The sequence below is a fragment of the Delphinapterus leucas genome, chromosome 7 (assembly GCF_059928025.1).
Source record: "Delphinapterus leucas isolate spDelLeu-1000000601 "Yukka" chromosome 7, BTC_Dleu_Yukka2, whole genome shotgun sequence".
In the NCBI taxonomy this organism is placed as follows: Eukaryota; Metazoa; Chordata; class Mammalia; order Artiodactyla; family Monodontidae; genus Delphinapterus; species Delphinapterus leucas.
Window position 1 is genome coordinate 99,996,647 of NC_143135.1, and position 127,033 is coordinate 100,123,679.

Consider the following 127,033-nt stretch of genomic DNA (forward strand, 5'->3'; position numbering starts at 1 on the left):
AGCAGGGAAGCCCGCTTACAGTTTTTTGAATGACTAGAGAAGGTGTGAGGATGCCCCTGAAGTGACTTCACAATAGATATGACCTACTGCTCAAGAAGCTCCAGTTGCCACTGTGACCATTGCCACCACAAAGAATGCCCCTCATACTCACAAAGTTGGTAAACAATAACTGAACCCTGGGATTGAGCATCACCTGGAAACTTCTTAGAGATGCAAACTTAGGGCTCCTGCTCCACACCTACAGAATTACTAGGTGGGCCCAGCAATGTCTGTTGTAACTGGCCTCCTGGGGATTCTGATGTGCAGTAAGGAATGAGAGCCACCTCTCTCCCACCCTTCAAACCTCACACAGGAGCATTTAATTAGTGGGAACTAATTCACATCCATGGCTCTAGCTGCAAGGGAAACTGGGATATGTAATTTTTAGCTTTTTAACCTGACCAGAAGGAGGGTAGAATAGATATTGAGAGAATCATTCTCAACTGTCTACCTATTATTTCCTGACCTTTTTCCAGCAAGAGATAAGATCTCTACCACTACAGATCCCCTCTAATTAGACGAAAATGCAGGAAAATATGTTTGTTTTCCAAAGGTGAGAATCTATAAAGCCAAATAAACTGGTGAGTTTGATTCTATCAAAAATGAGCATTTTTGTTCAGCAGAGGACTCCACGGAAAGAGTAAATAGCAATATAACAAATTGGAAGAAGATATCTAACTAGCATATATTAGAAACTTCAACATCAACAGAAAGAATGGGCAAAGTATACAGAACAATTGACAGAAGAGAAAGCCTGAAGTGCCTCTGAGCAGATGAAGAGATGCTCAACCCAATGACTAATCAGAGAAGTGCAAATAAAACAACAAGGTGTCTCTTGACATCCACCACTGGGTAAGGGATAGGTAAATTGAAGTGGAGACTTTGCAACAGTTCGAAGCAAAAGATTAACTATAGGCCATATAGCCTAGAGCTATAGTGCTATATGAGCAAAGTAAGAAAGATAATGAGACATAAAACTTAATGCTACTTATGTATGTTTAACTTACATGCACACAAACCAGAAAAAAAAACACAGAGAGAAAACATAATTCATAAAATACACATTAAGCAGGTTAGAATGGTTACCCAGAGAGATAAGATGCATGGAAAGAGGGAGTGGGAAAAAGGAAAACAGAAATAAAAATTCCTTTTCCTGGGTCCACCCCCAGCTGCGTAGCAGTCAACTCTCCCAAGAGGCCCTGGATCAGAGCTCCCACTGAACTGCTGGGTAGGGGGACAGGCCAGCCCACCCTTAATATCGTGTGGCCTGAGGAAAGACTTTCTAAATATTTAGAAGTTAAAAATAGCATTCACGGGCTTCCCTGGTGGCGCAGTGGTTGAGAGTCCGCCTGCCGATGCAGGGGACAGGGGTTCGTGCCCCGGTCCGGGAAGATCCCACATGCCGCGGAGCGGCTGGGCCCGTGAGCCATGGCCGCTGAGCCTGCGCGTCCAGAGCCTGTGCTCCACGACAGGAGAGGCAACAACAGTGAGAGGCCCGCGTACTGAGGCCTTTTTTTAAAGGCATCTTCACACTCAATATCTATCAATGCTCACAATCTTGTGAGATCATCTATAGACCATTTACAGATAAAAGAAATGGGGCTAAGTCACTTGTCCAAAGTGTGGGATAAACAACACCAAATGAGAACAAGCAAAGTCTATCTATCCAGAGCTTGCTCTAGCGAGGCATCCAGCCACCATCACTGCCTTTGGCAGACATAAGCAGAAAGGGAGTGGGAAAGCTCACTAGTGAAGAAAGGGGAAGGCTTCACGTGTGCTCTGATTGGAGGTTGTCCGCACGGGGAAGATGGAGGGGAGCTAACTATAAGCAGGGCATCCTTTGTGATTGGTTTGGGAGCATATTTGGCTTTTCCTGATTGGCCCCAAGTTGGAAGCAGGGGTTAAAAAAAAAAAAAATAGGGAAGCTGGCAGGCAGTGAGCAAGTCCTGTTCATTCTGGGCTGATTATTGCAGACACTGTGGTTTGGCTTCCTGGGCTGGTTGCTGCTGGGGTTTTGAGTAGGAGTTCTATTTTTACATATGGTCTAGCCTTCGTGTGTTTGTATATTCAGTTTCTCAAAAGTCACACAGTGAAAAACTGGTACTATCATCACTGGTCTTTTGACTGCAGCTCTGAAGGTTCATGCCCTTTCCACTTCTGTTCCCTGCCCTGCATTCCAGAGCTTTTCAGAAATCCAGTGTAGTTTAAACCACTTGGAAAAAGTCCAGGGTGTGGGTGGGGAAGGATAGCCTTAGGCATCAGTAAATGCAGAGCAGTTTTGGCATGGGAACCACAGCCCTTCCTTGGGAAGAAGAATAAATGAAGGTGTAACAATCCCAGAGAGAGCCTTGGGGCTCCATTCTCATTCCAAACCACGAAATGAGGGCCTCCGTCTGATACAGTTAAGCAATTTCCACACCAATTACTTAGGGTCCCTAGCCCCATAGGACCCCTTTCCCCATCACCATACTGAAAACTTCTCATTTGCAAGACTTTGGCACACAGAAAGGGGGCTCCACCAGCTCAGGGACGGCTCAGTGTAGGCAGCCTGGCACCAGTCCCAGCTAAAGCTGGATCCTCCTCCAGCAAAGACGGGCTCAAAGCCAACAAGGCCAAGCCTCCCTCTAATTACCAGGGGCCTGGTCAGGTATTTAGAGAAGCATCTCCTGCTTCTAGTATAGATAACTGCTCAGAGCCATCTGCCTAAAGTGATTGGGTCCTCACCCTGCCTATCCTGGGGTCTCCCCGTGCTCAGGAGTATCTTGTTGTACACACAGCTGCAGAGCACATGCTCTTGGAAGCCCTGGTGCCTGACACAGAGTCACATTCATAGCTGTGGGTTTCCCCCTGCCGTTAGTGCCCCTCGCCCAGGGTTCCCCTCCACTGTGTCACTTCCACTACAAGGTGCAGCAGAGGGTCTCCATCACCTCATTCTTCTCTGCACGGGATCTAAATAAGGCAGCTCCAAGTGTGAATCGTATGCTGACCAAGTTTCATTATTGGGACTGGCCTGAAAGAAATGAAACAAGCAGATGAAGGATGTGTGTCCTCAGTTTGGACTTTGAGAAGTAGACAAGTCCAAATATGGTAAGGATAATGAGAGGCCTGTGCCACAGGAGCTGGGGTACAGAAACGTCTGTGGGACCCCCAAAGCTGACAATGATTAAACAATATCTCATAAGACGTTTGCTGTAGATGTGTTCCATGCTTATTTCACTTTTGTCATCCCCTGGCCTTTAGGACAGTCATGCTGGAACCCCCTGGCCTTGTCTCCAGATGCATCACAGGGCAGCAAGGTCACAGTCATTTGTTCAGTGTTGAGGGGAAGCAGAAGCCTGTGAGGGCTGCAGGCTGGTGAGTGGACATCAAATTGGGACCCAAGGAAAGGAACAGGGAAGTCTCCAGGACAGAGTCTGGGTCACTGCGCCCAATCACCTCTCCCCACCCTGAGAATCAAGCTCAGTCCCAAATTTGTACATTCTGGGTTTATTTTTGGAAAAATGGCTTTTCTCCCTTTCTTCCTTCTCCTACAGAAGATTCACCAAGTCCACAGCAGTGACCAAGAAACACATGAAAGAGCAAATATTTCTGTTTATCAAGATAATTCTTGGGACTTCCCTGGTGGCGCAGTGGTTAAGAATCCACCTGCCAATGCGGGGGACAAGGGTTCGATCCCTGGCCCGGGAAGATCCCACATGCCGCGGAGCAACTAAGCCCATGCGCCACAACTACTGAAGCCCGCGCGCCTAGAGCCCATGCTCCACAACAAGAGAAGCCACCGCAATGAGAAGCCTGCGCACCACAACGAAGAGTAGCCCCTGCTCACCGCAACTAAAGAAAGCCCGCGCGCAGCAACGAAGACCCAATGCAGCCAAAATAAATGAATAAATGTTCCTTAAAAAAAAAAAGATAATTCTTAAAGTATCCATTCATTAAATTGAAAAATATTTATTGAAACAGTCCTTTCTGGTTATATAATCAGAAGAAGAAAACCTTCTGTCACTAGAGACATAAAAATAGTGGATAAACAATATTAAAACAACCTTTTACTACATGGTATGGTTTGTGGGAAAGTATCAGAAGTTGCTGTGAAGGCAAAAGAAGAATTAAGAAAACGTAAATGAAGCTGGAGCCAGTGTTGACCTGAGGGTGTGTGCCAGTCCTCAGAGGCTGAGAGCCTAGATTTTCACACGTGAGGGGCAGGAGATGAAGCCCGGGCCCAAGCAGAGGGAAAGTGGGGTTTGAGGCATGTCACCTCCCCACCACCCTTATAAATGCATGCTTAAAGAAAGTGAGGCCTGAGTGAATGAATAGAAAAAAAAATGCCCCACCCAGAGAGACGGTGAGAATGCAGGCTGGTCTCAACCTTGGCTCTGGACGGAGCAGGGGCAAAAAGGAAAACCCTCTCCCCTGAGAATCTTTAACCACACCTGCAATCACATGTGTATGGAACTGGATTTATTATAAAGAGGTCCTAGGTGTTATTATAATGAATTAGAAGTGTGATAAGTGCTCCAAGGGGAAGTACGGAGTTGGAGGAAAACACAAAATGGGGGAAATGAACTGAGTTCCCAAGGTCAGGGATAACCTCTCTGAGGAAGTGAAATTCAGAGACCTGAAGCATAGGAGGTGGAGGTGCTGTTTGGCTTCCAGGATCCCCCTTCCCCGTCTGGAAATCCACCCTTGTTTGAGTCTTAGTTGAAATCTCCCTACATGGTGGCTAGTAAGGCTAGACCCTTGTTCCCCAGGCCTCTAAAATGTACAGAGGGATGCTCAGCCTCAGCCAGTCAGATGCCCCCACTCAGGACTTTACTTCTTTACTACAAAGAAGCAAGGAGGATTTTGAGTCCATTATGGACAGACAAAGCCGACTCGCTCTTGCAACCAGCTGTGTTACATCGTGTATCAGGTGGCGCCAGTGGTAACGGCCAGTGGCCAGTGCTCCTTAGAGCAGTACGCTCCTTACCTGTGGCCTTAGCTGTGATTCTAGCCACGTGGCTTCCCCTGAATCCTAATTATTTCCCAAACCTGGTTCCCCAGGCTTCTCTGTGATTCTGCAGATTACCCCATATCTTTCCAACAAATTTATTTCCTGCTGAAGTTAATGAGGAAGGTTGTTCTTCTCAGCCAGGAACCATCACTGGCTATAACAGAAGCCAGCAAGATGGGGCACCGGTGGGGAGGGAGTGGGAGGAAGGCACCGCAGGCTGGGGAGCAGTGTTGTCATTCCCCACATGGGTCATGGGCCCCTGCACCATCTTCCCAGCAAAGTGGGAACAGCCCTTCCCTCTTCCTTCCATACAACACTCATGTATTTAAACTTGTTTTCCCCTTCCAGGATCTTTTTGTTGGTGTTATTAAGGGGTGGAAATGTACAAATGGACCAGATTCCAGATTATTCTTCTTCCAGAGAGTAACATCCTTGGAGAATAGGGAAGGGGAAATCTGTAGGCCATTTGTCTCACAAGAGCTACATTTTAAAAAGATAAACCAAACATTACTGCTCTAAAGTCAGCAAAGCAACTATAAACATGTTTGCTTGCATATATATATATACTATATATATAGTGTATATATATATGTATAGATATAGTATATATATATAGTATATATATATATAGTATATATATATATATATATATATATATATATGTCAGCTCAAATTTTACTGGGAAGCATCTTAAAATAATTTAATACATCCCCAAAATTCTTTCCAAAATCACATAAAGCTAATGACATCATTATTGTTTAAATGTTTAACATGTGGCATAGTTAGCATTTATATTTTAAACACTCACTGTTGTCGTAGAGGCCTGTGTTTCATGTGACACACACATGCACACACAGATACACTCACACACCCCCTTTGTTGTCTGTTGAGGTGCCTTATGTAATCAATACAAGGAGAAGCTCATGGCCCATTTTTATAAAATTTATTTTATGGTTTTGTTTTTAAATGATTATAGCTTATAATATATGGTATGACAGATAATTGGCCATACCTTTATTTTATACTAGTCTTCACTCAGAAACCGTGTCCTAGTCATTAACATCATTGCTATGGAAATACACAATCAGGTTTATGGTGTGCTGAGAACCCATTGCTCTGAGTCCTAAATGATAAGTAGGTGACCAGCAGAGGATGGGGGAGGGATCCAGACAGAGAAAACAAAATGAAAAAAGACATGGAGATACAGAAAACCCTAGTGTATTTAAGGAAAGGTAGGTGACATTGTGGCTACATCACCGAGTCTACTGAAGAGTGAAATAGGAGAGCTTTGGGGAAGAGTGGTGTGATTGCTGATTTTATGTGTCAGCTTGGCCGTATCATTCTGGGTGCCAGTATGGATTCGTTATTGTCTTTACGTGGATATCAGTATGGTTAAAGGAGATGTGTATGGATGCCTGGTTGACAAAGGGTAGACTGTGAAGGTTAATTTTATGTGTCAGCTTGGCTAGGCTAGGAGTCCAGTTGTTTGTTCAACCACTAGCCTAGATGTTGCTGTGAATGGATTTTGTAGGTGGGATTAACATCATGACCAGCTGACTTTAAGTAGAGCAGCTTATTCTCCATAACGTGAGTAGGCCTGATTGAAACAACTGAAGGCCTCAAAAGCAAAGAAATTTCCCAGAAAGGAAGGAATTTTGCCCCAAGACTGTGACATAGAATCCTGCCTGAGTTTTCAGCCTGCCTGCCTGCCTGATGCGTTTGAAATTCAAAACAAGCATCAAGTCTTACCTGAATTTCCAAGATGCCAGCTTGCCTGACAAATTTCGGACATGCCAGGCCCCCCACAACTACATGAGCCAGTTGCTTAAAACAAACCTCTCTACAGATATATATATGGGGTAGGGGGGGAGCAGAGAGGCGTCTCCCTGCCAATCTTAATCTTAGCTTCCCTGTGTCCTGGGACAGGCAAGTACACCTGACCTGACCAGATGAGGGTTTAGTGCACAGGCTCCTTGGAGAAGAGAAAGTCTGTGTGTCTGGTGAGGCAGGGAGAATAAGGAGTCCTAGTCATGGGTGAATGAGGCAGAGGAGCTAGAAGAGTAAAGGCAAGAAGAAATACTTGAACTTAGGAAGGAATCATTCTCCTGCTTCCTGGTGCTCCTTCCATACAAAATAGGGCCACTATCGGATTTAGTTCCCAGGGAGGGGGCTAGTAGGAGGTAAGGTTGGAGTCCAGGTCAAGGAAATTGAGCGCTTGCCCAGAAAATCAAGGCAATATCCCTCAGAGTCCTGTAGAAAACGGCAGCACTCAAACTGGATGGTTTACCTTAGACTACAGTGCGAAGAGATCTCTGAAGTACATGAATGCTGAAGGGCGGGGGGGTGGCAGATGAATAGGAGACAAGAAGGAAGAAGAGAAAGTGACCAGGATTGGGTAGAGTCTGCAGGTACTGAAACTTTGGACAAGTCCTCATCAAAGATGATGCCAAAAAAAAAAAAAAAAAATGATGACTAAGGTGATGAAGTGAATGAAAACATGAGATAATGATGCTGAGACTGGGAAGCACGAAGTTAATGCCCATGACAGGAAATCCACCAGCTGTGACATAGGTGCTAACTCAGGAAAGCTGGAGGAGGGAGCTGCACGGCACACCTCTGAAAGCTGTTGCTCTTGTGATCACAGACATGTTCAGTCCACATCTCCTGGTCAAGTCATGGCTCTAGAAAACACGGCAACATCGGAACCAAGCATGAGCAGGAAGGAATCATTCGAGAACATAGCCTCAATAGTGACCCCGGGCCACTAGTATCAAAGCCCAGTGACCACCAATGACAAAGAAATGGATAAAACACCTAAGCCCTATTATCATTTTGGGTAAACTGAAAGATGAGTAGAAGAGATCTATGAAGGAGAAGCTAAAGGATAAGAAAAAAGAAGAATGTGGGGAGTTGAGTGACTCGACAGAGTGGTGAAGCCCTGGCATCCCTAAGATCAGGAAGAAGTGAATGGCGGCAGCTCTGGTCTGTGTGTGAACTCAGCAGGGATCTGTAATCACGGCTGAGCCACCCTCTTCTGGGTAGTGATCTCTAGGTTTAGAAAAGAAGAACCTTATTAGTGGTAGTACCAGTTCCTTACCTCCAGAATGAGAAATTCTCCATATCAAGAGAACGGCTAATCTTCATGCAAAGGAAGAGGAGCGAGGTAGCAATGGCTGTCTCTTCTTGCCCCCTTCCACACTTAAGTGTGCCCTTCCCCTATAAATTCATCTGCAGGTGTGAAGTGCCTATAGGTCCTCATCCCCCGCCACCCCACCCAGGGCATATCACCAGTCCAGGCTGGGCTGCCCTAGACTGTGCCCCAGAATCCAGTCCACACAGCATCTCAGAGAGATTCAGTAGTTGTCTAGGCTACTCAGAGCTTGGTCTTGAACCAGGTCCAAAGACTGAGACCCAGGATGAGACCTAGAGACATCACAATCTCTCCTCTCACCCAGATCAAACAAGGGGAGGGGACAAAGCCAAACCAAAATCCAAATCCAAAACATTCCAGTGCACAGCCGTAGGTTAAGACAGACTTGAAGGGACAAGGGATGAGGCCACTCTCCCACTGGTGTCATCATAGAGGGTCCTGTAGTCCCTTCTCTCGGGCTCCTGGAAGGGAAAAGACTCAGATGAGGGAGAGGGGGAAAGTCCTGAACCTAGATCCTTCTTTTCTGTGTTATGCTAGGAAAAGAAAAGCCTAGTCCCTTTGTTTCTACATTATCCTGGCAGGAATTCTGAACTAAAGACCATGATTTCTGATTAAGTCTGTGCCCGAGGCTCCTTGCCAAATAAAGGAGGGAAGCATCATATGTCCATGTCACTGTGGCCATAGGAGGTTATTTTTTAGAGTTTTATTTCACATGTAAATGTATCAGAGGTCTAAGTAGTAATCAAGAGGTAGCTTTTTCCCAGAGAAAACAAGAAATTGTGGCCTTCGAGTTCACACATGAAGGACCCTTTAACCACTACCATGCACAACTTCACTTCAACCCTGGCACTGTTTACCCCAGAACAATGGAGGGAGGGGCCTACTCTGTCCCCCTCCCCCATTTGGCCCTGGGGCCCAGGGTTGCTGCTAGTGGGAATCTGTACACTAGATCTCTACAAAGATGACCAAAATTCAGTAACATAATTTGTGAAACGGGAAATTAGGCAGGGCTTTTGTAGTGTCTACATGACAAATTCTAGTGCTTGCTTTATTTTACTTTTGAAAATAAATATGCATATATATTATATATAAATATTTGAATGCTATGTATATGTATGAATGTATATATATTCCATTAAATAAATTATATGTGTATATACGTGTATATAAAATATAAATATGTATATATACATTATATATGTGTATATATACATATATATTAATATATATGCATATATGAGTGTATATATATGTGTGTACATTTCCATTTTGAAAACTAGAAGGCAGTGTTTAAAAGTCAGCAAAGGCCTAAACATCTTCAATGTCAGTTCAGAGGATGACTCCTACTGCCACCTGGTGGCAACATACCTAAAATTAAGAATCCAAAAAGGTGCTCAGGATCATCTTCTAGCTCAGGAAACACTTGGTCATTACACAGCAAGTTCTAAAACACAGAGAATGCCCAGATTTTGATTTATACGTACATCTGTATAGGAGTTGCGGTGGGTATGAGGAGAGAGATGGGCAAGGAATGGTATAACATTTAGAAATGAACACCAGCCCTTCAAGGTAGACAGGAAGGCATGCATCACTATTTTTAAATTTTTTACAATTAAAGCAAAAGAGAGAGAAAGGGTATTGGTAGGAATATTTTTAAGGTAGTAAAGGTATGCTTATGTCTGTACACTGAAGAAAAGAATTAGTAGAGAAAAGAATATTGAAGGTACAAGGAAGAAAATGGAACTTTGAGGATGTGCAATACCTGAGGGGATGGGGGAAGGAGTGGGACCAGGAGCATTTGACCAAATTCAATACTCACTCATTATTATAAATACTAAATGAAATCGAAATTGATAGTTTGTAAGATGAATTGAGAACATTTTTTAAAACTTATTTAATTTATTTATTTTTGGCTGCATTGGGTCTTTGTTGCTGCGTGCGGGCTTTCTCTAGTTGTGGTGAGCGGGGGCTACTCTTCGTTGCAGTGCGCAGGCTTCTCATTGCGGTGGCTTCTCTTGTTGTGGAGCACGGGCTCTAGACGTGCGGGCTTCAGTAGTTGTGGCACGCAGGCTCAGTAGCTATGGCTTGTGGGCTCTAGAGCGCAGGCTCAGTAGTTGTGGCACACGGGCTTAGTTGCTCCGTGGCATGTGGGATCTTCCCGGACCAGGGCTCGAACCCTCATCCCCTGCACTGGCAGGAGGATTCTTAACCACTGCACCACCAGGGAAGTCCCAAGAACATTCTTAATGTAAAAATATTCATTGTTCTTATGAGCTGAATTGTGTCCCCTTCAAAATTTATATATTGAAGGCCTAACCCTCAGTATCTCAGGATGTGACAGTATTTGGCCCTTAAAGAGGTAATTAAGTTACAATGAGGCCACTAGGGTGGCCTAATCCAAGCTGACTGTTGTCATTATAAAAGGAGGACATTTGGACACAATGAGAGACACCAGGGGTGTGTGCACAAGGAGGGAAATCCATATGAGGACACAGGGAGAAGGCGGCCATCTGCAAACCAGGCAGGGGGTCCTCAGGAGAAACCATCATATGGACACCTTGATCTCGGACTTCTAGCCTCCAACACTGTAATAAAATAAATCTCTGTTGTTTAAGCCACCCAGTCTGTAGCATTTTGTTATGGCAGCCCTAGCAAACTAATACAGATGCATTCCTATTAAAACCTGAACCAAGAACAGAATGCCCATCATCTCTTCTATTACTTAATATTGCATAGAAGGGAGAAGAAAATGCCATTAGACAAGAGAAAGGATTTAGAGGCAGAAGAATCAGAAAGGAAATGGTAAAACTACCTCTACGTGCAGACGATATTACTATATATCTGGAAATGCCAAAAGAATCAATGAAAATACACTAAAAATAATACCAGTAGAATTGCGGGAATAAAATTAGAAATCAATATACTTCATACAAACAGTAACCTGTTAGAACGTACAAAAATAGATCTCATTTCAGTAGAAAAGTAAAATAAATTCCTAAGCAAAAATCTAACAAGAATTTTACAAAACCTATATGACTAAAGGTATAAACACACCTAAAAAGCACAAAGAAAAATAGAAAGACATTTCATGTCCTTGGGTTGAAATATTCAACGAAAATATATCAATTCTAAGTTTGTTTATAATACAATTTCAATAAAAATAGCATCAGGTTTTTGTTTCAGGAGGAATGCACACTGATTATAGAGTTTATATGAAAGAATAAACAAGCAAAAGTAGCATGAAAAGTCCTGAACACACACATTGTTTAGAAGCTAACCCTAACAGGTATGCAAACAATATAAAGCTTCTATAACTAAAACAAGTTGGTGTTAGTTAGCACATGAATAGAATGGTATTGATAGAATGTTGAAATAGAACATAAAGTTCACATATAGACCTGAGAATAGAAATGTAATATATGATGATGGTAGCATCTCAAATCATCAGGGAAAAAATGGGTTCCCAATTTTTATAATAGCAATGATACAACTGGATAGCCATATGAAAAGTAATAAAATTAGATTCATTTTTCAACCATAAGCAGTATAAATTTCAAATGTATCCAAACATATATACTTGTATCTCAGACAAAAAGCTAATGTCTTTAATATAAAGAGCTTCTAAAAACTGAGACTCTAAACACCTACAACCCAAGAGAAATTGGGCAAAAGATATGAAGAGAGTTCAGAGAAAATAGAAATATTAATGGTTTTTAAACATATGAAAAGATGCTCAAACAAGAAATGCACATTAAGACTACAGAAAAGATACTTCAAGAAAAACTGGGGTTGAGACTACCTTTTCCAACCATGATGGAGCAACAAGTTCAGACTCTCCTTATGCCTTAAACAGCTAGACAAATAGAATATATGAAACAACTGTTTCCAGACATTGACAAAAGGCAACAGAAGAATTTAATTCAGGGGAAAAAAGAAAAACAAATGTGATCACTTTGATTTTCTTCCTAGAGGCAATTTTCAAACAGGGGTGTCAGGAAAGGGAAGCAAACCAAGCTCGGTAGTCTCACTGAACTGAGGAGACAGATGCTGGAGTTCAGCCAGCCCAAGCAGCTAGAATCCGTAGAGCTGAATACTGAAGCCGAGGGAGCTACGCAAACAAGAACTCCACAAACCTTCTAGATGAGACTTTGGCTCAATACCAAATCTGAGTAAAGTCCATGCGGACAGGTTTTAAAAAAGAAAAAGAGCTTCTTGGACAAAACCAATTACCAGAGAGCAATAAGCAGCTCACACAGCCTGTCACCATTCGAATTACTACCAGCCAGAGAGAAGAGATTTCCGTAAACGCATGGGGCATACCCTAGGCTATTCTAGATGTGCCCTAGAAAAGCTCAAAAACAAACTTCAAAGGGTGGAACTGATTCTAAAGATAAGTAAAACCTGCCAGAAGAAAGCCCAGCACACTTTAAAGGAATACAATAAAATCCAGCATTCAACAGCATAAAATCTATAATGTCCACATCCAGTCAAAACTTACTAGATATGGAAGAGGTAGAAAAATGTGGCCTGTAAACAGCAGGAAAATAAGTCAACAGAAAAAGCCCAGAAATGACAGAGATGATGGAATTGGCAGATAAGAACTTTACAATTAGCTATGATAAATATACTCAATATGCTCAATAATTTAAAGGAATAAATAGGCATGCTAAAAGAAATGGAAGAGCTTTTAAATTTTTATTTTATTTTTTATTGAGGTATAGTTGTTTCACAACATTATATGTTACAGGTGTACAACATAGCAACTCACAATTTATAAACATTATATTCTGTTTATGTTTATTATAAAATATAGGCTATATTCCCAGTGCTGTACAATATATCCTTATAGCTTATTTAATTTATTTTTTTAATGTTTTTTAAATTTAATTTAATTTTTTATACAGCAGGTTCTTATTAGTTATCTCTTTTTTTTAACATCTTTATTGGGGTATAATTGCTTTACAATGGTGTGTTAGTTTCTGCTTTATAACGAAGTGAATCAGTTATACATATACATATGTTCCCATATCTCTTCCCTCTTGCGTCTCCCTCCCTCCCACCCTCCCTATCCCACCCCTCCAGGCGGTCACAAAGCACCGAGCCGATATCCCTGTTAGTTATCTATTTTATACATATTAGTGTATATATGTCAATCCCAATCTTCAATTCATCCCACCATCACCACCACCCGGCCACTTTCCCCCCTTGGTGTCCATACGTTTGTTCTCTACATCTGTGTCTCTATTTCTGCCTTGCAAACTGGTTCGTCTGCACCATTTTTCTAGATTCCACATATATGTGTTAATATACGATGTTTGTTTTTCTCTTTCTGACTTACTTCACTCTGTATGACAGTCTCTAGGTCCATCCAAGTCTCTACAAATGACCCAATTTTGTTCCTTTTTATGGCTGAGCAATATTCCATTGTATATATGTACCACATCTTCTTTATCCATTCATCTGTCAGTGGGCATTTAGGTTGCTTCCATGACCTGGCAATTGTAAATAGTGCTGCAATGAACATTGGGGTGCATGTGTCTTTTTGAATTATGGTTTTCTCCGGGTATATGCTCAATAGTGGCATTGCTGGGTCATATGGTAATTCTATTTTTAGTTTTTTAAGGAACTTCCATACTGTTCTCCATAGTGGCTGTATCAATTTACATTCCCACCAACAGTGCAAGAGGTTCCCTTTTCTCCACACCCTCTCCAGCATTCGTTGTTTGTAGATTTTCTGACGATGGCCATTCTGACTGGTGTGAAGTGATAACCTCATTGTAGTTTTGATTTGCATTTCTCTAATAATTAGTGATGTTGGGCATCTTTTCATGTGCCTCTTGGCCATCTGTATGTCTTCTTTGGAGAAATGTCTATTTAGGTCTTCTGCCCAATAAATGGAAGATATTTTTAAATGGAACATCTAGATGCTTAAAAATATATAATATCTGAAGTGAAAAAAATCACTTGATTGTATTAACATCAGATTCAACACTGCAGGAGAAAATATCAATGCACTTGAAGACATTCAAGGCAGTAGAATCTATCTAAACTGAAACACAGGAAAAAGACTAGTATAAAAATGAATAGAGCCTCAGTAACCTATGGAACAATATCAAGCAGTCTAACGTAGGTGTAATTTGAGTCCTAGCAAGAGAAAGGAGGGAAAGAGAAAAATATTTAAACGTATAATGGCTAAAATTTTCCAAATTAGATGAAAACTATATACCCACACATCCAAGGAGCCCAATGCATCTACAAGCAGAATAAACAAAAATAAAACCACACAAAGCTACATCATAGTCAAATTGATGAATATCAGTCATAAAGAGAACATTTTTAAAGCAACCAGAGGAAAAATAGCACATTATATACAGAGGAACAAAATAAGAATGACTACAGACTTCTCATCAGAAATGCAAAAGATGCAAGCAAAAAGATAATGGAATGGCATCTTGAAAGTACAGAAAGAAAAAAAATTTGTCAGTCTTGAATTCTGTATTCAGTGGAAATATCTTTCAGAATTGAAGGTGAATATGGCGATATATGTATACATATAGCCGATTTACTTTGTTGTACAGCAGAAACTTACACAATATTGTAAAGCAGTTATACTCCAATAAAGATAAAAAAGAAAAAAAGAATTGCAGGTGAAATAAAGTTTTCATATAAACAAAACCTTAGAGAATCTGCTGCCAACTGACTGTACTACAAAAAACATTAAGAGAAGTTCTCTAGGCAGAAGGACAAAAGATACCAGATGGAAAACTGGGGAGCCCCTAAAAGTGTAAAAATTAACCTTGGAGTTACAATGTAGATATAAACTTGGAGAGCACCTAAAATTGTAAAATGTGTGGATAAATATAAAAGACATTTTTCTCAATTTTTAATATGCTCAGAAATAAAGCAAGGAAAGATGGTAGAAAGGGAGGGTCATAATATCATGGATTCTCAATATATTGCTGTCCACTAGAGAATGTAAGCTCCTTGAGGGCAAGGATTTTGTTTGTTTTGCTTAGCACTGTATTGCTAGTACCTAAAATAGCCCGTGGCATAGGGCAGGTGTTCAACAAAAACTTCCAGAATGAATAATTCAAGAAAAAAAGGGGGGAGGGGCATGGGCTGCAAATTTAGGTCGTGGTGAGGTTAGGCCTCATTGTGAAGGTAGTATTTGTACAAATACTTGGAAAAGATGCAGCCAGAGTTGTGCTTGGTAATGTCAGCTATTCCAATGTCTGTTTGGGTAAACATGGCTCAATGAAGCATCCCTCCTAGGCAATACACTTCTATTGTGCACTTCAGTAACCATACCTTAACCCAAAGCAAAGAAAAATAGAGATATATTGAGAGTTTAGAGGAGCAAAAATTCTTTCTGAACATTTTAAGAAATCATATGTCATTTCATGAAGGTATCTATGTACACCTAATTCTGTTCTCCAAACACCCAGCCCTGGCATCTCTAAATTCCATACATTATATAACTGACTTCAGGAAGGGATATGATAAATTTATTTCTTCAAGGACTAAGAAAGCTGGTATTTGACCACCTGTGATCCACTTTCCTTATTAAGGACACTTTTATTTTAATGAAGACAGACCTTTCAGCCAAAGCAGTAAATCTCAATTTGGGGAAATTAAAGCCTCAGCTATTGGGTGGGTTAGATATATTTCTGGTCAGAGTTAAGTGCTGGAGTCCCCTTGGAGAAGTTATGGAATCATAATATAAGGGCCAAAACCCATCTTCTTCAAGGCCTGTTTGTGTTTATGAGTACTTATCAATGATAGATTATATTTCTCTGTGGCCAATATTCGACAAAAAGTCAGAAGTAATGGTGACTTATTTGTAGATTTTCACTTAGAATTTTGCTACATCCTTCAATATCATTAATAAATCCCAATCCCTGTCCTCAATCCCACTGCACAAAATTTACATTAGAGAAAAACAGTGCTTGCTTCAGCAACACATATGCTACCAAGAGAGGAAAAACAATTTATTATCACAAACTTCCAATAAGCCCCAGAAGGCAGACTCTCCCTGGGACTCAGGAGCAAATAAGACTTCAGAGGCTCATTAAAAGTTGACTTTTCTCTACAAACCTTTGAGGGCTCTTGTCTGGATGACGCAGCATCAGGGAAAGTTCCTCTGAGCTGATGTCACTTCAGAAACTGTTGCCATAGAAGCATCGTTTCAAATGCATTTCAAAGCTATTAGAGCAACCACTTTTTATGTGTTTGTGCTTTTTTTTTTTACTTTATTTTTACTTTTTTTGAGGTAAAATTCATGTAACATAAAATACACCATTTTAAGGTATACATACCATGGTTTTTAGTGTATTCACAGTAATGTACAACCATCAGCACTGTCTAATCCCAGAACATCCTATTGGCTCAAAAAGAAACCCGGTCACTTCCTACTCCCTCTGCCCCCAGTCCCTGGCAGTCACTAGTCTGCTTTCTGTCTCTATTGATTTGCCTCTTCTGGTCATTTCACATAAATAGAATCATATAATATGCAGCCTTTCATGTCTGGCTTCTTTCACTCAGCTTAATGTTTTCAAGGTTTGTCCATGTTGTAAACATCATTTTTTAGGGCTGTATAATATTCCATTAAATGGATATACTACATTTTATTTATCCATACATCAGTTGGTGGACGTTTGGGTTGTTTCCACTTGGGGGCTATTATAAATAATGCTGCACGAAGGTCGGCCAGAGGTGAGAGCTTAGGGTCTTCTCAGGTCTTTTCTGAGCATGTGCCCAGCCCTAGCCATGTGTGTGGCCTTCCAGGTTCCCAGGAATACATGGGCTCTTTTCAAAGCCCTTATTTTCAAAAACATCTCATTCCCTAGTCTTTCCTCCCAAGATCTTTGGTTAATCTGTTGTTTTCCCCAACTATTATCCCTTGCCCCAGGTCGCACTGACTAATACATTTGCCTTTAAATGTTTTCCACACATGGCCTCCTCCCCCTGTAGCCCCATCAGCCGGTGGGAGGAGTCCAGGTTAGGCAAACTAGAGGCAAGCCCTTTCATGATCCTTCAGAGAGCCACCAGATAGGTCAAAACAAACAACCACGGTTCTTGGAGAATAAGGTCTGTTATGCTCCTTCCAGTACTGGCACTTATACCAGGAATGCGAGCTGCTGTCTTCAAGGCCAATGCTGAGCTGCAGCAAGGATGAGTTAAAATGCCACAAAACTGTCTTACCAAGATTAAGCTTTTTTTCTTGATTGTGTTCTCCTGGTTGCTACAAGCTTCTGGTTAGTATCCAGAGTCCCAAGAAAGTTTATTTTGAAAGTTTTTGCCAGTTTATTTATTGCTTTTGTCCATGAAAGGACTTCGGAAGTTCCCTGCTGTGCCATTTTGGCTGACAGCACTTTAGACTCAACCCCTTTCAAATCTGATGCATCCCACTTGAATTACAAATTATATGGCCCTGCTAAGTATTCAGAAAATAAACTTTGGAATCAGTCTGATCTCAGTACAAATCCTGGCTCTGCCACTTCCTAGCTGTATTAAATTTGTTTAACCTCTCACTGAACTTCAAATTCCTTGTCTTAAAATGTGGATAAGAAACACAACTCAGAACTGTAGTTTTGAATAAATGGTGCCATTTTGGGCACCACAATTTAAGGTATAAAGCTTATGGTGCAGTGCGGAGTTCCCTGTCTTTACCACGGTAGTTTGAAGCCTACAGGAGCATGGTTGGGACAGGTATTGCTAGCGGAGTGTGTGTGTGTGTGTGTGTGTGTGTGTGTGTGTGTGTGTGTGTGTGATGGAAGGGGAATCATATAAAACCACGTATTTTAAAAGGCAGCCCAATAAAGCAAGCTATGAACAGTATATGTAATATCTCAGTTCAGAAAAAGAAAGGTATATGTATGCATACAAAAATATCGGGAAGGATAGACATTAAGTAATTAAGAATGTAGAGGAAATACGGTGTTTTTAATTTCTCATTTTTTCTTATTTACTTATATTTTCTCATTTCTTCATGCACATATATTGCTTTTGAAATCTTAAAAAATGCTTATGAAATACAGCAATAAGATCCCATTTGTCCCCAGAAATTCAGTAAACCTGTTTTACTTTGAAAAAATAAAGTCCTACACAAAAGTATGTTATAGCAAAACAGCATGTGACCGAGAGGACAGGATGGGCTGGTGTCAGAAGTCCTGGGTTCTAGGGCATGCCCAGGTCTGCCTCTTGCTAGCTATGTGACCTTGGGTAACTTGAGTAACTTCTTGAGCTTCTGTTTCCTAGAAAATGAAAACAATAATGCAGCATTCCTCTTTCTCCCTATGCCATACTGATAATAAGACATCAAGAATAAAACAACATGCCTGAGAGACACAGGTGTACAGATTTAAAAGGCTACAAACTAGAGCAGTGGTTCTCAAATGTTAATGTACATCAGAGTCACCTAGAAAAGCTGTTACGACTGAGATTGTCAGGCCTCACCTCCAGAGTTTCCAGTGGGTTTTGGGGGGGGGGGGGCCAAGGCTTTGTAAGTTCCTGGGCAGTGCTGATTGATGCTGGTCTGGGGACCACACACTGAGAATCATTAACTAGAGGCAAAGAAAAAAAGCACAGACTCTTCAGGTTCGAGTTCCAAGTCACCTCTTTTAGTTCTGTGACTTTGAACAAATCTCTTCATCTATCTACACATGAGTTTCTTCACCAATTAAAAAATATATATATTATAGTTCTTGCTAATAAATAAATCTGCCTCCAAGATTTTTATGAGGATTAAAAGATTTAAACTTGTGAAAAGAATGCATAAACTCTACCGAATTATGCAAATGGCATTAATTATGTAAGTTAGGCAACTAAAGTAGCTAGAATTTAAATTATTTTTATTTTAGGAAGTACATCTCAGACACAGAGATGTCCGTCAGTTTAGATTCCCAGTGGTAAAGATCCACGCTTCTAGCAAAGCACGTCTGAAATTTGAGTCCGTTGCCACTGCAGATGGAGATCATAGTGCCTTGCTTAAGTACCATGATAGAAACATGAAATAATAATAATAACACAACAGTCTAAATTGACTGAAACTTGGTGTTTTTTCAGGCACTGTAGTAATTTAAAATTCACAGTCCTATGAAGTAGCTGTGTAATAATTCCCAACTTGTAGCTGAAAAAGTTTGGGCTTCACATAGTCAAAAAATTTGCTCAGGGTTACACAGCAAAGATTAGAATCAGGGTTTCTAAGTAATATGCTTATAATGCTATTTGTTGATTCATCTAATTTAAACATAATTCATTGATTTATGGCCTAGAATAATAGCTAACGCATAATAGTTATTTTACCATTATTTGCTTAGGGAATTACTGCCAATTCAATTTGATTGGGACTTAGGTCTCTTGTATTCCCCATCCTCACTTCTCCTCTCCTTTCCTCCCAACATGGGTACATCACAGTTTTCATTTCTCAACATTTAATGTTTACCGTACTACGATTATGTTTCCTTACTTGCTCCATTTTACTTTTTCCCAGAGTAGATATTGTCCCCATGGTTTTCTATGTGCCTCTTCTTAATATTTCCACATACCCCAATTTCAGGGATAGAATGTGACATGAGAAAAGGAATTCAAGGACAAACAGACTTCTTGGGACCCCAATGTAAAGGGCACAGAGCATAGGGGAGTCTGGTTCCCCACTTAAATCATTCTCTTTTGATCTGTGAATGTCATATTCTATTTCTAGTTCCACCTACTTCTAACCTGACTTAACGTGAATTTTCCTGAGCTCCTCTGAGCACAAAAGGAGCAATAGATCTCATCTTTTTTTCTTACTTCCCTTATTTTATTCAGAATAAACTACATTCCAAGCCTAATTTGCCCAATTTGTTAAACTACAAAATTTTTCTGATTCCCCAATTTTTCAAGCTACAAAACTCTCAGTTGCTATAATTTAATCTGTCTTTAGTAGAACAGTGCCTTCAGTCTAGAGTCAGAGATGCTGGCTTTTCAGCAATCATAGGACTTAAGCCCAATTACCAATTTGTTGGATTCAATTTCATATGCAAAGCAAACCTAGTTGTTGGCATAAATACATAAAGTGCTATATCCTACTTCATCTTTTATTTTCAATACATATGCCCACAAGCATATATACAATTTTTCACAAATACATAACTGTGATAACATGCATGTGTTTCGTGGGTGTGTATAATCCCTTGTTATTTATTCTTTTCCTTCTTCTTTGGCTACCTTGGGCCATGCCACACACAGGCCACGTACAGGCACCTAAAACACAGTTTCTTCATGGTCTTCTTTTACATCTGGTACATTAAAATTCAATTTGTCAAGCTCCATTAACACTGATATGCATGGCCTATCGGGGTGCAGATTATACTCCTTTTTGGAATGGTTTCTCAGGAACCACCACGTGATGCTCTCACCCCAACTACTGCCCTCCAATTTAGCTGGTAATTAACCTCCCCAAAGTAGGATACCTGTTGAGTTAAATCACAGAGCTTCAAGTCCAGGGGAAAACTAAGGTCAATTTCCAGATGCCTATTGACAATTCACATGTCTATAGCAACTGAGCATCTGAAAAAATATTTGCATATGCATTATCCCATTTTGTGCTTACAACGAACCTTCGGAGTTGATACTTTTATTTCTTATTTTATAGGTAAGGACATGACTTGTCATTCAGTAAGTAGTATAAGCATACCACACTATACTCCCTGGATTTGGGATAATGTCAGCTTTACATTATCATGTTCTGGTGACTATTTTGGAATTGACTATACGAAAAAAGAGATTAAAATTCTGAAGCGAAGTGCATGTCCAAGAAACGGAGATTTTTAACTCTAAATGTATGAAGTTGTAGGCAGTAAAAACTCCAGGCCTTGCCCATTTCCTCTAACCCTGCTGGTCTCTGAAACACTGCCCACCTGGTCTGACTCCTAACAAACATTAGTAGTAGTGAGATGAATAAAACACAAGAAACAGTTAGGTGCGGGGAGATGCTCATACCTGGCCTAACCACAGGACTCCCACTTGGAAGAGAATGGCTGCAGCAAAGCATTCTACAGGGACAGAGTTCATTCTTAGGGAATCAACAAGGCAGCCAGGGCTCCAGCTCCCTCTCTTTCAGGGAGCGCCATAGTGGGGTTCCCAGTCTTGATTGCTCTAACTTTTCTTAATTCTCAACTTCACACTCCCGTATACTACTTTCATCAGAAATTCATCATTTGTGGATCTCTGCAGCTGCTCTGTTATTACCCCTAAAATACTGATGAACTTTGTATCAAAGAAGAAGGTCATCTCCTTTGAGGTCGGCTTGTCACAGCTCCACTTCTTGCTCGTATTTGTCATGGCTGAGGGTTACATGCTGACCCATGACCTCTGTGTCATCATAGCTCATCAGCTCCTGCTGGTAGTTGCAGTATTTGTAATGGGGTTAGTTAGTTGGTTCAACCATAGACATTGTGCCTTGTATTAAAATTGTCCTTTGTGAGTTATTCATCAGTCATTACCTCTCTCATCCATTATCTTGTATAATATTGATATGACAATTTTCTCTTTGACTTGATTCAACGTTGGAGTCACTAGATTAACAGTCCTTGTTTCCTATGCATTTTCTCTTCCGCATCCTCCACATCAGCTTCATAGGGGGCAAGTCCACAGCCTTTAGCAGAAGCTCTGGGATTTTTCTCTGGGTTTGATGCATTCATGCTTCTTCCTGGTTCTCTCTCAGATTGCTTGCTCTGGGAGAAGCCAGCTGCCATGTAGTGAGAACATGGAGTTCTTCTTGAGGTTGACCTATGGAAAGGGTCACGTGATGAGGAAATGAGGCTGCCTGCCACACGGAGGGCTTCTGCCAGGAGCCGTGTGAGTGAGCCTCTGGGACATGAGTCCTCCAGCACCAACCAAGCCTTCAGATGACTGTAGCCCCAGCCAATCTCTTAACTTTAACCTGATGAGAGACCCTGAGCCAGAGCAACCCAGCTAAGCTGCTACCAAACTCCTGACCTACAGAAACTGGGGGATGATAATGTTTATTGTTTTAAGCTGATAAGCTTTGAAGTAATATGTTACACAGAAATAATTAATGCACATATGAAGAGATATTCAACTCATGAATTATCAAGAGCAATGCAAATTAAAATAACACGATATCACTTTATACCAACAGCTCTCAAACATTTAATCTCAGGACCCCTTTGCACTCTTAAAAAATATCAGGGCTTCCCTGGTGGTGCAGTGGTTGAGAATCTGCCTGCTAATGCAGGGGACACGGGTTCGAGCCCTGGTCTGGGAGGATCCCACATGCCGCGGAGCAACTAGGCCCATGAGCCACAACTACTGAGCCTGCGCGTCTGGAGCCTGTGCTCCACAACAAGAGAGGCCGCGACAGTGAGAGGCCCGTGCACCGCGATGAAGAGTGGCCCCCGCTTGCCACAACTAGAGAAAACCCTCGCACAGAAACGAAGACCCAACACAACAAAAATAAATTAATTAATTAATAAACTCCTACCCCCAACATCTTCTTTAAAAAAAAAAAAAAAAATCAAGGACCAAAGAGCTTTTATATATGTGAGATATATCAACTTATATTTACCATGTTAGAAATTAAAACTGAAAATCTTTAAAGATTCATTTTAAAATATGAATAACAAACCTATTACATAAATATTTTTGTGAAAAGTAACGATATTTTCCAAAATAAAACAAAAATTTAGTGAGAAGAGTGACACTGCTTTATAGTTTTGCAAATCTCTTTAATACCTGGCTTAATAAAAAACAGATGGAATCTCATATCTGCCTCTACATTCAACCCATTGAAAAATCACATATCATGTAGCCTCCAGAAAAGTTTACATTCATGCAAGAATGAGAGTTAAAGGCCAAATACTGCCAATATTCGTGTGAAAAGAGTTTTGACCTTGCAGGCCTCCTAAAAGGGCTTCAGGGACTCTCAGGGGTTCCTGGACCGCACCGTGAGAAGCCCTGCTTAACATCCAACAGAGTGACAAAAATTTTTAAGTTAGATGGTTCTAACTGTTGGTGAAGATGTGGAAATATAAGAAACTATGCATTACAGCTGTTCTAGGAGCAATATGATATCACCTAAGACAAGTTAAGTATATGTTGCCCTATGATCTAGAAATTCCAGTCTTTGATGTATATCCCAATTGAATTCTGTCATAGAACCACAGGGGAAATGTGCATTACTGTGGTATAAGGAGTACAGGCAAGATGAATACTCGTCAACAGGCAAGCAAGTAGATAAAATGCAGTGTTTTGCAGCAGTGGAAACAATATATTATCTGTGTACATAGCCACATTGATGGACTTTTAGGGGTACAGAGACAAGTTTTTTTTTAAAGTAAGAAACCATAAAATATAAAACATAAAATCACTTACGTGTATTAAAATTATAACGCACAGACTTTCAGGCAAAGTTCAGTGTGTTATAACAGGCAACTGTTCCTGTAGCCATAGCAGAAAAGGCTGTATTAATTACAAAAACTATGTTTTGTGGATATCAGGAAGTTGTGGAAGAAATGAAGACAAGATGAATTGAATTAAAATTCCACAGGAGATAGAACCATTTTGAGGTAACAAGACAATCTTCAGGGAGTTTTCCCCTGGAGGAAGTTCCTGCCTCTGGGTGCCAACCCCCCTTTGTTCTCGGTCCAGGCAGGGGGCTTTTGCCAGGGAAAAATGAACCATCAAAGCTCTTAGTGGTAGTTACAAGGTGGAGTGACAATAGGAAATTTGAGAGACTTCAAATGCATGCCCAGTCTTCCCCACAGGACATTTCCTGAGCACTGGGGCTGTGTGGACTAGACTAAAAGCCTCTAAAATGCAAAGTGAAATCTACACTCTGTGCTAATTATGAAACAAATACACTACAAAGGGAAGGGTCCTGCATGAAAGTCACTGATCAGACTCACTGAGGCAGTCTCTCCTTCAAAGCATTTGCCAGGTTGAGAAGCTAAATGCAGCAGGAGGCTAACGAGCTACACTGAAATCCTCTGAAGAGGAAAATAGACCTTCTCACAGTCTTTCAGAGCTTAAGAGACAAAGACCCAACAGGCTCACTCAAAATCTTGGAAAGATCAGGCTCTAGCAATAGGAAAAACTAAATGTACACTGACTCTTACTAAAACTCCAGCGCAGACCTACGTCAGCTCAGACCCTGATTGGATTCAGTGGTCAGTTCCTCACCCTACATGACTAATAGAAGAAAGGGGAACCGTCTTTGGTAAAAGACAGGATCATCCAGAGCATCTCTGATTCCTGTGGTCCTTTATCCACAGTGTTCAGCATACAATGCAAGTTCCAAACAGTAATTTTTGCAAAAAGTAGACAATAGGAGCAGATCTACAGATTGCCCCAATCCTGGAGTTAGCAATAAGGGTTTAAAAATAACCGTGATTAATATGATGGAAAAAATAGAAGACGGATAAATTAGATGAAAGTATGGAGATTTCATCAGAAAACTAGGATCTCTAAAAAGAATAAAATGGAATTTTCTGGAGTGAAGACATCCTAGTCCTGATGAGGTGTGTATTACACAGGTGTATGCATTTGTCAAAATCTGTGTATGCATACTTAAGCTTTGTGCATTTCATTGTACATAAATTTTACCTTAAAAAAAACAAACTGTAAACAAATATTGAAGTATAGTTAGTGATGTGCGTGCTGAAGTATTTAGGAAGTAGTATATCAATATTTACAATGTATTATGAAGTACATCCAAAAAAAATTGGATGGTTTATGTGTGGATAGAGGGGTGGATAGAAAAATAGATACATAACAAAGCAAGCCAAGTAAAATGTCATAGAATTAACTGTTATAGATGTTCACTGTAAAAGTCTTTCAACTTTGCTGTATTTTTAAGTTTTTTTCATAATAAGATAGTAATACAATATGATGAGAGAATATTATGAATAATGGTATGCAAATAAATTTGACAATTTGGATGAAAATGGACAATTTCCTCAAAAATTGTGGTTTAAAATATTCCACAAATTCTTTGACACTCCCTTTAAAATGTGGAGCCCAATTCCCATCCCCTTGAATATAGGCTGGATTTCGTGACTTCCTTCTATTGAATAGGAAAAAAATAGAAGTAGCAGTTGGAACTTCAGAGGTTAGGTCATTAAAGCACAGTGGCTCCCGCTTTGCTCGGATCACCCGGTGAGAGGTGGGGAGGTAGGGAGAGACCCACCTGCTGAGGAACTGAGGCCTCCTGCCAACACCCAACAAGGAACTGAGACTCCTAGAAGATATAAATAAAACATGTATCTGGTGATGGTCTCATATGCAGAATATAAAAATAAATTCTGCAAATCATTATTCAAAAGATATACAACCCAAGAGGAAAGCAGGCAAAAGACTTAAACATACACTTCACAAAAGAAGATTTCCAAATGGTCAAAGTGGCCAACTGCATTCATGATCAGAGAAAACCCCAATCCAATGTCGTTATACACCTTCCAAAATGGCCAGATTGGTTTTAATTGCAAAAACATACGGAAGTGGAGAAAATAGGACTCTCACAAACTGTTGATAAAAATGCAAATAAATATAACCACTTGGAAAACGAATAAAGATGAACATATGCAAAGCATTATGACCCAGAAATTCCAGTACACCAGTTTTCATGGGTATATAACCAACAGAAATGCATACATATTTTCACCATAAGACACAAGTTAGAATGTTCACAGTAGAATTGTCTTATAAGAGCCAGAAACTAGAACTCAAATGTCCATCAGTTGGTGAATGGACAAACAAGTTGTTGTATTTCTGTGCAATAAAAAGGAATGGAAGTCTGACACACACAGCAACATGGATGAATCTCAGAAATATGTTGAGCAGAGAATCCAGTCACAAAAGAATACATACATATGATTCCATTTATATAGAGCACAAAAACAGGAAATAAAACGGATTCTCAGAGATATCATGTAGAGCAATAGAAGGCAAACACAAAAGAGTATATACATACGATTCCATTTCTATAAAGCATAAGGAAGGCAAAATTAATCTATGCTGTTAGAAGTTAGGGTAATGATTATCCTTTGGGAAATGATGGTTATTAGAAAGGAGCACGAAGGTGGCTTCTGGGGTGTAAACTAAACTTCTGTTTCTTGATCAGATGAAAATTTATGGAACACGTGTATATTAATGTATGTATATTATACATCATTAAAATGTAAATTATTTTTAAAAGGCAAAAGAAAATACATGCATATGAACCAATAATATTTGGCAAAATACATTGGGCAAAAACACATATAATAAAAAGATACAGAAAGGGGAGTGTGGAGAGGCTGATGGGGAATAGAAATAAAGGATCCCTTCTCCCGCTGCCAGGCCTGGATCACTGCAATTAGTACACACAGGACAACTCTGATTCAGAGTTGGCCTCTAGCCCGGGGATGGGGAGAGAGGCAGTGCCAGACCACATACCATATATCTAAAAAATTAGAAGTTATAAATCAAGGAAGCAAACTGTTAAATAAAATATGCTCTATATCTGCCTACCTTGACACATATAGACACACACACACACACACACACACACACCCCTTCATAATGATCAGGAATGCCAGGTTCCAATTTAGAATATTCGAACTGCCCAGATCCCTTCTTCCCAACCCAGCTAAGTCCCACATTGCAAGAAGTCTCACAGTTTCATGTGTGGACACCCAGGACTTCTAAATTCCATCCAAACCCCAACAATGAGCCATTCCTAAGGCCCGAGGGTGCACACCAGCAGCATGATCTGCCAATGGGAGAATGTACCTGAGGAAAAGGCGTGCACACGCCCTGGAAGCAGGCTGGGACCATCTGGGCAGGGAATTACAGCATCCCTGGTGCTGGAAGAGTGGTCTAGGCGCATGGGCTCTGAATGAGCACATCCCCTTGGCCCCATGCACTCCTTGCCTTGTGGGAAGGCCACAGGCAAAGGGGCCCAGTGTGAAAGCCAAGGTCAGGGCCTCTCTTGCCAAGTCTAAGGGCAGTCCTAGAGAGATTACCATATGCCCCAGTGTTTGCTTTTCCACCGACCAAGCCCACCAAATTAAAGCAAGAGCTGACATTTACCCTACACTTTCCAGTTTACAGTACATCTTCCCATACAACGCTCTTCATCAATCTTCACAGTTTTGTACAATCAATATAATACCATTTGACAGATGAGAATACAGAGCCCAAAGTGACTCCCTGCAGTCACGCGATAAAACACAAGTACTGCCAGGTCTCCAGTGGGAGACTTTTCCCTCCAGATTTCAAAAGTCATGTTCTTTCTACTACTCAACACTGCCACCCATTCCTCAGCTTTCTAGAGAACTGACGGGAGCTTAAAAAAAAAAAGAAATTTAGTAAATATATGGAAATTGTAAATACACAGTTGAAACATTTTAGAAAAAGACCAGAGGCGGGGAAGGGAGTGTAACACCAAACACAGATCAGTTTCTGGGAAAGAGCCTGGGCCCAAAGCAAAAATCATCACTGGGACAAAGAAGACTATGTAGGAGCAGCAACCCTATCTGAGTCTTGGGGGCTCCGTTCCCACCCCAAACCACGAAATGAGGGCCTTCAACACATCTAAGCAATCTCCACCCAAATTCCACACCAATTACATGGGGGACCTGCTCCACAGCCCTCCTGCTCTCCACCACCCCACCAAAAATACTTTATTAATGAGAGGGCAGCATAAAGCCACGGGACTGCATCTGCTCGGGGAGAATCCAGAGGACAGCCTGGCACCAGCCCCAGCTGACACCCAACCCTCCTCCAGCGAGGACCCACTAGGCTATGCCTCCCTCTAATTACCAGGTGCCTGGTTCAGGGCCTGGCCGGTTATTTAGAGAACCAGCGCCCACGCCTCGCACAGATATCCGTGAGGCCAGGGCTGCAGGCACCGTCTGCTGAAAGCCTGCTGCCTGAAGCTGCTACCTCCTGACTCCACTCTCCTGGGACCCCTCCTGCCACCCCCGTGCCCAAGTTCGGGGCATCATGTCGCTTGCACACACAGCTGCAGAGTACATGCTCTCAGATGCCCTGCTGCCCGACCGCAGGGGCCCCCGCCTCAAAGGACTGCGCCTGGAACTGCCCCTGGACCGCATGGTCAAGTTCATAGCCGTGGGCTTCCCCTTGTTGCTGATGTCGCTGGCATTTGCCCAGGAGTTCTCCTCTGGTAAGTGGCTTCCAAGACCCAGCGCGCCCTGAAGTGAGTCAGCCCCCACTGTCTAGATCACATGACTCGGGCCGGGCATCACCCAAAAGGCAGACTATGCATCCGTTTGGGGCACCAGCAAAGCAGAGGTGTTAAAAAACTTTGAAAGTCATTTCTAAAATTTTCCAATAAAAAATATTTGTCTTAATTTCAGTATTCGCATGTTCTGTGTCATTGCAATGACTAAACTTTTATTTTGATTTTCATGTGGATGATAGAGATTAGGATCCTATAATCTCTCCAGGATTTATGACCTCTAAAGGTCTTAATTAGGCAAGCTTCAGATAAATCTCCTATCTTCTTGGAGTCTTCTTGCTACTCCCCACCTCCAGGATTATTGACTTGAGAACCTATTAAGTGCCTGACAGAGTCTGGCGCATCACAGGTGCTGAATAAATCCACTCCTTCCTCTCCAAGAGCCCCAGCCCCATGCACGAGCACTAACAAACACGTATATCCAGTGTTCTAGGTGCTAGATTAACACAGCGAATCTGCCACCTCTATTAAAGACAACATGGACTTTCCCGAGAACTGGGATTGCTGGCTTTCTTTTGTGGCTGTGTGCTGAGCTCACCGCCTTGCCCAGGGAGGTGTGTCAGCCTCCCACTGCCTCTTCATTCACCCACAGTGCAGACCCAGAAGCCTAGGGCCTGGGAAGAAGACAGTGCCTGCCAGATTCAGAAATGGCCAGAAAGCTCTTAGCTGATTGTCCCCTGGATCCCCATTCCTCCATCCCAACTCAGGGCCGCCTCAAAGCTGTGTTTCTGTTCCAGGGTCTCCCATGAGCTGCTTCTGTCCCAGTAACTTCAGCATCCGGCAGGCTGCCTACGTGGACAGTTCCTGTTGGGACTCACTGGTTCACCACAAACAGGATGAGCCTGGCCAGCACAGGACGAAATCCCTCTGGCCTCACAAGGTAAAGTGGCAGGGGCTCTGTCAAGCCTGCCTCGCGGCTGGGTGGCGGGGGGGGGGGGGAGAACTGCATCGATAGGTTCTCTCCTGCCCGCCTCTGCTTTTGTATTTTGCTCATTGACTTTCGCGTCTCAGGCATTCTTCAAATATCTGGCCATATTTGCTCACCCACTTTTATCTGATTGGAAGTTTTGTGCCTAGGGCTGAGGCTGTCAGTTCAAGGTAATCCCTCTGGGCCATTTCATTGGGGAAACCCCCAGATATCAGTACCTGCAATCTGATATTCTGGGCTGCTCAGTTTTCCCAAGAAAAATCATTCAATCCCTAATTTGGGTGGAGGGGGCAGCATGCAGTTGGTATCAAGCTCGTCTGCCAGCCCTCTGGGAACTCAGCCGTGGGTGTCAGCATTCACTACTCATTCAGCTCACCCCCGTTCTCAGTATGTTCCCCTGCCCTCAATGGACCCAAGTGCAGAATCCGTCTGGTTTAACGTTTCCAAAGAATAAACCACAAGGGCGGTCGGCTGAGTGCACCATGTTTCAGAAAGGATCTGCGGATCTGTTTTCTCAATATTCCTGTTTCCAGCCCCACCTGTGCCCCCATTTTCAGACACACCCGGTATCTCCCATCCCTGAGTCTTCCTGGTTCTGTGGTGAAAACAGCCTGGCTGTACCCACCTCAACTTCTCATCCTCTCCGCGGGCTGGTACCTTCTTTCACGCAGCTGCTTCCCAGGTTTCAACACTTTGTTATTCTTGTCTCCTCTTCTATTTTCTTTGTCCTTATAGGATTATGTCTTTTGGGTCCCTTTATTGTCATTCTAGTGGGGTTTCATGAGGGAGCAGAAGTAATATGTAGGTCCGAGGCACAGTCTTAATCAGAAGTCACTCATAATGTTTTCTAGTTCTGACAATTTACAGGGCCTCAAAATGCCACAGTTCTAGGACCCAGACAAAACCAGAGACTTAATGGAAAGAGTTTATGAGGTGTCTGTCCCTGGAAGTGTTCAAGCAGGATCTAGATGGTAACAAGTTCAAAGTACTGCAGAGGGGATTCATATGTCAGAAAAGAGTCAAATTGTCGATCATCAGATGGCCTGAGTGCTCGTTAAGCCCAGATTCTCTGGCTGCACTTTAAGCCTCCTGAAACAGAAGCTCTAGGGTGAAAAGTTCATTTTCAAGAAACGTCATTTCTTAGACAGGAGTGAAAAGGTTCTCATTTGCTCTTGTGGTCTAATATACCTTTCCTAGCCTGTCTCTCTTGTTTAGTTCAGAAACACACACACACGCACACACACACACACACACACACACACACAAATCAAATAGCCTCCCTCTCTCTTTTTCTTCAAACTCTCCTCTAAAATAAAAAGCATCTATGGTTCAGGAGAAGCTATAGTCCAGTATTTCTTAAGGGAATAAGCTCCAAAATCGGACTGCCTGGTTCCAAATCCTGCTCATTCACCTGCTAGACATGTAACCCTGTATCGGGCACTTAACATTTTCATGCTTCAGTTTCTTGGTCTATAAAATAGAGATACTGATAGTACCTGACGAAGAATGAATAATGCATGTTCAGTACCCAGCAAAAATGTCACTTAACTGAGCCTCTATGAGTAGGGTTTTTACTGTGGGCAAAACAGTGGGTCCAACCTGTTGGGTGTGGTGAGTATGATAAGAAACATAAGGAAAAGTCCTTTATCTAAGGTAGCAAATAGTGTAGTGGAGGACACCAGCTTTATGAATACCCAATGTCAGTTTACAAATAACAGACCCGAAACAGCCCCCAAGGACTCCAAGACAGTGCCTAATGGCGTAGTTTGGCCTTACCAAGAATCCAAGGATGAGAAAAGGCCATTGCCCATGAGAGAAGGCAGGGCAGGCTACGTGGAGGAAATGGGACCTGACCTCCTCTCTGGAGGGTCACAGTAAAGGTCAGCCATGCCGGGGCCCCTGGCAGGACTTGGAAAGCTATGGACTCTGGATGTCTGGAGCAGTCAGAGAAAGAAAAGTGGAAGATTGAGAATGAAGATGCTCTCCCCTAGGATGCCATGACCACCATTGGCCATGATCTCTGGTTAGCTACCCAGGCTAACATGCATGGAGAATGGGGACAGGAAGCTAGCGCTCCCTCTTGCTCTCTTTCTTTCCCTTCCTTCCTTCCTTCCTTCCTTCCTGTCTCTGTCTGTCTCTCTGTCTGTCTGTCTCTCTCTCTCTCTGCCCTCCCCTTCTGAGGCAGGAACTGGGGAAGGAGAGCCCCTCACTCAGCACCCTGTCTGCAAGGTTGCAAGGTTGCAAGGTCTGGGCGCCCTGGGCCTCCCTCCTCAGCTCGCTCTCACCCTGCAGGCCCTCCCCTACTCCCTGCTGGCCCTGGCCGTGGCCATGTGCCTGCCGGTTCTGCTGGGGCAGTATGCGGCCGTGCCGGCCCTCAGCTCAGACCTGCTGTTCATCATCAGTGGGCTGGACAGACCCTACGGTCGCGCCGTCCGCCTGGTGCAGCACATGCTGAAGATCCGGCGGGGGTCGGACCCGCACGCATTCTGGGTTGAGCTGGAGAAGTGAGTTGTCTCCTCCACTGCTTTCTGAAAGACGCGGTCGAGCCCTAAAATGGGATCTTGCAGAGTAATCTTTAAACTGTCCCCTGCACCGTGCTTCTCGAGAATTCAACGTTCTTGACACGTCACCGCGTTGACTTGCTATCATCTCTGTACAGGGAGAGGGAAAGGACTCTGCCTCCAGTTTATAGGTGACTCCACTGAGTCACAAAGGGGTTAGCCTCTGAAAGACCACTTTTTCAGAACCCTGAGTAGCTCCTCCCAGGCCTGCAGGAAAAACAGCCCAATTCTCCCAGATACTTTTCCTAGGCCATCCACACACTGTCATCAACTACTTCCTCAGACTTCTGTGGAACAACTAAATGACATAAACCTTCCACTCCACCTAGGCAGTCTCCTGCTTTCCTCCCGAACAAGCCATTCATCCATTCAAGCATTCATCTGTCATTTAGGAGCACCAGACACAGCTCTGGGTGCTGTGGATACGGGGGTGTGTGTGTGCTGGGGGCGGGAGCTTATATTGTATTGAGGGAAAACAAACAGTGAATGGGCATAACACATAAGAAAGTTATATGGTAGAGGATAAGTGATATAAAGAAAACTAAGACAGGGGAAGGGGCTCAGGAAAGCTGGGAGGTGGAGGGAGGTGCAGTTTTAAATAGGGTGGCCAGGGCAGACCCCCTCAGAGCACAGCTGAGCTAAGGTTAGAAACCATATTCTGCCTCGGGTTTGTGTACATCTCTATCCTCTGAAAAAAGCTCCTCTCCTGTCTATCTTTATGAACCCTATCTACCTTTGGAAGGCCAATCTAAGACAATATTCTCCGTAGAGGTTTCTGAACACTCCAGCTCACACTGTTTGTCTCTCTCCTAACTTTTACAACTACCATGGTTTGTATCCATCATTTCAGCAACAGAACGAGCATTATTTTTATTTCCTATTTGCATGTTTCATCTGCCCCTTCCCTACAAGCCAGACTGCAAGCTTCTTCAGGGCAGAGACTGGATTACATCTACCTGAACACCACAGCTCTCAACAAACACTTGTTAGCAGATTTACTTCTATAAAATGAATGAACTGGCCTAAAAAAAATCATACACAAAGGAAACAGACCAAGAACCAGAACGTGGTTATTTAGAATCCCAGTCCAGTGCTAAGTTAATAAGTCTTAATGCTTCTTAAGGATCCTACTTCAGCTTAGAGATTTAGTCTGCCTTGCCAGGCAGAAATCCAGAGTGATCATTCATTATTCACTGATCATTCACTGGGTTTACTGCATTGCACTCATGTCTTGGAGAATTAAGATACACTCACACACCTCTCTTTGGGGAAAGGAGGGGTTATGCTCAAAGAAGGCAGATATTCCTGTGAGCCAGTAATGCTGTGTTGCCTACACAGATGCTGTTACTTCCCCACATGGCTCTCTCAGGATACAGTTCTAAATGGTCCCTCCTAATCTTGCCTCCTTTCTTCCCCTGCCCAGGGCTCGGAAAGAACGATACTTTGAATTCCCCTTGCTCGAGCGGTACCTGGCCTGTAAGCAGCGCTCACACTCACTAGTGGCCGCCTACCTCCTGAGGAACTCCCTCTTGCTCTTCTTCACCTCAGCCACCTACCTATACCTTGGCCACTTCCACCTGGATGTCTTCTTCCAAGAGGAATTCAGCTGTCCCATCAAGACAGGGCTGCTACATGATGAGACCCACATCCCCGATCTGATCACGTGCAGGCTGACCTCTCTGTCTGTCTTCCAGATTGTTAGTCTCTCCAGTGTAGCAATATACACCCTGTTGGTTCCAGTGGTAATATACAACCACATGCGGCTGTGTCGGTGGGACAAACGGCTCCTATCCATCTATGAGATGCTCCCGGCTTTTGCCCTCCTCAGCAGAAAGATGCTGGGATGTCCCATCAATGATCTCAGTGTGATCCTTCTTTTCCTCTGAGCCAACGTCTCTGAGCTCATCTCTTTTAACTGGTTGAGTGTCCTTTGTGCACTGAAGGACACAACCACCCAGAAGCACAACACTGACACAGTGGTTGATTTCATGACGTTATTGGCTGGCTTAGAACCCTCAAAACCTAAACATCTCACCCACGGGATGTGTGATGAAAATCCGTAGTTAAGAAACCATGAAGCAAGAAATTTTATGGAAAGTAAAAATCTCTCCCCTTCTTCACAAGTCTCACGCACTAATATACAAAAACACCCACTTTAGGATTGCTAAACTTGCATTTAGCTGAATCGAACATCCTGTATTATGCTATCCCAAACGTGAGAAGATATAATCAATACATGGAAACAAATCTGAAAGCTGGAGCTAATGAGTCCAAAAGCTAAAAAAAAATAGATCTAGAGCTTAATATGAAGACAGAAGAAAAACTAAGACTAAAATTAAAATCTAGGGACTTCCCTGGTGGTCCAGTGGTTAAGACTCTGCGCTCCCAATGCAGGCGGCATGGGTTTGATCCCTGGTCGGGGAACTAAGATCCCTCATGCTGTACAGCATGACCAAAAAATAAAAAATTTAAAAATAAAAGTTACCATTATTTTAAAAAATTCAAAAACATATTAAAGTCTAGACATTGTACAAAGGGAGAGGTTTCTACAGGCTATTAAATGGAGGTAGTTTCTTCTCACTCTATTTACGCCTTTGTAGGATACACACTCAGTTTAGAGCAAGTGGGGTAATCTGGTAAGAGAATAAAGATATGAAATCCCTGGGAACCCTGTGGTGTGGCCTCAAACCCCAGCTTGTCTTGTGGAAGTCACCAACCTTGCCCAGGTATCCTGTGGCCTGCAAGATGGGCCAAGAGATGCTGATGACAGGAATTTGCCGTCTGCTCTTGGGGCTTAAGGACAGCATAGAACAAGGCCAGGGCCATGCATCAGCTGTGGGTGGAGCCTTGAGGTGTACAGATACGCTTTTTCATTGTGTAAACCAGGGACTCACTTCACCAAGGGCTGGGATTATGGGCTGCAGACTCCGTAATTCTTGATGGGCCCAGATATGCTTCTAATACCCCAGGGGATGCTCTACCTCCACTTACAGCCAATCACTGATAGCAACCATTTAGAACTAAACAGGATAAACAGGTCCCCAACTCTCTCTTACCCATCTTAGCTTCTAACTCCCATTGCTATGTTTGGAACCTTGATCTGACTCCAAAGGCCATGCTCGGACCACAATACCATGCTGTCTCTCATTTGCTGTTTGTAGAGCTGCACATTATGTATTTCTTCAGAGAATTTTTGCATAAGTCATTTCGACCCCTCTTCATATAGATAAGTAGAAAAGTTAGACAAATTCAGATAAGTTTACCTAAAACAAGCAAAGGGGTCGATATACCGACATTCATCAATGGCTTCCTGTTGTCGCTCGGTAAAAGCCTCACTCTTCAGTTGGTACACAAGACCTTCACAATCCAAATCCTGCCTGCTCCTTCAGTCTCTCCTCTTGCCTCTGTCCACATACATCTTCCACTCTTATCAACAACTTGCAGTTCCCACACTTCTCACGATGCTGAGCCTGTGAATATGCTGTCCCCACTGCCCAGGATGCCCTCCTCTGTTCTGCACTGGGCCGACTGCTAGCTCCCCTTCAAAATCTGCCCAGCCATATTTCCTTCAAGAAGCCTTCCCAATCTCCTCTTTCCTTCCCTAGCTAGGTGCTGCTGTATCATCCAATACCTGCCTCTGAGATAAAACTTACTACACTTAATAGTATTAATAATATTAATATGGCCCATGTATTTGTCTTTTCCTCTTAAATAAGTTTCCTAAAGGCTGTGTCATCACAGGCACTAATAAATAAATAGTCTTCTGAATACATAGTGAATAGTTGCTCAGGAACATTACATTGTCTGGAGAACACAGAACCAGCCACTAAAATACCCTGTATTGAAAAAGCTTTGTACAGAAACATGCCCTTCACAGCAACTGATGACCAGAAAGTCAAACATGGATGTAAATAATTATGTAAAATTATGAAGCCATAACTGGAATATTAAGCAGCCATCTAAAATAACATTTATAAAGAACTTATAATAGCACTACAAAATGACTATGATCATGGTAAGTGAACAAATGAGGAAACATTATGTTCGGTATGATCTAACCTATATAAAATGCATTAAAATATTAAACATACAAACTGCTACATATAAAATAAGCAACAAGGATATATTGTCTAGCACAGGGAATCACAGCCATTATCTTGTAATAACTTTCAATGGAGTATAATCTGCAAAAATACTGAATCACTATGCTGTACACCTGAAACTAGTATTGTGAATCAACCATACTTCAATAAAAAATTAAACATACATGTTAAAAGTGATTCACTTGGGCTTCCCTGGTGGCACGGTGGTTGGGAGTCCGCCTGCTGATGCAGGAGACACGGGTTCGTGCCCCGGTCCGGGAAGATCCCACATGTCGCGGAGCGGCTGGGCCCGTGAGCCATGGCCACTGAGTCTGCGCATCCAGAGCCTGTGCTCCACAGCGGGAGAGGCCACAGCAGTGAGAGGCCCACGTACCGCAAAAAAAAAAAAAAAAAAAAAAGTGATTCACTTCGTATGGCAGCATTATGAATTTTAAAAAAATCTTCTTTGCACTGTATTTTCTAAATTTTGCATGAAATGTTTTAGAAGTTTTAAGGAAATGTTTCTAATGAAATAAGGCCTGCAATGACAAAATACAGCTGAACAGCAAATAAATCAGGCAGTTAGCAAATAAGGGTTAAAAAAAGAAGAAGAAGAAAAAAAGAAAATCTGTCAATCAGAACTACCTATATTCAGGTTCCAAGGAAAAGTGCCAGTCTCTAGTATGAAAGGCATGATTATGGATATTTTGTAAACCGAAAGTATTCCTGGCAAATTTCCAAAAATGAATCTATATGGTTGCCTTGAGTATGTTTGTAAAAGCATACTGGAACCGTGAGTTCCAAAAGGACAGCTTTCAATACGAATGGACAAAAAGGACTCTCGTAATCTTTCTCTCTGTGTTAAAACCATTTTGTCAAGACTCTTGTCACTGTTCTTACAATTCCAGAAATGAAGTACCTGGGTTATCGATTCTAAACCTTTTTTGAGCTCATTGTAAGTTACTTATTTTAGCGTTAGTTTTTTCTCCAGTAACTTACTGAACTTAGGGTTTTAACTCTGTACATATTTTCCTTAATTTCCGTATACAATTCCAGAAGTCTAAATTTTGAGTGTATACAACGGTAATTATATATCAGTAGAGTACCTTTCAGTTTATAACTATCCACCTCATTATTCTAAAGACTATATTCAGTTTTGAGAGGAAAAACCTGTGACCCAGAGGCTCACTCAACTAGTTAGTGGCATTGCTGGGAGAAAAATGAATACCACAAGCCTTCTGCCTTCCAGCCCAGCTCATTTACCAATACTGCATTCTAAAGAACTGTCTATTTATTTGATGATTAGACAGAACTTGGTTATAAAGTTAGAGCTATATACATATAAGTTTAGGTACAGAAACATATTTTTGGTTTCATTAGGCAAATATTTACTCAGTGCCTACTTAGTGCAAGCATGTTATTAAAAGTGCCGGTTAAATCTTCCATCTTCCCTACTAAATCCTAATCTGAGAGCAGAGGACTTTTTTCTATTCACCACTGTAATCCCAGCTCCCAGCAAAAGGACAGCGTAACAGGCCCTCAAGAAACATCTATGCGAGCTGTATAAAGAAAGGAAGTAGGGAAAGCAGCAGTCCCAGCAATGCGTTGGAGTGCATCCTACAGTCCAGAAGGCCAGTCTGTATCAAGTGTGGAAAAGTGGTGCTGAAACGCAGTGGGTGGGGTTCGGAAGCGTGTATGAGATTGGCTTCGGGAAGATTTTTGTGCGACTTTAGCGCAACAATAACACGCCTCAGCTAAACACACACACGCGAGTCTCAGAGTCGTTTCCAGCCGCCCTCCTCCTCCCCAGGCTCTCCCCTTCCCCTCCCCTTCCTTTTCCCCTCCCCTTTCCCTCCCCTTCCCTCCCCTCCCCTCCCATTCCCTTTCCCTCCCCTTCCCCTCCCCTTCTCTTTCCCCCTTCCCCTCTCCTCCCCCTCCCTTCCTCCCCTTCCCTTCCCCTCCCTTCCTCCCCTCCCCTTCCCCCTTCCCCTCCTCCCCTCCCATTCCCCTTCCCCTCCCCTACCCTTCCCCTCCCTCCCCTTCCCGCCCCTCCCATTTCCCCTTCCCCTCCCCTCCCATTCCCTTCCCCTCCCCTCCCATTCCCTTTCCCTCCCCTTTCCCCTCCCCCTTTCCCCGCCTCTTCTCTTTCTCCTCCCCTTCCCTCCCCTCCCCTTCCCTCCCCTCCCCTTCCCTCCCTCCCCTTCCCGCCCCTTCCCCTTCCCCTCCCCTGCCCTTCCCCTCCCCTTCCCTTTCCCCTTCTCCTCCCCTCTTCCGGAACCGAGGATCGGCCGAACCGAGAGGACCCAACTCCCAGCCCCGGAAGTTACGCGCGGCCGGCGCCGTTATGTAAGTTCCGGTCACGGCTAACTTCCGAGGCAGACGCGGAAGTGCAGGGAGGCACCGGTAGCTGGGTTTGGTTGCAGGATTTGTGGCCGAGCCCTGCGCCTCGTGAATGTTCTAGAGAGGTCGATTCCTAGCGGCCGGCTTCCACCAGCCCAGACCAGACGTAGCCGGCGCTAGGGGCCACTCCTTGGCCGAGGAGCTGATGCCGGCCGCTCCCTGGAGCCCCCGTAGCGGGGCCGGACCATGAGCCTGCTGGGCGGCCTGGCCTCCTCGCCGCGGGCCCCGCTGCAGTCCGGCAAGGCCAGGATGAAAAAGCTCCCGAAGAAGAGCCAGAACGAGAAGTACCGGCTCAAGTACCTGCGGCTGCGCAAAGCGGCCAAAGCCACGGTGTTTGTGAGTGTGACCGGCGCTCAGCCCTTCTCAGCCTCGAGCCTCTCCTAACTCGCGAAATCTTTTCCCGAACTGTTTCCCTTCCCAGAGTGACAGTAGTAATATAGTGTTAGGTTTTACATTGTACGTTACTTCTTGTTAGCCTCATGCCTTGGACAAATTACGTAATTCCTGTAATCCTGGTTTCTCATCTGCAAATGAGAGCTAATAACTGCCTTGCAGGCTTAATGAAGATTAAATGAGGAAAGTAAAGCGCTCGGTACCTAGAAGCTGTGCTAATAAGTTTTAGTCATTATCGTTATTACCGCAGAACTCTTGGAAATGCCTTTGAGCCTCCAGAGAAACCTGAGAATGAGGTGCTATTTTTAAAGTAGCAGCACTTAAGCCCCGAGAGATGATTTGCTCGAGGGCACTATGTCAGAGCCCTGGCTCCAACTCAAACACCTGATTCTAGTTTCTTTAGTACTTCCATTACGCAGCCTGTTTCCCAAGCACCCCGCTTACCCATAACTGACCCCTTCCACGAACAGGCACATGAAGCTTTCAGTAATCCCCCCTTCTAACCTCTTTTGAGTCTTCCCGATCTTTTATTGTAGAGGCACTGGATTTACTGAATGAATGAAATGGTTTTCCAGCCACAGCCAAGTGTTATAATATTCTGGCTTGCTCAAGCTCACCTCAATGCTTGGAAATAGCAGGTGTCTCAGATATCTCCCCACATCTGAATCACCACTACCTTACCTCTTCTTCTACCAAAAGCTAGAACATCCCTCAGCTTTTTTGGAAGCATAAGGAAAGGTTTGGAAATCAGAGCATTCATTCCAAAAACATTTATTTGGCACTTGCCATGTACACTGGAGAGAAGTAAGAAAAGCAGAATTAAGAGGATTTAGTATCTAATTATGTTACCTTTCTTTTATTCCCTAAATGTCAAAGGTACCTAAAGCTTGGCACCTATGTTGTTAGGATACTGGTTCCACCAAGTCTATGCAGAAGGTTTTGTGAAGAAAAAGGATATTGTTTTGATCATTCAAAGTTTGAGGTCCCAACTATGGAGCATCCAGATTGGAGCAGTCCCCTCAGGACTCATGCTTGGGAACTAGATTGAATCGTCAGTAAAGAAAGCTGATGCTTGAATACACATAAATAGGTTATGAAATTTAAGAATTTTATAGACTGGACTAGATTTTGTTCCACCTATATTTTCTCTTTAAGGTTCATTCTACATGGGATGCTTTGGGTTAGGTTCGCTTTGTAAGCTCCTCAAGAGTCAGGGCACTTGGGAATGGACCTTCCCCATATTTACAGGGGTTGAGTTTAAGCATCTATGATTTGAGCAGTATGCCCTTTTCTTTGCTAAAGGCTACCCTAATTAAGGTGACCGTATGTCTTGGTTTGCCTAGGACAGCCCTACTACTTTGCCATATTGTTCTGGCAAAATCATTAATAGCTCCCCCTTTTCACGCAAAGGTGCACCAGTTTCTATAAATTATCTAATTACTCTGCCCACATTAGAACTTGACCCTACCTTTACTTATAGGTTTGCTTACAGTTTCTCTGCAAGGTAGACTAGCACTTCCTTCTCACCCAGCAACACAGACGACTTTGGTCTGGAATATAGCTCCTCTTCTCAGCGTAATACTTCGATCTGTTATTCATTTTGTGTGACTATATTCAAAATTTTCTTCAAGGAAAATGCTGCTATTTGTGATGAAATTGCTCGTCTTGAGGAAAAGTTTCTTAAAGCTAAAGAAGAAAGACGGTGAGCTGGTTCATTTTGTGTTCAGAATTACATTTTTTGGTGATTGATACGGTGTTTCTGCTCCTATGAATTTTCCTCCATCGGGATTTTTGTGCTTTGCACAGCCCACTGGCCACTAATCTGGTACAAAGTCACAACCTATGGTATTGGTTCCTGTTTACCCAGGTCGTGTTGGACCATGATGATGAAACAGCTCTATTCATCTCTCTTGCCACATCTTATAAGTAATTTTATTATAACTCTGCAGTTATAAAAGCCAAGGAATAAAAGAAACTGCATTTCATTCTACATATATTTATTCCATATGTAGTACTCCGTGAGTACATGTACATGTGCAGTTCATGGTATGTGCCCTTCAGAAGCCTAACACCTTCCAACATCCAGTTAGAAGAGCTCTCCAGATGCAAAAGAGATACGCTATAATCCTTTATCCTTAGCTTCTTGAAGTATTATTCTCTGGAGCTTCGTTTTTCCCGGGGTCCAATAAGAACCTTATTTTTGTGAATGCAATAATCTTTGTATATAGTTCTGGCTTTTCCCAGTACTTGAATAAAATATGGAATTGTGATAAAACAGAAGCTCATACCTCTGCTCCCTTTCCTTCCCGACCTCAGGTACTTGCTAAAGAAGCTCCTTCAGCTCCAGGCTCTAACTGAAGGGGAAGCACAGGTTGCAGCTCCTTCCCACAGCTCCAGTTTGCCCCTGACTTACGGTGTGGCCAGCACTGTGGGAACTATCCAGGGAGCTGGGCCGCTTTCTGGGCCTAGCACTGGAGCTGAGGAACCATTTGGAAAGAAATCCAAGAAGGAGAAAAAAGAAAAAGGCAAAGAGAACAACAAACTGGAAGGTACCTTGGGGAGAGGATATCAGTTGCCCCAGTGGCTCAACGACTAATGACGAAGACCTGGTACTAACTGGTAGACACTCGGCCACAGAGATGACTTAAACTCTCACCTGGTCCTTAAGCAGCCCTGGTAGCCCTTGAAAACCAAGTGTCTTAAAGCCACTCCAGGTGGAGGAATTGCAGTTAGACCTGGTTAACCGTGATGGGAGCAGGCCAAGGCCTCCCCCTTCTCCTACACACCCGACTCTCTGGGTGCCTTCAGTTCAGTCTTTCCTAGAGGCAGGGAAATGGGCTTGGTGGCCTTTTGAGCACACAGATGACTTGGGAAATCGCTGACCTTATAATGAAGTCAGAGGCCTTAAAAAGTATAAGGCTTTTAGATACTAAGCACTGATACCAAAATTGGTTACTGCCAGGTGGGTGGGTTAGAAGAATACTCAGGGCTTTGGGGAAAAGTCCCATGTGCCCATTCAGGGAGTGTGTAGAACCAGGATTGGCTTATTGCTCTTAGCATCGTGCAGAGGTTTCCCTTCCCCTCAACACTGGGAAGGGCCTAAAGTGGGTGACCCTAGATTTGCGTTTCAGTTCTGAAGAAAACATCCAAGAAAAAGAAAATGGAGACAGGTGCTCGCAAGCTGGTTCGGCCCGTTGCCCTGGACCCCTCAGGACGGCCTGTGTCCCCCGTCGGACTGGGGGGTCTGACAGTGTATAGCCTGGGGGAGGTGAGTGAGACCAGCCATACAGAGAGAGGAGGCTCAGAAATACGGGAGTGGGGCTGAGCCTTCCCTCCCTGTTCCCGTTAGCAGCAGCCCCTCGCTGATCCAGACCAGCCCCAGAAAATCTCCGGCCCCTAGGAAACCAGGTCAGTTTTGTCTGCTACACATCCTACGCTCTTCCTCTCTCTGGTTTGAGTCACTCTTTGCAGCCCCAAGGTGGTTCCAAAGGCTACCGCAGTACCCTGGACTTCTACATTCTCTGGTGACCTCAGTGGCGGGTTGGGGGAATCTTTTTTTATAGATCATCACCGACCGACCTGGCTTCCATGACGAGGGTGCCATCTACCCTGTGGGCTACTGCAGTACTCGGGTATACGCCAGCATGAAGAGCCCAGACCAGGAGTGTCTGTACACCTGTCAGATCAAGGACGGTGGCACACAGCCTCAGGTACCCACTCTAAGAATAACTGCTGGTTTTCTTTTCTTTTTTTTTTTTTTGAGAACCTTCTCTGTGACACGCACTTAATATATATTACCCATTCAGACACTTTACACAAGGTAGATAGTGTGTAAGATGCAGAAAGTGATCGGCCCTGAGTCCCACCTCTGCTAATAAGTGATTTGAGCTGGGATGTGAATCTGCATTTGTGTGATTGTCCTACTGACACCCATTCCCTTGAAGCGTGCTGGTGCTAATGTCAATATGGTGACCACGTGAGGCCTGATCAAGCTGCTTGTTTGTAAAGTGCAGGCCTACATTCAGGGAAGATTAGCTTGACACTCTGCCAACTCAGGCGGGACCAAGATGGAGGTAGCAGAGAACTTGCATATTAGTTTCTGACTGCACGTACTCTTGAGGACCTGGGAGACCTGAGTCCTGCTCATATTAAGTATCTTTGTTCATCCTTCTCAGTGCTGTGGTTCAAGACAATTCACTTTCCCAGTCTCCTCTGGGGGAAAGTAGACCATTTTCAGAGTTTCAGGCTTCACTGTCTGATGATGCTACAGATCGCTAGAAAATGGGGCGGAAGGAGATGGAAGCAAGGGAAGGAGCCTTTGAGCAGAAGCTGAGGGCCTGCCTGACGCGTGTGGACAGTATTGCATCACCCCTGTCCTGGTTAGAACGCTGTCGGATGCAGCTGAGAGTTTGCATGACCTTGGCCATGCAGCATTTCTCTTTAGAAAGTGCTCTAACAGACAGTCTCGACATTGTAGCAATAATTATAACAAATCTATATGTTCAAGGAAGATCTAATCAAAATCCTAATAGAATGTAAATGGTAATTGACAAGCTGGTCCTTAATTTCCTCTGAAAGACAAATTGCTAAAATATTAAAAAAAAAAAAAAAAAAAGTCTTTGGGGTTTTTATTGTTTCCTTTATTAAGCCACTAACCCATCCAGACATTATTTTCAGGTACATTGTGAGCTTTAATTTTTTTCCCCTAACATCAAGTGACACATTTAGTATATACTAAATACATATAATACTTGAGTATGTTTCCAGACGATTCTGTTTCATCTATTTGTCTATAAATGCCAGTATGACTTTTAATTGCTTTAGCTTTATAAAATGTTTTATACTATAAATATGTTTAAAAAATATTGAACAATATATTTATAATCCTAGGGTGAGGTGAAAAGGTTTTCCTTAGCAAGATGTGAAAAGTAGGAGCCATAATGGAAAGTAGTAACAGATCTGACTCTTAAAAATTTAAACACTTCTGAATTACCAAAACCACCATAATCAAAGTTAAAAGCGACAAACAAGAAGAAAATATGTCACAGTGGATTAATATCCAGATAAAGTGCTCTTGTGGTCTAAGATAAAAAAGCAGTCAGATAAAACAGGCATTTCACAGAAACAGTGCAGATGGTCGATGAGAGCAGACCTTACTAGTAGGGAGACGCAAATAAAACAGAAAGATCTTATTTTTTTTCATAGGCAAATATAAGATAGATAATAGCAGATGTTGGCCAGCATGTAGGAAAATAAGTACAAATGGCATTAGTAGGAGGGAAAATTTGTAAAGTTCCTTTTTTTGGAAGGCAGCTGGGCAGTATCAACAATTTTAATGTGTGACTCCTTTGATCCAGAATACTTCTAGATATTCTAGTATGTCTTAGAGAAATGTGCGAATGTGAACAAAAGAATTACATACAACAATGTAATTGTGGCATTGTTTGCAATAGCAAGAAGTTAAAAGTAGCCTAAATACCCACCAATAGGAAAATGGTTAAAAATTAAGATATATCCACCTTGTGTAATATTATACGGCAGTTAAAAGAATGAAGTAGGGAAAGATCCCCAAACCAAAATACTACATTTTGGCCTTTTAATTGCTCTTTGCTCAAATAGAATATGTAGTTTACACACAATATAAAAAATTGAATTGGCATGATCAATACCAAATAGAAGAGCAATCCTGAAATATTTAAAGATAATTGTTTACGGTTTTTTCATGAATTAGCTGAGAAATCAGTATAAACCATCACAATGTTAAACTTGCAACATGTCACTGAAGTAACAAAACCATTGACTAAAACTACTCTCAAGATAATTTATTACTGACAAAATTGAAAGAGCTCTAAAATTGACACAGGAAAATTGAATCAAATGAAATAACCACAGAAGAAAACTAACAGCAGTAGAAACTACTCAGTAAGGTTTGCTTTTGGATTCTAAAAAAATGATCAATAATGCACATCACTGGGGGGAAAAAGAAAAAATATATATATATATATATACAGAAAATAAATTAATTCTGTGTGGAATAATTTTATTAAACATTGAAAAACTGCTTAACTGAACTTTATAGAAAGCTGGTTAAGGAGTTTAAATGACTAAAGAGAAGCGGTTACAGAAATTTTTTTTTTTTTTTTTGCAAAAAGTCGTGAACTTTATAGAAAACTGGTCAAGGAATTAAGTTGGGTAGATAGCACTTGTTACAATAATGCTTTCTTGGCAGAAATTCCTCAGTATCAGTATAATTTTGATTTAACAGTTTCTTTTTATAAATAGGATATTTTACAACTCAAAAAGTAAAGTGAAATGGCGATTTGCAGTCAAAACGGCCTATACTCTTCCTAGGCGTTATAAAGTAAATCTAAGATTATGTGGAGAATGATTTCATTTGTTTTTAAAATACCATTTGTATTTATACTTATAAATGTAAGTAAGTGGATAAGAAAGCATCTGGAAAGGTATATAAGAAATTAAGTGTTGGCCTCTGGAGAGGAGTCAAGCAAAGAGTACAAAATTAAACAGTCAAAAGACTTGCTCTGTTTTCTTGGCTTGGAATTTCTAACAGCCCCCTAGGAATGGTACCCACCTCCTACCTGGTATACTCAGCTTCAGGTTCCAGAGTGAAGAAAGAGTAATAGCAGTAGTGTGACTCTCTCTACCCCCTTCTCCTTGAAGACTGACCTCGTTGCTCCTTTGTATTCTCAGTTTGAAATTGTTCCTGAAGATGACCCCCAGAATGCCATTGCCAGCTCTTCTGCAGACGCCTGTCATGCAGAACTGCTCGAGACCATAAGTGCTGCTATGTAAGTTGACCAACAGCTTGGAGACAGGCTAAAAAGATCACTTTGGGTACACTGAGGCCTTCTCTCTTGCTTTTAATGAGTAGAGATCCCTTATTTTATAGAAAGCTATCCTGTGTCCTTTGAATGTCTTAGCAGCTACAGTCTCCAGAGTATCCAAGTGAGGAAAGCTTATTCCATGTGTTCATACCCACATTCTCATCTCCCCCTCAGCTCTCAAGCTAAAATTCTCCCTCTCCTGTTTAGGGGGAAACTAATGCCCAACGTGCATCCATCTGGAGCCGACTTTTTTGGGTTTTCTCATCCAGCCATCCACAACCTGATCCAGAGTTGTCCAGGAGCTCGAAAATGCGTCAAGTAAGTGGGGTCAAATCCATTCCCTTGAAAGAAGCCCCAGGGACCAGGTGGGTCAGGGACCTAAACTGGCGGTCACTGCTCTGCTCATTCATCCATTTAATGAGCTGCTTCTGTGCACAAGGCACAGTATTGGTCCTCTGCGGCCCCTGGACGGCGAGCAGGAGCCAGTACCCCACTGTACTGAAGTTCTTATCGTCTGTGTGCACCATGACAGCAAATGGATTGGGAAGTCCTGCAGAGTAAGTGTCACTAAAGAAGCCTGTCTGTGTGCTTTTCATTTTTGGTTAGTTAATATGTTTTTCAGATATATATGGCAGAGACCTAAAGAAAAAAATACCTGATCCCTTTGGAGGGAAGAATGGGTTGTATGGCCAACAGACAACTCAGTAATGATCCCTTTGGTCCTGCAGTTACCAGTGGGTGAAGTTCGACGTGTGCAAACCTGGAGACAGTCTGCCGCCCCAAGGACAGCTAGAGAATGATGCAGCTACAAGCTTTGAAGCCTTTCAGAGACAGACCTTCCATAAAGATCATAATGATCCCATTCTACAAGGTATCTTTTATTTTTTCCCTTCTGCTTCGAAAATTGACCATTTTTAGGCAACCCTCCCCTCTTCATCCATCGCTGAGTATCCCATATCTGGGCAGTGAGTGATAGACGCTTTCCCTGCTCTGGCCATGGGCAACCCTCGCAGAAGTCACAGGGCGTGGCTGAGATCATGGTGAGGCAGGGCTCACTGAGAAGCTAGGGCATCTCATTTTCTAACCTAAATAAGACCTAAGCAGAATACAAGGGAAAGTTTACTGTGGGACTGAAATTTCAGATGTAGTAAAGGGGATCAGGTCATGGCCTTGGTCCTGCCTATGTCCCGTGGATTCCCTCCCACAAATGAGTGGAGTGACCAGGGGATCCGGCATAGGAGTCATATAGGGAGAGCTCTGGACTAGAAGTAAGAAGATAGTATTAACTTCTCTGTCTCTGCCTACTATGCTGTGTAACCCTAGGCAAGTCACTTGATCTATTTCAGCCAGTTTTGTTCTTTTTTAATATTTTATTGAAGTATAGCTGACTAACAATGTTGTGTTAATTTCTGCTGTACAGCAGCGGTTCAGTTATACACATATATATTTTTCCATGTTCTTTTCCATTATGTTTTATCACAGGATATTGAATATAGTTCCGTGCTGTACAGTAGGACCTTGTTGTTCATCCATCCTGTATATACTAGTTTGCATCTGCTAGTCCCAAACTCCCAATCCATCCCTCCCCCTTGGCAACCACAGGTCTCTTCTCTATGTCCGTGAAGTCTTTGTTTCATAGATAGGTTCATTTGTGTCATATTTTAGATTCCACATATAAGTGATGTCACATGGTATTCGTCTCTTTCTTACTTCGCTTAGTGTGATAATCTCTGTCCATCCACGTTGCTGCAAATGGCATCATTTCATTCTTTTTTATGGCTCATATTCCTCTGTGTGTGTGTGTGTATATGCCACACCTTCTTTATTAATTCATCTGTCAGTGGCTTGGCTGTTGCAAACAGTGCTGCTGTGAACACAGGGGTGCATGTATATTTTCGGGTTATAGTTTTGTCTGGGTAAATGCCCAGGAGTGGGATTGCTGGGTCATATGGTAGTTCTATTTTTAGTTTTTTAAGGAACCTCCATACTGTGCTCCATAGTGGCTATATCAGTTTACATCCCCCCAACAGTGCAAGAGGGTTCCCTTTTTTCCATATCCTCTCCATTATTTATTGTTTGTATATTTCTTGATGATCCATTCTGACTGGTGTGAGGTGATACCTCATTGTAGTTTCGATTCGAATTTCTCTAATGATTAGTGATGTTGAGCATCTTTTCATGTGCCTCTTGCCCATCTGTGTGTCTTCTTTGGAGAAATGTCTATTTAGGCCTTTGGCCCATTTATTGATTGGGTTGTTTTTTTGTTTTTGGGTTGTATGAGCTGTTTGTATATTTTGGAACCTAAGCCCTTGTCAGTCGCATCATTTGCAAATATTTTCTCCCAGTCCGTAGGTTGTCTTTTCATTTTGTTTATGGTTTCCTTTGCTGTGCAAAAACTTATGTTTGATTAGGTCCCATTTGTTTGTTTTTGCTTTCATTTCTATTGCCTTGGGAGACTGACCTAAGAAAACATTGGTACGATTTATGTCCAAGAATGTCTTGCCTATGTTCTCTTCTAGGAGTTTTATGGTGTCATGTCTTATAAAAGTCTTAAAGCCATTTTGAGTTTATTTTTGTATGTGGTGTGAGGGTGTGTTGTAACTTCACTGATTTACATATGGCTGTCCAGTTTTTCCAGTACCACTTGCTGTATTTCAGCCACAGTTTTCTTCATTGTAAAAGTAAGTATCTGTCCTGTCTTACCAAACAAGGGCAGAACTGGGCTGACAGATGCAAAAGAGTTGAAAGAATTAAAAGGACACGTATGTGTCTGGTCAAGCCAGTCTCCTGAGATTCCCAGGCAACAGTGGAACTTGAGGAATTTTTTTTCTCCAGGATCCTTGGACCTCCCAGAGCTTCAGCCTACAGCCTTTGTGTCTTCTTATCAACGCATGTTCCTGACACATGAACCCTTGGTAGATACTCACCTACAGCACTTGAAGTCTCCGTCGCAGTGTAGCCCAACTCAGTCTTCAGATTGAACAGGAAGGGATCGATGACCACATCATTTTCATCAGGATGGATTTTTTATCTTAAACTAAAACTTAAGACTATATGGAAGAAGGCAGCGACTCAAGTGAAGAAGATAGTAAATTAACACATTTTGTCGCGGAGGTTCCCATGGTGACAGCTTTCCTGGGAAAAACTTCAGCTGCTTTATTTTTAGTAATAAATTTTTCTTGACAGTTCTGCTTATTTTCATCTTGTTGTAATCAGGATATAATCTTTTGGCTTAGCTCTGCCTGAGGTAAACTTAAGTCCTTTGTAAACCAGAGGGAGAGATGGCTGCTGACTCAGGAGGAAGGTAGTAAGATTCTGACAACCTTGCACCCTTGATCCTGATCTAGGTCAGTGAATATTAAGTCGCAGCCCCTACAACCAGCTGCTGCTTTGTTTTCATGTCAGCGTCACCACAGTGAAATCCTGCTTATCCCCAAGCTGCAAGGTCCAGTCCCAGGCCCACTGTTCGTCTTTTTCACATTTCACAAGGGGATCAAAAAATCCTCTCTAACCCTTCCTACATTCCCTTTGTGGCTCCTTACTGGAGAATGTGCTTTTAGCTAAACCACGTGATAACACACATTTAGATAGAACGTGATTGGTTCCCATCCTCCGTAACAGACTCACCCCAACAGTTCGTTAGTCGTGTAATGATGTAATTCCGCATTCTGTATAACTGAATTTTTTGGACTCTGCTTACAGCATTAAGGTAGAGGCATACCACACCACCTAATCCCAGCCAGGACAACTCCACGGTGCCTTGTGGGATGCTTCGCTGCCCACCCGGTCCAGTACCAGGGCTGGCTGGAATGGGAAGGAACAAAAGGACCCCGGAAGTAGAAGAATGGGGAAGGCGGTGAGAACTGGATTGTCACTGTGCTACCGTCCGTAGGTGCTAACGGGGGAGGAAACAAATGGGCCTAGCATCTTACGGGACTATATCTGGATGGCAGAGGGAGGGATCAGATGCAGCATTTAGAGCACATCACACTGGCCACTGCAAAGTATCAGAAACTAAAGTAACTAACATTAATTTTATGATTCTTAATTATAGTCTTACAAGTTTGTATAGCTTTTACAGTGCAAAGACAATAGTAAAATTTGGATAATAGCAAATCAGGGATAGAAAGGAGATTACTCAAAACTGTTAATGTTTTTCTTTTTTCCTTTTTCTCTGCGTAAGGTGCCTGAAGCCATTTGCATTTACACAGAAATGGTATATGCTGCTTTCATCACATAACCAATATCTTTCCATTCCGTTACAGCCTGAGTTAATCACAGATTCAAAGTGAGCGTCATTCTAAGAAGGACATTAAAAAAAATTTATGTAAGTTAGTGCACGGTTTTCCTTTAATAAGTATTCATTTTGTAGCTTTCCTAGAACAGTGTTTTTCAAACTACAAATCTCAACACACTAGTTGTTCTTAAACTTAGGCAATCAAGACCCACATCTTTTAAAATTAAATTAGAAGACAGTTAGAACATATTGGAATGCATCGCATGTCAAAGGTTGAAACTGGTTTCAACTGTAGTGTGTATATAGGCGTTTATGTACCATTCACACAATACACATGGGGATACATGGAATGATGTAAAGTGTTTTTACTATGGATCATCATTTTAAGTAACTTGAAAAACACTGCCCTAGCTAGCATACTTAAAAAATCTTTTCATCTACTGGATTGTTGAAGATAGTTTGACAACGTCCAGTGTCAGTGAAAATGAGGGAGAAAATGGGACTATGCCTTGGTGGAAATGTAAACTGTTGAACCCTTTGGGAGGGTTAAGCTGTAGGTATCAAAATGTTAAACATATTTATCCTTAAACCCATTATTCCATATTCAGGACCCTAAGGAATTAAGTGTGGTACGGTGTTTGCACGTAACAGTTATCACAGTATTTGTTTAAAACCCTCTATGTCCACTGATGGCAAACTGGTTAAAGAAAATATGGAGCTCCCACAAACTGGAACAAACTAAATCCGTTTTCACTTTACATAGGAAAATTATTTCGCTAGATTAAGTCAAAAACGCAGATTACAAAATAATATACCGTGTAGTAAAATGTGACCTAAACAAATCAAGTGATGTTCACCAAAATATTAAGTGTCTCCAAATGATTAATTTTGTGGTGATTTTTACTTACGTATACTTTTCTTTAGCATCCAAGTCTTCTTAGTGATTATGAATTCGATTTTTTCAAATAGTAAAAAGTTATTTTCATTTGGGAAAGAAACTGAATTCCCACAGAATGTTTTAAATTATTCAGCCATTAAAAATAAACTTTCATATGACTTTTCATTAAGATATCCACCACCTAAACCTAACTTTTTACACTGTGTGCCCTAGCTTACTGGGGGTGAAGGGAACCTGGGCCTGGAGCGCTTAACTGTTTCTAGCTTCTTCCAAGTTAGAACGGCCTCCACGCGACGTGCGTGAGTGCTGCGGTGAGGAGGAGTGGACAGTGCATTCGCTTTTCCGCAGGAGTCTGTTACTGGGTCCGTGGTTCCTGTTAGGCCAGATGACTAAGAGGCCAAGGTTTGGGTGTTAGGAGCCAGCTGTACGCTGGGAAGTCCTCGAAGGAGCAGAGTTCCTTGCAAGCTGCGTAGCTGTTTCGCTTTTTACTAAGATCCTGGCACTGACGATGCATTCCTGCTCTTCAATTACACCAGGACCCCTTGGGGGACAGGTATGGAGAGAGTGATGCTTATGCTTTCGTTCTCATTTTTCACATTAAGGGAATGGCAACTACCCACAGATAAGTCTCAGTCCTTTCTCAGCTTCAGAGGACAATTTGCAAGCCCGTTCATAACCCAGTTTTGACTAGAGAGGAATGTGTACACGTGACTAATGATTATACTTTTATTTCCAGCTTCTTAGAGATTACAGACAATTGTCAAGTGCCTTTAACTGTTCTTAATCAACCAATAAACAGCATTATGATTCTTAATAGTATACACAAAAGCCCTCTTTCACATTTGCCCCATCTAGATTATTTTTCTAAATGCTTATCCTGTAGCTTTACTTTCAGCCTCACGTTGTTCCTCCATCTGGATTGTCCTTTTCATAGTTAAACCTCTTACCTTTAAAGAGCCTGATATCTCTGTTTGCTTCTCAGTGACTTCTGCGGTCACATGGCCTCCCCATGGGCTGCTCCAGCTCGCCTTTCTCTTCCCTCCTTGAGGCCGTCCCTTAGCGCCTCCCAAAATGCCTGCACGTGATTCTGGTTTCTTTCTGTTAAATACTCACATTATCATTATTTGGACTAAAGGAATAGAATTGTTTTCAGCTTGGAACAAAATAGGGCTGAAATCAGTTCTCTGAAAGATGGTTGTGTAGTGGAAGAAACATTTCAGTTCCACGTGAGGAAAAACTGTTGGGAGGTTTAGAAGGGAAACTTTATACAGAAACTTGATAACCACCTCTCATATTTTATAGAAAAAAACATAAATGCTAGCCGGCCTGTATGGCCTTAAAATCTCTTCCGACCCCGAGTTTCCACAGTCTGGAGGTAAGGGGACAAAGGTGTTAAAGACATTTCACTCCCAGTAATAAGGGGAGTGAATGACATTGAGATTCAAGTTGTTTGTTTGTAGTTTGGAATTATTCTAATACAGATACCTGGCCCAACTGGAGGACAAAAGACAAGCGTTTCATTTGCCTACCAGCTCTGGCATCTCAGAATATGGAAACAGCCATGTGCTAGCCGGGCGCTGTCAGTGAGGCAGTTCTATTCATTTCCATTAAAAAGCAATAGCTGTCATTTAAACCCCTGAATGCCCAAATCTAAAGGATCCACACTTACGCCTAAGATGTGATCATACTACAACGGAATCATTTAGCAACCTTGCTGCAATACCCAGGGATCTGGTTTGTAATGAAAGCAGTGAAGGGAGGAGCTGGCAGGGCACTGGTGGGGTGGTACAGGGGACACTGCTTATATTCACAAGGCCATGTGGCCCACGCATAGCGAACAGCAACCAGGCTGTCGTGACAAGACTTGACATTCAGGGCCAGCGTCTGGGCGGAGAAAGTGTCCATGGGAGCTGGAAGCCACTTGCACTGATGGTCACTGCAACAGGAGATCTGACAGGAGAGTCATAAACAGGAACAGGTCAGGAGGATATGACAAGAGGCGGGACTGCTCTTCAGACAGACTGAAGGAGGAGAAGCGGCCACTCGCAGCCACAGATACATTTCCTACAGTGACCAGAACAAACCTGAGTCCAGGCTGGGTCTGGTCAGCACAGCCACAGATCCATAGTAAAAGTTCACATGCTAAAATAAATAGCTTAAATCAATGAGTAAAACATTAAATGACTGAGGGAGACAAGGCAGCGTAGTCATGAAACATTCAGGGAAGGCTCCCCTGAACAACCTTCCTGTGATCCTCCGGCCAAACAGCAAAGCAGGCAGGAATTTGGGTGAAGCGAGCCACCGCTGTGCTGCTCTCTGGCTCCCAAAGGAGCTGGGGAATGAAGAAGGGGCACAAAGGAACTTTGGATGGTAAGCTGTTCTCAAGTCAGAAAACAATCTATCTGGTGAAGGGAGCATAAAATACCCAGTTCCCAAGGTTCAATTCTGTCCTGGTCCCAGCTAAGATTCCAGGTCCAGACGATGGGCAGGCTGCCAGCTGTTGACGAGAGAGGAGAACTCAGAACACAGAGACTCCTTGGAGCTAGGGTTCACCTAAAACCCAGCATGCAAAGAAGCTAGGTGGAGTAAGTGCTGAGGAAGCACCTGAGGCAGGTGGATGCTCTGGTTAGGATTCCAGAGGAGGAACAGTCCTAGATAAACTCCTGTGTACAGTTTGTCTTCTACATTCTTTCATCCCCCCTCCAATGCCCTCTTTTCACTCACCGCCCGCCACAGCCTAACGACTTCGGGGCTCCCAAAGACACTCGTATAAATGCTCCACTTGGGGATGCCTCCACCGCCAACCCCGACCTTAAAGGACTCCTAAAGAAGCTGTTTAATCAATAGCCCCACTTCCACAGTGGAAGGATCCTCACCAGGTATTAGAAGCAAGTACAGAGTTCTGTTACAGTAATTCGTACTAAGTTGCAAATCACCAAGCTTCAACCTCTTAAAGGAGAGACTCAAAAGAAAATCAGAATTTAGGGTAGTGGGACAAAGAAATGTCTACGGGTGAGGGAAACATTCTGGAGCGAGGGTCCTTTCAATAGGTGCCCACAGATAAAGCCACGGGCCCTCTCCCACGCAAAGATGGCCGCTCTGGGAGGGAAAACGCAAAAGGAGTATCATTTCAATGTGGGCACGTCTCCCCTTCCTTGGTGGTCCCATCAAAATTGCCTCTGAGTGAATGAATCAGTAGCTGCTTTTTTGTTGCTCTGAGATAAACTCAGCCCCTGACCAACCAAAGCCTGCCTTGCAGTCATGTTACAATTAGAGGTGGGCCTCAGCGTGGAGGATATCCCGCCCCCCCCGCCCCCCATAGGATGAACCCCTACTGTTTCTGCAGTTCTCACCTCAAATATCTTGTTGTGTCTCTGCACCTGGATTGGCTGGGAATATGTGAGGTTCAGCAGCCCCATGTCGCCCAGGAGTTCTATCTTCTGAGGCAGTGGTCCTTGAAAGGTCAGCTTCGCCCCATAAGCCACGGCACGGGCCCCCAAGTGCAGCCTGTAGGCCACCGTCTGCTTATCTCGAGGGTGTGCGCTACAGGATAAAGAAGAGGTAGAGAACTTTGGGTTTGGGCTCAACAATAATCACATTTTTAAAAAAAAAAGGAAATCTTATACAAAGCACCCTTTAAGAAGGTGAGAATAAAGTTGACTGAATCTAATAGCCAGTGATCTGTGGCGAGTCAGCCTAAGAGAAATGGTGAGTTGTAACCACAGATGGGGCTCTGGGCCTCCTACGGGTCGGAAACCTTGAAATAACCGAGGACTCGGAAGGAAGGAATAAAAGGAGAGAAGGAAGGAGGGAGGGAGGGAGGGCAGGTATTGGAACTAACCTAGGAGAGCTCTCGTAAGACGCTGCAACCACTGCAAGTCCTGTGTCTCATCTGAATCAGCTGTTCATTCCTTGGTCCCCTGTAGGTTTTATTTGTTCATTCAATAAACATTCATTCATTCAAAACTAAATAAATATCCCTCGTGGTCCAGTGGTTAAGACTGCACTCCCAATGCAGGGGGCCCGGGTTTGATCCCTGGTCAGGGAACTAAGATCCCACATACTGCAGCTAAGCCCGCATGCTGCAACTACCGAGCCCACGCATGCTCTAGGGCGCACGCACCACAACTAGAGAAGCCCGCGCGCCGCAACAAAGACCCAGCACAGCTGGAATAAATAAATAAATAAATAAAATTAAGAAAGAAAGAAATGTTCAGTCAGGCTCCTACTATAATCCAGACACGCTGTGTTGGGCTCCATTTCACACTGAAATCCCCTGGTATCCTGCAGCTAGCGGGTGGTAATCATAGGGGCTGTTAACATCAGGGTAGTCATCCAGATAGTCCCCCTCTGAGGCCACGGTAGAATTCCATTTCCTGCTCTCGCTGAAGACAGGCATGGCCATGTGATTTGCTTTGGCCAGTGCAATGTGAGCAGAAGTGACTTACGTTGCTTTGGGTGGAAGCATTTCATTGCCAACGTGAAAGCGTGGGTGCATGTGGAAGCACAGACCACCGCGGAGCCTCTGTCGCTCTGGATCTGTGAGCGGCGATGAGGGCAAAGCCTCTCTGTTGGCCTTATTTGGACATAGAGTGTGAACACGAAAGAAGGTTCCGTGGCATCAAGGCACTGGGATGGTCCGGGTTTTTGGTTACTGCAGCACATCCCACGCGAATGATTGATAAATCATGCTTCTAACGTCCAATCCTCAGGCCCCCTCACAAGTGAACATCAGAGTGAAGGCCACAGACAAAGAACATATATTATTGTTCAAACAAAGCCCAAGAAGCACCCACCTGCCAAAAGGCGAATTCCTATCACAGAGATCCATAGCTACAGCCATGAAAGTGCTGGGCATCCTTGGGTTAGGGACATAGCCAAAGTCTGCTGTTTGATGCCAACGGATCTCGGGAAGCCCATCATTTGGGGTTGCACCAGACAAGTATGAAGATAACTAGAAAGTAGACATTGTGCATCGGTATTTCATTTCATCAGAAACCTATACTGCAATAAAGCTGGAAAAACATTAAACATTTTTAAAAAGAAACCTACACTAGAGTCTTTCACAAGAAGACCCTGCTTCTACTTCACTGACTCCCGTGCTCATCCAACACGTACTTACGGAGCCTCTCACCCTTGTGGCTGAACCTCTCATCCCCCTCGCCGCAATGAAACTCTGCCACCCCTCTCAGCAAGAGGTGGAGTCTATTCCTCCTCTCGCTGAACCTGGGCTAAGCCTGTGATTTGCTCTGACAAACAGTGCAGCAGAGGTGATGGTGTGCAGCTTCTGAGGCTTTGCCTCAAGAGCCCTTGCCTTCAGATTTCATTTTCTTGGAACCCTGAGATGGCCATGTAACAAAAGTCCAGCTACCCTGCTGGAGAAATGTGGATAGAGCAGCCTTGGAAACTGGAAGGTCATGAGGAGAGAGGTGTTAATATCCCAGCCGTCCCAGCTGAGGGGCCAATCATGTGAATTCTAGATCCTTCAGTTCAAACTGCAGCCACATGAGCAAGCCTGGCTGAAGTTACAGAGCAGAGATGAGCCACCCCAGCTGAGCCCTGCCTGCCTGGCCAACCCACGGAATCAGGAGCAAACACAGTGGCTGATGTGGTAAGCCCCGAACTTCTGAGGTAGCTTGTTACAAAGCAGTAGGTCGGTCACTGACAACTCTGTGTACAACACAGGGCAAAGCACTGTAGGGAAGCAGGGAGGAATCTGCCCTTGAGTGCGTGGCAGATTGCATCAAGGACCCCAGTTCTTCACACCTTCCAAGAGCCACACCCTCCTGCCATACGGCTCTGTGGTTTCTCCCACTAGAGAAGTACATTTCCCCACCACTTGATTCTTATTAAAATCTCTTATGCAAATTGGCTTTAACATATGAAATGATACAAGGCGCTGAAGCTGCACAATGAAACGTCATGCAAACTAGAAAATGGCAATAAAAAGATCCAGTAAGTGACCCTACTTCTTCCCACACAACAGCCAGAAGAAGAGTGAAAGTGGAGCCATGTTCACCAACCAGCGCCATGATGAGGATCATGGCAACAAAGTCTAGGGTGAGTTACTAACCTGAAGCGCTGCGGGAGAAATGCTACCAACAGCCACTCAAGCCTAGGAAGTTGTCTCAAAATGGCAGTTTGCTGAGAATTGCTGCAGTAATTCTCCACTATTTCATCGGCTGCACTACTACACAGTGGCCTCATGGGGGCACCAGCAGACTCCACACTCGCATGAAATTCCTGTTTTTCCTGAGATAAAGCAGGGCACTCGCTCAGTCTCCTGCAGTGATTAGTAGAAATACTAATCACTGCTAAAGAAGGCATATAATAGCCAAAGAATATAAAACTGGGCACATTTGGAGGACTTTACAATAGCATCCGCAGTCTGCAGTGTGTTCCACTGTTCCTCCAAAACCCTTTTTAAAAAGCACACTCCTAGGGACTCCAGTCCCTCAACTCCGGCTCCTTTTTCTCTCTCCCCGGGCCTCCGCTCACCTCTCTACTCAGACACAGGTGTCTAGCCCTGCTCTCTCCACGGAGTTCGTGTCCTGCCTCTAACTGTGCTCTAGTCACTGCCACCACCGTTTCACGCTCGGCCCTTCCATTAAGTCAATTCATCTTCCTTTACACAGCAACTGTCCCTCCAGATTTTCTGACTTCTCTCATTAATAATAATAAACACTGACATTTTCTAGCTTGTGCCAGGCTTTACATGGACTAACTCATTTAATACTTAAAATAACACAAAGGTTCAATATCTTGTTCGAAATCACATAGGTAAAGAAGCCAGAGCTGGGATTCGAATCCCCAGACCATGCTCTGAGCCATTATGTTGCCGAATTTACCATTTCCTTTTGAAGTTAAACATTTATATTTATATTTATAGTCCCAGTTTTCCACAAACAACCAACCAACATACTGTTGTTGATGATGATAAAGTTGACACCCAAGGCTAAGGGACTTCCACTAAACCGCACACACAAGTGCAAGGACCAGGTCTCTCTGCTTCATGGTATATTTCTAGTACCTCACACAGTTCGTGGCATGTAATAAGCATTTAAACATATTTTTGGCTTGAATCGGTTGAAGTCACATTCAAATCACCACGCGCACAGGCTGAGAGACAAAAAAAATAGTTTCCACCAACAGTAATACAGAACTGGTGACAGGAGTTGCTATTTTGAAAATAATGAGCAGAATATTCTCATTCAAAGTCAAAACAAATGTTAGAAAGAAGAAAGAAAATGATTGTAAAGTAATTATAAGTGGAAAGAAGGTCTATAAAAATCTTTATCCAAAAAAAGGTACATGAAATGGGATGAGGTAGAGGAACAGGAGGATGGTGAGAGGAGAGCATCTGGGGGACACTCAGAGGCGGACGCCTGGAAGTAGGTGCGTCCAACTCAAACATTAAAGCCTATTTTGTGTTTATGCTGTGAGGTGGGCCTCGTTTTTTTTTTGTTTGTTTTTGTTGTTTGGTTTTTGTTTTGCAGCACGCGGGCCTCTCACTGTTGTGGCCTCTCCCGTTGCGGAGCACAGGCTCTGGACGCACAGGCTCAGCGGCCATGGCTCACGGGCCCAGCCGCTCCGCGGCATGTGGGATCATCCCAGACCGGGGCATGAACCTGGGCCTCATTTTTATAACACCTTACTTGTTTAATCCCTACGTCCTAGACAAGTCAGAACTACTGCCCTGCTAAGACGTCTAGGTCTCGGAGGGGTCACGTGAACAGGTGAGGCAAGGCAATTATGAACTTGGTTAAATATGTTTATTCCTTTTAGACAAGGCTGAGAGCAGAATCTTTCTGACGAGGTACCACTAACTGAAAGTATGGTTTCTCTTGATATACTTTTTCATTTGTGTGTTGGGACATATTTAATGAGTGCCGACCAATTAGGTCGTACTGGGGCTATAAATGTGATCCAGGAAAATGTGATCATGTGCACAAAGTACATACAAGTAAAAAGGGGAAGTGAAGGGTACTAAGCAGTCACCTGTATGGGGACAGACTCTGGGTAGTGGCAGAAGGCTTCCTGATATCCAGGCTAACGGATGATAAAAGTTAGGAAAGTGTGGGAAGAAAAGATTATTCCAGGCAGAGAGCATGCGCAGTGGGCTGGGAGTGAGTGGAAGAGCGCGGTTCATTCTCAGAGGTGGGAGGGATATCAGCAAGTTCGGGAAGGTGTGGGGAGGTGGACACTGTCACACATGGTTGCTAAGAGTATAAATATACAAATTGATACATTTCCACAGAAAAATTTAAGGACATGTTCAAAGCCTTAAAAAGTGTGCAATTTAACCTAGTAATTTCATTTCTGGGAATTTATCTTATGGAAATAATTAAGCATGTGTGCAAGGATTTAGCTACAAGGAAAATAAACATGCCACTGCTTATAAAGGCAAAACGTTTAAAGCAACCTAAGAGCCTATCTATGGAAGACCAGTTAAATTACAATACAACCATATTTCTGAACACCCTCCAATCGTTATAAATTGTGCTGAAGATTAAAATTTATTGGCATGAAAAATGTTCACAATATGACCTTAAGAGAAAAAGCGAGATATGATACAGTATTATGGTGTGGATCCTATTTCAAAAATATATGAGCAGAAAAGGTCTGCTTATTTCTGGATTGTGGAATTATAAGTGTTTTTAGCTTCTTTTTTTTTTGCCTTTCTCTTTAATATTTCTTTAATGAACATGTAATGCTTTTTAATAAGAAGAAATATTGGTTACTTATTAACTTTTTTTAAGATGTAATTGTCCCATCAGTAAACTGAGATGAATTAAGTTACATTCAGTTCTTGACCAGCAGGCAAGCTAGGAGGGCAAAAAAAGGAAGACGGATTCCAGGGAAGAGATCTCAACAGCACCTCCCCACACCAAAGCCCATGAACCCTCTTCCTCTCAGCACGTACCTGGACAAATCCAAATGGGAAGAAGCGCTCTGTCTGCCCCTGGGAGCCATCGTGGAAGGTTTGGCGCCAGTCTTCAATGAGTGCAGGGAACGTACAATTGTACAGGTCCCTGTTAAAGTTTACATTGGACTCCCCTAAAAACAGTTCAAATTTTGAGAAGAGTTTGGGGTAGATGCAAAGGCAGCCACACACTGCTCCCCAACCTCCATGCATGCCCTTAGGTAGCGGGCCTTCCTGCGGTCTCCCTGGACTGGCCTTGTGCTTGCTCTGGCCAATGGGGCATCAGCAAACACGATGCAAGCAGAGGCTTGAAAAGCAATTCAGCTCTGTGGTTTGTTCTCTCCTGATACACTTGGAACCCCGACACTGCCATGTAAATGATAAATTAAGTCTGAACTAGCTTTGCTGAAGGATGAGAGGCCACGTGAGAACCAGGAGGCCCCGGCAGGCAGACAGCCCCAGTCAACAGGCATGAGGGAGAGGCCAGGCTAGGTCATCCAGCCACCAGACAACCTGCCAGGTGGCCAAAGGCACGTAAGAGATCCCGGCAGAAATCAGCCATAGCAGCCCAGACAGAAAAACTACCCTGCTAACCCAGAGAATAGTGAGCTCGCTAACATTATTACTGTCGGAAGCCACTACGTTCTGGGGTGGTTTCTTGTGCGGCAACAGCTAACTGATACAATGGAAAACCAGCAAACTGAACACTCACCCTGGTACCATATCACCCCTTTCAGAGTCATATTACGGAACGGATGGATCATGGCATTCCAGAGAACAGAGTATTCACTGGGACCAGTTTCAAGATCAGATGGCATGAACCTGAAATCAGTAAGACACACAAGTGTCAAGAGAGAGCCAATGACTGATCACATGACGATCCCTGAGCTGGGCATCTATCCAGCTTCACTCGGGGCAAGCTCCTGATGAAAGCAACACAGAGTTCAATTCAACCACTCTGTTTCCATGAAAACATGAGGACAGTCTCCAAATTTCACTCCAGGTTCTTCCCAGAATCACTGTCATCAGTCAGCTTTCTGTGGGTTCAGACGGGGCCACCGGTTTCCATCTAGTGATTAAGACCAGGGAGGAGGAGCGTTTTAATGAGTCTATTGCACAGGCAATAAGTTTATTTAACTAGTACTCAGTGGGTGGACACTGAGATTGCGTTAAGCTCTTTGCTTTTATAAGCAATGCCATGATTATCTTCCTTAGAGCTAAATCACTGCATATAGTCTTAATTATTTCCTTAAGATAAATTCCCAGAAATGAGATTGCCAGGTCAAAAGGGCACATTTTCTTAAGACTTTGAACATGTCCCTAAATTGTCTCTGTGCAACACTTGTATGAATTTACACTTGCAACAGCTGCATATGAGAATGGCCACTTCCCCTTGCTATTGTCCCTGCCATGTCCCCAGAGACCTGGGAAGCCTGGCTTTAGATTCCTCCAACTCTACCGAAGGCAAGTCTTTCTGTTCCAAAACTGGATAACTTCACTCCCCAACAGGCAGGCCTTTACCCAAGATATACCAAGAGCTCAAGTCCATGCTCTTCCCAGAACTGATGGGACAAGGTCTGTGAAAGCAGTTCACATATTGTTCATCTCTGTTTTAACATTAGTGTCAAGATGTTATTAACCAGCCTTTTCTCTCCCTTCCCCCACCCCCAAATGTTCTTCCTGATCCAGCCCTTCCTGAGCGTGCTTTCACCATCAGTCTTCTAATACACTTCTCTGATGACATGGGTACTTGTTCTTCCAAACTGTTAGGCTGTGTTTATTCTCACAGGCAACACAGCGCAGTGGTTAAGAGCACAGACATTGACACCAGACTTTATCATTTACTAGCCGTGTCCACAAGCAAGTCACTAAAGCTCTCTCGGACTTAGTACCTTTTTCCATCATATGTTAATAGTATCCACTTGGAGAGTGTTGTGTTAAGTGAATTACTATATATAAAGTGCTTACAACAGTGTCCAGCATTTAGAAAGCTTCTCTTATCAGCTATCACCATTATTAAGGAAAAGGGTCGTAATTACTTCCTGACGTATTCTCAGATGATTGTGGGGCTGATGACAGTGAAAATAATACCCGAATACGTTACATACATTTAATACATATTCGTACATTCAACACATTCTTGACTCCCCAAAGGAGACCATGATCTTTCTCTCTTACAAAATTTCCTGGCTGGCTTTCTCCCAGACCAGAGGACGCTTTCTTACCCTTGCCTTGGGACCCCACAGGCTTTCAGTGACCTTTCAGATGACCAGGCTTCAATGGGCGTCCCGGCCCACGAGGAGGAGATCAGCCCCACGGGATACCGCAGAGTGTCATGCAGGTAACGCCCAAAGAGCCAGCATAGTGCTGACATGTACGTGAAATTGCCATGGCCCAAGTTTTCTGTTCGGAGAAACAGTTAAACAGTCACGGAAAAAGTAGATGGATAGGGACTGCAGCTCCTAGCTGGGTCTAGGTGAGAAGAATGGGTGTGGGTCAGGCCTTGCATTTCTTTCTGAGACTTTCCAAGAGTAGGATAAGATTGAGAGGCAGCTGTCTCGCTAGCAGAAAGCCAAAGGCTCTCTGGCCAGGCAAGCAGGCATCCCCCTGCTTCCCCACCATGTGCAGGGCCCTGAGAATCTAGGAAGATTAATACTCCTCTGCAATAGGTGAGGGGCAGAAAGGCCGCTGGCCCCCATTCCACCCTCACCTGCGTGTTCCTCTTTCCCAGCATCCATCCCCACTCAGCTCTGTGGAAGGGAACAAGCAAGCATGGGGCAATGTCGAGAAGAAAGGTATATTTTTTCTGGGTAGTTTTATACCCAGTTTTATAGCTATGGTAATGAAAACAAGAACAAACAAGTGATGGGGAGCTTGGCCAAAAGGGAAAGTAACAGAAACCAAAACCAGTATATGTTCAGCATCGGGACTTCCCCGGTGGTCCAGTGGTAAAGAATCCGTCTTCCAATGCAGGGGACGGAGGTTTGATCCCTGGTCAGGGAACTAAGATCCCACATGCAGCGGGGCAACTAAGCCCACGTGCCACAACTACTGAGCTTGTGTGCCTCAAATAGAGAGGCTGTGTGCCGCAAACTGCAGAGCCCACGTGCCCTGGAGCCCGCGCGCCACAACTAGAGAGAGAAAACCCACACGCCACAACTAGAGAGAAGCCCGCATGCCACAATGAAAGATCCCGCATGCCACAACTAAGACCCAACAAATAAATAAATCTTTTAAAAATAAATAAATGTTCAGCATCATCTAGCTCATTCGTCCATACAGCCCTGTAACCAACACAGACCAGAAGAGGCAATTTCCATGTTAGAAGAAGGCTGGTGAAGAGGGGAACGTGAACACACGCAGCTGACGGGATCAATCCAATCCAACAGCTGTTAAAGAACCACTATGTGTAAACCACTGGCCTGGCACGTGAAAGATCAAAACTCAGTACAGTTTGGCTCTCAAAATGCGGATAGCGTAACAGTAGGAATTGAAATCAGTTTCAAATCAGTTAAAATGGATTGAGCGCCCGCCAGGTGCCAGGCGCTTCTAGATGATAGGGGTACTGTAATTAAAGGGACATGGAGAGACATGGAACCTCTCCTCAGAGGTCTTATATTCTACAGAATAAGACAAATATTCAGCTGAGTAAAACAGATGGCAAAATATGGTTTAGTGCTTTAAGAGGTATAAACAAGTGTTAAGGGGTTTTAACAGCAAGAGAAAGAATATGAAATGAAAGGCAGATCATTAAATGCCAGGTGAGGGCGGACCTCCTTCCCTGTGCTCCGGGCATACTCTGTGCCCGGTGTTTCCCTCACCCCACTAAACCATTAGGACTTCCATATTCTCCATGTCTGGCACCCAGTGCAGAGTCAGTGAATGTTCGTTGGCTGGTGCTGGGTAGCTGTGGGCAGCTGGAATAAAGGTGACTCACTGATGGGCAGGTAGAGGGAAGAGGTAATTAAGTGGGAAGGGGAGGGAGGTCGGGCGGCCTTGAAAGACAGGAGTCCAGGAAGTAGAGCTAGCATTCTAGGCAGAAGAAACAGTATGTACAAAGGCACGTAAAACTGGACAGTTTTTAAAATATTTGCCTAGAGCATAGATTACAAAAGGAGAATGGTATAAGATAAAACTGGAGGGGAGGCTAGAGGCACATCTTGGAGTAAAGGAAATGGAAAGCCACTTGAAAATGCGCGAGAATGAGAACGTGTGGTGGGCAGCACAGCGCCCAGAGGTCTCCAGAGTCCAATGCCTGGAACCTGTGAATGAACCTTATGTGGCTAAAGGGACATCGCAGGTGTTTTCAAGAGTAAGGACTAGAGAGGGGGCGACTGTCCTGAATTATCCAGATAGGGCCAAGCTAATTACAGGAGTCTTTAAAATCAGAGACCCTTCCCAGCTGCAGTCAGAGATATGAAGGCAGTAGAAGAGGCTGCAGAGACTGGAAATGTGAGAGGGGCTTGACCTGCTAGGCTCTTCCCCACACACCTGCGTGGCCTCACCTCTGTCAGGTTATTACGGAAATGCTGCCTTTCTCAGCTGGGACCTCCGTGGCCACTCTAAGTGGGAAACCACTACCCCATCCCAGCCCCAGCAGTACTGCCCCCCTTCCCTGATGTATTTTATGTACTTATTTATGTCTCAGCAAGCACTACCATCTAACCTATCCCTTGATGCTCAAAAATTTGAGTCTCTGAGTTCAGAGAGTGAAATGGAGCCGACAGCAAGGTATAATACCTTATCCAAATCTAATTGATTCCTGAGTTTTGGATGACATGCATTAAGAGTTCACGGACCAAAGGATTCACTAAAAAATTTACCCAAATCTATTCAGTTTCTGAGTTCTTAAAGGGAAAGTTCTGACAGTGTGATACGGAATAGTATCAATACTTTGTATATAATTTACAAATTTTATTATTCATTTTCTGTATTCCCTCACTAGACTGTAAGCTCCATCCAGGAGACCAGGCGTGCCTGCCTGCTTTATTCTCTGCTATACCCCCAGCACTTAGAATAGCGCCTAGCTCATAGTGGGCATCCAAATATTGGCTGAATGAATTAATACTTGAAAATGTAGGAGCAATTGAGGTTACCAAGGTAAAGCACGTACAGGTGAAAGAGAAAACGGACCAGAAAGAGCACAAAGGACCACGTCTGGAGGAAGGGACTGAAGAAAGCAAAGAAACAGGCAGGGAGAGGACAGAGAGGGAGAACGAAGGAAAGGAAGTACCAAGCAAGCTCAGAGGAAGGCGCAGCTTCTAAAAACAGCAGTCAGCAGTGCCGATGCTACGGGGTGTCCAGAGTGCATTGTAGAAGAACAGCAGTAACCTTGGGGGAACCAGTTGTTGACCTGGACGCAGAAGCCAGATTATAAAGGGTTAAAGAGTGAACATGTTGGAAGGCAATGAAAAGAATGAAAAGGTGTTCTAAAAAGGTTTAACAGAGCAAAGGAGAGAGGTGAGGTACCAGGAGAAGGGTGTGCGTTATGCTTTGTTTTGCTTGGTTTTGTTAGAATAAAAGAAAAGCAGAGCTCTGAGGGCGGGGACTGTGTCTGCCCCAATCACAGCTGCACCCTCGGGGTCTAGATCAGAGCCTGACGCAGAGCAGCCTGAACTAAAGATTTCGTGCAGACTGGACAGTGGGGTAAAAGGACAGAGCCTGAGGGATGAGAGAAGGCCCTGGAGAAGGTCAGAGCCCGCATCAGAGGCAGGCCTGAAAGGAAAGAGTCAGCTGTGTTCAGACACAGAAACAAAGGAAGAAAGAGAAGAGGAGAAGAGAGCGTCAGGTGCTGAAGAGATGCTGGCGTAGCTCGTGCCGAGTGGCCTCAGTGGGACCGACGAAGTTGGAGGAAGAGCCATCTCCTCAGAGCAAGGGGGCAAGATTCACTGTGGAGCCTTGGGAAGAAATGTATGAAACAGGTACCGTCAGGAATGGGGGAGGGGTCGGTAAGAATGAATAAAAGGATGAAATAGATCAGAACCAAATTCAGGATCACAGATTGCAAGCAGGGCACCAGCCCCTCACAGAAGAGATGGCACACGTTCCAGCAATCACTTACCCAAGGTGGGCTTGGACCATTGCAAATCAACCTTGGCAAGGTCCTCCAGCTCCTGCTGAGCCTGGGTGAGAGACACGGAGAGGATGCGGACAGACTGATAGGCAGCTGTGTTCGACAGCTCGCTTGTGGCATTAAATATCTGGAAAAGAAGCAGGAACGTCATTTCTTACACCAACCTAGTGGATAGTCAATGATGCTACTGCCTCCTGGTAAACACTGCCAACCCTCCGAGCTCCTTCTGAGCCTTTAGGATACCAAAACCAAATGAATAATCAAAACCAATGATGGGCTGGTCCGGATCGCCTTGATCCACAGAGACCACGATAAATCATGTCCCCAAAGAAGGTGGGAACACAATGAAATCTGAGATCTCAAGGACAAGTCTGTGTTAGATGAGAGGAGCTGTGGATGGGTTTAGGCTAAAGAAGACCCATATCTTGAAACGAAAATACTTCTATTCAGAAAAAGTATCTGTTAACATAAAGCCATGGCATTTACTTTTTTTTTTTAATGGAGCCAGAAAGGCCGTGGGGAAGTAAGTTTATGTAATCCATAGCCCACGAGAGATGTATATTCAAAAGAAACACACCTGAGAAACGATTTTTGAACTCCTGAAACATCCTGAAATCAGCCTCAAGATGCTTATCTTCTCATCTCAGTCCTGGAAAATCACCCAAGAATAGCACGGGAGGCCTGGCAGTGTGAAAGGTGGTGTTCAGAGTGATTGCTGACAACAGTACCAAGAAACCAGACAAAGAAAAGGGTCCGTCCAAAGACACAGCACCTTTTCCCAAAGCACTTTATGAAACCTCACCAGTTGCCAAGAGTGTGACAGGACTGGCTTAGGGTTCCTCTGGACACGAATGTGTGCTACACCGACTGGTTTCATTGTTGGTCCTATGAAGCATCATTCCTCTCTGGCCTTACATGTAAGTGCTATCTCCTTCACTCCTGATTTTTCAGTAGTTATGTTTCTCTTTATTTTAAAAAGAATGTGTCATAAATATATTGTTTTGCTTTTTAATTAGTGTTTGTTTCTCCTGGTCTTCTCTCCATCCCCCTGGACAGTCTGGTCTTCCCAAAACAAAGGCCTAACAGGAGCCTCCAGAAGGCCAGTTATCACTGGCCTCGGGGAACAAGAGCTCCAGCTGAGCCAGGACTGCCACAGCCAGAGGCACAGGAGGCTGGGCCGCTTTCCATTGGCTGCTGGCCACAGAGTGTGCAGCTGGCTGGCTTTCCCTCCCACCCGCCACAGAGAATACAGCTGGCCTGGCCGCTGCAGTGTAGGAGCAGCCAGAGTGCCTCCACAGAGCACTTCATTGAAATGCGCGGCCCCTTGAATCGCCTTTTGACTTGCCGCTGAGCCTGCTGTGGCCAATAAGATGGCCAGATGCAAAAGAAATGGCTCTTTTGGTCCCAGCGGGAGCCGCAGCCTGAAACGCTCCCTGGGTAATGGCAGCTCTAGGCTGTCAGGGCTACTGGTCTTCCACACATGGTCTCAGGAAAATTCCATAGGAAATCCAGACCTGCTTGTTCAGGATCTTCCCTGGCAAGTTTCATGTAAAATAAACATTAAAGACTAAGAAGAGACTAATGCACTCACAGTATATTTTGGCAGGGAAGTTATTTTTCAGCAGCAAGTACCTGTAAAAAGTCACCTCCCTTGAAATTCAGTTCTGCACCAAGCAGTAAGGATCGTATGTTGCTTCCATGGAAACAGGGGATGAAACTGCTTCTCTCCACCCACACCAGCTTCTGCACCGACTGGGAACTCCAGTGCCTCCTCGCAATGAGACGCTAGTTTCGGGGGGCAGCGCAGGGAACATGCGTCTTTTCTTTTTGACCCGTTGCTAACACTGTAGAGTACTGCAAGGCCAACAGAATTGGGGGGAGCAGGGCGGGGGGGGGTCGGCATCCTCCTCTATTGTTACCAGCACACAGAACTGGATCCAAAGCATTGGCTGGAAAACTTCCATTTTCAAACTCACATTTGTGTATTATTTCAAGCCAAAGCTCGAAAGCCACAGAAAGTGTTAGCAAACATGGGGGTGGGGGGAAATTCTTGCTGCATCTGATGACAATTACTTCTGAAATTGGTACCCTGCCCCAATATCACCAAGCCTTCTGGATGGAAGGATTTCCTTGGGGATATTGGCAGCAAACTTAGGAATAAAGAGATTTCAGGAAGATTTTCATTTAAATGACACTTGGTTTCCCTGCTGATGAGAGGGGAAGCCTTACTCCATCTGCTGAGATCAATTTTCATCTCATCAAACACCTCAGTGTAATTATTTTTCTACCAAGTATTGAAATGAGGATGTAAATGAATACCAAGGTATTTGAAGTCATTAAGGCTGCAGCGACTGGGAGAGCCCTACCACCTCTCTGGGGACCCGCAGTTCACCATCAAAGCAGCTGCTCACTGGTGTTCATTTTGTAACCTTTATACTACATTCTTGAATTAATGAAGAAACGTCAAGAATCTATTTCCTCAGAGAATCTTGGCATGAGGTCTGCACAGGGGAGCAAGGCATGTGTGTGAATGTGTGTGTGTGTGTATGTGCACACAAGTGCACGAACTGAAGGACACAGGGAAATTTTACTTAAAAGAATTTGGATCCTGTATGTTACTTTACCTTCTACCACAGTACAATATAGCAGATTTAGTTGAGAAAATAACTACAAATAAGCCAGTCATCACAGCTCCTATGAATCTGGTATTGTAACGTGGCACCAGCCCTTCTCTTCTGGATTTTAATCCCCCTATTTGTAAAGCAGGAATGTGGGGATTGCTGAGATATTGAAAAATGGGCTTTCTATCTAATGTTGGCCATCTTCTTCTGAGCTAACTAGAAATATCCAAGTCTTAAGACATACCCTGACTTAGGAGGTGACAGATGAACATTTAGACTTTCCTCCATTTATAAACATCTCACTCAGTGTTATAAATAACACTTGATTTTAAAATTCCACTTTACCCTAACAACAAGATGGGCATACAATCTGCCATTTCCCTCATTTGACTCTGAAGAGTGGTTGGTTATAGTGGAAATCTTATCTCCTCAGAAAAGTCACACGGAGGGAGAGAAGGAGAAAGACAGAGATTCTATGTGTGTATACGCGCGTGTGTGTTGGGAGTCTTCAGGGGGAAAGGAGCAAGTGGAATCAAGGAGAAGTCATGTGAAGCATCCTTTTGATCAAATAACAAAGTTCTACCGAGTGTTTAGAGACTAGAAAACTTGGCTTTTGGTACTGTCAGCACCTAAAATTCAGTCTTGCAGACTAAGTGCGTGATTTAAAACAAACAAATAAAAAAAAATTAACACTTGTCTTTTTCAGATGGAATCTTTTTTCTATTTCCCTGTATCTCAGAGCTTGTAGCCCTAGTTTAATACAGAATATGCTTAAGAGTAAATTCCAGGCAGAAAGAATGTGTTCTGTTAACAATCAAAATCTGATTAAGCTTGACAGAAAATGGGATGAGATCCCCTGGCACAGACTGCGGCTGAAAACCTGACTGTACAGATACAAATAGATCTGGTCCGTGCCTTTCTGTGCAAACAGAGAACTGTAATTAAAGCATTAAGGAAAATACTGTTTTCCTTAATGAGTTAACAGCAATCCCACTTCTCTATAAAACCATGCTTTCTATCAAGAGATAAAACTTCAATTTTGCTTCTATTCACTTATGTTAAAAGGGAGCCCAGTTAAAGTCCAGTTTAATAAACATTTAAATTCAAAAGGTTTCCGTATACTTAAGTAGGGCAGGAAGCAAGACTAAGTAAAATATTGGTTAGGAAGACATAAATGCAAGAATTTAGATTTTTAAATTAGAAAACTAATAATGAAAGGAAGTAGCTATGTCCAGAGTGGAATCTTTTTAGGAGCATTATTTATTAATTGGTTAAAAAAAGGAAGAAACCATAAGGGGTAGAAGCTATAGAAGCAAAATAAGAAATCATAAGTATGTGCAAGGACTCAATTTTATAAATTTTTTAAAAAAGATTAATTGAGATCATGGTCCAGCTGTAGAGATTTTTAAATCTCAAATTTAAATACTTCTCAAAGATGGAGAAGTAGATAATGGAAAAAAGGCAAGGAAATAAAAATCAACTTGAGGAGGAACTGAGTTTTAGAGAAAGAGCTAGGGAAGATGATAATCTTTTCAAGATCTTAACCTATTAAAGGAAACAAATGAAAGTACACATCAAAGTATATAAACGTATTAGTTCTGATGAATAATGCAAATTAAATCATTTATTCCTAAGATTCTTATTTATATAATGTACCTCTTTACTGTAAACTGAGCCTTTGATAGATATTTAAGATATCAGTTAGGTGAATATCAATTTCTTGATTTTTTAACTTGCTCTTAAAAATTATAGTTATTTCATGCTCATTATAGAAAAATCAAAAAATACAGACAAGCAAAGAAAACTAATCCCAATTTCAAATGTGCCAAAGAATTTAACTCATACTAACTTCTCTGGATGTCTGATACTGAGTAAAAAATATTTACTCATCTTTCAGCAATATTTTAAGCTGATAATCTTTAAATATGTCTATGAACTTGCTACTGTCCAGCCCTGATCCTAATATAAATGAAACAGCAATGGTCTCACTTACTTTTATTTTTAAATCAGATAGCTTCCACTAAACAAACAAAGCAATGACAATTCTGAGGCCCAAAAGCAATAACCCCATCACACGGTACCTAGAAATCCACTCTCTTTATTCTAGACTGTGTTTGTATTCAATTAGAAAGTGGAGTTGTTTTTAAAAAGAAATCTCAGTGCTAAAGACATTTAGCACCAAGGCTTTTGTTCTACCACCGTTGTCTTGCTAGGATACCAATTAACAACTAAGAAACTTTCTCCCTTGATAACTCTTTCAATGTCCTTTTTATCCAGCTTTACTTAAGAGACCTCACTCATCATGTGTCAGAGGGGCCCTATCCTCTAATAGCAATGGGGACAGGAACACCTCAAGATGAGTTTCATCACTGACAATGTACTGGCAGGTTGGCATTCCCTTGTTCTGTCCCATTTGATTCTCTGGGTACTGTATATGCCCCATCCCCCATCTGGGAACTCATGTAGTGCTCTTCCTCCCGACATTCTATCAGGGTAAACAAGAGCCCAGTGAAGTCTCTCTATAGCTACAATAAGGGAGAAAATATGCTAGTTCTCAAAATTTAAGAAAAATTAATCTTCAAAGGCCATGACTGAAACAGAGAAAAAAACTGACACTAACAGAAGAAATCCTAGGCTATGAAAAAGATGAGCAAAAAGAGTCATCAGGGCTTCCCTGGTGGCGCAGTGGTTGAGAGTCCGCCTGCCGATGCAGGGGACGCGGGTTCGTGCCCTGGTCTGGGAAGATCCCACATGCCGCGGAGCGGCTGGGCCCGTGAGCCATGGCCGCTGAGCCTGCGCGTCCGGAGCCTGTGCTCCGCAAGGGGAGAGGCCACAGCAGTGAGAGGTCCGCGTACCGCAAAAAAAAAAAAAGAAAAAAAGAGTCATCAACAGCTCTTATTTCTGTGTAAAATATATATATATATATATATAAATTTGATATATGAATATATATATCAAGTTGACACATGACCCCTAACTGAAGTATCAAGGTGTCTGCGTGCAGCTTACCTTGGGATGGTTCAACAATGACAACAACAAACAGATAAATCAAATATGGCAAAATACTCACAACTGTCAATCTAGGTGATGGATATATAGGTCTTTATAAGTCTCTTAACTTTTGTGTGTGTTTTTACAATAAAAAGCTTTTTTAAATAATGACATCTTATATTTAGACATCACTTTTCAATTTATAAGGGCGTTTTAGAGACAAACAAAATAGTTTTATCTTCATAATGGCCCTGTTAGTTAGGTCAGATATAGTTGCAGTATAGTCATTAAAACTAAGCCTCAGACATTTAACAAAATACAACAAACTTTCATGAAAAAAGCTCTAAGACAAGTAGGAATAGAGGGAAATTTTCTCAATATGATAAAAGGCATTTATGAAAAACCCACAGGTCACATCATAGAAAGACTAAAAGCTTTCTCCCTAAGACCAAGAACAAGACAAGGATGTCTGTTTTCACCACTGCTATTCAACATTGTACTGGAAGTTCTAGCCAGAGCTGTTACATAAGATAAAAAAATAAAAGGCATCCAAATTGCAAAAAAAAAAAAAAGGTAAAACTATTTCTAACTGCAGATAATATGCTCCTATACATAGAAAATCCCAAAGAACCTACAAGAAAGCTACTAGAGCTAATAAACAAATTCAGCAAAGTTTCAGGGTACAACATCAAAATGCAAAAATCATTCGTTTCTATAAATGAGCAATGAACGATCCTCAAAGGAAATTAAGAAAGAAGTTCTATTTATAATAGTATGTAAAAGAAAAATACTTCAGAATAAATCTACCCAAGTAGGTAAAAGACTTGTACACTGAAAAACTATAAAATATTACTGAAAAAAAATAAGGAAGATATAAATTAATGGAAAAATATTCTATGTTCATGGATAGGAAGACTTAACATTGTTAAAATGTCAGTACTACCCAAAGCAATCTACAAATTCAACACAATACCTATCAAAATTCCAACAACCTTTTTTGCAGAACTGGAAAATCATATCCTCACATTTATATGGAATTACAAGGGATCTTGAATAGCCAAAACAATCTTGAAAAAGAAGAATAAAGTTGGAGCGCTCACATGTCTCAACTTTGAAACTTACTACAAAGCTACAGTAATTAAAACAGTATGGTACTGCCATAAGAAGAGACATATAGACCAATGGAATAGACTAGAAACCCGAGAAATAAACCCTCATATATATGGCCAATGGATTTTTGAAAAAAGTGCCAAGACCATTCAATAGAGGAAGGACAGTGTTTTCAACAATTGATGCTGGGAGAACTGGATATCCACTTGCAAAAGAAAGAAGTTAGACCCTCACCTTACACTATATACAAAAAAGTGATTAAAACAGATCAAAGACCTAAACTTAAGAGATAAAACCAAAAAAATCTTAGAAGAAACATTGGGAAAAATCTTCATGTCATTGGACTTGGCAACAATTTCAAGAAGATGATACTAAAAGCATAGACAACAAAAGAAAAAATAGATAAATTGAACTTCATAAAAATTAAAAACTTTTATGTATCAAGGGACACTCTCAAAAAAGTGAAATGACAAACTAAGAATGAGACAAAATATTTACAGATCGTGTATCTGACAAGTGATTAATACCTAGAAGATACAAATAAGTCCTACAATTTAACAACAAGCAACCCAATTCAAAAATGGGCAAATGGCCTAAGTAAACAATTTTCCAAATAAGACATACAAATGGCCAATAAATACATGAGATAATACTCAACATCACTAGTCATTAGAGAATGCAAATCAAACCACATTAAGATACCACTGCACACCTACTAGTGTGGCTATAATCAAGAAAACGGAAAGTAACATGTGTTAGAATGCAGTGAAATTAGAACCTTTGTATATTGCTGGTAGGAATGTAAAATGGTACAGTCACTGTGGAAATGGTTTGGTGGTTCCTCAAAAGTTAAATATAGAACTAACCCAGCAATTCCACTCATAGGCATATATCCAAAAGAATTGAAAGCAGGAACTGGAACAGATATCTGTACGTCAATGTTCATAGCAGCATTACTCACAATAGCCAAAAGGTGGAAACAACCCAGGTGTTCATCAATAAATGAATGGATAAGCGAAATGTGGCATATACAATGGAATACAATTCAACCATAAAAAGGGATAAAAGTTTGATATATGCTACATGGATGGACCTTGAAAGCATGATCCTTAGCAAGATAAGTCAGACACAGAAGAACAAGTATTGTATGGTTCCACTTATATGAAGTACCTAGAAGAGGCAAATTCATAGAGAGAAAGCAGAACAGAGGTTACCAGGAGGCAGGAGGAAGGGGAAGGGGGGATTTATTGCTTAATGGGTACAGAGTATACATTGGGGATGATGAAAAAGTTTTGAGGATAGATAGTGGTGATGGGTACACACAGCACTGTGAATATATTTAATGCCACTGAATTGTACACTTACCAACAACGATACATATTATGTTATATTCATTTTAACCACAATTTTTTAAAAGCATGTTTTACAAAGTTTCATAAACACCAAGTGATTTGCTCCAAGCCATACAACTAGTAAGAGGCAAAGCCAACATTCACTCTCAATTTTTAAATCTCCATGACAACAAAAGACAGAGTATGTTAGCTGCCCAGCATTCAAACAAAATCTAATTGTTTTGATTCCCTAGGCTCTCTCCAGAAGCTCACCTTCTAAGACCAATCAAAAAGAAGAGTAATCTACTTTGCCTTCAATTTGATATGAAATCTCCATTACCATCAGATAGTCTCTCGCTTCTGCCTTTAGCCCAGAAAGGTGAGAAAATAGTGTCCCACACACTGACACACTAGCCGTGACTAAGAAAGCAGGCTCTGGGGTCGCATTCATATCCCGGCTCCACAATTACACTCTGACCTTAGGCAGGGAACTTAACCTCAGATGGGCCAGTTTCCTCATCTGTGAGATAGGGATATCATATAAGTACTTATCGCATAAAGTTGTTAATCAAATTAATTAACACATGCAAAGAAAGCACTTAGAACAGATCTTGGCACACGGTAGAAAAAGAAGGCTTCTACCTCCTTCTCCTCCTTGCCCCTTTCCTCTTCCTCCTTTCTCTTCTTGTATCAACATTATTAACACTGAGACTCTGCAAATTACCTGTGAAACAGTCATTTGCATGTTACTTTGCCCACTGCAAAGCCAGACATCTCCAAATAAGACATCGTGAATTCTCAGGGTGAAGTTCTTCCTTCCAAGAATCTGCTGTGCCATCACTTCATAAGGTCCACCAGGCTTCACAGGATCCAGTACCACCATCCAGCTATTAGAGTGTGCTGAAATAATAATAAGGCTCCAAGAATTAATCAATCAATCAACTAAAGTGAAATTAAAACCCAATCCTATCATGCATCAGACTCATTTGTGGCGATTCCCAGCTTCTGTGATGAACTGGATTCAAAGCTATGAAGATTGGCCAAATTTCAGACAGGTCAACAGAAATAACAAAAGCAGCAGCGTAGCTATCTTTAATCTGTACCATTCCCTCCTTATTTTTAATCAAAGCATTTACAAGAAAAATAAATCACCCAGTTATAATCCTAAACGAGGACAGACAAAAATACAGAGATTAAAATTCAAGGGAGTTTAATACAAAAACGTAAAATAGAAATTCTTCCTATACCATCCAACTATCAATATTAACCTAATCCTAATCTAACAGATTTACCCAGTGCCCCAAACTAACTTGTAAGTATCCAATCAAATGTGAGCACAGGTTAGAGAAAATCACTTATCATCTGAAACTGACTTGATGGTATCATCCTTGTCATCAACCCCCCAACTCCTCCCCCTGTTGCTCTCAGGGATTAATACCACCAGTGGTTCTGGGCTCTCCTATCAACAGTTAAACAGGTGACACATAAAGTAGTAGGAGGCACATAAATTAATCTCTCTTTGAAGAAGATATTGAGACTTGCCCAATTAATTATTTTCACAGAGTTATCCACCAGACTTAAGGTTTTTGAATGCAGTTTGGGAGATGAAAAGCTATCCAAGACCCTATTTCAGAAATTCATAGCATATTCCTTAGGAACCACCCCCCTACCACCTTCCCACCTCTCACCCACGCACACCACCACCGCTGCCAACATCATACTCGGAAACTTAAGAAAAATATCTTCCAAGTGGCAAAATTATGCCTAAGAGAACCAAACAACAGGAACAAAGTTGAAGAAACGAGAGGGAGAAAATAGACAAAATAGAGAGATGATTGTTTTAAAATAAATATTCTTGGACTTCCCTGGTGGCGCAGTGGTTAAGAATCCGCCTGCCAATGCAGGAAACACGGGTTCGAGCCATGGTCTGGGAAGATACCACATGCCACGGAGCAACTAAGCCCGCGCGCCACAACTACTGAGCCTGCGCTCTAGAGCCTGTGAGCCACAACTGCTGAGCCCGTGAGCCACAACTACTGAAGCCCATGTGCCTAGAGCCCGTGCTCCACAACAAGAAGCCACCACAATGAGAAGCCCGCGCACCACAACGAAGAGTAGCCCCCACTCGCCACAACTAGAGAAAGCCCATGTGCAGCAACGAAGACCCAATGCAGCCAAAAATAAATAAATAAAATAAATAAACTTTTAAGAAAAGAAATTTATTAAAAATATAAATATTCTTGGCATAATGCTGAAGAATATGGACTGATTTATAATTTGTGTCCATCGGATCAACGTAAATTCAAAGGGAAAGAATCGCAAGAGCTGGAAACGAGGCATCCTAAGGTTATTACACCAACCAGAAAAAATTAATTATAAAAAAACTAGCCAAGTGCCTACTTGTGCCAGACACTGTGCTAAGTTCCTCTTAATCAGTAAGAGCTAAGAAGAGAAGTCCAGCCTCACGGCAGGAGATTGGTAAAGGCTCAAACCATAAAGGATTGCTCAGAGTCCTGTGGGAAACATCCAAAACCCTCAGGCATCAGTGAAAGGGCACAGGTCGCTCCTCTCAGAAGCACAGCTGACTGAGCCTGCTACTCCCACCCCTGCGAGGTCAATTAAGCCCAGGACTAAATGTTCGCTATTGCTTTTAACACCACCCATAGTCACAGACATCAACATATTAAATGCAGAATTCACCTAAAGCAGAAAAATCACTGTTTTGGAAACAGTGGGCAGCTAGTACAGATTGTGTCGCACAGGTGTGATGTGCTCCGTATGGCTCTCTCGTCTGAGCAGGCAGACTCTCCAATCTGTCCCAACCACAGCCTTGCCAATGTCTTTCCAGACTTCTTGCACTGACGTTGCTTACTGGAGCTCTGTCCTCCTGCCACCAACATTACTCATTTGTGATGATGAGGTCAATCCCTAGAAAACCCAGGACAGGACTATTTTTGAGCCTTCTACTACTGTGCAAGCTATTCCTAGTCACTGCTGTTAATTAGGTATTTACATTTAGTCTCCATCCAGGCAATATGGCTGGTGTGGAAAAGCGCCTTCACCAGAGCTTCCGAAAAGCTTTGCTGCCCAGCAAGAAAAAGACAAAGAAGGAAAGGGGGGGATGTTGGGGCAAAACAGGGCAACACCATCCTACACCTGGAGGATGAGCTCCCTCTAGAGCCTAAAGCGTCTGAAGAGAGCTAGGCATGGAGATCTGAGCCTTGTTCCCCAGGACTGCTCCCCCGCAGGAAACTGCTCCACTTCCACCAAGACTTCCTTCTGTTCTAGTCCTCGAGTTCCTTTAGTTTCTAGCTCTTTTCCTCTCCCACTTCATAAGAGAAAAACTCTGACACGAGAATGAGTGTTAAGTAAAGTTAACTGCCACGCAAGGCAGGGGAAACCAGCTCCACTACAGAGGGGTTATTAATGGTCAAAGTAACTCAGAAATAATTTGTTTAAAACAATGTGGATTTACTGCCATGTAAGTATCAATATATACAGAGGAGAGCGGCCCTTGTGAAGACTGTTTCTTAGACTCAAGGCAAGGGTGGGACGTTTCACAAGGAGAATTATTTAGGCCTTGGCCTGTCCGTTAAGGACCAGTTGGTGAAAGTGGAGCTGACCACAGGCCAGTGACGTCCAGTTATAGATTTCAGAAACTGTGTTGACCCACCAAGTCCATTAGGTTGAGTCCAAGCAATAAAATTGAGTGATGGGACTTCCCTGGTGGCACAGTGGTTAAGCATCCGCCTGCCCACGCAGGGTACACGGGTTCGAGCCCTGGTCCAGGAAGATCCCACATGCCGCGGAGCAACTAAGCCCGTGCGCCACAACTTCTGAGCCTGCGCTCTAGAGCCCGCGAGCCACAACTACTGAGCCTGTGTGCTACAACTACTGAAGCACGTGCGCCTACAGCCCATGCTCCACAACAAGAAAAGCCACCGTAATGAGAAGCCTGTGTACCGCAACAAAGAGTAGCCCCCGCTCACCACAACTAGAGAAAGCCTGTGAGCAGCAACAAAGACCCAATGCTGCCAAACATAGATAAATAAATAGATAAATATTTTTTTAAAATTGAGTGACAAACCACAAAGAGTTAAAGTTCACCATCCAGCTGGCTTTTGCTGAGCTGGATGGGCTTTCTGAGCAACACTTGCTCTGGTTCCTTCCTCTGGGCCCCAATCACTTGCTATCTTGTGACATCTCTTACCAATCCGGGCTCATGTTTCTGTAAATGCTCATTTTTGTTGCATTCAAACCTCTGCTTCCTCCCGTTCTTTCTTCTATCTAGGAAGATTCATGCCCTTCCTTCATTGTACAGCCACTGAGAGCGTTTACCAGGTGCCAGGCACTCCATCAAGTAAATGGCAGAGAGCAAACCCCAGTCCTCCTGGGTTATACTGACAAGAAAGCCACGCAAACTGACTGGGGCTTTGTGTTTTCCTGCCCAATGGTTAGTGTATCTGGTGGCCTATTTCTCACTGTCCTTCTTCTCTTCCTCTTCCAGCCATGAGCATAAGTAAAGAACTCTCTCCATGTTCTCTCCATCTCCCTGACCAACCCCACCTCAAAATGGAATAAACAATCAAAGACAAAAAATTAAAAGAATTTGTCTAGAGACATGATTAGTCATGAAGTAGTACATCTTGCTATATTTTCTCTGCTATTCACATCAGATGTTAATTGTTTTTCAGGTTATTGTGCCAAATCTCAGAAACCAAGAAGAGAAAAAGGAAAATTATCCCACAACCTTTTCCTTCCCAAGAGAGAAAACCTAGAGCTGGAAGCAGCCCTAATCACCTCTTCCCCCACAGAAGCCTGGCACTTCACCAGCTACAAACGAGTCCACTGGTTTGTGGAAGTGACCTGGAGCTAAAGAAGGCCTTACTGCCCAAACCGCCCCTGCCTGACCTGTATTATTCTGTATAAAGTTCATCTCCACCACCACCAAATATGAATGTAAAAAAAAAAAAGCTTAACTATTTTTCTATCAATAAAACTGTTGATGCAAGTTACTTAAACTATAGCTTGCTATGGCAGACACACCCTAAGGGGACCCCCAGTGAGTCACACTCTTGTATAGTCCCTCTGCTCAAGTGCAGGCAGAATATATGATTTGCTTCCAATCAACAGAAAATGGCAAATGGGATAAGATGCCATTCTCATGATTAAGTTACATTACATGGAAAAGATGAAGGGGTCTTGCAGATATAATTAAAATCCCTAATCAGTTGACTTTAAATTAATCCAAAGGGAGATTATCCTGGGTGGGCCTGACCTAAATAAGGTGAGCCCTTTAAATAGGGTCTAGCGGTCAGAGATTTGAAGAAGCAGAAATGCTGCCATGAATTCTACAGGCACAAGGAAATGAATCTGCCAGCAACCTAAGGGTGCTTGGAAGCCAATCATTCCCTAGTCGAGCCTCTGGATGAGAATATAGCCCAGCCGACACCTTGATTTCAGCTTTCTGAAACTCTGAGTAGAGAATCCAGATAAATGATGGTCAGGCTTCAGATCTACAGAAATTGTAAGATAGTAAAAGTGTGTTTGTTTTAAGCGCCTATGTTTGTGGTAACTTATTATGTGGCATAGAAAACTAGCACGCACGCTAACACTGCAACCAGGAGATCTTTAATTTTCTAAGAGGTTTAGGCCTTTTGTATTTTCTATTTACCTCAATCATGACAAATTCAGGCAGATACACCTTCAGTTTATCACCTACATATGCATCCCCCATGTGTGTCAAAGTGAGAGGATATAGACTATTTGCCCCAATTTTACTCCTTGTGTCTGAGAGAATCATCATGCATCACTTGACAACATGGCTTGAACAGGCCCAGAACCTGACCATATTCCAAGTCATCCCTCAGGTTTTAATTTTCCCAATGCTTAAGTGTCAGTCTGCTGGACAAAAACCTTTACGTTGTTAAATTCCACTTTGCTGTGGGCACCTAGGGGATTATAGGTAATAAATACTAACAGAGATAGAGAGTCTGGCTGAAAATCCCAGAGTCATCATCAAAATTTAAATAGAAGTCAACCCTTCAATATGCCCTATAGTATCTCCTTTGAGAAACATTTTCTTCGCTGCCCTGTGAAATTTCTTACATGTCTATCTCTTTTATTCCAAATAACATTTTATCCATTTTTCTTCATGGGCAGGACAGAGCACGCTGTCCACTGAAGTAGGTTTGTGGATCTGTATAAACCACAGTACCTTTCTTCTCTCCCAAGCCAGTGTGGAGAGCCTAACAAATAGATCTACCCGCCACCCCACCAATAACAATCTCTTTTCCTGTAAAATTACCTCAAGAGTCCACGAATCACTTGGCTCCCTTAAGTTGCTGCTGGATATTTTAACTCCAAATGAAGCATCACTTTGCAGTGAAGAAACTGAAGTATTACTTGAACCTACATTGCTAAATGTGAAAGGACAGCATGAGACAGTGAGTTCTTGGAGGGTGGGCACATTCTTCTTTGTATTTTCTAGGGTTGCTAGCTCAGTGTTTTATACATAATAAGCCTTCGGTTGATGTTTACAGAATTGAACTCAAAATAAGTGAGCAGGTTCACTATCACCGTAAAGGAGAAGAGGGGCTCATCCACTAATTATTACCTTTTATTCCTTCTCATCACCACCTACCCTCTTGTCTCGTCTCTGGACACTCCAAATATTGGCCCTGCAACAGCCATGAAGGGGAAAAAACTAAAAATAATGCATAAGAATATTTTTAAAAACTGAAATGCTATGTATTATGTGCTTTCTCTATTTCTACGACACTGTACAGTCTCTGTCTCCTAAATATTTACTGGTAATGCTATTTTTTAGCACTAAGGAAAAGAAATCCTATTTATTGTTTTTAAACAATTACATCAATTCTTTAGATCTCTAAATCAATGTCTTTTTACTGAGAGTACCACTATCTGTACTCCGTACTGCTCATTTCTGAGATGGACACAACACAAAAAGAAAAAAGAAAGCACTGCTAGTCTCCTGAATTCTTCATTTTCGGTGTATCCTACAAGTCACCAATAGCATTTAAATCTAACAGAGAACAACTTCTCAATCAGCTTAAGCTTCCCTTTCAGGTCTCTGAATTTCACCCAATAAGCTTCTTACCTTAAAAAGACTTAAAACCCAAGAACTAGAAGCACTTACCTTGCATCTATGCCTGGTACTTAGTATTTCTTAATGTTTGCTGAATGGAAATGAATTATTAAAAGTCTGCACCAGCATCTGGATCGCTCTGGATTGGATATCAGTCCCGTATATTGACAAAACAAATCAGGTAATCCTTGCTTTCAGGGGCCAATAAAATTTCCACAAGCTTCGCTGTCACATATATATTCAAGTCCCTATCAAACCACCAGCCTCCACCTTAACTCCACCCCCGCAGAGAAGCCTCCTCACCTGACTCTCACCTCAACATCCCATAGCTCCCTAGTTACCTCTAACTAAGATACAACCAGGTCTCCACTTGACCCAGCCCTGAACACACCTTCCTGCATCCAGTAACTCTGAGCTCCTCCCCACGTTATCTTATACATCTTTATCTCTCTCTCTCTCTTTTTTTTTTTTTTTACATCTTTATCTCTTCTAGACACAGACTCCTTTTAGGACGTCTCTGCTGTGAAGCCTGCTAACTGCTAATTCTCACCTATTTGAGAATTAGCCACTATTTGGGGTCAAGCCTTCAATGTCTATTGCCTAAATATCATAACAGCCTGCTAACAGGTCCCACCACCTGTAGTCTCATGCATCTCCAATCCTTCTTCCACAGTGGTGCCACAGTAATCTTTCTAAGATACAGATTGGACTGTGTTATTTTGCTGCTTAAAATCCATCTATCCAAAGTACAGTGTACGCTCCATAGCAACGACAAACTAGCCTCCCTACGTTTCCAACCTTATCTCCTGCCATCCACCACCGGTCACACACCCCAGTGGTCCAGAAAAGCCAACCTGCCTGTTATTCCTCCAGTGACCCAGGCTCACTCACGCCTCCATGCCTTTGCCCAGGCTATTCCCTCTACCTGGCTCGCCCTGCTCACCTTTCAAAATAAGCCTTAGACTAAGTTAATTTTCCCTCTTAAGCACTCCCATAGCACTCTATACTTCCCAATTGTGGCATTTACTACACTTAACTGTAACTGCTTCTTATTTTTCTGTCTCTCCTCAAATCCATAAGCTTCATTAGGGGAGAGACCACATCTGCTTTGCTCATCACTGCATAACCAGTACCTGGCACGGTATCTGGCACTCAGTAGGCACTCAGTAAATATTTGAGTGACTGACTAAACATTATAATAATAATAGTAACAAAAATAACAACAGCTAACACTTCTTCAGTACTTATTGTGTGCCAGGCACTGTTTTAAGTACGTTAGATATGTTAATTCATTTAACCCTCACAATAATCCTAAATATTATTATTATCACTGCTATACAAATAAAGAAATTATGACACAGAGATGTTAAATTACATGTTCAAGGTTATATAGCCATTAAGCGACAGAGTCAGGGTCTGAATGGGGACGGTGAATTCCAGAGCCTAGGTTCTTAACCCCTCCTCAATACTACCTCTCTTTTATATATGATTCAGTTCAAATGTCACCTTCAGTGGAAACCTTCCCTTACCATCCAATCTGAGTTAGATGTTTCTCTTCTGTATCCCATGATACCCCATATCCACCTCCACCAGAGCACCTATCACACTGCACTACATGGCTTGGTGTCTGTCTATTCCCATTATTCCATGAGCTCCTTGAGGACAGGGACTTTGACTTGGTCTTATTTTTCTTTGTATCCTCAGTGCACATGGTAAATACTCAAAGAACTTTTATGGATGGATCGATGGATGGATCGATGGATGGATGGATAACCTGAGCTGGACTATTAGGATTCATTTTCAGATCATCCAGCAGGTGGCAGAAGAAGACAAAAGCTGAGCGGAGGATGGCCTGTCTTACCTTTCACACTGGTCACTTTCTTCATGATGGTTTCCTGATCTTGGCACAGAGTCACTGTCACTGTGGCTCCGGATACTCCATAGCCCCAAATCACTGCCCCTGCAGGCTCCTTCTGCAGCACCATGTAATTATCGATGTAGGAAGCAAAGCGAAAACCAACATCTAAAAAATTTAGCAAACACTTAGGAGAGCATCGTTGGAGAGATTCATCACCAGATTGAATCTGGTTAAATGGCAAGGAACATACAGTCTTAATACATGAGAATTTGAAGATAACCAGTCCTTTTAATTTTCTAAAGTGAGAGCTTATTCCTCCTAATTAGCTAAGCAACATAACAAGAACAGTTTCCAGCAATATGCATCACAGTACAAGATGACCAATAAGGAAAACTCAAAAAGCCTAGGGCAACCCATTTACCACAAGCCTCCTCCCTTTCAAAGCTCTTCATCTTCCTTTGCTCTAAGGTTTGGCCCAAACGCTTGACTCTCTCCCCCCAAAATCACCAAAATGCTCTTTTTATGCACCTCACAGACGGTATTCATGAGAAAAATAAACCACTTCCTTTCCCTACTTCCCATTACCACTCCCACTCCTCATAGCTGGGAATAAAGAAGGCTGCCTCTCTTCAACACAGCCTTTTCTAAACTTTTCCCCCCTCTTTATCTCCCCCTTTCCATCCTCTCAGTGTCAATTTCCCTCAATAATTCTCCTTATCGTGTTTTTTGACAACCCACTGAAAATTCTAAATAAACATTTATGAATATCTGCAACAAGTCTGCTTCCTTCTAAGGTAAATTCAGATAAATTAAGATGCAAAAAATAAGGTCAGTGAAAGACAGAAGGTCAAAGTGTCTGAACAAAAGGTCTTTTGTTGCAATTCACCCATTTCACAAGCTAAATTATACAAAAAGAGAACGAGCACTTGAAACTGTGGATTCTATTCTAGACAGTCACTAACAAGACTGAATAAGAATTCACTTTAACTATATCATTCCTATTTTTAACATCCAGCCTATATCGAAGTATTTTATTAATAACAAGCATCTATCCAAATTATCTCAGTGGGTTCCTCATCAAAACTTCATCAGGGGGAAAAAAAACTTTTTAAAGTTATATCCCAATTTGTCTGAACAAAACAGACAAAACTCCCTAGAAGAAAATAATTAACAAAATTAAGATTTTTTTAAAGGGTTTTAAACAAAAATGATTGGCAGGAAAGAGAATCAGAACTAACAAAGTTGACATTTTCCCCCCTGGAAGCTACAATGATGACAGCCCCTTAGGCTATACTTAACAGGGCAGCACAGCTAATGGGGTCTCCTACACAGACTTGGTGGCCTATTTTTCCTGCACTTCGAATAACAACCCAGTCCCTAGACATCCTCAGCTCTCTCTTAGGAGTTTGTTCCATCATAAAACCTACATGACAATCAAAGATCATCCGGAAGACCCACTGGGCTGGAGATGCACAGCTACCAGGAGCAAAACGCTCTAAGAAGAGACTACAACAGCCCAGAATTGCATAAGCACGTTGGAGGGAAGGGAAGAGGCGCATGTGTGGGAAGGCCTTGTCTTGGGTAAGTGTTTTATATGGAACAAAACCTGATAAACCAAAGGCCTAAGAGCTGAGCAGAAAGAGGATGGGGTGGGGAAGGGATTGAAGAAAACTGGCTGCCACAGGCATGAACCCAGGCAAATAAGGGGCTCTGGAGGTGTGCAGCCACCTTCTCAAATGTTGGGGAAAATACTTTTCCCAGTCAGTCTGTTTTCGACAACACACATTCACCGAACCTCTTTGTGCATGGCTCTATTCTGAGTTAAAGAATTTTAGAGGTGGAAAAAATCTTTTACACCCTGGGGTATAATCACGTTATTTACTGATCAACAGACTGAGACCCAAGTAGATTAGGTAATTTTTTAAAATAGCTTGCGCATTAATTCATTCAACAAACACTTAAAGATGCCTACTGTGTGCCAGGCACGATTTTAAGCATTGAGGATGTAACAGTGAAAGAAAGAAAAAAAAAGCAGGCAAAAATCCTTGCCAGCAGGGAGCTTACATTCTACTGGGAAGAGTAACTGTGTCAGGCAGAAAGCTAAACACAGTACAGATGTTAAACTTCTTTGGCCTCAAATCACATAGGTAGTTTAAGACAGGACAAGAAATCAAGCCACCTGATTCCAAAGTCACTGCAATTTCCACTCTGCCACAGTTAGATCCTGGTGGTAAATCACAGACAAGTCATATTCCCTGTTCTTATAAAGCTCACATTCCAAGCTGATAAGAATAGACAGTGGAACATTACCAAGGAATTGAGCAATGGACAAAACAGGAGAACAAGAAAGGAGGTGGGACTGGTAATTGTTTTTGTCAAATAAAAGACACAACATTTGATTTTTTTTTAGGTCTTCAATGTTTCCTTTGGGTGTTGGAGTAGAAAAACAGGAATTAGTGTTCTGGGAAGTTAAAAGTAGACTGACAAAATTAGGACAGTGGTTACCTCTGGTGAGGAACTGGTGGATGCACTAGGGAGGAATATCCATGGAGTCTCAATAAAACTGGCAACGTTCTAGTTCTTAAGCTGGGTGAAGCGCCTCTGGGTGTTCATTTTATCATTGCTACATACATGTTTGCACATTTCAACTATTACGTGATAAACATGAGCACAGGGGGAATGATTTGAAGGAAAGAAGTCAGGATATGCAACCAAATAAGGGAAGAAAATTTAGAGCATTAATAAATTAAAAAATAAAGTCATTGTTAATGAAGGTGATGTAACAATATGACCCAAAGGCAAAGATAAAATAGTGATGTTAAAGTTAACAGCCTTTAACAGAAAAATTAATAGAATAAGGGCCCTATTCTCTTCTTTCCCTTCTCCCCACCTCATATACTGGACTCAAAGGTCACTGAGTGGGGATGACTCAGGAAATGATATAAACTGCTGCTAGTTTTCACTTTTGTTAAACCCTGAAAAACCACTTAAGGCCTGCGGTTTGTCTGCATCTGGGTACTTTGCAGGTTCTTAGGTAGTGCAGTCATTTTTCTACACTCTGTTCTCCCACCTCAACTTTCATTTCTTTTCTGTGACCCAGCATCCAGTCTGGGGTATTCAAATGACACGATATGACCTGGACAATAGTCAAAGTGAGTCATCCTCCTCCCCAATGCCATGCATATTATCCCACCACCAGTGTCTGCGAGCTGCAGCAGGAATCAAAGCTGAGTCTTACATACTCTGAGCTAGTGAGGGGGTTGTATGCCTTAGCCCTAATCACCACTTAAACTAGGAAAATTTAATTCCCCCAAGCAACCCAGCCTGAAGCAAACCCTCCCCAGGGGCACCACTGAGGGGGCTGCACTGAAATGTTTTGGATGACTCAGTCACCAGTTTCCAAATATTATCTAACTAGTTTCGCCCCCTCCCCTTCGAGTTCCCCTGCAATTATTCAGACACTGAGGGCCTCGGTCTGGGCACATTTGGGCCTCCCCTCCTTAGATAAACCCAACTCTCCCGCTGCCCCACATGCTGCAACATAGGGGCGATGGAAGGGAGTGGAGAAAGCGGACAGGCCGGGGCTCCTGCCCAGCGGACACCCGCAACCGAGGCCCGGGTGGTGGAACCCGGCTCCTACCCGGAGTTCCTTCCCGGAGCTAGAGAGAAGGGCGCGGGGGGCGGTCCTGCGGAGGACGCGGTATCTCGGAGCCCGCGCAGGCTGACGGACGGGCAGGGGTCGGGCCGAGCCCGGCCGCCTCACCTGCACTTGCGTCGGCCCTTAGGAGTAACGGCAGCACGAGCCCAAACACAAATCCCGGCGCGACCATGTTTGTGAGGAGCCCTCACCACAGCGAAGGCCTCGGGGCGGGGACGCCATCGGGGGCGGGGCAGTGGGCGGGGCCTGCTCAGGGCGGAAAAGGCCTGACTCCGCCCTTCCCAGGCCGTTCAGTCCGCGAAGCTGTCCGCGGCCTCCGGGAGGGCCCGTGCCTCTCCTCGGCCGCCGTAGTTGAATGGAAAAAACAAAACAAAACACGGTTTCCCGGCAACGAGAAAACACAACCTGAACCATCAGCTCCAGCTCTGAGAGACCTAAGAGGTGAGGCGGTTTACCGCATTTCCTTTCGGAAATCGAGACCTCGCCGTTTCCCTTCGCCTCTCGTATTCTCTCAGGATCCCCGCCGCATTCCGGGAAGCCTAGGGCAGACTGGGAGCCAAGCAGCGAGTCCGAAATCCCAGATCCTCGCCGTGCCGCCCCCGACTAGACCTGTGTTCCCCCTCCGACCGCCCTCCACTCCCCACGTTTGTTCAGAGTCTTTTCCTTTTCACAACCCTAGAATGACTCAATGCCTCATTTCCTGTTCCCTCAAAATAAGAAGGAAAAACTCTATAGATTCGGCCTCATTAAACCGACTAGTCCCCCACCTAGACCCCTACCACGGCTTCCGGCCTTATTCGGCATTGATACTCTCACAAACGGGCCAGGTCCCTGAGTGTTGTTTGCAGACTCAGTAGCCCATCCCGCTGCTTAGCAGCTATCCTTATCTGACCCTTGTATTCCAAGACAGGAAGCGAAGACCGGGTCGAGACAAAACCAGAAAATGTAAGCATCCCCAAACTTTGCAGGCTGGAACTGCAAAATCATGACCTTGCCCCAGCCGCTCTGTCCCCACTGCCCCTTCCAGAGTATACAGATGCTTCAACGAGGCATTGTAGGTCATGCTTCAGAAGTGGAAGCTAAGGGAACGACTAAGTGTGAAACTTAATTCACTCGACAAATTAATTTCTATAACAAGGACTAGTTTTTTTTTCTCTCTTTTTTAAATTTTAGACCTTAAACAGGGTCTTTTCGGCAATTTAAGATGAATTTTTAACAATCATTCTCTCTAAATTCTTGTGGGATAGGAAAAATTACCATTTTAGAGACAAAGAGGGAGGAAATTATTTTTAAAAAATAATTTCACCTATTAAATATTTTTAATATTCTAATAATGGAAAAATTCAAAACTCTTTGGAAGAAATGGATGGACTTGAGCTGTGTTGGGGGAAAAAAGGACTGAAGTCCAGAAATTTGGAGTCTCAGAAGTAATTTGTTGTCATAGTTGTGATTATATAAGTAAAATTAGACAAATTTAAAGACAGTACTCTTTAATGAATCTCTAGGTACAATAGGCAGTTCCTCCCAAGGAGATGTCGATTCCATTCTCCAGCACCCACTACCGAATTCCACAAGGATTTGGGAATCTTCTTGAAGGGCTCACACGCGAGATTCTGAGGGAGCAACCGGACAATATACCAGCTTTTGCAGCAGCATATTTTGAAAATCTTCTAGAGAAAAGAGGGAGTAAGCTTTTTTAAAATCGGCATTTTTTTAAAAATAAGAGACTAAGCATTTGATTATGGTGAGACCTGCTTAAGACCATTCCTATTCCACAGAAAGCCTTTATGGGGCAGGTATCTTCAACTAACAGTTCTTGCTATTTGAAACAGCATGTGCCTTTTTGACAGGCTCTCTTAAATCACATTATTTCACATTATTGAAGATTACTGTTTATCACTCAGACCCTCTTCTTTGTATTTCTCATGGACACGTGGGGTGGAAGGGGGCTCAAGAGAGCACCCACTGTAGCTGTCTGTTTTCCAACATGCTGTTCCCATGCCTCCCAGGCAGTTGACTGTCTATTCTTCTTGGGAGGAGAGTTTATGGTTTTCTTTACATTTTGACTCTTTTTACTTGAAAGTATTATTAAGTGTTGTAAAAAAATAATTCTGTACTCCTTAGATTCAATAAGTTGGTATTCACAGGGGTATATGAAACTGTTCCTCAATAAAGGCACAGAGAAAAACTGCTTTGAAAAGTGAACTTCCAGCTTGGGAAGGTAATTTATATTCTTTTTCTATATTTCCAAGGTCCCATCCTGTCCAGAGACTAAGATTCCTGCCAACAGTGACTCTTTGGTTGAGAGCTAAAGCAGAGTTTCTTCACTTCCATAAATAAAATTTCCAAATTCCCAGCCTTGACAGTTCATGACAATCAAGACCTGACCCACTGGTCAAAATGAGAATTATTACAGCTATAAGTTTCTATTAAAAACCCTGACTAGAACAACCATTTTGTTTAAGCTGTCATCATTACTTTTGATTACAGTATTCCAACAGAGTAGTAAAGATGACTAGAGATAGTCACAAGCAAATAAACATTCCATTTTTAATCATTTTACAATTTATTGTTACTTGAGGAAGCAACCCAAATATTCATCATAGAGGATTTTTTGAATAAACTTGAGTACATCTACACTACTGATTAATGTATAGCTGTAAACAAACGAACGAAAATGGAACGAGGAAGATCTCTATGATGTTATGCAGCGACCCTCAGGATATATTAAGTGAAAAAAGTAAGGTGGAAAAAATGTATTTAGTATGCTACCAATTATCTAACAAAGAGGTGTTGATATGAATACATAACTGTTCATTTATATTTTTTAAATGGAAGAATAAATCTTTAAAAAATTAACATTTACCTCTAAAAAGAAAAAGCAAAAAAACATTTACCTCTAGCAGAAGAAGGAACAGAGAGCAGAGGGAACAGGATAGAAGCTAGACTTGTCTGAATACATCTTAAATTCAAAATCATATATGTTTCACATAGTTATAAAATAGAATTAAATTTTTTAATTGTTAAGCAATTTCTAAATTTAGAAGCAAAGTGAAACAAATGAACCTAACTAGTATTAAATGGGTAACATAACCGCACAAAAAAGAATTATTTCAAGAGACTTTATAACACAGTACTTTGTGCATTCCTGGTGGATATAGCCTAAAAATAAAATGAAGTTTTAAAAAGAAATCTTAAATTGTTTTCAGTCATCACTGAAAATAATGATATTTAATAATATTATAGTACAGTTATTCTGTAATTTTTATATATTGTAGAACATAGCAAATAAGTAACTATCCTACTGTTATTAGGAATAGGATTTTTAGTGTAAGAAAAATGACATACAAATATAAAAATGAAAGAAGTTGATAAAATCCCGTAATTCTAAATTTGAATTGAAAAATATCATCAGACCTCATGATATATTTTCTCTTTGAAAAGTGAAAGTATTACTTTCTAGCTCTCTATATTTTTTAAAGGCCTCAAAACAATGACCAACCCAGTACCAGTGAGCACCTAGTCCCTAGACTTTGGCCTCCAGCTACCATCTTCCAGGAACCAGAGCTTCTTGGAGAACTAACCAATCCCATAAACTGGGTAGGAAATATGCAAGATGAGCCTCAACACCTTGCCATACCAGAAAATAAGAAAACTATCAAAGATTATGAGTTGTTTCCAAAGGACTCAGGAACATCTGAGCACCTGAATAAGCCCCTACTGGCCAATTTTGGACAATTAGAGCATCAATAAGATTAATAAATGCAGTGGATTGAAATTCGTTCAATTTGTTAAATATTCATTAGTTCATAATTATTTACTAAAAAAAAAAGAACCAAGAAAACTCTTTGAGAGGATCCTAAGGAACCAACTGATTAATCTGAAAACCGGTAAATAAAGGAAAAGAATCAAACGTTTAACCTGCCTTTTATGTAAGAACTGTATTTCAGGGTAACCAAACAGAGAAAGTATTTTTTATTGAGTACTCCAGAAATAAAGAAGTAATGATCAAATTAGAACATTGCCATTTTGCAACCCTAAAGAAATGATCTGAGCAGTCATCATCAATGGGCCCATAAGAATTGTATAAAGAGAAACAACCAGATATTATATATCTCCTGGCAGAATTATACCGCACTACTTATGAAGTATCCTTGGGGAAAAAAACCTCAAACCTGAATCAGATAAGACATATAGATCTAACTAGCAATCTACAGGAAATTCAAAGGCAGAGGAACTTGGTAAAAAATCATAGTGGGAATGAAATCAGATATCTAAACTGTGGAAAACTCCAAAGGAAAAATGACTCAATTTCCTCAACAAATAAATTGCAAGGAAAAAAATGTGGGCTGGGAGGTAGTGTTTCAATTATAAGAGATTTAAAAGACATAACAAAAGGCTCTGTGTGCCCGTTGTTTGGGTCCTGATTTGAACTAATCAGCAGTAAAAAAATAAATAAACAAAAATATATTAGATAATGGGAGAAATTTGGATAGTTGATGATATTAAGGAATTATTGTTAGTAGTTTTAGGTGTGATAATGGTATTGTGGCTTTATATCTTAGAGACTATACTGAAGCAAGTATTTGTAGATAAGATAGTAGGATGCCTGGGATTGGCTTGAAAATCAGAAGGAAGGGCAGGAAAGTGAGTGAAGTTACAAATAAAATAAGATCAATCATGAGATTATAATTGTTGAATCTGAGTAATGTGCTCATGGAAATTTGTTATTATTCTCTCTACTTTCTAAGTCTGAAATTCTTCATAATGAAAAGTTAAAGAAAAATTCTGTTTAAATACTTCTATGTCAACTGACTACATAATATGCCTAATTTTTAAAAACTTCTCCCATCCTTCACTTTTCCAAACTTCCTTACTATTTAACATTTATTTTTGTTACATTTTCCCCCATGTTTGCTAATACATAATAAGTTTCCATAATTATATAACGATAAATTTCTATACTTATATTTAAGTATTAGCATTTGTTCTCTGTCTCTCCCATTTTACTGTAAACTCTGAAAGCAGCAATTAGGTTTTTTAACTGCCTTTCTAAATATCCTCAAGGGTTCATCTAATGTTTAATTCATCATCATATATTTAATAATCACTGGTTATATCTACAGCAGTAGGCTGTGTACAGCGTCAATAGAATTTTTGACTGGCAGTAAAGGACCTATAATTTGAAAAAGAAAACATTTTATGTTACTAGTCTACATTTACTTTAATGATCTCAAAGTAAGTCTGAAATTATTATATTTTTGTTATTTAGAAACCAACTTTGATCCAGCAGAATGGGGGACTAAGGTAGATGACCGCTTCTATAACAACCATGCATTCAAGGTATGGTCCCGTGAAGCTATTGGATTTGGTTAATTCTTCTCCCTGTCTCCGATACAGAGATTATTGGGATCTCCCAAAATCATGAATATTGTGAGAAGCATCACAAATATCTTATGAACCTTTTTGATTGTGCTGTTCTTTCTGGCAAGAAATTCTTTTCTAAGGTATCTGCATCGTGTACAGTACTTAGCTTAAATTTAAAGATGATCAACAGGAAGCACGTACTTGAAAGTGAAAGAATAATTACTTTCATTTGTTGTTCCAATGTTATTGAGTATCACAGTGCTTATCAATAGCAGATACCCAATAAATATTGGTTGAATTAATGGATGATATTTCATAAAATAAAGCGCTGTTTGTCCAATTATTTCATTATCATTGATGTCTTACAAAAGACTGATTAGAATTAAAGATGGTAATGGTATAGAGTCTTCACTATTAAGCCAATCTGTTCAGAGAAAGAATCTATCTTCTCTTTAGCAGCATTCTCAGAACCAGTCTTTCTCAACCAAGAAGCCTCAAAATAATTAAGCCCTAAGCCAAAGGCATCCGTTGCACATAAGGAATCAATGTCTCTTCTTTGTATCTAGAATGATTCTATTTATGTACCATCCTGTGGAAAATTGAGAAAAATAATCACTTCAAGAATTCTGTGTTCTATGATCCCAATGAGGAACACCGGTTGAGAAAGGCTGTGTGTGATCCAGCGTCATTGCCTCCAACTGGCAACTTGGTGGAAATTCAATCTCCGGCTCTACCCCAGGTAGAGGTTAAATTTTAACAAGATCCACACAGTAACTTGTAGGTACATTAAAGTCTGAGAAGCAGTACTCTAAGCAAGTATGATAATACATTAGCCATGAAGTAGCAGCAAATATTAGAATTAAAAGGAGTTAACAAAGGTCAAATTCTGATGGTGTTGCACAGTAGATTTTGGGGATTTCCTGAGGAAATCCCCCTGTCACTTATTCCATGAATTCAAAAGTGAAGTTCCATCCATCTGTGCCTGCTAGATATGGGGGTGTTCTGTTTATTTCCATTTAACTAGATTCTCTGTGTTCATGTTTTATTGAAATCAAAGGAATAATGTTGAAAAATTTAAAAACTTATTCATATAGCAATTTTAGAGTGGTTTTTCTTCTCTTTTGAATTCTAAAGGCTTTATTTGATTAGCTTATATGTGCTTAAATTTATGTTTTATGAATTAAAGAAGCTCTTCCCATAAGGTTTTGAATTAACCATGCTTCTATTCTGGAGTAATATTTCAGTAACCATGTCAAAATAGATGGAGCTGGTTTCCCTTTTTTTCTATTTAAATCCTTCCCTACAGCAAAACTTACTTCTTTGACTCAGTTTTTAATCTACAAACATCATTAAAAAGTCAACTTGACCTCATACTATGGAATATAATAGCATTTATTTCATTCCTGTTTGAGAAACTATTGGCACCTCTTTTTTATTCCTTGTTCAGGATTCATTACAGCATCATATCAACTTTTAGTATAAGACAATAGTTTGTTTTTAATATAAAACAATATTATACACATTCCAAAAACAAAAGATCAAACTTTTTTTAACCAATTCCTTGGTCTTTAATATTTGTTTATGCATATTCCCTTGAGAGTTTTCTTTTATCCCTTTTCCCAACCTACTTTCCTTGTTAAAAAATATGTTTAATTCCCACCACTTATCAATAACTTAAAGTAATATTAAATTACCTTTAAGCAGTTTGATCCAAGACTTTACTGTTTTGGAAATATTGTCTATTTGGCCCTCTCCCCTCTAGGAGCAAGAACCACTGGAGAAATGTGAGCCTGGAAAAGAAAAGTCTCAGACATCTATGAAAGAGGTGACAGCCTTAGTAAGTTGTATTTTCCATGTACTATTGGATTCCTACAAAGAATGACATCCCTCAATTTAAAATTATCCTCCAAATATGAATCCAGTCTGTTATCCATATTGCTAAAATCATGATTTTGCTTTTTAGATAACTAGCACCAGTGATATACTAACTGGTGGATCAGTTTTAGCCATGCCTCTTATAAAGGAAAACTCATTCTTCCCCTTAAAAATAAAATCTTATTTTCCAAGATTATGGAAGAAGACTATGGATGGGAAAATCTCCCCAAGGGGAAGAACAGACAAAAATCACAGCCTCAGTCTTTTTTTAAAATTTTTTTATTGAGGCATAGTTGCTTTACAATGTTGTGTTAGTTTCTGCTGTACAGTGAAGTGAATCAGCTATGCGTATACACATAGCCCCTCTTTTTTGGATTTCCATCCCATTTAGGTCACCACAGAGCATTGAGTAGAGTTCCCTGTGCTATACAGCAGGTTCTCATTAGTTATCTATTTTATACACAGCGGTATATATATGTCAATCCCAATCTCCCAATTCATCCCACCCCTTCCCCCCACTGGTGTCCATACATTTGTTCTCCACGTCTGTGTCTCTATTTCTGCTTTGCAAATAGGTTCATCTGTACCATTTTTCTTGATTCCACATGTATGTGTTAATATACAATATTGGTTTTTCTCTTTCTGTCTTACTTCACTCTGTATGACAGTCTCTAGGTACATCCACGTCTCTACAAATGACCCAATTTTGTTCCTTTTTATGGCTGAGCAATATTCCATTGTATATATGTACCACATCTTCTTTATCCATTCATCTGTCAATGGACATTTAGGTTGCTTTCATGTCCTGGCTATTGTAAATAGTGCTGCAGTGAATATTGGGGGTGCATGTGTCTTTTTGAATTATGGTTTTCTCAGGGTATACAGCCTCAGTCTTCATCCTTCAGATTCAACTTCCACTTCAGGAACTTTTCACTAATTGATGCTGTCATCACCACACAGTGGTAAAGGTTCAGACATAACAAAAGGAAGCTCATGGGGAATTGCATACAGCCAAATAAAATGGCTTTACACAATGAGTCCTACTCATCTTCCATGCATTTCGCTCTACAAAAATGACTTCCTGCCTGACAGCCTACATCCAAGCAACAGTGGGTTAGGCTCGGTCCACTCTCAAAGATGCCTGTATTCAGTGGTGTGCTAAAGCCAGCTCTTAAGAGACAGTCGTGCACATATGTACACAACCCCATGTTCAATAATATCACTTTGATAGCTTGAAATCAGCCACAGTGGGAGTATTAAGATCATGATAAATACTACAAATCAGGACCAATTTTTTTTTCTGGAGAGCCAGTTTTTAAACGTTTACCAACATGTCACTGCCTATATGCTTCATAGTCCAGATTCAAGAGGACCAAGCCTAGTGAGAAAGAAGAACTCACAGTCTACAGTGTTGAAGGCCAAACTTCTGAGTTTCTTTTCATGTATTAATGTCCCAGTTAGTTACCCAATAATTGACACCCAAAAAGGGCAATCCCCCTCCAGGAATACCTTACTTCCTACCCAGTGGGTCATAAGTTTACCTTATAACCTTTATAAGTCATCTCAGAATTATATCAGTGCAACTCAGCCTAACATTAGCATAAGATGCAGTGGGAGGTCAGGAAAGAAGGAAGGTAGTGTCATTTCCTTACATCTTTAATAGGTGCCCTTACACAGGTTTTTATGATTTTGAATTGAGAGCCCATTGATTTCCAACTTCAGCATAATTCATTTGCCCACATTAGGGCATCATCTCGGAGGATTTTATACCAATCTGTTTGCATATTAAAGTTTAAGAGCTAGGGGCTTCCCTGGTGGCACAGTGGTTGAGAGTCCGCCTGCCGATGCAGGGGACGCGGGTTCGTGCCCCGGTCCGGGAAGATCCCACATGCCGCGGAGCGGCTGGGCCCGTGAGCCATGGCCGCTGAGCCTGCGCGTCCGGAGCCTATGCTCTGCAACGGGAGAGGCCACAACAGTGAGAGGCCCGCGTACCGCAAAAAATAAATAAATAAATAAATAAAAATAAAGTTTAAGAGATAGATTTGCCTCTTTGTCATGGGGGGAGGGGGTGGTTGAACAACCCAAAGGTCCATTAGTAGGAGAATGAGCAAATAAATCAAAATATATCAGTACAATGGACTACAATGGTATCATAAAAAAAAAAAAAAGGAATAGGCAGAATTATATACTGAATAACATAAAAAAAAGGAAAAAGGGAACCAAGATACATTGTTACCTGGGAAAAGTAGCTGCAGGACATTGTGATCAGCATAATCTCATGTTTTTAATAAAAAGGCAAATATATACCCATATGAATACATTTGTATATAGAGAAGTTTTAGAAGGATATATATACTCAATCCATAATGATGGGTTACCTTTTAGGTATAGGATTTGGGAAGATGGAGAAAACTTCCACTACCAGTGGTATTTAAGTTTTTAAATGTATATGTATCACTTTTTTAATTTAAAAAATATATTAAAAGCTATATATCTATTGACCTGTACACTTAAGATCTGTGCATTTCACTATCTGTAAATTATACCTAAATGTTTTTTAAAAAGGAAGCTGTGTACAAAAATTCAACCGACCATCTTAAAACTGATTTTATTGGACTAAATGGATTCCTCTTTGGCATTTCACTTTAAATGTATGATTTTAATTAGCTAATCATTGAGAAATTAAAAATAATCCATTTTGTGTAATCATGATTATTTTGAAACAGCACATTTACTATTCTTCTTAGCATTTTTTTTTTTTTTTTTTTTTTTTTTGCGGTACGCAGGCCTCTCACTGTTGTGGCCTCTCCCATTGCGGAGCACAGGCTCCGGACGCGCAGGCTCAGCGGCCATGGCTCATGGGTCCAGCCGCTCCGCGGCATGTGGGATCTGCCCGGACTCGGGCACAAACCCGTGTCCCCTGCATCGGCAGGCGGACTCTCAACCACTGCGCCACCAGGGAAGCCCCTTCTTGGCATTTTTACCCTGCTTCAAGGATTCCCACTTATTTTCCCCAAAAAAATGTTAAATAGGAAGCTGTTGAATAGGAACTGTTTTGCGGGGAAGAAGTTGGCAATGATCTTTCATTGCAGAGACATATCAAAGAGTGACAAAACAAGATGTCTAATATTTTGGCATTCACCGTTTGGTACATATACAACGTGATGATATATAAAATTCCTTCAGGAAGCAACCCATCTCAATTGTTACATCCCTAAGTTGATTAAGTTTATACACTTATTTTTATAGCATCAAAATACGAGATGCTTAAGAAGTCTTTTACTTTTTCTCCTCTCTGAGAATGAATCTTCTGAAAAAGACAAGGACATGGAGGAAAATGCTGCTCTCAAAATCCAAGCAGCCTTCCGGGGACACTTAGCCAGAGAGAAGGTAAAGAAAATGAAATCGAGTGATCTTCAAGAAAAAACAGAGGAAAACGAGTGAGGAGACTGGCTTTACCCCCCAGAAAACACGAAAAAATCCAAATCCATCAACCTTGTTGTGACTGTCTTATTTTTTTTCTTAATAAGTGAGATTTGAGGTAGTGAAATAACATTTGTTGCTGTTGTGAAAATCTGTCGCGAGCATGTGTTTAATAAACATGCCATTGAACGCATGCCTCTTGAAGACTTCTCTGAGATCATGAGTCTTATTTATACTTCTCCCAAGTCTGTGTCTAGAGACCCTTGGATTTAGAGTTACAAAGCTGGAGTATCTGAGTTTTCAGAGATCTCAGAGGCTGTGTGATTTAACCATTATCTAATGAATAACTCCTCTCTATCACATCCCTGAAAAATAGTCCTTTGGCTCCTCTTTCACTCCCAGTAGTCGAGAATTCCACTGCTTTTCAAGGATAGTCCATTTAGTTTTTGAATAACTCAAATTATTAGAAGATAAGTTGAGTCAAAAATCTGTCTCCCTGTAAGTTTCACCCATTGGTTTTCATTTGTCACGTATGCAATCTTTTATTGAAAAAAATGCATTGCGCACAATTCACGTGCTGGGATTTAGTAGTAAATATCCGCTCTTACACTCGTGCAGCTCTTGACAGTTTTCTTTTTTTTTTTTTTATTGTCTTGCTCTCCAGAACCACACAGAATAAGACTAATGCATAACATTTGCAAAAAAACAAAAGTTATCATAACATCATAAATGCTCTCTTCTTTAGCTAAAACTTCCCAAGTTTCTTTAATGTGTAAATGATAATACCTATTTCACAAACTCAGGAGCCTATGTCTTTTTTTTTTTTTTTCAATGAACCATTCAAGCTGCTGGTGCCTTATTTTTAGAAAGTTCAGTTTTCCCTTTTTGAGGCTTCCCCTCCCTAGAATATCCAAGAAACTGCAGGGTTCATGTCTTAGACCAAAAGATGCAGTTCCCTTCCCAAAACAAAATGGAGAGAAAGTGGAGTCTTAACATTTAACTAATGTTGTTGCCGTCTATGAGCAGCAGACTGAGGTAATGTCCTGGCTGGTTAATATTCCTGTCTGCACCACAGTGGATGTCCCAGGCTTTGGTTCTAGGGTGAGACCTCTCTTAGTTCATAGTCACACAGCCATTATTCCCCAAAGCTCAATAACATGCTTGGGCGGCTCAGACTTGAAGAGCTTCTAAAACCAGCCGTATGTTATGCACATCAACTGCATACACTGAGATCCTTGTCTTAAGCTCAGACATTCTCTTTTTGCAAAGCAGAAAGGTACCCCATTTGAGTTACCCGATTGCCCTTTCCTATCAGAGCCTTTATTAGGCTCTACAACAGAAGTTCACCCAAGTGATCTTCTCCACCCAAATACAGACGACTTATGCCAATGATTTCCAGGTTGTGACATTCATCCTCTGATCTCCACTCACCTCCAGGCAGCCATCCCTCTTCCAAGGTCTTACTGCCAATAGAGAGCTATGTGCTAGCTAAACACAAGTCTCTAATACCCAATGGACCCTTTCCACCCATCCTTAACCCCCTTCTCCCAGGCTTAGAGAGAAAAAATTTAACTGTCTTCCAGGATTCTAGCTCTTCATTCCCTCATTCCATTCAAAGCACCTATTCCAATCCAACCACTTTCCACCCCAAACAAATTCATCCTGCTTGGAAGATTATCAAGGGGACTCCAAATTAGGCAAAGACTTGACTTCCCTGTCCTGGAGAGAAGACCAGAAGAGAAAAAGGTTTTTTCCCAGTGAATATATAGTGGGGCAAAAAAAGATACCAGTTAACTTTTTCAATAATTCTAACATACATGTGAAGTGATTAAAACTGTGCCTTCCATATAGTCAGTATACACACACACACACACACACACACACACACACATACACACACACACACAAATCTAGGGATGGTGATATTTTTGGTGGAGAAGGAAAAGAAAGAGGAGAATGTAGAAGAGGAATGGTTGTGGTGTCTTAGGACCATACATATGAATTAATACTTTATTTGCATGTGTCTGATTTTCCTCTTATCTCTCTGGCTGCTCCTTCTCAATCTCCTTTGCTGCTAATCCTTCAACTCCTCAACCACCAAATACTAAAATGCCCCGAGGCTCAGTCCTTGGACCCCTTTTCAAGTGATCATACTTACCTGTGGATCTCATCCAGTCTCGGCTTTAAAAGCCACCTGCATACTGATCACTCCCAGATGTGCACCTGCATATATTGGACCTTTCTCCACTCCAGCTCCAAACTTGTATAATCAACTGCGTACTGCACATCCCTATTTGGATGTTTATATGCAACTCAAACAACATGTCCAGTAGCATGTTTGTGCTCCTGATAATACCCCTCAAATCTTCAATTCTCTCAGTTTTTCCCATCTCTGAAAAATGGCCATTCCAGTCTTCTGCTTGCTCAAGCCAGAAACCTAGAATTCATCCCCAACTCATCTCCTTCTCTCACACCCCGTTTACAATCTATCAGCAAAACCTGTGGACTCAGTCGCTAAAATATACCCAGAATCTGACCACTTCTGTTGTTACCACCCTGGTCCTCGCTCCCATCAGCTCTCTCATGAATTACTGCAATTACCTCTATATTGGTCATTGCCACACTAATGCTGCACAACCCATTCCAAATTCAATGATCTAAAACAATTATTTTTTCTCATGGACCTGTAGATCCGTGTAGACTTTAGCTGAGCTGCGCTGGACTTCAAGCTTGAGAGTAGATTCAGGTCTGCTCTAAGCTAAGGGTTTGTGGGTTAGCTGGGGAAGGTCTGCTTCAAGCTGTGAGCCCAAGAGTCAATTGCAGTCCCTTTGCTTCATGTGTCCTATTCAGAGACCACGCTGAAAATGCTACCCGGGGCATGCTCTTTTCGTGGTGGTCACAGAAGCACAAGCAGGAAAAGCCAACATAGGAGAATATTTCAAGCTTTTGCTCCTAACACTTCCACTAACATCCCATTGACCAAACAAAGTCATGTGACCGAGCCCAAAGTCAAGAGGTGAGGAAATACACTGCTTACCATGCAACCGTGGCAAAGGCCTCGTGTATGCATAGTACTACTAGGAAGAGGTAGTGAAGAGTTGTGAGGAACCAATAACTCAATCTACCACAGTCTGCACTCTTGGTTATAAATATTCACGTCCTTTTGACATGCAAAATACATTCATTCCTATCCCACGGCCCCTAAAAGATCCATCAAATCCTTGAAGTCCAGGATCCACATCAGGTCCTGATATGGCTCTTCTTGATGTAGAGACCTATGAATTAAAAGAGCAAGTGTCTTGGGAATTCTCTGGCAGTCCAGTGGTTTCATTGCCGAGGGCATGGGTTCGATCCCTGGTCAGGAAACTAAGATCCTACAAGCTGTGTGGCATGGCCAGAAAAAGAAAAAAAAGCACGTGTCTTCTCATACGCCCAACATACCACAACTAATGGACAGGGATAACATAACCACTAAAAAGTACTCTCATTTATAAAGGAGAATAATGGAAGCAAATAGCAGTCACTGGTCCAAACCAATTATAAAATCCCACTGAGCAAAGGTCCTCAGGTTCCTCTATTTGGGGAGGGGAGATAATGTTTCATGATTAAGCGCTGGTTCTGCTCCCTAAGAATGACTAGTCTCCATAGCTCTTTTTTCTACAATCTAGGCAATCATTCTTTTTCCATCATCTTCCATACATATTTCCTTGGAAAGGGCATTGGAAAATTACCCTTTTGGGTGGATGTGTCTCAACCTGATTCCTGTCCGTAGAAAACCGAGAGTACAAAGATGTTTACATCTTGCACACCCTCAGCCTCTTTTAGTTGTTGGCAATGCTTTGCCAATAAACTTTTCCAAGAAACTTTGTGGGTTTTCTGTGTGTTTGACTCTAGTCAGCTCCATGTGTCAAAAGCTGCACTCACAATTTCTTTATAGATATGCTTCCCTCTCTCTCTAGATTTAATTCTATTGAGGAGTGAAGAATTGGAACCAATATTTCAATAAACTACAGCCTCGTAGCTGTCATAACTGATCTCCCCACCTCCATTCTTTTCCCCTTTCAACACAGAGGCCAGAATGTCCTGTTATAATTTATGTCATATCATGTGACTGCTCTTCCTAAAACCCCCAGTGGTTTCTCATCTCACTCCGAGTCAAAGCTAAAGTCTTGATAACGGTCTACAGAGTTCTATGCAGATCTTGCCTCCCATTACCTCTCTAACCACTTTTCCTTACCTTTTTAATTTTTCTCCTTGTTCCTGAACACCATTCCATCCAACCTGTTTACTGCCTGTTTCCTGCTGCTGGAACGTATGCTCTTGGAGGATAGGGATTTACTACTTCATTCACAGCCTTTTTAACATGCAGCCAGAAAGGGTGAATTATTTCTGGTGGCTTAAACAGAAGTGGGAGAAGTCCTAACAAATATCCCTTCTGTCAAACTATCTTTGATTGGGTTATACATCCATCCCTGAATGGATCATTGGGATCTGGGGAAAAGAATATGCTAATTGGAGTACACCGATCACCGTCAGATCCCGCCCCTGGGGTAAGGGGTCACCTGGGTGAAAGTCAAGGCAATTTGAAGTTCCTTGAAGGAAACAGAGTAATGTCAGGAGGAAGGGATAATGGATGCCGGGCAGCAAACAACAAATACCCATCACAGTACTTTAATCCACATGGCTTCTCACTACACTGCGCCATTTATTAAATTCTTTGTCAAAACCAAAGGCTAGGGAAGCACCGAGAAAAAAGGAAATAGTTAAAGCAGTGAAGGAGGGGTTAACAAACACAGGCACGTAGAGATTTAAGTCGCCTGCCATAGAAATTGCAATGTGAACGGTGTTCCTTGGAGCTGTGCAATGCAAACAGGGGAATCTCCCAAAAGAAAGAGCTTTGGAGTCTAGGAGAATATGAAAATCGTGTGAGAGAGAAAACACGGAAACCGTTTTCAAAATACATGCAAAATGTTGCTCTGTGAGCAGCCACGTGTGAGAGTTCGTGAACGTGAATTTTTCATAAAACGTTCGTATGAACACTGTACCTAGAGGATAGCAACCTTCTATCAAGATCATCAATCAGTCCTCTTTAATAAATATAAGTCCAGTATAATCTGGAGGGACGTGCTCTCTGTTGCACTGTGTACGGAGCTCGATCCGTGTCTCTGTGAGTGAGAGATGAGGCCCAGATAAGAATCTGATTGTTGCTGTCATTCCGCCTCTAAACATATATCATTCACTTCTTTTTTAAATCAGAGTAGATTTCCTTTAACAAAATATGTTTACCTTTTCATACATTTATTCTAGTCCAGAACTCTTTATTTTAATTTTTTAAAAAATTATTATTATTATTATTATTTTGGGGCCCTGCCACGCGGCAGGTCGGATCTTAGTTCCCTGACCAGGGATCGAACCCATGACCCCTGCGGTGGAAGCACGGAATCTTAACCACTGGACCATCAAGGGAGTCCCCATAACACTTTATTTTAAAATAATCTTCATCTTAAAGTACTGCATTTAAAAAAATATTTTAGAACATGGGTCAATGTCAAAATTTTCTAATTAAGCAAACATTTCTTTCAATGTTTAATAATTTTCCATACTTAATAATATCATTCACTTTTGTTGTTGTTCTAAAGCAAACGAAACACTGACTTCCCTAATTTCTCAATAAAATTAACCCAGTAGTTCCTCTCTGTACCTCAAACAACTTGAGTTTGAGTTTCCTAACATTTGAAAACATTTCAACAGGTACCATATTTTCTTCAACTGCAGCTTTTCTCCTATGAAATTCTTCCCATGATCTTATTTCATGGGAAGGAGGGGAGATTATACAGGAGCCAGGTACTAATTTCCCACATGCAGCTCTCTTGGTCTGAGGATATTTCTAAAGTGCAGGTTACAAACATAGGACTAGCACTTCGGCTCTTCATTTTTAGTCCTCTTTTCCCTCTCCCGTCTATCTCTAAGGAGCGTATAATGATGACCCATTTTGTATCAATTTATGATGTTAATAAACTCATTTCCAACCTGAAGTGCTTTAGACAAATAGAGCTACTGGGATCGACAGTTATTTATGCCTGTGAGGCTCTCAGAAGAGACTGAACATGCAAAATACAATATTTCACAACGTGAAACTATTTTCGTGAATGGAATGTGCTTGGGAGTAACCAGTCTCTGTTGTGTAGAGCAAAAAAGCAAACCCCTGCCAGGTGGTGATGTCACTGTGACTAAAATCTCAAGAGCCACCACACTCATTACCAAACACGGTGGCAGAGGATGGCCAACACTCCAAGACCAAGAAATCACCAGAGGAACTATATAAACACACTACCCCAAGGGGGTCAGATATAATGGAGAAGGTGTGAACATTGGCCATCATTCTCTCCCTGAAGACACCTGTCTCAGAGGCTTCTGACCAAGAACCAAGGCATTTTATTCCAGTGAAATTATATTACTACGAAGGAGGGCTCAGTTTGATAAACCAGGCATTAAACCGATTTTGGAAGCTATCAGAAAAACCTGTTTTTGAAACAGTAGAAAGCATGCTTGGATGGAGACCTAACATGCGATTGGTAGAGAAACATGATCACTACAGTGCAATCCGGACGATGAGTTTAGAGTCACTTGCTTTCAGATTGCTTGGCTAACGTAAGCCTATGGTGTGCTGGCCAGACCTGCCTCCACCCCACCCCACTTTTTCAGGACTGAAGGCTACTTCCTTTCTAGGGATTGCCTTCAGCGTTTGGGAGCCGCTTCAGCCTAGATTGCACCCTCGCTGGAGGCAGCTTGCATCTAATGACTAGTCACTGCAGTGGTACAAGGACTGGGCCCTTTGCCTCAAACTGAAGCAACCCTGAAGGGCCAGCCCAGCTCTCAGCCAGCCATAGGACTGGCTGAGGCTGTGTTGCAACTTTATCACATTTCAACTTCGTCCCCTATCCAGTCCTGCTTCCCTACCATCCCTACAGGTGTTGGTCCTGAATATACTCTCCTATCAATCACTTCTACTCAAACTCGCTAAACTGTTGGTCCAAAAAACCATTCCCAGGGGACCCAACCTATGATAGGTAAGGTGAAAATCTCTGACATATCTGCACATTTAAAAAGTCTTTTTTTTCTATTTCTTAAAAAAAAATTTTTAACACTAATTGTTTTTAAAGATTTTTTTTCTTTTTGATGTGGACCATTTATAAAATCTGCTGAATTTGCTACAATATTGCTTCTGTTTTATGTTTTGGTTTTTTGGCCGCAAGGCATGTGGGATCTTAGGTCTCCCACCAGGGATCGAACCTGTGCCCCCTGCATTGGAAGGCAAAGTCTTAACCACTGGACTGCCAGGGAAGTCCCTAAAAAGTCTTTTCTTCATCTAATGTCATCTGCATAAAAATTCAATGATGGGCATACCTGCCGATCAGGGGCTAATCTATAACAGAAGAATATACATTTCTATTTATTCTCTAAATGAATTCTAATTACCAAAATTCCAAATAGTAATACTATGTACTGAATTGCATCCCCTCCAAAATTCATATGTTGAGGCCCTAACCCCCAATGTGATTTATTTGGGGCCTTTGGGAGATAATTATGTTTAGATGAGGTAATGGGGGGGGGGTTTCCTTATGATGAAATTAGTGCTCTTGTGAAAAAAAACACCAGATCTCTCTCTCTCTCTGTCTCTGTCTCTCTCTCTCTGTCTCTCTCCCTCCCTCCCTCCTTCCCTCTCTTTCTATAATAATGGAAGAGCTAATGGTGAGAGCTTAGCTTTGATTGACTATCGAATATTAAAATGGGAAAGAGTAGCAAGGGTCACTTAGCTATCACTTTGGGCTTCATATCAGATTTTTCTGGGGGTGGCCATTTCTTGACTATCCAGTATCACTTCCACCGTCCCCCTTTCTACTAGTACCTAGATTTTCCCTTTAATTTCTGCCCTTCATCAACACAGACCAAAAGTTGAGCCAGCTCTAGAAATAAATCCAGATCGGCTTAAGCCAATTAGCACCTTCATCCCTCAGCCTGCTCTCATTATTCCAAGACCAGACATGCGATTTAAGCTTATCTAATTAGGATAGAAGCTCTCAACCAGGGGTGATTTCACCCCCAGGAGACATCTGACAATGCCTGGAGCCATTTGCTTGTCACACTCAGGGTGGGGAGGAGGAATGCTATTCGTATCTAATGGGAAGAGCCCAGGGATGCATCTTACCATCCTCAATGCTCAGGACAGACCCCACCTCCAAAATTAGACATAAAAATGTCATGTGGCTGTGAGGGAGAATAAGCTTTAGAATAAAGCTGACCCGGTAGGAAGTAGGGCAAAAAGAAAGACATCGTATCTGTTCCTTTAGTGATCATGTCAAGGACCTGCTGAATCAAAGCTGAAGTCCGAGGACTTTCCACTTGTATGAGCCAATTAATCCCCTTTATTTTTAATAGTTTTCAGCTGCAACTGATATTCTTCTAAACTTGTGAGTCCTGTGTAAAAGAATGAGAAGGAGAATGAGAAGATATGAAACAAAAAAGGAAAAGAAAGGAAAGGACCCAAGATAGTGACTAAAGAGGGCAGCAGCTACAGCCTGATCTGCAGAGAAAGACAACAAGCTACTGTCCACCAATCAGGTGTTTCTGACCTACCAGTTGGGAGTTACTGGAATTAACGTAGAAGATGAAAGAAGTACACAAATCATGAGTCTTTCTTTCCTCAAGGGACCATAGATATTCATCAAGGAGATAAAACATACATCCACAAAAAGAATACAGGAAAGATGGAGAAAGAATTTTTAAAACATAACACAAAAAGCACAAACCATAAAGGAAACATCTGATAAACATGATCACATTAAAATTTAAAACTTTCAAATATCAAAAAACACATAAGCAAAGTGAAGAACATAGCACAGAACGAGAGGAGATATTTGTAGTTCAAAATGCATAAAATTAACAAAGATTAGTATCCTGAATATAACTCCTACTTGGTATAAAAACTATGCATGAGAATATGGTAAACACTGAATTCATGATAGTGATTACTATGGGGAGAATGGAGGGGAGTAGGATTGGAGAAGGGAACCAAAAGGATCTCAGGTGTATACAGTTGTCTCTCGGGATCCTTGGGGCTTGGTTACAGGACTCCCCCATGGATACAGAGTGCCCATTGTGGACGTTTCTCTGTTTTTTTTAAATCTGAAGCAAATAAGGCAATGAATAAAAACAAATAAGACAATTTAATGAAGCTGGGTGATGGAAACATGAATTTTTAAATATTATCCTTTATTCTTATTTGTATGTTTCGAATATGTTTTACCAAAAAAGTTTTATGATTTCCTGCAAATCATTAAGAGGAAAAAATTAGACAAATAGACAAAAAATAAGAGCAGAAGAGGAAACCCAAGTCCAATAAGCAAACAGCAAAAACATGTTCAGCCTCCCCAGTAAGGAAAATGTAAATTAAACAATAATGAGATGCAATTTCTCATTCATAAATTGGCAAAATTTAAGTCTGACAATACTAGGTGGATGATGTGGAACAGCCTGAACTCACTTATACTGCTCTTGGGAATGAATGTAAATTGCCACAGTACCTGATAGACTTGTTGACAATAAGCATACCTGTTAGTGTTTTAGAAGGTCAGTATATAATACCTCTCTCTCCCCACCCCAAATTCTGAACCAACTGAGGGAAAGTAAGGAGGAAAGCTGGGATCAAAAGATAGTGTTTATTATTTTTTTTGCGGTACATGGGCCTCTCACTGTTGTGGCCTCTCCCTTTGCGGAGCACAGGTTCTGGACACACAGGCTCAGTGGCCATGGCTCAGAGGCCCAGCCGCTCCGCGGCATGTGGGATCTTCCCCGACCGGGGCACGAACCCGTGTCCCCTGCATTGGCAGGCGGACTCTCAACCACTGTGCCACCAGGGAAGCCCAGATAGTGTTTATTTTTTGATGATGGTTATTCTGACTGGTGTGAGGTGACACCTCATTGTAGTTTTGATTTGCATTTCTCTAATTAGTGATGTTGAGCATCTTTTCATGTGTTTGTTGGCCATCTGTATGTCTTCTTTGGAGAAATGTCTATTTAGATCTTCTGCCCAGTTTTTGATTGGGTTGTTTGTTTTTTTGGTATTGAGCTGCGTGAGCTGTTTGTATATTTTGGAGATTAATCCTTTTTCCGTTGCTTCATCTGCAAATATATTCTCCCGTTCTGTGGGTTGTCTTTTCGTCTTGTTTATACAGAGTGAGGTAAGTCAGAAAGAGAAAAACAAATATCGTACATTAATGCACATATGCGGAATCTGGAAAAAAATGGTATAGACGATCTTATTTACAAAGCAGAAATAGAGACACAGACATAGAGAACAAATGTATGGATATCAAGGGGGAAAGTGGTGGTGGTGGGATGTATTGGGAGATTGGGATTGACATACATACACTATTGATACTATGTATAAAATAGATAACTAATGAGAACCTACTGTACAGCACAGGGAACTCTGCTCAGTGCTCTGTGGTGACCTAACTGGGAAGGAAATCCGAAAGAAGAGGGGATATATGTATACATATAGCTGATTCACTTTGCAGTACAGTTGAAACTAACACAACATTGTAAAGCAACTATATGCCAATAAAAATTTTAAAAAACAGATAGTGTTTAGAAACAGAATATTTGGATGGGACTATGACTGAATTTGATCAGTAATTAATTCAGCTCAGGAATAGATAGTGAGGCCATCTCCCACATATGGATACAGTTGCTATTTGGACTTCGTGTCTCCTCATTTAGTGAGAGAGTGAGAATGCTTTTGTGAGAAGGTGGAAGCACAGAGTGGATTTTGTTGTTTTAGGCACGCTCAGGTAGGCTTAGTGGGATGCATACATACCCAAGTACCTGAAAGAGTAGATCATACTCGTTACTAAGCTAAGGTCCCTCAGCTTCAAGCCAGCCTTCCGGGTGGCTTCGTGATGCTGGGATTGGGCCCCGCACACCACACCTCTCCTTTGTGAGCTGGACCTCCTTTAGGCATTGACAATAGGCCATTAGGGAGACACTCCCATGCTGGAGGAGGAGGATGGCACGTGCGCATTTCTCTCCACTTCCTGTTGGCTTCCTCTGCCTGTCGGTGTCACATTGCGTCTTCCTCCCCCCAGAGCAGTGTCCAGTCCAGAAGCAGCTGAGTCCAGCCTTCCAGCAGCCACACCCGGCCTCAGCCACCGTTGGAGACCCCAGCCCCAGCCAAGCGATGCTGCTCCTCCGAGGTCTGAGTTACAGCTGTGTGAGGCCTTTTCACTATGTTTCCAAGTTCTAATAACTCCAATTTCTTCTCTCTGTTCCTCCAGGCCTAGGGGGAGTAGCTGCTTCCTGCAATTTCTATCTCCATAACAGCTGAGATTCCCCCGTTAGCTTTTTCAGTCACTGTGTTAACAATCTCTACACCTGATTAACAATTCTTTATGTTATACTCTATCTGTTAAGATAACTATAGAGGGTTCTGTTGTCTGATTACATGGTGTCTAATTCAGATGGGAATCAAAATATCAGATTTCTTTTTCACTTAGAGGGGTGGAGTGCAGACTGCTGGATGAAGAGGGAAGACTGAACACATGCATCTAATTCTGTATCCTCCAGAAACCCCATGAAAACAACAGCAAATGGATTTTTTTTTAACATACAAACATGAAATGAGGCAAAATCAACAAGTTTTGGAAGCTGGAAACTAGATTCAGCTGAACCGAGAAAGCCAAATCCCAAGCGCATGCGAGGAAGGCTGAGAATCAACAGAATTTGCACCGCAGCATTGGCAGGAATAGGCAGTACCAGTTAGTGAAAAGGGGGAGGCGACATAAAAGAAAATGGGGTAAAAGCTGCTTGAACAGCAGTTAGATCCTTAGATTCCTTTACCCAGTCCATGCCACTGGGAACCTGCGCCCCACATCCTAGCAGAAATCTGGAGGTTTACATTCCGGAGAGAATAGAATAGCCCCTAGACTGAGAGATACAGGCCCACTTGAGGACGGAACCACCATGCCCGAAGAAGAATGTGGCGTGACCATGTGCCACAGAATCGTGAGTCCAGAGACATCCAGCCCTCTTTCCCATTCATCCCCCAGAGCACAGGTAGAAGGATCCTAACCTTCCAGATGACAGACTGGAAGGCCCTTCTCTGAAGAATCTGACCTAAATAACTGACATTAGGGGTGCTCAACAAACAGCCCATCAACTCACTTTGAAACTCAAAGTCAACAAGACTACCCGCATGAGAGTGAGCATGATCCAATCCGTTCTCTGGTTCTTTATTCGTGAATGAAATCGCTCTTGATAGGCCAAGGATTTTGAGACATGAACATTTGGGCAAAGCCTCTAACATAGAAAACAGAGATTTATTTTTTTTTAGTTTAAAACAACAGAAATTTATTCTCTCACAGCTCTGGAGGCTAGAAGTCCAAAATCAAGGTGTTGGCAGTGTTGGTTCCTTCTGGAGGCTCTGAGGGAGAATCTGTTCCATACGGCTCTCCTTCTGGTGGTTGCTGGCAATCCCTGGCATCCTTTGGCTTGTAGACACATTGCTCCATCATCACATGGCCTTTTCCCTGTGTCTGTGTCCAAACCTCCCTCTTCTTATAAGGACACCAGTCATTAGATAAGGGTCCACCCTCATCCAGTATGACCTCATCTTTACTTGATTACATCTGCTAAGACCTTATTTCCAAATAAGGTCACATTCACAGAGAGGTTGCTGGGAGAATAAACACCCAGACTTTGTTCTATCTCTCATCTCTAGCCAAATGGTAGAACCCAAGTGGAAGGCAGAAGGCAAGGAAGCCTATGATGGAGACATACACATCATCCTCTGGGAGCACTGAGCCAGATGAGGAATGAAGTTGTAAGGGCAAAAGGAAGCTATCTAAAACACTGGATATTTATTTAGTGTCATGAATGTTTGCATGAAAATGAGATTTTTATCAGCTTTTTAAAAAAATAAATTTATTTTATTTATTTACTTTTGGCTGCTTTGTTTCTTTGTTGCTGTGCGCGGCTTTCTCTAGTTGCGGTGATTGGGGGCCACTCTTCGTTGTGGTGCACGGGCTTCTCATTGCAGTGGCTTCTCTTGTTGCAGAGCAGGGACTCTAAGCACACGGGCTTCAGTAGTTGTGGCATGCAGGCTCAGTAGCTGTGGCTCGCGGGCTCTAGAGCACAGGTTCAGCAGCTGTGGCTCACGAGCTTAGTTGCTCGAAGCATGAGGGATCTTCCTGGACCAGGGCTCAAACCCATGTCCCCTGCATTAGCAGGCGGATTCTTAACCACTGCACCACCAGGGAAGCCCAAAAGAGATTTTTAAAGAGTAAATTAAATTAGCTTCATGAGACAGACTATACAGAGAGAAGAAATCTTTTTAAAAAATTTCATTGATATCCTCAGAGAGGAGAGATATTACATTCAATTTTTTAAAAGGATAAACACTCAGGAAATGAAAAGAAGAGCTCTGAGAAATGTCAAAATTGGTAACAGAATTTTAAAACTCAATGGAGTTTGGCAGTTCCTCAAAAAGTTAAACATAGAATTGCCATATGACCCAGCGATTCCACTTCTAGGTGTACACCCAAGAGAATCGAAAACATATGTTCATACAAAATTGGTACATGAATGTTCATAGCAGCATTATTCATAATAGCCAAAATGTGGAAATAACCCAAATGTTCATCAACTGATGAATGGGTAAAAAAGATGTGGTATATCTATACAGTTGACCTTTGAACAACAGAGGACTGAATTGCAGGGGTTCACTTACACCTGGATTCTTTTTCAATAAATACACAGCCCTTCGTATTTGTGGGGTTTGCATCTTCAGATATGGAGGGTCGACTGTATTCGACACCATTTTATATAAGGGACTTGAACATTTGTGGATTTTGGTGTACACGGGGACTTCTGGAACCAATCCCCCACAGACGGCGAGGGACACGTGTACAACAGAATATTACTGCCGTAAAAAGGAATGAAATATTGTTAAATGCTAGAACATGGTGAACCTTTAAAACACTATGCCAGGACTTCCCTGCTGGTGCAGTGGTTAAGACTCCGCCTGCCAATGCAGCGTACACAGGTTCAATCCCTGGTCCGGGAAGATCCCACATGCCGCGGAGCAGCTAAGCCTGTGAGCCACAACTGCTCAGCCCGCGTGCCACAACTACTGAAGCCCGTGCTCCTAGAGCCCATGCTCCGCAACAAGAGAAGCCACGTCAATGAGAAGCCCGCGCACCGCAACGAAGAGTAGCCCCCGCTCGCCACAACTAGAGAAAGCCCACATGCAGCAACAAAGACCCAACGCAGCCAAAAATAAATAAATTAATTAATTAAAAAAAGAAAAACCACTATGGGGCTTCCCTGGTGGCGCGGTGGTTGAGAGTACGTCTGCCGATGCAGTGGAAACGGGTTCGTGCCCCGGTCCGGGAGGATCCCGCATGCCGCGGAGCGGCTGGGCCCATGAGCCATGGCCTCTGGGCCTGCGCGTCCGGAGCCTGTGCTGCGCAACGGGAGAGGCCGCAACAGCGAGAGACCCGCGTACCGCAAAAAACAAACAAACAAAAACAAACAAACAAAACAACAAAAAAACCCACTATGCCAAGTGAAAGAAGCCAGACACAAAAGTCCTCATATTGTATGATTCCATTTTTATGAAATGTCCAGAATACGTGAATCCATAGAGACAGAAAATAGATTAGTGTTTTCTAGGGATGGGAGTGGAGGGAATTGGGATTAAATGCTAATAGGTACAGAGCTTCTTCCGGGGACGTTAGAAATGTTTTGGAATTTAATAGTGATGATGGTCGCACAACATAGTGAATAGACAAAACCACTGAAGTGTACACTTTAAAGTCGTATGTTATATGAGGCATAGCTCAATTTTAACATGTTATTAAAATAAACCTCAATAGAATTGAAGGGAAAAGTTGAGGATATCTCCCAGAAAGGAGAGTAAAAAGAAAAAGATGGAAAATAGGAGAGAGAAAATTAGAAATGTAGAGAGAGCAAGAAAACAGAATAGGGGCTTCCCTGGTGGCGCAGTGGTTGAGAGTCCGCCTGCCGATGCAGGGGACGCGGGTTCGTGCCCCGGTCCAGGAAGATCCCACGTGCCGCGGAGCGGCTGGGCCCGTGAGCCATGGCCGCTGAGCCTGGGCGTCCGGAGCCTATGCTCTGCAACGGGAGAGGCCACAACAGTGAGAGGCCCGCGTACCGCCAAAAAGAAAAAAAAGAAAACAGAATAGGGCAAATTATCAATGAAATAATTCTAGAAACACTTCCAGAACTGACGGACATAGGTTTCCAGATTGAAAGGACCCTACGGGTGTCTAGAACAATGACTGAAAGTAAATCCACTGCAAGGCACATGGAGACAATTTGCAAATATTTGGGACAACAAGAAGATTCTGCTCATTTCAAGAGAGAGAGAAGCAACAGGTCACATTTATAGGATAAGAGATCAGAAGAATTTCAAACCTCTCAACAGCTACACTACATTGGAAATTTCTTCAAACTTCTAGAGGAAATCATTTCAAACCTAGAATCCTATACTCCACCCGCCAAACTATCATACGAGTATGAGGGTAAACAAAGCCATTTTCAGGCATACAAAGTATGTTGGATATTTTCCATTGTCCCTTCCAGGCCTTCATCCTGCTTTATGCACTAAGAAAAAATTTTTAATGGCCTGCACCAGTGGGTTCCCTTACCTTCTAGTTTTGGTAATAAGAGATACCAGCAGGAGGTCAGAAGACAGGAGGAAAGTGAAGGGATAAAATTTATTCGCCTTGCTTGGCTTCTGTGGATTGTCTACATCCCTCTATCAAAGGCCACAGCTCTCGTCAAACATTTTCTTCTTCAGCTACTCTCGTTAGGTTCTAGTGACTTCTTCCTCCCCTTGATCCTTTAAGCCTACCATCAGCATCTCTGGGCTTCTGCCCCATCTCTTACTGTTTTTATTTATTCTCATGTATCCGCCAGCTATTGCTACACCAGTGCTGCATTTCTACCACTCCAAAGTCCAATGTCTGAAAGCAACCATTCGTTCTGATAGATCTGCAGGTCAGCTAGAACTTGGGTGACGTAGGCTGGGCTCAGTTGGGCATCTTTACTTCATGCTTTGGTAGCTAGAGCAGCTATGCTTCTCACTGGAGGTCTATGGGGTAGAAGGAGAAACTCTGTTCCACATGCCTCTCACCCTCTTTGGACCAGTAGATATGTTTCTCTCATGGTCGTGGCAGAGCCTCAAAAGAGCAAACAAAAACATGTGATTACTCTTAAGGCCTAAGCTTGGAACTGGTGTGGTCTCACTTCTACCCGCATGCCATTGGCCAAAAAGTCATATGACTAAGCCCAAAGAAGTGAGACAAGGAAGTACACTCCACCCATAACAAGAACATGTAAGGATATGGATAAAGGCAGGGTTGAAGAACTGAAGTCAGTTATTCAATCTACCAGCACTATCTTCATTTTTATAAATAGCCCTTTTATTAAATCCACCTCAATTACATTATTTGAGTGTGCTATGTGTTGGCTTCCAGGCTCTAGACTAAAGTAAGAATAGCTATCAGAAAGGTCCCAAGAAAACAGTCCCCTAAAATGGGATTCTAATATTCTATTGCTTTCATATTTAAGAAGCACACAGCTAACCTCCTGCCCAAGAGAAAGTGTGATACTAGTAATGCATGGCATTCAGTGGCACCACAGTGACAATTTATCATTAGTGGTTGCAAGGAATGAAGTTCAGGTGGTGGGCAATAGAAACAAAGCGACTGTGGTACTTAGTCACCATGGTGGCAATAGTTATTGTAAAGACCGTAGAGTCAGCTGGCTGCTTCTGATGGCTCCAAAGAGAGTTAACAGGGAAAAGGACCTATTGAGGCCTTGAATATCCAACTCAGAGCCAGGTGGAAAATTGGGAATTGTCCTAAAGACTCCTCCTCCTGTAGTCTCTGGACCATATGGATGAGGATAAAGCCTAGAAAATGATTTTAATGTTGCAGAGTTGCAAACCCAATTAAATACTCAAACCCTTCAGTTTAAGTCTCTTACAGTAAGCTGAGGGTACTGATGGGAAAGAAGTGAGACCCTAAGATATGGGATGGAGACATTTGTGCAGACACAGATGAGACTGAGACCTTGAATGCTCAAATCCTCCTAAACCTCCCGGAGTATCCTGCTACCCCATTTCCCGAAGGTTGAATTAAAACCTTTCAAGGACCACGCCAAGAAAATTTGATTTTCTCCAGGATCCACATCCATTATGCTCACTGCTTCCAGATCCTCAAGGAGGGTTAAATGGCAGCATAGTTCTGATTGTAAAGTACAAGACCTGGGCCTGGAGGAAATAGACTGTTTGCCAAAACAATTGCAGGGCTTCATTAACTTACACCAACAGGAGTCTGGGGAACATGTATTTAACTAGATTCTAAGGTTGTTAGATAAAGGAGAACATAACCCAAGGCCTGATTAGCTAAAATCTTCTGAAATGGGTGCGCAAGTGGGAACTGGGATTTAATGTCACGGTTTGAGCACTTGGGAAGAGGCATTAAGGGTCAACTAGGCTGGCCAATCTCGACAGTAGGCTATAGCCAGTAAGATTGAAATGTCAGGACTTCCCTGGCATTCTATAGATATAGAGGAATCTGTCTAAATGCTAAAGAACATGAAGATGCTAAAAAGGATCTATTATATGCAGCCTGCTCAACCTCCCAGCAGCCATATTCCCTCAAGGGTTCCCAGAGGATATGCTCCATTCTTCAGGGCATTAAGAAATGAGTTGAACTGACCCTAATCCTAAAACCTGAAATCCCACCTTGGTTCACTAGTCAGAGTGTGCTTATGAAAGTCAAGTAAAAGGTGAAGCTTCCATCCAAACTCAGTGGGACCATGGATCTATTTCATGGTTCCCAGTCTCAGAAAAATATATTTGGAACAGATACAGTTAGTAACAGGAAAAATCTTTGTATTGATTCCCTGACCCACAGAGTGAGGTCTATTATGGACAGAAAGGAGGGCCAAGTAGAAGGCCCTAGAACTGCCCTACCCCAGCCCAGTCCCCCCTGCTGAGCTAGTAACCCAAAAGCAAGCTAGAAACCATCCCAGAAGAATCACAGTTAGTGTCACCATTAAAGACTTGAAAGAGGCAGAGGTGTGATTCCAAACACATCCCCATTTAACTTCCTTTTCTGGCTCTTTCAAAAAACAGATGGTCTTGGAGAATGGCTGTAGATTATCACACACTTAATCAGTGATGCCATTTGCAGCTGATTCTGGATGTGATAACTGTGCTGGAGCAAAACAACAGAGCCCTTGGAAGCTGGTATGTGGATATTAGCCTAACAAATTCTCCCCCCACTCCCCATTCCTATCACCAAAGATAATCAGAAGCAATTTGACTTCAGGTGGCAGGGACAACAGTATCCTTCACTGTTAAATCTCCTGCTCTTTGTCATAACATGGTCTGGAGAGACCTTGATTGTCTTGATACCCTAAGAACATCATACTAGTCCATTACATTGGTATCATGATAGAAAGCTCAAGGACTTGCCGCATCAGTGACATTCCTAAGGATCTAGTGGTCTAGTTCAGGTCAGGATATACTCTCTAAAGTAAATGACAGTTGGTTCCATCTATCAACAAAGAAGAGGCACAATGCTTGGCAAGACTCTTTGGATTTTAGAGGCAACATATACCACGTATGAGTGTGTTGCTCCTACCCGTGCATCAGGAAACTCATAATAAGGCTGTCAGATCAACGGTGAGTGGGTCAGGTAGTGCATTCTCCATAAGAATTATTTCACACAGGAAAATAACAGGGCAAGGAAAGCTTCTTGGAAGAAGAGGTATGGGATCATATGTTGGAAAGGAAAGATGAGTCCCTTCCAGTCAGGGAAAGCCGCTAAAAGACTCATGCGTTTCCATTCAGCTTTGTTTCAAAAACCCCAGGCTCAGGAAGAAGTATCAGTCTTATTAGAGAGATCACATGAAGCTCAGAGCTTCAGGTCCTATGGTGACACAACCGGGATTAGGGACCATGGGCTTGCTTCTACCCAGGTCCTTCAACTCCAAACCCCAATGTAATAGTCTTTGCCACCAATGCCATAGCTGGCTAAAATGACATTGGGAGGTGATCCAAGATGGGGTAAAAGAATGTGGTACCCCTGGGCAGATCTGCACGGTGTTGTGCTACGGCCACTCTTATCTGCTCTATCCAAGGATGATTTTTTTTTAAATTGTTTTCATTCTATAGCAAACACAGTCCCTTGAAGGACAGGCTCCTTCTTAGGAGCATGGCTGTCCTTGAGGTGGTGTCCCTCTGGGACTCTTGCCTAAGGGTCCCCAAATCCACACTCAGAGGCCAGAGGGAGGGGGAGAATGGGAAAGGGTACCCTGCCTCGTTTTGCCTTCCCTTTGACTTAGGCGAGGTTGGAAATTAGGGGCACCCTGCACCCATCTCCCCGACAGCTGGGCAAAGGCAGGAGCCAGAGGAGACCAGCGAACGGTCAGTGTGTCATGGGTCTCATTTGTGAGACCAGCAGAAAGGAATCCTGAGCTACAGGCTGGAGTACCTCCCGCGCGCACCGCGCCTGCCCTGGCCCCCATCTCTCCAGGAGAGAAATTGTATCAGAAGCCAGCGTCTGCCAGTCAGGGTCCAGCGGGGACTGAGGAGGCGGGGCCGAGAGCGTAGTGAGGATTTGGCAAAGTTAGCAACCTTGGGAAGGGGGGATGGAGGGAGTGACATGAAGGCCCAGGCGAGCTGAGCACGATTCTTGCTCTTCCTCCCGAGGAAAAGAAACAGGCTTTCAGCTACCTGCCTGCAGAGAGTCATCTCTCCCCGTTCCCTGACGGCGCTCCCAGCATCTCGCAGTGCGGCCGCCGCCCTGCAGGAGCAAAAGAGCCGGGCGTGGGGACGACCGGGGCGGGAGTGGCTGCAGCGTGTCAGCAGTCGGGCCGCGGGGGGCGGGTAGCGGCGCCCTCGGTGCGGGGAGCTGTTCTGGGGCTGAGAGGCTGCAGGGGGAATTTCAGGCGGCAAAATGATTTGCCTCTCCTCCACCACACTGTTTTAGCGGCGGTGTTTTTATTGTCGTGGTTTAGCCCTCGGCAGCGCCTCGCCTCCCTCCACCGTGCCCAGGGCTCTCCCGCCATCCCCTTCCACAGCCCACCCAGGACCCGGGCCTGCTGCTCGGTCTCCCCTCCGCATCCCCAGCCCGGGAAGTGTGCGGCTAGGGAGGGGACAGGCGCGATGCTAAGGTACTAGCTGTATAAATGAGAATGGCAAACACACGTCCTTTCCATCTGGCAGCACAAAAGAAGAGACTGTTGGGAATGCAATTACCCACTAAGGAGAGAGTAAAATATTTGTCAGGTTTAGCAATGAAATTAATATCCCCAGTTACCAGAACCTCGCTAATGAGATGAATGCAGATTGCCTTTCCTGGTTGCAAGAGGAAGAACCGGTCGCATAAAATCCAAAAGGTCCTTTTATCTCAGGAATCTCTGCCACTGACACAGGCATTTTCCTTGTTTGAGGATTCAGGGTAGCAGAGCTGATGTTCCGATCTTTGGTGACGCACACCCTGACATTACAAACTGAGGTTGTGTGTGTAGGACTGTCCATCTGGAGCTGGGCTCCCGGGACTCCAGGGGACTCTGGACAATCCACAACCCGCATGACAAGATGGCCAAGGACCCCACGAACCCCCAGCTGCCCAGTCACTGTTCCCAGGTCACCTATGCAGCCTTCCAGGTCTCTTGCAGCAAGTGGTTGTAGCCCACTCTGGGCCAGACATTTCTGCAATTTCCAACTTTTTTTTTTTTTCCTTCATGAAATTTGTATATAGCAGAAGCTGGGTTTGCTTTAGGCAGAGCATATGCTTCATATTTATTGGAATAAGTTTTCTAGTTCCTTAGCATTCTGTTCACTGATATTCCGTATGTTAAAAATATCTCTGCTTTTTCCCCTGATACTCAGTAGTAGGCAGCCACAGTTTTCGTCTATAGCTTTTCTGGGTAGAAACCAGAACCTGCTCTTAACAGCCTGGGGGAGTATTCTGTACCTTTGGAGAGGATGACCTGATTTCCTACTCATGAAGAGAAAGACGATTTTCTTACTTTCCACCAGTTTCATGGATAATGATATCAGGCGGCCTGGTTCTAGGGAGCAAAGACCCTTATTTTAGAAAGAAAAAAGCTGAGGCTAAAGACTTGTCTCTCACTTAGGGATTCTGTCCTCTTGCAGGTCTATAATGTGTTCAGTAGAAGAAGCAAAAAAGAAGAGAATCTGAACACTCCTATGAGTCTGCGATTCAAGGCGGTTGCAGATAAGCTCAGCGGGTCCACACTTCCCAGGAGGAGTGGGTGATAATCCCCTCAGGACCTCACATGCTGAGCCCACAGCTATAACAGCCTCTGTGATTTCCCAGAGGTCCAATGGGAGGGTCTTGGTTCCTGCTGATCCTCTAAGAGACACAGGGAGCTACTATCTCAGCAATGGGAAATTGATTTTTATGACAACTCCAGCAACAAGAGAATAATGAATAAGCTGGCACTATCCACATTTGAAAAACAGAAGTTGGAGTTAAAATGGTAGAATCAATATCCAAACTTTGTGTGTGTGTGTGTGTGTGTGTGTGTGTGTGTGAGAGAGAGAGAGAGAGCGAGAAAGAGAGAGAGAGAGAGAGAGAGAGAGGAAAAAAACAAAGAGAGAGAGACACAGAGGGACTGAGACAGTGGTGTGGGGTGTGAGAGATGTTTACAACTAAGAGGGAAGAGCAAACCCCTCCTTGGAGGAGACCTCAGCTGCATATGCCCCTCATGTGCTGGAAGAGTAGGATGGAGGATGGAATTGCCAAGGCCAAGGCTGACGATCCACTTTACTGACCCCAACTGCCCATCAGAGATCTCCTGGGAAGACCCGCCCCCTCATAAGCCATTTATATGAATCACTGCAGTTTGCTGTCTTGTCTGAGCCAGGAAACTGCCCGGAGCTGGGCTACAGGTCATGGCTTGGTAAACCCACTAGCAGATCAGGTCCCCCCGCCTGGACCCCAACCTGTCTTCTCTGGGCCTGGCCTCAAAGAGATTCTGTAAGCAGACCAAATCTATGAACTCCTTATGCTTCACATATTCTTTTGTAAGCTGTCTATCTTGAATTTAAAATGCCTTTTCTCACATAAACAACACATTGGTTCATTCAGTCAACAATTGTTTACTGAGTACCAGGTGCCGGGGAAACAGTGGGGAAAAACCGACATAGATGTTATGTTCCCAGATCTATTGGTAAAAACCCATTTCATCAATAATAAAGGCAAGTTAATTTGTGCGTGTGGGAGAATTCCGTTCTGAGCTCCATCTTGGGCCACCTGGAAAATAACATTCCCTGCGTTGGCAATAGCAGTCGAAACTCCCACCTGGTCCCTGAGCAACTGCAACCACAAGTAAGAGGTGCAGAAACCAGTATCTGTTGAGTGCCTACTGTTACGTCTGGCTGTGTTAGTGCTTCACATACCTCTATGAGATATGACCCTATGAGACAGACATTTGACAGATAAAGAATCCAATTCTCGGAAGCTAAGTAAGTTGCTTAAGGTCATACAGTTAGTGACTAAGCTAGAATTTGAGCTCAGGATGCGGACACCAAAGCCCATATTCTTTCTTCTGTTCATCAACTGACTGCCTCAGTTTGGGCTTTGGCCCAGAAGAGTGGGGCAGCTTGGAAAGGTGAGGACTGAGCTTTTGAAAGGGGTGCCCCGGGGTCACGGAGAAGTGAAGTATGCAGATGCATAGGTCATTCCTAGATGATGGTTCTGAATCCAAGTTCTGAGCACACCAACCATTTCCCCCACACGGCTTGTTGCTCTTGTCCACCCTGTTACCTATCCTGGAACCCTCATGATTGACCATGTACTCAAGTAGCCAAGGCTCGGCTAGAACAAAGAACGCTTTTCTTGCACTGCGTTTTCTGGGGGAGAGGCTACAGGAGACTTGCAGGAGGAAGCCGGGGCGTGAGTAATAAAGGAGTTGCTATGTAAAAGGAAGCTACACTGTCTAGGACACATGGGCCTCTCCAGGAGCCCGGGAGCCAGGAGTCCAGCGTTCTGTTCCAAGTTCTACCACTCTTGGATCTGACCCCTTGAGCAAGTCACCCCCAACTTCTCCAGTTTCCTCCCATGTCACCTTGAGGCGGTGCTCTTCCTCCCCTTTCCTACTGTGAGACCCCCACGGAATGCCTGTTCATGGTGGCCACCAGGCGCTGGGTGGCACCCAGCCGATGCCTCCCTCATCTTCAGGGGCTCACTTTTCCGTGGCACTCCATGGGGGTTGTGGTGCTCATTTGTCTCTCAAATGTCTCTAGAGTTATTTGATGTGCCTAAGAGGACTGGATTTCTTATCCAAGGGCCCAGCAAGGTTATCATGGCTTCTAATTGCCTAGCTGTGTGCAGAGGAGGACCAACAGCAGCTTCAACTTAAAGTAGAATGAGTCTCGGCCTGGTTACCTGTTTTCTAGTTCTACCTCTGCCACTAATTAGATCCATGTCCCAGGAAAGTCATTTACCTCTCTGGACCTCAGTCTCTGCATTTGTAACGGGAGGGGATTAAACCAGGTATCTCTAAGAGTCTTTGCAGTTTCCTGATTTTGGTCCCCTTACCTACATATCTGAGGCATCTTCTACTTCCTTTTATTTCATAACCTTAGGAATGGCAAGGCTTGTGGGTTGATTCAAATGGACACATGGAAACATGCCCACAGATCAAGACCTTTCCCAATCACGCACCTAGTTAGACCCCCTAAAGCCAGGTTCTGAGATGCCATTTCAGCCACTGCCGTCAGGCAATATCTTAAATAAACCACGGCTCCTGCTGTCTCCCTACCCTCGCACCATCTCCCCAGTACATGATCCTTTACCTCAGTCCAGTTCATGGAGGGTCTCTTTGCACAGCAGGTGGCTGCCCACCAGACAGCCCCTCTCTGCAGTTAGAGGGGCGAGGCTCTAAGAGGAGATTTGTTCCTCACCCCAGCCACACGCCTCTCAGCCTCGGGACAGTTTTCTCTGCTCCACACGCCCTGCGTGGGCTGGCTCCTGTTGCTAGGAGAACCTGACCATTTGCATTTCCTGCTGTTTTTATTTTAGATTAGCAGCCGCACTGCTGCAGAAACACAAGGTATTTTAAGAAAGACAGAAAAAGGAAGGGCGAGGGAAGGACCTAGCATGGGATCTCCTTCCCAAAGGCCTGCAAAACACTCAGACCAAGGTGGCACCCATCCCAGCCCCCAGCCCCACCCTGGCCCCTCGCCTCCTCTCCCTGAACAGCACCATCTCCCAGTCCCAACACCTTCACAAGCACTTTCAAGATATACAAGAACAAAACAGTTTCCTTCCAGAAAAAAATTCGAGCCTTGTACTCAACCTAACATACAGAGAGCATAGTTTCCCCATGTTAGAACAAACAAACAAATAGAAACACTTCTAGATTCTCAAAGGAATTCTCCAACCCTGCCAAGACACCCGATCTCCAAAGATTATGTTTTCTCCTCTTTCTTGCCCCTTCTCTCCCAGCCACTGCCCTAAAGATGGGGGCTTGATTTTTCCTTAAGGCTTCACACAAATCAGTGTTACCTTCCCAGATCCCTCTCCCTTCTACTAATCTCTCCCTCCCTGTTCTAAAAATACCTGCATAGTATCACCATTACCTTTGCTTTTGATCGGTAATCTGTTCTTCTGTCTCCCCCACTAGACTATGGACTCCTAGAAGCCAGTGTCCATGCAATTTTTATTTTTTAATCCCCTTATTACCTCTGGAATATTTTGCTCACCATAGAGTCCCATTAACACCTTTTAAAATTGATTTATCCCCATCAAACATACATTGAGCCCGACCAAGAGTTGTCTACCTTAGCTGATCATGAAACGGGTTCGTGCCCCGGTCCGGTTCGTGCCCTGGTCCTGGAAGATCCCACATGCTGCGGAGCGGCTGGGCCCGTGAGCCATGGGCGCTGAGCCTGTGCGTCCGGAGCCTGTGCTCCGCAACGGGAGAGGCCACAACAGTGAGAGGCCCGCGTACAGCAAAAAAAAAAGATCGCTCAAAATCGCAACCAGTTTCCTGAGGCAGCTGTGGTGGTGAAGTAGAGCCAGAGACACCAGGAACGGTGTCATGGAGCTGACTTTTGAAGAGGGATCGAAAGTCCTCCATGGGATGACCACACTGATCAGATGGAAGAGCCCGTGCAAAGGCACAAAGACCTGAGAGAAATGGAATCGAATCTACCACCCAGGTCCTTCACAAGTGGAATCTTACTCTGGTCCAGTTCACCTCTCTGACACCCACACCCCAAACCTGCCCCCATTTGTGTCTTTCTTAAGAAGTAAAAATGTCTTGTCTCTCCTTGGTCACCTATTCCAGGCTGTGCTGCTAGGAAGAAGATGACGCAGACACAGACCAAACAAAGCCGCTCCTCGACACACATCACAAAGTCCCCTCATTCCTCAATGGAACAAGCACCCATTTATTTAGCCTCCTTTCAAATAACGACCCTTGTCAGAGGCTACACCTGCCAACCTGACTTGGGAGGACCAGCCTCTGAAGACCTAGTGTGAACTCGGGAGTGGCTGATGGGTTCCCAAGACAAAGTAGGCACTTTGATGCTCGGCCTTTGCCTTCAGTGAGCTTTGCCTGGGCAGTGGGCATGGAAATCGCAGAGAGGTGTAACGTGTCCTCCCTCGAATCTGAGATTCTTGGCCTTCGGTGAGACAGAGACTGCAGCAGAAATTCTTGATTATCTGTCATTCTCTCTTTTTTCTTATTAATAGAAACACATTTTGTATGGAGTTGCAACACGCTCAGCCGAGAGACCGTATTTCCCTCAAGCCTGTCTTGAGGGTGCGTGTGGACAGGAAGATGGAAGTGGATTTCTGGGGACATTAATAGGGGGACAGAAAACTGGAGTGGAGCTTTTTTTGCCCTCCCCTCCCCATCGCACTGTTCGGCTTCCTTCCTAGAAGACAGATGTTCAGCTAAGGCTCTAGCAGCCATCTTGAACCATGAGGTGGGTACCACAAGCTGAGGATGACCCTGTGGTACACCACACCAGCTCTGAGGGAAATTCATGACTCTCCCCCAAAAGCTGTCTATGTGCACACACATCGTTTTGCAAACAACTTCCAGTTTCCTGAGCCCTGAAACCAATGCATGGACCCCAGGTTAAGAACCCTGCCTTAGAGATGTGGGGAGAGCCAGCTCTACCCCAGCTTCTTAAATCACCATGTTAAAGTGGGGAGAGTCTAGGATTGTCTTGTGACCACATCCTCTGTAACCTGACGGCCCTCTTCTCCCCCCTCCCTCGCCTATTCCTCTTAAAAGTTCTGAAGCTGGGCTGCCCATCTCTCCTCTCCTCACCTCCTCTCCTTCCCTCTCTCCAGCTATCCTCCCTGGGCTGCCAATCCCGCTCCAAAGTCACTTTATACCGGGAAGGAAATTAGCATTTGTGTTGGGACGGAAAGTGACACTGCTCAGCTCTCACTGTCATTCTGCTCTTAATTAATATTTAACCTCAGAGAGACTGTGCAGCAGACGGAAGTGGCTGATGGGAGAACAAAGTTGGAGCTGGCTCTCCTTTTCAACACTGCCTCTCCCACTTCCAGCTTCTCTCCCTGTACCTTCAGGCCCTGAAGGACGCAGAGGGCCCAACGGGAAGTGAGGAGGGGTGGCAGAGGAAGCCCCTGAGGGCCCTCGGTTGTACTTTTTGGTTTTGCTCGCTCAAATCTCTTGTCTAGAGAACACTTTTGCAACAAGATGAGAGCAGCTAGAGCTCAGAACCCAATCCCCAGGGCCCAGAGCTAGACCCAGGCCTGGTCTGCCCAGAAGGATAAAGAGACCGGAGGGGGAAAGAAAAGCAATGCAAATGTGCCCCTCCACAGATTATATTTAATGCACTATTTTTAGTTGCCTTCAATCCCTCGGGGCTGTCAGGGCGCATGCAGCCCCACTCCCCCGGGAGAGGAAATGACAGGCATTATTACCCAGCCCAGAACACTGGTGCAGTGCGTGATGGGTGGGGGAGGTGCTGCCTTGCCGGCTCCAAAACTGGGGAACTTACTTTCCAACGGGAAATTGAGGACACTGAGAAAGATCAGGCCACGGACAGAAGGTCCGCAGGACCCCCTCCTCCGTTCCCCGCCAGGCTGCCAGACCGTCCCCAAATCCAGTCCACTGGGCGGGGACCAGGAGTGTGGGAGTCTCCTCCGTCCCCCAAGTGTCTGTAAAGTAGGTTATACAACATCGCTCCTGCCAAATTCTTCCCTCTCTCTAATCTTAGCCCTGCCTTCGGTCTAAGCCCATTTCCCCTTGCTCCGCATGCAGAGGCAAAGGAGGACAGCTGGTCACCACCCCCCAGCAAGAGAGCCCTTCTTTGTCTTGAGGAAGATGATTCAGTTTCCTCTCGGCCTTCTCTTCTCCAACCTGAGTCATTCTGGTTCTTTTAACCTTTCCACACATGTCATGTTTTTTAGCTCATCTCCTTGTCACTCTTCTAACTCTGCTCTGAATATATCCCCAAGTTCCTCCTTGGAACCTCAGCAGATGCTGGGCCTTCGCCAGGGAGCACCTGAGCACCCACCTGAATGGCGGAACTTATCCTGCACCGCCTTGGAGAGGTTTTCTAGTTGTCTTAGTTGTCCTGCTTCTGCAGGACCAAACTCTCCTTACAGATCACATCCTCTCCCTGTGCATCCTCCCTCACCCTCCTCTACACAAGCAAAGTGCAAGGCTTCTAAGTAGTGGTACACGCATTTTCATTGTGTTTAGGTTTAAATGAGATGCAGATATAAAATTTTTCAGCAAAGTAGTTATCGTTTACTTTGTAAATTATACAGTGGCATCTAAGCGGTAGCTTTTATTATTGTGGTGCCTGCCAGACCTCTGGAGAATGTTTGTTTTCTTAACCATAGCATTGCAAACCATAGCATTCTCCTGTATTATAATCATTCATTTGATAAATATTTATTGAGTTCCTATATGTCAGGCACTATGCTAGATGCTGAGATGTCAAAATGAAAGACCGGATCCTGGCTCCACAGGCATATACAGCCTAGTGAGGAAGATAAGATGTAAACAATTACTAGGCAGGGTTGTAACTGCTAATAAAGCGCTAGCGGAATATTGAGAAGGAGGCAGCTGACCACAGCTCTTCACTCTATGATTCTGCCTTGGTAGGGGTTGATTGGATGCGTTTATGGCTGCCAGCATCCCGTCCTAGGCTTGGACCGGTCTGTGTCGTCCTGGAGTGTTTGTCAGCAATGTGGACAAATACCCATGGAGGGCAGAGCAGAATACTTTCAAAAATGTGGTATATGGATACATACAGAGAGATGGCCTCTCTCTTTCTTTTTTTCAGTTTGGGCCTAACTGCAGCCTTCTCACCAATGCGAGGGTAAATCTAATACAGAGAGACTCTGAGGGAAGCACTGCTGAAAATGGCAAGGGAGACAGAGACCTGACAACACCATTCTAAGCCCCTGGGTCCAGCCATGCCAACCCAGTTAAGTGGCCCAAGAAATTCTTGGTTTTGTTTAAACTAGGAATTCCAGAAGGAAGCAGAAGCCTGACAAGAGCCCTCAATACCAAGACCCTTTTCCTAGAGTGGAGCAGAAGGTGACTGCCTAACGTGCAAATTTAGTGTAATTTGTCTTTGACTCTAAGATACATGGATTGAGGAGAAATTCGTCTAGGCAGCAGAAGTGGCAGGGTAACGGAGGAGCTTTGGGGTTAAACAGACTTGAGTGGAATCCCAGCTCTGCTGCCTACCAGCTGTGTGACTTTGTGCAAGTTACCTAACCTCTCTTTTTCCCCACATGTCCCTTGCTGGTAAAACATGGATAATAGTGTTTGCGTCACTGGAGTACTGTGAGCATCATAGGACATAGTGTACTGAGAATGTACACGCGTCACTCAGTCAGCCCGGTCCGGAACAACCCCCTTTCTTTTGGGGAACTGCTCTTCCCACACTCGAACCAAATGGTTCTGGAGGGCACTGCCAATCATACAATCCAGCTGGCGACACAGTTGTGCCACAGGCTGGGTTACTTATAATACTTTAATCCTTCTAGCCACAGGGATTGGTGCAGGGATGGGTAGGCGACCCAAGTCAGGTTTATCAGAGACCACGCCTGGGAATTTTAAAATTATTATTAATGAAGCTGCTATTGAAGAAAGACATTTCCTCTTTGCTCCCAAGGCTATAATGGTTTAAGTTCAGTGATACCTGCAGCCACAATTCTAGTATTATGGGGATGGCAGCATTAAGCAGAAGGAAGCAGAGGCGAGAGATTAAAAAGGCAAGAAGAGAGTTTTGGTTAAGATTTTGTATTCCTGGGGCTTCCCTGGTGGGGCAGTGTTTCAGAGTCTGCCTGCCGACGCAGGGGACGTGGGTTCGTGCCCCGGTCCCGGAAGATCCCACATGCCGCGGAGCGGCTGGGCCTGTGAGCCATGGCCGCTGGGCCTGCGCTTCCGGAGCCTGTGCTCCGCAACGGGAGAGGCAACAACAGTGAGAGGCCCACGTACCGCAAAAAAAAAAAAAAAAAAGATTTTGTATTCCTGGATCTGGTTGTGAAGCTCCTCCTCTGCCCCTGCAGTGCATTGATGCTTACGTTGATGTAAGTCAGGTTTCTATCCCTTACAACCAAGAGACTCTTGATTAATACAATGTGTGATGCCCCTAATGTAAGGCAGATGGCACATAATAAATGCTCACAGTAAACATTTGGCATATTTGAAAGTGCTCCCAGGAAAACGGTTTGAGATCTTTCAGACTTATGAAATTTTTACTTTAGTTTAAGGTAAATTCAGAAGTCCTTGTATATACACATGTGTTTACAGCAATAATAATGTCTACTAATAAGTGCCGTCCCAGTGT

General features: G+C 42.9%; 4 protein-coding genes across 9 annotated transcripts; 3 read left to right on the forward strand and 1 right to left on the reverse strand.

Moving 5' to 3' along the window:
* Window positions 1–27,516: 27,516 nt before the first annotated feature.
* On the forward strand, window positions 27,517–33,974 carry PANX3 (pannexin 3). Its single transcript, XM_089914202.1, is given in 4 exon segments — window positions 27,517–28,347; window positions 29,160–29,302; window positions 31,643–31,854; window positions 33,335–33,974. Coding segments are annotated over 4 exon segments (1,176 nt in total). The 5' UTR covers window positions 27,517–28,166.
* Window positions 33,975–38,251: 4,277 nt separating this feature from the next.
* FYRD1 (FYRN and FYRC domains INO80 complex interactor 1) lies at window positions 38,252–48,819 on the forward strand. 2 transcript variants are annotated; one of them, XR_002642811.3, is made up of 10 exons: window positions 38,252–38,729; window positions 40,418–40,488; window positions 41,103–41,335; window positions 41,918–42,054; window positions 42,350–42,496; window positions 45,498–45,595; window positions 45,839–45,949; window positions 46,071–46,188; window positions 46,360–46,502; window positions 48,467–48,579. XR_002642811.3 is itself a non-coding variant. In XM_022560218.2 (9 exons), exons 1-9 carry the CDS (start codon window positions 38,580–38,582, stop codon window positions 48,610–48,612), a joined length of 1,236 nt encoding a protein of 411 aa, XP_022415926.2. In that variant the 5' UTR covers window positions 38,263–38,579; the 3' UTR covers window positions 48,613–48,819. The 2 variants fall into 2 exon arrangements, 1 of the variants encoding a protein (XP_022415926.2); XM_022560218.2 differs by lacking the exon at window positions 46,071–46,188 and having other exon boundaries at window positions 38,263–38,729; window positions 48,467–48,819.
* Window positions 48,820–49,784: 965 nt separating this feature from the next.
* Window positions 49,785–87,619, reverse strand: SIAE (sialic acid acetylesterase). 4 transcript variants are annotated; one of them, XM_022560211.2, is made up of 10 exons: window positions 86,545–87,615; window positions 82,785–82,946; window positions 74,540–74,715; window positions 65,751–65,889; window positions 61,915–62,092; window positions 60,402–60,511; window positions 59,690–59,823; window positions 55,563–55,720; window positions 54,120–54,309; window positions 49,785–52,716 (listed from the first exon to the last, which is right to left on the reverse strand). In XM_022560211.2, the coding sequence occupies exons 1-10, from the start codon at window positions 86,609–86,611 to the stop codon at window positions 52,465–52,467; spliced, it is 1,566 nt and encodes a 521-aa protein (XP_022415919.2). In that variant the 5' UTR covers window positions 86,612–87,615; the 3' UTR covers window positions 49,785–52,464. The 4 variants fall into 4 exon arrangements, with proteins under 4 accessions (XP_022415919.2, XP_022415922.2, XP_022415925.2 ...); XM_022560217.2 differs by lacking the exon at window positions 49,785–52,716 and adding an exon at window positions 56,840–57,018 and having other exon boundaries at window positions 54,200–54,309; window positions 86,545–87,619; XM_089915744.1 differs by lacking the exons at window positions 49,785–52,716; window positions 54,120–54,309 and adding exons at window positions 54,608–54,686; window positions 56,840–57,018 and having other exon boundaries at window positions 86,545–87,619.
* On the forward strand, window positions 86,342–98,485 carry SPA17 (sperm autoantigenic protein 17). 2 transcript variants are annotated; one of them, XM_089915745.1, is made up of 4 exons: window positions 86,342–86,880; window positions 91,712–91,782; window positions 93,569–93,643; window positions 96,982–98,485. In XM_089915745.1, exons 1-4 carry the CDS (start codon window positions 86,610–86,612, stop codon window positions 97,123–97,125), a joined length of 561 nt encoding a protein of 186 aa, XP_089771871.1. In that variant the 5' UTR covers window positions 86,342–86,609; the 3' UTR covers window positions 97,126–98,485. The 2 variants fall into 2 exon arrangements, with proteins under 2 accessions (XP_089771871.1, XP_089771873.1); XM_089915747.1 differs by having other exon boundaries at window positions 86,792–88,125.
* Window positions 98,486–127,033: the final 28,548 nt, after the last annotated feature.

Bases quoted from the DNA above. Each gene is read 5' to 3' on its own strand.
- SPA17 (XM_089915745.1), top strand. From the start codon at position 86,610: ATGTTTGTGAGGAGCCCTCACCACAGCGAAGGCCTCGGGGCGGGGACG. The intron at 86,881-91,711 runs GTGAGGCGGTTT...TTTGTTATTTAG, and splicing joins AGCTCTGAGAGACCTAAGAG to AAACCAACTTTGATCCAGCA. The intron at 91,783-93,568 runs GTATGGTCCCGT...TCTCCCCTCTAG, and splicing joins ATAACAACCATGCATTCAAG to GAGCAAGAACCACTGGAGAA.
- FYRD1 (XM_022560218.2), top strand. From the start codon at position 38,580: ATGAGCCTGCTGGGCGGCCTGGCCTCCTCGCCGCGGGCCCCGCTGCAG. The intron at 41,336-41,917 runs GTACCTTGGGGA...TTTGCGTTTCAG, and splicing joins AGAGAACAACAAACTGGAAG to TTCTGAAGAAAACATCCAAG. The intron at 42,497-45,497 runs GTACCCACTCTA...TTGTATTCTCAG, and splicing joins ACGGTGGCACACAGCCTCAG to TTTGAAATTGTTCCTGAAGA.
- SIAE (XM_022560211.2), bottom strand. From the start codon at position 86,611: ATGGTCGCGCCGGGATTTGTGTTTGGGCTCGTGCTGCCGTTACTCCTA. The intron at 82,947-86,544 runs GTGAGGCGGCCG...TAAATTTTTTAG, and splicing joins AAGGGCCGACGCAAGTGCAG to ATGTTGGTTTTCGCTTTGCT. The intron at 52,717-54,119 runs GTGAGAACTGCA...CTCTCCTGTCAG, and splicing joins GACACAACAAGATATTTGAG to ATCTCCTGTTGCAGTGACCA.